This window comes from Carassius auratus, chromosome 50, assembly GCF_003368295.1.
Source record: "Carassius auratus strain Wakin chromosome 50, ASM336829v1, whole genome shotgun sequence".
Taxonomy (NCBI): Eukaryota; Metazoa; Chordata; class Actinopteri; order Cypriniformes; family Cyprinidae; genus Carassius; species Carassius auratus.
The window spans coordinates 1,192,982-1,337,160 of record NC_039292.1 but is presented as its reverse complement, the minus strand read 5'-3'; the positions used below and the strand labels follow the sequence as shown (position 1 = coordinate 1,337,160).

Genomic DNA, 144,179 nt, shown 5'->3' with positions numbered 1-144,179 from the left:
AGGGTTCTTTCTTGTCATTATAGAACCTTTTTAAAATAAAAGGTTCTTTGGGAGTTGAGTAAAGAACCCTATGGTTCTATATAGAACCCCAATGAACACTTTTTTCTAACAGTGTTGTTCAGTGTTGGGCAGTAACGCATTATTAGTAACTTTTGACAGTAACTAATACTGTAACGCATTACTTTTTAAATAAATTAACTCCGTTACCACATGGTGCATTGTCCGTTACTTTTTAAATAATTAATTAACTGTTAATTAAATGAATGAAGTGCAGCCTAACCTGTTTGCAGCAGCGACGCATTGTAGGATTGGTGGATGCTAATCACTGTAAACACGAAGACGCACTGTGGGCGTGTCTCCGTTTATTCAAGTGTGTGCGGCAGTCATGGCGAGTCAAGGCGAGAGCAACACGAGTTTCTCAAAGTGGAAATATGCTCATTATTTCACTTTAGTTGAGCATAAAGACAAAAACCTTTGAGTCAAATGTAAGCTGTGTCTTTCTGGTTCTAATGTCCTATCCTAGCCCATGAATTTCCAATCTTTGCGCTCAGATTTTGTAAACCGTACCCTCGGTTTTTGAATCTGTGCCCACGAATTCATAATCTGCGCGCACACTTTCGCAATCCGTTCCCATGGATTTGTAAACTGTAGCCTACTCACAGATTCATGCAGCAAGCTCCTACGTGTTAACATACAGTTTTAATTAATATTATTATGTGGAATGGGTCTACAGCAAAGTGTCTTAAGTGATTCTCTGTATGTTTTTCTCATCCAGGTGAAATATTGTTGAAAACATGCACCTGTCTCTACTGTGGAGTCACCGGCTTTCAGTCAGCTCCTTACCATGATAGCATAGATTTCATTTTTAAACAGCATTTATGTATATATAGATTCTGAATAATTCAGATTGCTTTCATTTATTTATTTCAAAATGTTCTGGGTTATGTTGTCCATTGTTGATAGTTTTCATACTTAAGCTGTGAAAGGAACATTTTTAAGGGCTCAACACAACAGCTTTTATGATGCAGAAGCCACTTTACTTTAGTTTTTGATTCTGAATATATTATTCAGGTGTTTTGTTATTTATTTCAGAAATCCTTGTGATATACAATATTCAGTTTGTGCTGGTCTGACTTAATCAAAATAGTGTTTAAAATTACTTTCTGTTTTACTGTCTGTTTGTATAGACCATAACGCATAAAAGCGCATTAATATGAACATTAAAGAAAGTTCTTTAAAAAAGAAACTAAAAAGTTACTTTTAACAGTAATGCATTACTTTTTGGTTTAAGTGATCAACAAAGTAATTGAGTTACTTTTTGAATTAAGTAACTAGTAACTAGCACAACACTGCAAATAGCATAGTTTTACAGGTTTTTATCATCTGTGAGATATGTGCTCAGAAACTTTAAAGTCTGCAATCAAAAGTCAGATATTTTCAATAAAAAAAGATTGTATGCTGTTTTTTTGTAGAGTATCATATTTAGACATCATTCTGTACATAATATAATACATCATATATAGTATAATATAGTTAGAATTTGGAGGGGGGAAAAAAAAACACCCCAATTTTATTCAGAGGGTCAAAATTATGCAATGTGGTGCAGATTCTGATATTAATATTAGTAAGTAAAATGCTTGTAATTTAAATCAATGCAATCTTTCTGAGAGTATATCAGATACTTACACAAAATTCTATAAATATCTATTGTAACTCTATATCTCCAAGGTTTAGTTTTATGATCAAAGCTCTGTAGGGTTAAAATAGATTGCAATGCAATACAATGATGAACAAAGAAAGATTTCCCTAAAGCTGACATTCGAATTGTATTGTATTTTATTTATTTTTTTCTAAAAAACCAATTATGGATAGTCTTTGAAGCATCTTGAAATATTACTAAAACTATAAAAGTTGTTATGTTTACTTTATATATTTCACAGCAAAGAGACATGTGACAATGTTTTACTTGCTAAAAAAATAATAAACTATTAATCAGAAAACGTAAGGCATGTAGCTTCGATTGTAAATTTTTTATTTTGATGCAGTTTCGAATTTCGCGTATCAAATTTGATGCAATTTCTGAACCTCGACAGCTTGGTTTTCTTACCTGCCACTGTGAGGCGTGCGGTTCGGCTGCTGATGGTGCCCAGATTGTCGATGGTGGCCACGCACTGGTACACCCCCTCGTCAGGCTTATTGTGTTTGGAGTGGACCACCGTACTGATGAGCAAAGAGCCGTCGGCTAGCTGCCGCTTCCGGTCGTCCGCTACCAGGTTCAGGAACGTCCCATCCTTCTTCCATTCCACCCTCACCGGAGCGTCGCTAGCGGCCGAGCAGTTCAGGACCGCCGGGAGGCCGCGTACAGCCAGCGTGTCGACGGGTTCAACCATGAACTGGAACGGGGTAAAGCCTCGAATATCTGAACCTGAAGACAGAAAAAAGAACGTTTTAGAGGATTCGCAGAGATTCCGATGCACTTTGGATAGTTGGGTGGATAGTTCATCCAAAATGAAAGTTTTGCCATCATTTACTCATCCTCATATAGAAGCAGGTTTCCACCACTGAATAAAAAAATTAGGTAATTGCGACTTTTGATCTCTCAATTCTGACTTATTTTCTCATAACTGCATGATATGATCTTGCAAATTCGAGACAAAGTCGCAATTCTGAGAAATAAAGTCTGAACTGGAAGATATAAACTCGCAATTCTGACTTATTTTCTCCAAATTTTTATATTAACCTACAATTGCGAGTTAAAACTTCACAATTGCGTGACAAACTCACAATTTCGAGACAAAGTCGCAATTCTGAGAAATAAAGTCTGAACTGGAAGATATAAACTCACAATTTTGACTTTTATCTCAGAATTGTGATATAAACTTGCAATTGCGAGTTAAAAAGTCATAATTGCGTGATATAAACTCGCAATTCTGATTTTTATATAAACGTACAATTGCGAGTTAAAAAAGTCACAATTGCGTGATATAAACTCGCAATTCTGATTTTTATATAAACGTACAATTGTGAGTTAAAAAAGTCACAATTGCGTGATATAAACTCGCAATTCTGATTTTTATATAAACGTACAATTGCGAGTTAAAAAAAGTCATAATTGTCAGATATAAACTCGCAATTCCGACGTTTATCTCAGAATTGTGAATTACAAAGTCAGATTTGTGAGATATAAACTCATAATGCTTTGAACACAATAACCCCCCCACCCCAAAAATTTTATTTTAACTTTTAATTAAATGTCTCACAATTCTGTGAAAAAATTCGAAATTGTGGACATAAAAAGTCGCAATAACCTTTTATTGATTTTATTTTTTATTATTCAGAGGCTTCTATACCCTCAAGACCTTAAAAATGCAAAAAAGTATTTTTTATGAAACCCAAGAGGATTCGGTCTCTCCATTTAAAATTCAGGTTACCAAAAGAACCATAAAGGTATCGTAAAACGAAACCATATTAATTGAGCAGTTTAATTCAAGTCTATGTTCACTTTAAATGGAGGAACAGAAACCTCTCAGGTTTTATTAAAAATATGTTAATTTGTGTTTCAAAGTATAATGCGGTTGGAGAGACACGAGGGTGAGTAAATGATACCAAAATGTTTATTTTTGGCTGTGCTATCCCTTTACTTAAATCTGGGTCTTGGGAGCAACACCAGTTGCATGCAATAAAATAAAAACCATAAAACTTTAATTATGTAAGAAATGACACGCTTCTCATGTACAACACAAAGCACAGAATACATAGCAATCTGAGACAGAAGCTAATGTGGTCGCCGCTTGCTTGTAATGCAAGTTAATTTGGCGCTAAAAATGTTTTTACCTGAAAAACAGATGCAAAAAGAACAATTATTTATGCTTTTAAAAAAAAAAAAAAAATCACAGATTAGCAGCTTTAATTCCTTCAATGTACTGACGATAAAAAAAAACTAACAATGAATCTTTCATTTCAAGCTTTAACAAAAGTTTAGGAAAACAAGGAGTTAGAGTTACTGTAGAAAGTTGAAAACCATTCAAACTGACATATAAAATTGTGTACATGCATTTTCTCAGTCTTAAAAGGGAACATGCATCGCTAAGCAAAGCCACAGTTGCACGCTAATTGAGGAGAATCCAGCTGGGAAACATTTGGACTGATGTTGCCAAACGCACCCCTGTTTGTGGCTTTGGATGTTTGTTGCCCTCCAATTACTGTTGGAGGGCAACAAGTGATGCATCCTTGACCCAGAAGCGTAAAGAGAGACAGAAAAGGAGGCTGTTGGCTTTAGTCTTCCACACAGTTTGAGGAAAACCCACTTCAAAACCGACTGAGTCAGCGAGACCTCTCAGAAAGGGCTAAGGGCTCTCTCCAGGGAAATGGCACAGTGGTGAATGAGAGGGCAAGAGAGAGATAGTGACACATACAAAGATTGAAAGAAAACGAGAATTTGCTGGGGAAGAAAAACAGCCGAGATACAAAAGGAAATCGGTTAAAGTGTCACATATGATTCCCTTCCTCTTTCTAATGGACCATGACAAGCTTCAGTTTGACAAACTGTTGCATTGTGGGGAATACAAGAGCGGCGCAGAGACGATGAGCGTGAAAGGAAACACAATGACGCTTGAGGAGACGACACAAGCAGGGATTTGCCATGCCTTCATAGCCGTCAGCAGAACATTAAATGCACAAAAATCACAATTATAAACCCAAGAACACAAACCATCATCCTTCGGCAGAACTGAAATGTGAAATGTGTAATTTACACACCTCTAGTGGCACAAGAAAACACTGTTCTACACATGTAGAGTTTTATCAATAAATCAATCGATTTATTCTGAAACCACAGAAACAGTCATTTAAAATAAAATTAAATGCATATGCCTAAATAAAATAAAAAAATGACCAATAAGTATAAATGCAAGGCCAATGAAGTCTGCACCATGCAAAACATATAAAGTCACCCGAATGGGGATCAGTGTTTTGAAAGCACACACTGTTTCTGAATGAATTCATAAATGGCACATTTAGTTGTCTCTGCACATTAAACTTTAATGGAGAATGTTCAATCACCTACGCCACATTAAAGCTTTGCAGAGTAATAAAACATCATCACAATTCTCAGTGAAATCTCAGAGCAGCGTTCACACTGACAGATAAACTACTGGTGCATACTATATGTATGTACTGTCAGATGCTTAAAGTCATTCCTTCTCGACGGCTAAAGAACACAAGACATTGTATTCATATTCAAGTAGCTTCGTGCTCACAACTGTCCATCAGCAGCTTCTTTTGCATCTTCTCTCTTCATCTCACATTCACTTAAGGGGACTCGAATGAGAATTAGAGAGTTTGTGCTTTGCTTTCATCCGTGTTTTTCCTTTTGTCTTTTCATCTTACAAAAGGCAATGGCTTTTTTCTTTTCTACCTGACGCTTTCAAGATAAATCAGAATTTGCTCCGTGAACAAACACCTCCAAACATCAGACGCAATGAGGGGAAAAGGGAGGTTTTAATGCTGAAAGCAAAATGTGTGGCTAAAGCTAAGTGCAGAGCCTGTCATTAGCACTCAACAGGTTATAAATAGCTGCTCTGCCAGTCAATGTTAGGATACTTCACCTCATGCTGGACCCAAGATTATAGATTCAGAGAGAAAAAAATGGTGCATGCAATCCATCTCTATAAGAGCTTCACAGAAATAAAAGCAGTGCTCATCGGGGTGGAGAGGGGTTCCTCCCTCAGGACTCCATTTTTACCTCATAAAGCAAGGGAATTGAGGATCTCAGAGGACACATATACTACAATCTATTTCCACACATATTGATAACACAAGGAACCCAATATAACCAGAATCTGGGACAATCCCATCGATTGAACCCAAGTGTTTTGCCAACTCTATCAGCTAATTCGATTACCTCATGCTAAGTAATGGGCTTCAGTTCGATTTCAATGTCCTAAATTTACTTAATTTTTGAAACGACCCAAAAAATTATCAGGCACTGACACACTTAGCTAATAACATTATGGGTAATTCTTGGGGTTCAGTGATAATTTCATTTTCAGAAAGCACCACAACCACAGGTGTATATAAAAACCCTAAAAAAAAAATATATATATTATTTATTTATTTATTAAATTATTTCCTAATTTTCTGATATTAACAGCATTTATCTTGAACTTAGTTACAGAAAACACTGAGTAAAAAATCGTTTTAGTTTTAGTAAATAAATATTACATTTTTATATAAAATTTTTTGAATTAAAATAAATCAAATAAATGAAAAATATAAAAAAACAAACTGATAAAAGTTTAAATGTATTAAAAAGGTAAAAAAATATATAATTTATACTCTTATTAATTAAATTTTAAAAACGAATTTAGCATAATATAAAACATTTATATTTATATACAATCATGCTATTATTTCTTTTTAAAAATAAGTATAATATATTAAAATTCTGCAATTTTTTAAATAATTCTTAAATTAATTTAGATACAAATAACATTATAATATAATATAATATAATATAATATAATATAATATAATATAATGAAGCACAAATTTTGAAAACTTGTAAACTAGCTTCCATATTTATATCACAATGATTATAGTAACCAAACTGAAGGTCACAATCTGGATTTTACAACTGGATTTATTGCTGTGCACTGAAATTATTACTATTTTTTTAAATTTAACTTGTCAGGGAACAGTACTCTATTAAAGGTGGTATCTACCAATAAAAGATTGATTTCAGTAAGGGGAAGTCAGTTCTGGTCCACTGACACAATGGCACTATTGAAGGAGGCTCTGACATCAATCAAATTAAAATAATAAAGGCCCACTGTTACATGCAAACATGGCCAGAGCTCAGTGTGAAATCTGATGCGAAGCATTTACCCCAGGCTTGCTGAAGTTCAACCAACTTTTCCCGCTCCTTTATTTCCAAAAAGCACAGAATTAACCTCGGGATGCTTCCAGCGAGGGATCGAGGCCAAACAGAAATAGTTTCTACGTGCCATTAGCTCCCTACAGAACAGTGAACACAAAACACACAACAAAGCAGTCCTCTCAAAGACAAATAATTCAACTCTCACCTGGAGACAGAGGCACAATCACAACCGGAAACGGAGGGTATGATGACAGATAATAGTTCTGGAATCAACTCATCTCTCGGGACGTAAAAGTCTTGACTCGAAAGTCTGTTCGATTTCTCTGCATCTCAAACACTTTTAAGATGGAGCAAACATCTCAATATTGATTCATTGGATACCAATAACCTTCTGAACAGAAAGAGTAATGAAGAACTATATTATCCTTCATTACTAGAGTCAGAAAAACCATTCGAAGAGAATCTCGGGGTTAAATTTGACATTTATTATTTCTAGTAGGGATGCACCAATCCCGGTTTGATATCAAAAGGCTGATATTAAAATAAATAATCAATAATATAATATGTATAATATATATTATTATACAAGATACAAAAAAAGCAAATGAGCATGCACAATTAAATATTAACCATTACATTTTTTTACAAAATATTAAAGAAATATTTAATATATAAATAAGAATATAACAATCCTGGCATGGTTTTTAAACAGTGTAAGCTTTTTGTAATTTTTCCCCAAATTATTTTTTTTTACATTTTTAAAGTCGTTTTATTTTATAGTACAATATTTCTCTAATTTTGTTCAATACTCATTTAATACTACTCAAAATAAAACCAGGACAACAGTTATCATTTTTAAAAGCCATTCATTTTTAATACAGATCAATATTAAAATGTTCATGCTTGCAACGCTCCAAACATTTGCATCTAGATTATTATATTTATGTAGAGAATTGACGTTTGCAAGACAGAGTAACTGCATAAAAAGTATAAATAACTTAAAATATATACAAACACCATGACAAATATGAAATTTGTATAACAAAAGCAACAAAACTATTTAAACCACTATTTCAATTATATTAGCTAACAAACAATTAACAATAAATAAAATTTAATTTAATTAAAAAAAAAAACTTACATAAAAATTGAACTAACAAAAAATACACTTTGAAAAAAAAAATAAAAAAAATCAATAACATTTAAAAATGAACTTTGGACGACCTGAAAATGAACACACAAGCATCACACGCTGCCTGAACCAGAAATAAAAGCAGAAATTGGACAAACCCGTGTTGGTCCGTTCCCTGCAGCGAGAGAAGATATTCCTGAGCAAATCAATGACCTCTGATTCTAGTTCGTCCTGCGCCGAGCGCCCGCTGAGATCAGCAGATCCCAAACGGACACGGAGGAGGTTTAATGACCTCCATGATCTCATCTAGAGACCAAGACCACATCAGTGCAAGCGGAGAGAAAACAACACACACTCAAAAAAAGAGTTTAACATGATTTCACTTGATACACATTGTGCAATGACTAAATCATTCAAACCAGACGAGAGAGGAGAGAAAGACGGGTATCAATCTCCTCTGTCACTTTGAAAGGCAAGTCACATCTCTGCGTAATAACAGGCCTATCAAACCCATTTCTGAGAGACCAAGGTAGACAGAGATTTTCACCCTCTGGTTTTGGTGGTTTTATGAGTTTTTCCACACATCCTCCTTCAAAATGCATCATTTAGTCTTTATCTGACTCGTACAGATGCATGCAGTCAAAGACCGAGAGCAAACACAGGAACTATAAAGGTCAATTAAGAAAATAAGCATGCAATGCACTGTATTGATTATTTTTTTAAATATAGCATGCAAAATGAGTATTCAGCATGCTACGCTAAACATTTCTAACTGTTTAATGCTGCAGTGTTTAAACTCAAAATTTTAGTGTTTAATTTAGCCTCTGTGTAAATGGTTTGGAGCATCATGAAGCTAGTGAACCTGCAGTACGGCTCGACCCGAGCAGCTGAGATAAAGCAGAGGTGTAGAGACGATAAATCAAGCCGAGAGAAAGAGTGTAAAGGACTGACTCCAGATCAAAGATGTGGCCTGAAGCACAATGTGAATGTACTTTCTGAGAGTCATGGCACTGATCTAGAAACAGGTTTGATAATAATCGTGCCAGGAAGAGTACATTGCTAAAAGAAACTCCTAGAGAAAAAAAATAATTGGCATGTTTTTCAATGCTTGATTCCTTAAATCAGCTCAAAAATAAGAGTTCACATAAATGTGCCAAAAGAGTTTCAATCAGTTAAAATCCTTTACCAAAGCAAAATAAAGACTTAAACTCCATACTATATATTCTACATATTATTGTCTTGTTAATAAACACACAGGATTTCCCCCCCCACTATTTGAAATGATTTATTTTGAGCTGAACCAGTCATAATTCATCCTAAGATTATTTTATCCTCAAATGCAATGCTGTCTTATATTTTTTACGTTTGCAGAAGCAATTCCACATAGTGATCAGTCACCAAGGATTTTCAAGTTTTGGCCATTTAAACCCAAAATCTTCAATATTTGGATACATCTAAAGGTCAGAAACTCATTATGATGCCAAAAAAAGTCTAGTGCAGTTTGGAACAAACCCATTGCTTGTGTTCAACTGAGGAGTAACCTTGGTTAAAAGATCAAATAAATAAAGACAAAGTGTGTGTGCATTCAACTAAATCCAGCCAATGATTCAATGCAACGTCTTTTGCAAGAAATTCAGAAACTCCAGCACAGACTGTAACTGTAATAAGTGTTCTGTTAAACCCACACGTATGGAGTTAAATGCATCCCTTGCTTTCAGAGATCACATTTGCATTCACAACATGCTTCCTCTCACCCCACCAAAGCAAAATGAGGAACCAATCTGATGCCTTTGTGAGTTCAGATGATGGTTTCTCTTCTCAAGGACTTTCCTCTTTCTCACAGCGTCTTTAACCGAGATAAAGATGCAAGCGAGCCGTGTAATCACTCACTGATACGAGCTCTTAAAATCAGGTGAATCTCAGAGTTTCAGTAAGCCGTCGTTCTTACCCAGCTCTAAAGAGGATTTCATTTACAGTACGAACAAGTCTGATTTACCGTCACACGGTTTAATTCATTCCCCGAGGCTATGACCCCCACCTGATTTAATCAAATAGGGTCAATGCTAGAAACGATCCACGACATCCTCTCCAAAGAGAAACGGGGTTATTTCCTCCATTCATGTGTCTGTAACAGATGCTTCCCGATTAAAAAGAAATCCGTGCCCAATCAAAAATCTGATGCATTGTCATGAGATTACTTTTTTACTTTGAGCTCCTCCAGCACAGTTTGAGAGAACGAGAGCGAGAGAGATGAGGGAAAAAGGAGCAAGTGATAATGAAAATGAGTAAATGATGATTATAAATGAACTTGATTTAACACCTGTGCCTCTGGGACTAAATATAGTCCAGCTCCCGCCATCATGACCATCTGTGAAGTGCCTCTAGATAGACTGAACAATATTTAATTAAACCGTTAAGATTGTGTCAAAGCAGCTTCACAGTGATAAACAGGAAAATAACACTCAATTCTGTCAGGACTACGGTCGTCAAAATGTCTCACACTTAGCATGCAGTTTGGATTTGGAGGGAAAAAAACGGTCATGAATGAGCAGGAAGACAATCAATAAATCCCCTACTCCCAGATATCATTAATGTTAGTAAACGAGATTTCAGTATAATCATTATTCAAGATATAAAGGTGTCTGATTCAACAAGAAACATAAAAAAGTCCAGACTGTGGCGAGAGGAGGAGCTGGGGATGGAGGAGGGTCATTGCTCTGGAGCAAGCAATAAAGCAGCTGAATATTTCTGAATAGACCTTATATAAGACATCAGTGAGTCAAGCGCCACCCTTTAGATACCGACTAATGTGCAAGGAACCTCAATGGAAGGGTCCCAAAAAAGTGGTACAGTTCGCAGCTTCTGACAATTGGTGGAAACACGGCTTTGAACAAACAAACATCAAACAAACATGATTAGTTTGAACAGAATGATTGACAGAGAGATGTTCGTGAGCAGATCTCCTTCATTATTGAAGAGCTCTGTTCAGGAGAGACCGAACATAAAGCGGAGGGGTTCACCCGAAGGTGAATCCGTGAATCACGTGACGTCTCCCGAAGCCGCAGAAGGTGCTCATGGAGGCAGAAAGTTGTGTTTTCTGCAGCTCTGAACTGACCTGGGACGAGGCCAACCCATGACGCCTGGACTGTGAGCTAAATAATTCAGTTTAGATTAGATTCAACTTCATTGTCATTATGCAGAGTACAAGTACAGAGCTAATTGTTCATTTACAACTTCCCCCCCCCCTTTCATGTGAGACAGATCTGTAGCATACAGACAAAATCTCACTAAATCAGAGATCAGAGATGCCAACTATGATTTAGACCAAAGTCACATCTAAAAATTATTTTATGCAAGTTATACGTCACAATAATCCACACTACTTCCGCCCATCAGTGTCTTAAGAACCGCATGTTTGTAAGAAATAAATCCATCAGGACATTTTTACGTTTTTAAGTTATAACGTCTAGATGGAAAAGATGAAAACATGCAGTTTTTCACTTCACAAGATGTTAACTGATGGACTGGAGTGCTGTGGATTATTATGGCGTTTTTACCATCTGTTTTCTCATTCTGACGGCACCCATTCACATCCACTGGTGAGCAAGTGATGCAATGCTACATTTCTCCAGCTAATATTATCCTGGATGGCCTTAGGGTGAGCACAGTTTCAGACAATTTTCAATTAACTCCTAAGCACTTTTCACAATCAAACCAATTCCTAATGGATAAAAATCAAGAGCCACAAAGCACTTTTGTTCTAAGAAAAAAAAATCACATCTTATTTTCCCAGATGCGTTTAGACCGGAGCGCTCCAGACTTCAGGTCAGCGCAAGAATGCAAAGCATTTACGTGGATTTAACTGTTGAATGTTTCGAGGCCGGGTTAGTTGACATCTCCGTGCGCAGGTATCTGAAGAGAAGGAGATGAACAGGACAGAGAAGATGGATTACCATGCCATTACAATGCAAGGTGGGACAGCGAGACACTGCCATCATTCAACTCAGAGGGATTCGATTAATATCTAAATTAACTTAATGCATTCATTTAATTCAGTCAAGTATAATAAATTAGATGTGGCTCTATTAGCAGGGCAGGTGGGCCAGGAATTGAAAGACAAACGTGTTTTTTTTTGGACACAGCAGAAGCATTTCTCCTGCTCTGTCTGGGGCAGGGTTATTAATTAGCACTGAATGGACAGTTAATGGGTGCTCCGAGTCAACTCTTTTGGCGTCACCATGCAGACTCGAGGCTTAAAGACCAGTATCCGTGAAGAAAGCTGTTCGAAGGAGGACTCTGGATGCCAATAAACATCTCCCCGGCGACTTCAAGAGCACAAACACCACTGGAATCAATCGTAAATAAAGCATCACAGCTGGTCTCAGATCAGAGAGCAACAAAGAGCAAAGTCTAATGATTTTGGAAATTAAGTCACTTTAGTTATTGCGACTAATTTGAATGTTTTAAATAAAATGTAAATTACTTACTGATGCAATTTTGTGTCAATAAACAGACCGATGCACACACACAATCAAAAGGCAAGACTGTTTCCCAACACAAATTCAGAGAATCAAGTTGAGGGCTTTTCCACCAAGGACAGCATGTATAATTCATCCTCAAATAAATAAAGCAGGGGCAACAGCGCTGCAAAAGACCCCAGAGAGGCAACCGCATATCGAAGTAAACATTAGACCCAGAAATACAGTCTGTGAGATGGAAAAACATCAAAACTCATGTCCAAGCAAACCGGAAAACACCTACTGCATTTCTACAGTCGCTTGAAAACTTTAGAGCTTATGGCTAATGGGTGTTCATGCTTTTATTTTGCATCTTTTACAGGATCCTTCTAGTTAAACAATGGGGTGTAAATGTATGATTTGGAAAATGTCATGTTATTTTGTGCTAAACATCCCTTAACCATGGGAAAAATCTCTGTAATGTTGCCTCAAGAGGATTCATAGACAGCAACACAATTATGATAAATGTTTCTAAATGTAATTTAAAATAATTTAAAATGTAAATAAAAGTAATAATTTGAGTAAAAAAGGTCTCTAAAAAAAAATTATACAATTATTATTATTATTATTATTATTAAAATACTTTGAGGAGGAACCTTTTTTCTAAAGAAATAGGAATGCAAATAATATAATTAAAACAATACTATAATACAATGTATATCATTGCTCTTTTATTGATTTTGATTGCTTCCATTTGATTGCTTTTGGATAAAAGCATCTGCTAAATGACTAAATGTAAAACTATTTTGAGGAACAAACGTGGTTCTAAAAAAAAATAATAATAATAATAATAATAATATTAATAATGGAGATACATCTTCTGCCAAGTAGTTCTTTAGCTTAGCTGTAGGATGTTTACAAATGCAAAAATATCTTCAAAGAGGCCATTGGTTTCAGAACAGATGAATATTTGATCCGTTTACTGTGGAAGGAATCTGACAGAACGTTCCCCAGCACTGACATCAGGAAGCTCATCAGAATTCCTCTCGAGACGGCCGGAGCGCTCGGAAATAAGGGTCAGTCCATCTGAAGTGAAACAGAGCCAGCCTGAGATGATCTGGTTCTCTCAGAGCTGCTTCTTCATGGCGCTCCGAAGCCAGCTCCATATTCCCAGCGACTGCATCCGGCAGGAAAAAGGCTGGAGGATAAAGAGAATCAGGATCAAGTCAAGTGAGAGCTGCGGTGGTGGGTTTCTCAAGTCGATGTGTGATGCAGAAGATTTAAATCTCTTTCTGTATATATATATATATATATATATATATATATATATATATATATATATATATATATATATCATGGAATTTAATTAAGCCAGTGTTCCAGAGGGTTTAAAGCAGAAATGAAGCTTGTGAATTGCACTAATAATTCAATAAAAGTGCGTTTGAGCAATAAAGTGTCCATTTAGCAGTGAGACTACTCTTCAGGAGTAGTAGTTGTTTATGAGAACACCGCTTTGACTCCCACAGAACACCACAGTAGTAGTCATTCTAAATTGCAATTTATATTAGGGATGCACGATAATATCGGTATCGGCCGATAAAAGCTTAAAATGACCATCATCGGTATCGGCCGATATGAATATTTCTGCCGATGAGCCAAACCGATATTCTCCAAGTGAAATAATTGACCTGTTTTTCAGATGTGAATGTCTGTCTACATTTGTAAAATAATACATTTATGGTAGAATCAGTACAGAAGAGATACATGGATTTCTCTTCAGTAAAATTAAAGTTTAAATATATCAGGCGGAAATTTTCATATATATCGGTATCGGTCAAAATTATTTTGAAAATATCGGCATATCGAATATCGGCCAAAATCCAATATCTTGCATCCCTAATTTATATGCAATAAATGAATAAAAATGCACAAAAACAAGTAAATAAAAAAAATTTAAACACTGAAATCTAAATCAAAAATTATTTTATTCATCTCGCATTCATTACAGAAAATAACAAACAAATAAAAAGTCAATTAAAAAAAATACAAATCTAGTAATATAATAATAATAAATCTAATATTGAGCATCCCAATTATAAATGAATAAAATCAATACATAGATATTTGCACGTTTATCATTTACTCCGCATTATTTCATTACAAAACAATTCGACTTTCTTTCTTTGGCAGAAGCATAAATATTAAAGAATGAACTGGTTGCTTTTTTCCGCATAATTCAAGCAAATGGGGACTTTGTACATTGTAAAAATATGGTTTCTGACAAAAAAAAAGATAAAAATAAGGCAATTACAAAAAGGATGTCCCGAGGCAAAAGCTTCATATTTGATTGTAAAGGGACAGTGAGGAGCAACATCTTTGAAGCATGCCCTAAATATCAATCTGTTCCTCCATCTTATAACTTCAGATATATAGCACATGATGTGTGTATGTTCCAGAGATGAAGTCTCCAGTCTCTTTCTCTCTTTTAAGAGAGATGCATGAGAATAGCGCCGCAGCGAGTGATGGAGTGTGTGTGTGTGTGTGTGTGACGTACACATGAAGCATATGTTGTGTCCTGGCTCTCTCCACCCTTCCTTCTCTCATTCCTTGGGTCTTTTAAAGTAAGGTCCATCACAGTCGAGCTGCACTTTTCTCATTGCTTTAGGAGCTTGTGTCAGAGGCTTCAGAAGGAGAAGAGGGTGTAATACGAGTTTACACCGAACATCTCTGCAGCAGAAAGAAACTGACAGACCAAAGCCCTTCGGAGAGAGCAGGTCTCCCGAAACACAATACAAACACAGAACTCAGCCTCAGCTGGATGGTCTCATTGGATGGGTATGAATGTGTTGCCCAATAAAGACATGAAGGGAAGTGCATTACAGTGAGTGTAATTCAATCAGAACTTAAGGCTACCATTATACATTTAAATAAATATTTCACCCAATAATTAACATTTACTGAACATGTGTTCACCCTCAGGCCATCCAAGATGTAGAGGAGTCCGTTTCTTCATCAGATTTGGAGAAATGTAGCATTGCTCACCAATGGATGTGAATGGGTGCCGTCAGAATGAGAGTCCAAACAGCTGATACAAACATCACAATAATTCACAAGTAATCCAGTCCACTCCAAGTCCATTAGTAAACATCTTAAGAAGGGAAAAGCTATAATGTTTTACTTGCAAACCATTTTTTCTAGCTAAAATACAAGTCCTCTATCCAAAATATTGCTTTCGGCAGTATCCCGTCTGAATCAGGAGAGAAATATGCACAGATCACTCACATTTTGCAAGCAAAAACAGTCCAAAACAGTTCTAAGTAATAATGTGGGTGGATTTTGATGTGAAAGACAACAGATGGACTTTTTCCACTGGAGCGAGTGTTATTATGAAATATGTTATAGTCTTAAATTACAGTTAAAACAACTTAATGATGGATTTGTTTCTTACAAACACACAGCTTTTCCCTTCTCTAGACATTAACTGATGGACTGGATTACTTGTGGATTATTGTGATGTTTTTATCAGCTGTTTGGACTCTCATTCTGACGGCACCCATTCACATCCATTGGTGAGCGAGTGATGCAATGCTACATTTCTCCAAATCTGATGAAGAAACAAACTCATCCTAATCTTGGATGGCCAAAAATGTTAAACTCTGGGAGAATTATTTATTTAAGTCGAGTTTTGCGATGGCCGATGGTCAATGGTGACGAGTATCAGTTCGATACAGGGTTTTTAAAACTGTGCTGCGGTTTTCATCTGAACTATCTCTGATTACTTCTTATTTTCAAACAAATGTAAATCAATTTCCAACAGCGCAGCGAGCACACATCCTTAATTAAAACACAGCTGAGGCATTAGGAAATAAATAACTGATTCCAAGCAGAACAAGCAAACACACACACTTCGACAACATGCTTTCCTCTGCACTTCTACAAGTGTGAAATCACCTCGACTCTATGAATTAAAACCGTGGCTTTTATGGTTAAACAACAGTGACAACAAACGCTCAAACGCTCTGGATGGGAGGGAAATAAACATCCTGGTCATCAAAGCGAGCGGAATAAACTACTTAGGAACCGTTAATAAACTGACATCTCTGTTATCCGTCACTGTCATCACGTCAAAATTGCTCCGGGAAAGTCATTAGTTTTTTTCAGTGGATAAATCAATCAAAACATAAAAAGGAACAACAGTGTGAGAGAGAGAGAGAGAGAGAGAGAGGGAGAGAGAAGCTTGAGGGTTTAAAAGGAGGGCTACATGAGTCTTCGCATTCATTTCATTAAAATATCTACGATTCAATGATGGAAATAAATTGTAAAGGACAGTTTAGGGACCCCGAGATGCTTTAAAAGAATAAAATCATCCAAAAATAATAATTCTGTCATCAGTTATGACTGTACGAATTTCTTCTGCTTAGCACAAAAGGAGACGATCTGAAGATGTTTAACTGACTTTTCATTGTGTGAAAAAAACAAACAAAAAAAAAAAAACACTGATAATCTTTTGCATGCTTCCGAAAGTTAGTCACATGGGTTTAATAAAGATGAAGGTGAAAAAAACCAACGACAGTTTCCATTTTTAGGTGATCTAGCCTTTAATTTCACGTGACTTGTATCAAAGATTCAATGCATACACCGAAATAAAACTCATTTTAATCTAACATGTTAGAGGAGGGCAGTTTTACCATTTTCATCATGTACTGTATATCATCAAAACAGTACATTATGTCATACCTTTATTGTGCAGCACGACTCAATGAATCGGCCGATAATTTAAAAGTTTAGCAGATAACAGATGCAAAAGTTATGCTCACTCCATAGCGATAAATGCAACTTGAGACAATCAATAAAATCTATCTGAAATGTAGAAAATTATCAGCTCTCTTCTGAGGATTCTGGGTAAGATATGCTCGAAACCACTATAACTGGGGTTCAGAAACATCTGCATTTAAAAGCACTGCTTCTATTTAGGGTTAGGGTTAGATGTGTGTATAAATGGCACTTCGGTTTTCATTAATAAAGCACATCCTGAAACGACACCGGAGTTTCATGGGACTAAAGCAAGCCTTCAGAAGACTAAAGTTTACGGAGGAAAGCGGTTTGTGGAAAAATGTTGTTTGCTATTACGTGTAAATATGCACCTTGTATATCAGATGTATATCAGTATTCGTAGAGTTTTCTGGAAACTACACTAATGAAATACAAACAAAACTACTTTGAGCAAATTCTTCGTAAAAGCATCCCATAACAAATTTCTAGATTGATTTGACAATAACTGTGACATTTGACATTGAAAATTTTATCAGATGCGAGAATAGTTCAATGAACACAATGGCATTTGCAAAAGTGGATTAACTGAGACAATTTGTGATGAACTATTTGCATAGAAATAATCCAACTAAAAATCATATGTGTGTCAATTGATCAGAAAAACATTTTTGTGTTAAGCACTGCATCAAAATGAAAACAACTTGCTCAAGAAATCTACATGAACTCCTGAATTTACCCACTTGATATTGTATTTGTGTGAACCGTTTTTAAAAATATTCTTATGTTGAAGCACAGAATGGAATTTAAATACAACAATTTAAGAAAAACCCCTGTATTAACTCTTTGCACAGAAATTTTCCCAAATGCATTCTAATGCAAAATAAAATGGAAATGCATTTAATGCAGCATTACAAGCAAACAATCCTTTAATGAATGAGTTACACAAACTGAGGTTTAGTGGATGCATGCACTGTATTTCTAGCTCTATTTTATAGAGTCTAGTGTATGTTACAGTATTCTCATCCAGGTCTTTTAAGCCACAATACTGACTGCTTCAACCCTTTCTGCACACACACACACACACACACACTCGCGGCTGTATTTACACAGACAGATGAACAGCTCTTCCTATAGGCTTCCTGCACAACGCACAATAGCTTCCCCAGAGGAAAACTCATCAATATAACCCACTGTGGCCCAGAGCAAACCTCTGAAGACACGAAGAGAACATCACTAAATAAATACGTGAAACATAGTTCACCCGTCAAAAGGGCGTTCAAGTCCAAATCAATCTACACAATGAATGAAGATATTTACGTCAATGTCAAAATGAAGTCACTGTTTAGGCTCTTTAAATGACGCCAACAGATAGAGCAGTAATTCAATACAGGTTGAAATGAATAGAAAACATTTAAATAGGCTAAATCACATCCTGGCCTTCATATAGCCAACAGACAGACATTACACACTACCACCAGGGGGAAAAACACACAATTTATTAGTTTCATCCAGGGGAAGGGTTAATGAGCGTCCCCTGGGAGTCGGGGCATGTTTAATGGATGTTTCCTGCCATTATAACTCCATGTATACGACCCGTGTACTCCTGACATGCCTTCAATCATGTCTAATTAGCAAAAACAGCTATTTCTTTCAGATGCGAGGCTACGCACAGGCGAGGCCGTCTGCTTCCGAGATAAACCCTGCTAAATATTTGCAATCCGCCGCTACTTGAGGATGAAATGAATTGGCTTCCTGACAATGCAATGAGGGAAACAACACGATCATTAAATGAATTGCCATCAGCAGGCACCCTGGGATCTGTGCTGCAGAAGTCAGCCTGTCCTTCAGGAAATATACTTGCATGATTATTGATTCAACTCAATCATTCTTTCAGCATTTGGATCGATATTAGGGATGCACGATATTGGATTTTGGCCGATATTCGATATGCCGATATTTTCAAAATAATTTTGGCCGATGCCGATACCGATATATATACAAATATATACTGATATATTTAAACTTTAATTTTACTGAAGAGAAATCCATGTATCTCTTCTGCACTGATTCTACCATAAATGTATTATTTTACAAATGTAGACAGACATTCACATCTGAAAAACAGGTCAATTATTTCACTTGGAGAATATCGGTTTGGCTCATCGGCAGAAATATTCATATCGGCCGATACCGATAATGGTCATTTTAAGCTTTTATCGGCCGATACCGATGTTGTGACGTGCATCCCTAATCGATATTAAGTAATTATGGATCTTTCAAACTTTACTTTTATCACTGTTTTTATCACTTCCTTTTGGGTTCACAGCAGGAATTGCCAGTTTGGAAGAATTCTACTTCATCAAAAGTATTTTACATATCAGAGGGACATTATTTCGCAAAATACATGCAAATTCTAACCAATGAAGGAAAAAGCTGGAACTAAAACTAAGAACAAGAAAGTTCTCCCAAAAATGGGCCATAATGATATAAAAAGAAAGAGATCAACAAATGCACCATAGCCTCAGGCAAACAGCCCACACAGAGTTACCAACTTTTTAGCAATTACACAACAATTTGTAACTTACTTGGGTTTTAAATGCATCTCTGCTCTACATCACCAACATCAACCACTTTCAGGGTCCAGCAAACCCCGTCTCATCCCTCACGACAAACTGCGCTACTCTTCCATAAAGCTAATCTGGTTTATCATTCACCAGTCATCTTTGAATCTGGATGCCCTTTACAGCCTTTCAGTAAAGTGGAGTACAAAAGGACATTAAAGTAAGCTTGGCTGCCCTTTTAAATACATAATTTGTAAGAGGTTAGGCAATGTGAAGATTGGTTTACATTGTGGCTTCATTTGAAGTATGAAAGAAATAATGGAAGCCCGGTGGATACAAACTACAAAGAATGACCTAAGCTTGCTCTCGATCACTTGGATCCAATGGATGCATCACAATATGGTGTATTTTCAGGAATACTTGGAATGAACATTTCAAATGCAATAAAAATGCAATCTAATGGTTTGTTTTTGAGGCCATCCATTAAATATAAAGCCAAAGTGTTCAGACCTAAAAATGGCTAACTGCATTTCAGCAGGTTTCTGTACAAGAAAGGCTGTGATTTGTCTCCCCTACAGAGACTAAGTGAGATGATATCAACGGGGGGGCAGTTAAAATGTGGTCTGGAGAACTGGACAATTCTCTCCATTTATCCCCAAACCCACCAATCAGAGATCAATTACCATGTCAGCCCATTGCTTTAACTTTTGAAAGACACAGCTCGATCTGGAAGCCAGTACTAAACAGAGATTGCTTGTGAGAGCTCAATCTTCTGAAGCAGTTGAAGTGTTGGGTTAATGGGATCGTTCACCCAAAAAATGAACGTTTCTGGGACCATTTACGTTCATTTTCCAAACCTCTGGGGGTTTTTTCCATACAATGAATCAATTGAGTATGAACAATGTTGTATTGGACCAAACTGAATGGGCAGAACTCTTCAGTTTTGCAGAAGAAAGTCAAACAGGTTTGGAATGACACGAGTAAATGCATTTTCAAGTTTACATTTCCACTTTAAATGGACTTTCATAGACCGTAGGGTTAAATTAGGTTGTTTCTAGCGATTCATTAGCACTTAGAGGACAAATCAGGTGGTGTACAGAGCCCAGAAGGTACAACACGATCAAATTAAACCAATTAATCACCGTTTTAGAGACCGCATCGGTTCTCTTCCATTACTCATAGCCTCCTGCTTCCAATGGATCAGTGAAGCATGTGTGTATTGGATTTGTTGATGATTTGAACTACACAAATAGAAATTGTTTTGTTATGGCACAGGCATCGGTCAAGACCTTCAATCCGTACCAAAGCCATGTATCTAGACCGTCACAGCTAGGGTCAAACACTGGGCTCCTCTCAGCAAGCTCTCTCCTGACCTCATTAAAACGATGCCTTCACCGCATCCCTCCTCAATCTAAACACTCTTCACAAACAAGCTTTAAAACAGCCAAGAGAGGTGTTGGAGAAGCAATAACAACCAGCAAGAGTTCTCTATTCACTGAGACCGAAGGAGGAGAAATCAAGAGTGACCCCTGTCTTTCAGGGCTCTGACCTTTCCCTGAGACCGAGGGTCCGTCTAGTCAAACGCTGGATTGAGAAGGACAAATACGTCTTCTACTGCAAACATCAACTCTCCTGATGTAATTTTCCATCTTTTCCACACTCATGGATTTCAGTGGCTCCACAAAACCAAACCACAGGGTTTCAACACGTGTTCCACACTAAAAGTATTAGCAAAATGAGCTTTTAGACCTCTGGGACAACTCGATTTTTGTAAGAGATTCGATTTTTGTGCTTGCAAAGAAGCAATTGAGTGTCCATTTGGCTTTATTATAGTTTTATGACCAGCCGAATCACATTTTGTATGTGAAAAATGTTCTGAATGGTTATGATGAATATATATTAAATCACCAAAGTACTTAAAAAGTTATCACACCAAAGGTATTTAAACATTTAGAAAGACAGTTTGTACCAAAATCGGGCCAAACTCATTGGTCATGAAGAACTGGCTCGCTTTCAAATGATGAACTGGAATTATAATCAACTTGCCTACAACTCACAGGAAGTTCAATCGGAAGAAGTCCATCACATGCAATGCATTCTGGGAAATGTAGTGCTCTTCCACCACAGTCCACAAAAGTTAGTTTAAAAGACTATACATATGATGAAATATATAAATTACATATTGACCGGTCCATAAAGCCTACGAACATCAAAGGGTTAAACATTTTTCAAACTAGAAGGTTATTTAAAACTAAAATGTGTCTAAAAAGTCAGAAATAAAAGAGGAAATCATTAATCGCCTTTGAAAAACTATTCTAAGCTGACAGTTTAACTCTCAGATGACTCCAATTACAAGGCTTCACATTTAATGGTTCATGCCGAGCATCTTTCCTTCCGATCACGAATGTACACACTTCTCAGCTACATCTGTAAATGCACATAGCATCAATCAGCCAGAAGGTGAAGACTCAAGCTGATAAACAGCTAATGGGAGAAACCAAAGCTTGCTTTCAAGACCACAGACAGCGTGACAATTGTGATCAGCCCATGCCATTCTCAAAGAGGCATGAGAGATGGCAAACTGGTTTTCATCTGATAAACCTTTAAAGATGCATCAGTGTCAACACAAGAACACAAGACCGTCTGCTGTACTTGAGCAGACTGATAAAATAAAATCTTAAGTATCATTGAAATGTGTCCTAAATGGAAATCAATATGTGCATCACGTGGATTTCAAACAAATTTTCAATGCACGTGAATAGCAGCATTTAGTGCCTTTGTAATAATAGTGTTCAATTAAAAAAGCATGCACACCTGATGTGTGAACAAATCAAGTCCATAAGTGATGCTCCTGCTAAACTGTGTCAAATCTAAATCATTCAAAACTAAACCAAACAGGTGAAAGAGTTTTGTTGAATTTACAAAACACATGTCATTCAAAGAAACCGGGAATTACAACCTAATTATCACTAATTAAATAAACAAAATCATTGCATAATTTAAACCTTCCAGCTTTTACAAACCCAAATATAAGCCCAAAAAAACTAAACACACTGAATTATACATCAAATGATAGAGAATGATATCTCTGTCGAATGCTGAAGGCTGTCACTGGATTTGGTGATTCGCTCGGAACCGAATAAAGAAAGCGAGAGACGGAACTTGCCTTGATCCGCCGCGCAGAACCGGAGAGAGACGAGACTCGCGAGACACACGAGCAGCCGTGGGGGGTCTGCCATCACTTTCCGAGTTCACAGATACAGCAAATAATCTCGAGGGGTTATCCACTGGGTTCCTTAGGTGAAGTTGTTTTCGCAAGGTGTTTTATAAAAAGACGCTGGGCATCGTCCGCAACCTGCAAGATCTCGCGCTCCGCCGGTGCCGAAAATTAACATTTAATTATCCTGTAAGAGTCCAAGGCGATACGGCAAAGGGTCCCGGTGCTTTCTTGAACTTAAAAACCCGAAGGGAGCTTTTAAAGGATGCATCAAGTCAATCCACAGCCGACGCACAAAGCCAGCGGCTGCAAATGCGCTCGAGACCCACCGGCGCGGAGAAAACGCGTTCAGCAGATTTAACGGAGCCGCAGTGGAATCTCCAGCGGAAACACACGGCGTGGAGCCTTGTAGTGGGCACTGGTGCGTGAAAAAGCAGGCGTGGACTCCCACGGGATCCCGGATTTTTTTGGCCCGGGAAAGTCAAAAATCACGGCGTTTGGTGCGTAATGCGCGTGCGCACATCTGGATCCCGGTGTGTTGAGATGACTGCTAATTAAGAATATATATATATATATATATATATATATATATATATATATATATATATATATATATATATATATATATATATATATATTCAGTAAATTAGAGACATTTTTAAATCATTACTGTGAAGCTTAAAAGCATAAGCCTCTGAATGAATTACTTCCACAAACTTGATTAACCAGTTGCAATGCTTATTTTAATTCTTAAAGAAGTAGCTCACTTCAAAAATGAAAATTCTGTCTTGATTTTCTCACCCTGCACTTGTTCCAAATCTGTCTTGAGTTTCTTTCTTCTGTTGAACACAATATAATATATTTAGAAAAATGTTGATAACCGAACAAAAAAATAATAACGTGAAAGTCAATGGCGCACATCAACTTTTCGTATACCAACATTTTGGCGCACATCAACTTTTCGTATACCAACATTTTTCGTAACAGCTTCTTTTGTGTTCAACAGAAACTCATACAGGTTTGGAACAAGTGGAGGGTGAGTAAATGAATTTTCCTTCTGGAACTGGAAGTGAACTTTTCCAACTTTGAAATGTAGGCCTGATGTTGAACAAAACGTGAAAGTATTGTCCCAGATCAGATTTTACCCATAAATCAAAAACACTACTCAAAACAAACAAAAAAAACATGGCAAATTCCTGTGGGAACCCATGCTGAAGTAGGTTGCAAACTTACTGAATCACTCTATTTTTCAATTAAAAGAAGAAAAATAATGTGTATATATATATATATATATAACAAAAGTTCTTGGTAAGAGGCTGGTGGAAGTGAATGCTGTGTACATGATTAGCTTCTTTTAACGCCATCTACTGGTTTACATGCAGAATTGCACCTGAGGTCAAACTAATGTAATCCACCTTGACCAGTTTTCCCCGGATGTTAGACAGGCAGCAATAAAACAAAGTGTGCAGTAATGTCTTTAGATGACTTCTCATAAAATGTGACATTCACCATGTAGTGAATCCTCAATGAGTGTCAGATCACCATTTTTGTCAAACAGACTTCATCAATTTACTATATTTATGTATAATTAAATGTTGAAATGTGTCAATGTGCAATACTACATCCTTGGTACACTGTGACGAGGTCTACATACTCCCATGTGATTACTGTGGAGCTGTGCTTGTCTTCACTGTGGGTGAATGGCTCATATGATGTGTTTGCTCACTAGGAACAGAGGGATACCTGTGTATGAGTCACACACACTGAATACGCTTGAAGTGCAAAAAAGATTATAACTACAAACTACAAAATTAAAGTAATAGTTCACCTGAAAATGAAAGATTGATGGAAATGTATTCACTAGCAGACCATCCAAAATTGTCGATGGAGTTTGCTTCTGCATAAGATTTGGAGAAATTTAGCATTTTACATCACTTGCTCACCAATGGCTCCTCTGCAGTGAATGGGTGCCGTCGCTTCTGGAAGAATTACAAATCCATAAACCATAATAACACATCCTCTCACATCAAAATCCAGTGATATTTGTTGAGGACTGTTTTTGCTTGTAACTATTGTTTGATCTGAGCATATTTCTCTCCTTATTCAGATGAGGTGACTTACACTGGAGAATACCATATTATGGATAGTGGAATCGTTTGAAGTAAAAAATGTCTTAGTGATGGATTTGTTTTTTACAAAAACAGTTTTTGCTTCACAAGTTATAAACTGATGGACTGGAGTGGATTACTGTGATGTTTTTAGCAGCTGTTTGGACGCTCATTCTGACGGCACCCATTCACATCCATTGGTGAGCAAGTGATGAAATGTTGCATTTCTCCAAATCTGATGAAGAAACAAGCTCATCTACATCTTGGATGGCTTGAGGGTGAGTACAGTTTCAGCAAATTTTCATTTTCGGGTGAGTTATAAGATCATTGAAGAAACTTGAGCCAGCCTTCCTGAGACTGACAGAGAAAGCTAAGTATGTCACCTTTGATTCGGAGTAATGCCTGAGGTCCTTTAAAGCCCTTAAAATGACACTGAACCTCCTTCAATTTGCAGACTAGGAAGAAGAAACAGCTTGCTAATGCAGTGTTTAAATGTCTCCAGAAATCTGACAGATGGAGAACGAGTTTATTTGCTGTCAGAGCTGAAAGAGATGTCACTGAAGACAGACTCTGCACAGGATGATGTTTACATTAAGAGAACCAAAGCAGCAATGGAAGAAGAAGGCAATATTTGGGGTAGAATACTAATGTATTGCTGCACTTCGCATAATATAGTATAGTAAAAAAAAATATTATTTTAGTTTTTTTAATCATCCAATGAAAGTGTCTTAACTTTTAGTCGTCTGACGTCTAGTGCATTGCATTGTGGGTATACAGCATTCAATGCACATATTGCATGCATTCACCCTGAATACAAACAGTAAAACTATGAGAATGCCATTGCAAACCTCGTTTTTCGATTTCCTGCCCTCTCTCTCTCCTCTGACGGGAATAAATCCCACTCTGACCAAACTGCTAGGATTATCTGGGATTACTGCACGGTAAGAAAACATCATTAGATTTAATGTGATCAGGGTAAGACCAGCAAAACCTATTACTTGGTGACAGATCAAGCTGTTTGATTCAAGATCTCCCACACACACATGTGATCTATAAGTTCATAGTTTGTGTGTATTGTGTGTATGACACTCAGCTTCAATCAGTCATTAAATGTGGAATGAGAGGTGCAGGGAGACAGCGTCTGTCTTTTCTCTATTAAATTAGGGACTAAATTAAATAACGTGAAGGAGATTATTAAATTTGCAATGTCTGCTGTCTCCTTTCATTAATTATACAGAGTGTGAATTTGGCACGGTACAGTCAGCAGTTCTCCCGTCACAGAAACAGAGTGTCTCCACCCTACGGTCATGTTCCTGGAAAATTTAGCCATGGGGGCAGAGAAACAGAGGCGGGACACTGGGGCTGTCAATCAAAATGACCCAGAGGACACACAGAGGCAACACCTCGCTGCATGTAGGACAGTTGTCACCCAAAGTGATTGGATTGTTTCCCAAATGTTCTCATCCTAAAAAGGTTTAACAAATCCATGTTGTTCAGTGCAGACACATTTATTCAAAGCAACTTGCAATGCACTGCAGCAAATTGGTCTTTATTTCATCTTTGTGTCACTGCTGAGTAATTTATGCTCACTAAGGCTGCATGCATTTGATAAAAAATACAGTAAAAACAGTTATATTGTGAAATATTATTATCATTTAAAACAATTGCTTTCTGTTTGAATATTTCTGGCTCACATATGGTTGCAGGTAATCCACGAAAATGTTCATCTTTTTCAAGCTGGTTTGAGGGCTGTAACACACAAATGATTTCAAAGACAGGAAGCTGTTGTATTGAGGTCAAACCAGCTTAAAAATATGTTTGAAGTCAGCATGGATTCAGTATGGCTCTGTTTACTCTCTTAATACACACTCCTGACCACATTGTGCATGATTTATCCAAAATGCTATTAAAAACTAATAAATGACTTTCTTACAAGCAAGCAGCTTTTCACTTCTCTAGATGTTAACTGATGGACTGTGGATTATTGTCATGTTTTTTATCAGCTGTTTGGACTCTCATTCTGACGGCACCCATTCACATCCATTGGTGAGCAAGTGATGCAATGCTACATTTCTCCAAATCTGTCATATATATATATATATGAACATCATGATGAAACATATAAGCTTCTAAAACTTTTTTTGGGCACAGAGCTTTTTTTCTGCAATAATCCAAAAGCCAAAGGGTTTTTTCAAGGGAACCAAAGTGAAAAATACTCATTCACATACAATCTAGCTGTTAGTAACTCAGCCTTTCTAATTATGTTTTCCAAACTGCTTGAAAGCATTATCAAGAATTATTAATTTTACTATAAATCTATAATCTTAAATCTTTAATCTAAAAAAAGAGCTTTAGCTTGGTCAAATCTATACACTTGAAATCAGATTTGGATCTTTTCAGTGAGCGTGTTCCAAATAAATATGCTAATTTGGAAAAATAAACACATTTTACTGTGCTCAACTGGCTAGGCTTATCAATTTGTGGGACACAGAGATCACAACGCACACTTATTAGATTGTAAACATCATAATTGGCTCTTTAGATGTCAATAGCTGCAAATTAGTGAGTTCAAATTCACATGTGCTAGACTGTTGCACAGCATGACTTCATTAGCACTAACAGGAAACTTTAAGAAGAAAAAGCACTGAATGGACCAATTTCTGCAATTTTCAAACAGTGATGAGTTTGTTTTTTGTGGGCGGAGCCTATCCAAATCAAAATTGCTAGATAAAATAGGTAAATGTTTAAATAGTTGGCTAGTTCATGCTGTAACTGTAAAGCTAGCACTATGTCCGCTATGAACTACATTAGACTGTTATGTAATGTATGTTTTAAAAGAAGCCTAATCATTGCTTGATTGCAGGTTGTCTGTCATTTAGACGTCTGCATTTAGCTTCAAGTGACATATTAGATGACAGTAGCTACTCTATAAAAAACTCTGGCAAGTAGCATGTAGCATGTTACTGAAAAGCAGTTAGACACATCATAAAAAAACAATTCCACTGACTAATTCTACAATTCTTCTGCTCTACAGGCAGTACAACCTTTAATAGCCATAACTAACCATTAACCTTCATTAAATATAAATCTAACAGAGCCCATTCAGAAAGGCATAAAAGGGTTAAAGCCATTAAATGCACTCATCATTTGGTGAGCTCGCTCCTTATTCACTGAGATTCTCTGAAAAGCTCCTAATGGCGGGTCAGTAGACACTTTCAGTTCTTTTCATGACCTGTGCCAGTCAGTCTGAGGTCCATTATGTCTGCAGAACGACTCGACGAGGGTAAATTTAGCTAAGTGCAGGCCGAAACGTTTCTGAGGTGTCAAATGGACAATAAAAAGGGAGATAATATAAAATTTGGGCTCTTGAAAGGACTGAGAAATGTTGAAAAGTGCTGAAGGTGAGATGTGTGACTTGCTGCTGAATTAGAAAATTGACTTTTAAATTTTGATTGCGCGCACATACAAGCTTATCTCCTTATATAAATTCAAATACGATTAAAAAAAAACTGTTTTCAGTCCACTATTTTCATTTAGAAATAATTATAATGCCCATTTTGCACATAAGGTATATGCATAAACAATCAAGCAGTATGCTTCATATAACCAGCCCAGTCACATTATTATTCATAGGTATTTGTACACAAAGTGTGATTCTAGCACACATACATTTATCTGAATAAACTGATGATATCAGACAGTTTCTGTAAATCCTTTGACTTGCAACTTTTAGAATACTTCTTCTTTATGCAGTCCTTGTGAGTAGCATTCAGTTATCACAAATATACATGCTGTATTTTAATTATTATATATTTTTATATTTTATTTAATATTAATTCCATTTTTATAACTTTGCAGTCTTTTATACTTTTATTGAGGTTTCGTGATGTTCTCTATCCTAGGGCTTGTCAGACATACAGTAGTTAGAAAGAAGCTGAGCTGAAGATTCTTTAAAAAGATCTCTTTTGAGTTACACAAAAGAAGTCAATGCAAGTTGGGAATGACAGAAGATTAAGAGATAATGCTCATTTTGGGTGGAATATTACTTTAAACGTATTTCCATTTGAAATCTGTCTAGGAATCGCGAATCATTTGTGTCAGTTTGGGGATCGCGAATCATTTGTGTCAGTTTGGGGATCGCGAATCATTTGTGTCAGTTCGGGAGTTCATAGCGGGTTCGCGAATCATTTGTGTCAGTTTGGGGATCGCAAATCATTTGAATCAGTTCGCGAATCATTTGTGTCAGTTCGGGAGTTCAGAGCGGGATTGCGAATCATTTGTGTCAGTTTAGGGATCGCAAATCATTTGAATCAGTTCGCGAATCATTTGTGTCAGTTCGGGAGTTCATAGCGGGTTCGCGAATCATCTGTGTCGGTTTGGGGATCGCAAATCATTTGAATCAGTTCGGGAGTTCAGAGCGGGATCGCGAATCATTTGTGTCAGTTCGGGAGTTCATAGCGGGTTCGCGAATCATTTGTGTCAGTTTAGGGATCGCAAATCATTTGAATCAGTTTGCGAATCATTTGTGTCAGTTCGGGAGTTCAGAGCGGGATCGCGAATCATTTGTGTCAGTTTGGGGATAGCAAATCATTTGAATCAGTTCGCGAATCATTTGTGTCAGTTCGGGACTTCGGAGCGGGATCGCGAATCATTGTGTCAGTTTGGGGATCGCAAATCATTTGAATCAGTTCGGGAGTTCAAAGAGGGTTCGCGACTCATTTGTGTCAGTTTGGGGATCGCAAATCATTTGAGTCAGCTCAGGAGTTCAGAGCGGGATCGCGAATCATTTGTGTCAGTTAAGGGATCGCAAATCATTTGAATCAGTTTGCGAATCATTTGAATCAGTTCGGGAGTTCGGAGCGGTATCGCGAATCATTGTGTCAGTTTGGGGATCGCAAATCATTTGAATCAGTTCGGGAGTTCAAAGAGGGTTCAGGAATCATTTGTGGTAGTTTGGGGATCGCAAATCATTTGCATCAGTTCGGGAGTTCGGAGCAGGATCGCGAATCATTTGTGTCAGTTTGGGATTCGCAAATCATTTGAGTCAGTTCGGAAGTTCATAGCGGGTTCGCGAATCATTTGTGTCAGTTGGAGAGTTCAAAGCGGGTTCGCGAATCATTTGTGTCCGTTTGGGGAGTGTGAATCATTTCCAAGACAGCACATGTACGTCTGGCCGATATCGAAAGGTCGGCAACATCGGCCAGGCGGAGGCCGATATAATTCGGTCAGTGCTCTGTTCTCCAGCTCATCAATCGTCGGCCCTGAGTTGGTTCACAACCAAGGTCCGATGCCGCGCTTCTGTGTGCGCGTGCCCAGTTATTCATCTCTTTTATTTTAGCCACCCAGAGAGAGATAAGAGACTCATCTCAGCGACATCTGTGGCTTTCAGGTAACGTTACGATTTCACTTCAGCTCAATTAGACAAAAAAAAATACTACTTTGTTAATTCTGTGACACTGAACAGGTAGCATGCGGTGTGTTTTAATACAGTCTATGGGCAGCTGAAGAGACTGGCTCATTTTCAAATAATGTTACCGTTAACTTGTTTAGACATGTTTTTTTAATTAATGTTAACGCCTTAATGCGTTTCCAGCAGTTTCTCGGAGGGAAAATGTAAAAGCGGATTATTAAAGAGAAGTCCTGACTGCTTTTTTCACCGACCGTGTTTTTCACTCTTTTACAGGCTACCAGAAAGAATCCGTCTCTATACAGTGAGCTATTGTTGCTGTTGCTTTCTGAGCTACAAAATGAGTTTTAAATTCATCATTGAGGGATTATTAAATGAGACTGTACATTATAAATGTAATGTTTTAACTCTAACTCTAGATGTTTGTTTGTGTAAATGCTGTGTGTGCGTTGAGTCCTGCGCGAGCGGGGAGCAGAGTTGCCATGGAAACAGGGCGTCAACACAAAAACCGTTACTGGCAAGCAGTAATCTCCATCTTTCGTTGCGGTTTACACTGTTTTAGGTATGTTTAGTCGCTAAAATCACACAACTATTATATACAAACGTTCCTGACAGGTATCTTGTTATTGACATGTTTCAATTAAATTTATTTTATCAAAATGTTTTAGTGTCTTTGAAAAAGTCCGTTAGCATCTTAGCAGTTTTCAGGTAGGATAACTATAGATCGAGCTCTTGTTGATTAAATTCTGGGCATTTCAATCAAATCTTCGTTTCTGTATGTGATATTTTGATGGCTCTGTGAATGTTTTGCTGGTGATTTGTCACTGTTGTATTGGAAAAGGCTAATTTACTGAATCGATGACGTCACACCGAGAGTGTAATCGGCTGAAATCAAGTTCACATGAGTTTTGATATTTCATGATAAACCGATATTAATACAAATTGTTCTGTGATTTCAGGAGGACAGAAAGAAACTACAGAACAGAAGTGAAGCTCCAAGATTTCAACATTTCTGAAGGGAGATACTGACTTAGAAATACAGGTGACCTGAAGAAGCTCATGAAATACATTAATATGCCTTTTTCAGAATATATTTCACCAATTTTAAGAAGTCCGTGACATCAAAACGTAAGTCACACTCAACCTAAAATTAAAAATATAAATTCTGTTATTTTAAGATTATATTATTAGTAGTAGAATTTGTATATTACATATGTTATTATTGTTGTTATATATTATTCTGTCTTTTACCTCTACTCTAGCTTGTTTCCTTCTAATGAACCTGGAACTGCAGAGTAAATATTGTTGTCTCTGTGTCAGATGGCTTGTTTTGTTCCTGGACTCTTCAGTGATGACGATCAGAGTCTGAGTGAACCTGCTGTCAGACAGTGAGTACCGTGGGGTTTCAGTCAGGGCCTTCAGTAAACAACTGTTAGATACCTGTACAGGTAGGTCTTCCTTTCTCAGTTATTCTCTTTTGTCAATTTGTGGACATTACACAAATGAAAATGATAACTAAATAATCAGTAAAAAAAATTTCACACAATTTTGTTTTTTATAGCCCTGCTGCCCCTGTCGGCCCACCGCTGCTGTCAGACAACATCTCCAAGATGCTATACACCGCAGGACTAGTAAGTACAATCTTGAACACACACAACTGTTTCATAAGTTTGGGTTGGTATGGGTTTTTTTTATGTTTGTGAAAGTCTTTTATGGCAATCACAGTTTAATGTATGAAATGAATACAATTTACTAGACTTTAAAAGACTGTTTTCTATTTGAATATATTTAGAGAAGTAATTTATTCCTGTGATGGTAAAGCTGTATTTTCAGCATCATTACTCCAGTCTTCAGTGTCGAGTTATCCTTCAGAAATCAATCTGATTTGCTTCTGAAGAAACATTTCTGATTATTATCAGTGTTGAAAACAACTGTGTTGCTTCATTTTTTCAGGATTCTTTGATGAATAAAGTTTTAAAACAGTAAAGTGTTTATTTAAAACAGAAATGTTTGTTTTAACTTTTGATAATTGATAAGACATTGATAATAATTAAAAATGTTTATTGAGCAGCAAATCAGAATGTCTGTCTGTCTGTGGTTCCCTCGTGCTTTAAAAAATCTACCATTGTGCCCATTCCAAAGAGAAACAAAAATCACATTCTTAAATGACTGGAGGCCCATTGCTCTCACACCCATCTTCAGTAAGTGTTTTGAGAAACTCGTCAGAGATTACATCTGCTCTGTGCTGCCTGCCTCATTGGACCCGCCACAATTTGAATATCGAAGCAACTGTTCTACAGACGATGCTGTTGCTTTCACCCTACACTGCTCTCTCCCACCTGGAAAAATTAACAACACCTATGTGAGAATGCTGTTTGTGGACTACAGCTCAGCATTTAACACCACACTGCCTGCCACACTTGTTGCGAAGCTCCAGACTCTGGAACTTAACAGATCTCTTCCGGACAAGCAGAAGTCAGGTGGTCAGAGTGGCCATCAATACTTCATCCCCGCTAACCCTGAACACTGGTGCTCCTCAGGGCTGTGTCCTCAGCCCGCTCCTGTACTCCCTGTACACACATGACTGTACAGCCACACACAGCTCCAACGTCATCGTCAAATTCACTGATGACACAACGGTGATAGGCCTGATCACCAACAACGATGAGACAGCCTACAGAGAAGAGGTGAGCACCCTGACCAAATGGTGTCAGGAGAACCACCTCTCACTCGACATCGACAAGACCAAGAGCTGGTGGTGGATTTCAGGAGACAGAGCAGAGAACAAACACCCATCACCATCGACAAGACACCTGTGGAGTGGGTAAGCAGCTTTAAGTTCCTCTGCATTAACATCAGTGAGGATCTCACCTGGTCTACACACACTCACGCAGTGCTGAAGAAGGCACATCAACGCTTCATCTTCCCGAGATGGCTGAGGAAGTTTGGAATGAACATCCTACACATACACTATAGAGAGCATCCTGACGGGCTGCCAGGGCTGTGGCGGTTGTCTACTGCCACCGGTGGTAGTGCACGTGACGTCACACACTCTATAGCAAGCATAATACAAAGATTTTCAATATATGTGTAGTAACTGTAATAGTTGCAAATTCTGAGTCTATGGTAATTAACAAATTACCTCAAACACAGCGTTTCCTTTAGATTGGCAGATTTGAGCGCAGGAAAATACAGTTTATGCATTCAGCAAATTAATTTAATGTTGGGCGATGGATCTTGTTGGCAAAGCAAATACCATCTCATCGATCTGGAGTCATCTGCATTCATGTCATCCGTCAGCGTTTGCACAAGTTCTCGTGATCGCAAACGCTGGCTGGTCAGGTTTGGTGAGGCTTTCTCCAAACTGGCCAAATACAAACGAGACAGCGATAAATAAAAGATGGTAACAAGAAATATGGCAACGATTCCTATTTCAAAGAGAGCGCGTGCAGATGAGGAGTTACTGAGCTCGCTTGGTGGCGGAAAAGAAAACCGGACGCAACACAACAGCGTCGCGACAGACGAGTTAAATAGGGGGCGTTAGATGAGTGAGACAGTGCTGGGCTGATTTCTAGACGTGCATACATATAAATATATCCTGTATATAATATATATAAAATATATTACATGCATGCACAGTTTAAGTCAGCTTTTAATCACCTTTTTTGGTAATTCCATGAATTAACTGACCACGACACTGCTTGCACATAGTTCATTTCGCAGTTTGATATGAAAGTATATGCACTTAAATGAAGTGCGCACCGGCGATTATATATAATTTTTTTTATAAACACCGCTCCACCGGCAGTTGTTGGTCCATGACTACCGCGGTGGTCAAAATCAGCCACATTTTCACCAGTTGAAGTCTGTGTGGTTATATGTTAATTGTTTCTGCAATTTCTGGAGCAAGCTCAAAAGAATTTCACTCACCAAGGCACATGTGCTGTGGTGAGGTGACAATGAAAGTGACTTGACTTTGATCATGTGACGCTGAAGACTGGAGTTATTAAAATTATCTTAGATCACAGAAATACATTTCATTTCACAATATACTCACATAGAAAACTGTTGTGTTAAATTGTAATATTTCACAATATTACTGTTTTTTACTTCCTTTTGATCAAATAAAGGCAGCCTTGTTTAGCAGAAGAGACTTCTCTCAAAGATGTATTAAATCTAACTGACCCCAAACTTTTAACGGTCGTATTAATTACAAATATGATGTTCCAGCTACTGAAATGGTACTGTGGCATGTGTGTTCCATTCTAAAGAGAAGCCTGTTCCACAAATAATACATTTACACGGATCACACGAAACACTTCATCAATAAACTGATTTTTGAGAGCATTAGTGGCAGTGTGTTGATTTGTGTTTATTGATTGGTGAAGTGTATCATGTGATTGAGCACCTGCGTAAAGTTTTGTGATGTGCGTTTATTAAACCTACTTGTGATCAAATCAGATATATATAGCAAAATATTCACAAATGTGGGCAGCAGCAGCTGTGGTGCTTGGCCTGTAGTGAGGTTTATCAAAGTCCACTAAAGGAAGTAGAACTTTGTGGTATTTTACTTTGAAATAGCATTCCTAATAGTATTTGGGGCTCCGGCACACTTTTTTAGTTTAAATTAGATTAAAATACATAGTTAAGTATTCACACAACACATCTAATAACCATGCACTCCAGTTATATGAGATTAAATAAATAATCTTTTGTCTGAAATAATATGAACAGCAGCAGCTATGCTAAACTTTCTTTTCTTTTTATTTCCTGTTTCCATCTCAGGATGCCCATCCCAAGGTTTCTAGAGTTACACCAGCTCCAGACTGAATCCAAACTCACTTGTGAAGACTTCAGATGACACCAACGCTCACAAAGACTACAGACGACGGCGACTGTACATGAACACACAAAACAAATATTATCCTTATTTTGCCTATAAGAGTAAATCTGATGATTTTCAACCTGCTTTATTGCTACGTCTCTTATATCTGTAAATGAACAGTATTTACTCTCTGAGTTACGTGGACCTACATGTCCCCTTTTATTTGTAAGCAGCACTCTGCAGGATGATGCAAAATGAAATGACGAGTTTTGACGAAATGACACAATGCAGTATCTAAATGAAAACATGCTGTTTTGCATCAGTTTTGTGGCAAATAAACGGTATCTTGGAGAAAGAATAAACATTGTTCTTTTACAAATGTTCTTTTACGAATGAATTTTTTTTTACTTACCCTTTAAAAATGTTGAAAGACAATGTTTATGTTAACTAAACACAAAACTAGAGACTTGTTTAGTAAGATTTTATCAGACAATATTTTAGAATTTTTATCATGCAATTTAAAACATTTTAATTACTTAATTATTGTTTGCCTGGTTTTATTTTTTGTTTATGCAACTCTTTTTAAAAAGTTTTTGGTATAAAGTTAGCCTGTGATGCTGACAGCACTGAACACATGACTTTTTATTATGAACTAGATGGTCTTCCCCGGTGAGTCTCAGTCACCTCTGGCTTTTTAAACTGTAACCTTGAAACATGCATTTCCTGTAAACCTACTTTGAAATAAGTATTGTGACAAAAGTGCTATACTCATACAACATTTAACCATGCAAGTACTGTAGGAATGGTTATTTTTGTTTTTACTATGGTTTTACTGCAAAAGCTATAGTAAAATCACGGTTAATTTTCAAACGACTAGAAATAATCCCGAATTATCCACTTTTGATCAAAGCATCTGGTAAATGTTAATGTATTTGTAGATGTAATATGAAATAAATGAAAATATTAATAAAGTTGCATCTGTTCTTGAGAGTGGTGTGTGGTTTTATTATAAACCAGAGGCGGGAGCCGCGGGTGATCAGTAATGATGTACAAAACGCCGGTGAACCTCCCAACATCAGCCGGAGAGCATTTCCGATCAGAGGCCGACGTCGCAGCAACAACATCTTCCCTATTAGCAAACGCTCCCTGATCGATATCGTGTCGATGGAATTTTGTAGATCGGCTCGACATCGGCACAACGTATGTGTCAGTTTGGGGATCGCAAATCATTTGACTCAGTTCGGGAGTTCGGAGCGGGATCGCCAATCATTTGTGTCAGTTTGGGGATCGCAAACCATTCGAGTCAGTTCGGGAGTTCAAAGAGGGTGCGCGAATCATTTGTGTCAGTTTGGGGATCGCAAACCATTTGAATCAGTTCGGGAGTTCAAAGAGGGTGCGCGAATCATTTGTGTCAGTTTGGGGATCGCAAATCATTTGAGTCAGTTCGGGAATTCGGAGCGGGATCGCGAATCATTTGTCAGTTTGGGGATCGCAAACCATTCGAGTCAGTTCGGGAGTTCAAAGAGGGTGCGCGAATCATTTGTGTCAGTTTGGGGATCGCAAACCATTTGAATCAGTTCGGGAGTTCAAAGAGGGTGCGCGAATCATTTGTGTCAGTTTGGGGATCGCAAATCATTTGAGTCAGTTCGGGAATTCGGAGCGGGATCGCGAATCATTTGTCAGTTTGGGGATCGCAAACCATTTGAATCAGTTCGGGAGTTCGGAGCCGGTTCGCGAATCATTTGTGTCAGTTTGGGGATCGCAAATCATTTGAGTCAGTTCGGGAGTTCGGAGCAGGATCGCAAATCATTTGAGTCAGTTCGGGAGTTCGGAGCGGGATCGCGAATCATTTGTGTCAGTTTGGGAGTTCAAAGAGGGTTCGCGAATCATTTGTGTCAGTTTGGGGATCGCAAATCATTTGAATCATTTCGCGAGTTCAGAGCGGGATCGCGAATCATTTGTGTCAGTTTGGGGATCGCAAATCATTTGAGTCAGTTCGGGAGTTCGGAGCGGGATCGCGAATCATTTGTGTCAGTTTGGGAGTTCAAAGAGGGTTCGCGAATCATTTGTGTCAGTTTGGGGATCGCAAACCATTTGAATCAGTTCGGGAGTTCGGAGCGTGAATCATTTGAGTCAGTTTGAGAGTTCAAGGCGTTTTTAACTAATTTAGTAGCTAGTTCTAATTACGTTTTCCACGCGTGTTTAGGTGTGATATGTGAACTGGTATTTTTTGTTTTAATGATGTGCCTTTTAACAGTATCAGGTATATTCAAAAACTAAACAAATCGTGCCTAAAAAGTGCAGCATCTAGGCTAATGTAAAGTTACATGATGAAGTCATACTAGTGCGTGTGGCGTGTGTGCATTTTGAGTGCATTCCTTCACTGCATTATTCGGTGTATTCAAATGCATTTATGAATGTGTGTGAATGATCACAAAAATCAAGATATGGGGGTTAGAAAATGAATATATTTATATCATTTTATGTAGTTAATCAATATCACACGAAGAGTGCCATTTTTAGTTTTTCTCCAAAAATCAGCATGTCATCAGCAGATCTTTTTTAGCATAAAAGGTTCTTTGGAGTTGAGTAAAGAACCCTATGGTTCTATATAGAACCCCTATGAACACTTTTTTCTAAGAGTGTACAAAGTAACACACACCTTTGTTTACTTCTGTGTGTTGCTCGGTAACCACTTTGTGACAACCACAGCTGTTTCTGAGGAACTACATTGTTTGGTGGAAGAATACTGTTTTTATTAAAATCATTACACTTTATTTGCTCTGTTTTATTTTGTGAAACCTTACTACGTTTATGGAATAACCATTTTATGAAAGCAATAAGCTCCGTGAAGCTGTGGTTTACAGTGAATTTATAACAAAGCCCCTTAACTGTTATAAATTCACTGTGAACCTTGGCTTTCGGGGGCTTACTGCTTAATTTTACACTACTTGTGTCTGTTCACAGACTCAGTACACTCCTGCGACCCTACAGTAGTCATTCTACAGTGTTTTCACCTGTGTTTGTTACTGTAGCTTGAAAGTGTTTCCATCTGTATTTGTTCTTTTTATTATTCTAGAAATGTTTCCAACTGTATTTGTTTTGATTATTCTAGTTTTTTTTTTTTTTTTTGCTCTATTTATCACACATATTTAAAAACATTTCCAGCTGTACTTTTTAATGGTTGTTCTCAAATGTTTCCATCTGTATTTGTTTAATGACAGAATTGTAATTTTTGGGTGAACTGTTCCTTTAAGAAGATATGTGAGACTCAGTAGATGTATTTATGACATCTCCTGTAATACTCTCGAAGATAATAACCTTTCAAAGCACACCACACGAGGCATAACCTTATCAAGACCTTCTGTTTACAGCTGGCTGAATGTGATTTTAATCTGTCTCTCTCCAGGTCAGGACTCGAAGGGTTTAACTTAACAACCTGCAATCAGAGAAGCCTTATGTACATTCTGTCTGAATGAGATCCAAGCAGAAAGCAATCTGTGCCTCACGACTGCATTAAACAAACCAATCTGCTATAGTAGCATAGTACAGGCCATGTTTCAAACATAATCCAAGACTAACCTTAAAGACCATTTTCCTTTTAAAACAGTCGATTAAAGTCACAACCTGAACCATGAGTCATATTGTATTAATACATATACTAATAGTTAGCAGAAAGCCAGGATATTTATACATACTGAAAGAATAGTGTGTTGACAGCAAACAGTGAAGTTGTGATTTCTCAAATGTGACATTTTAAGGTATCACCCGTGCCACATCATCTCATCACTGTCTCTCTCTCTCACACACACACACACACACACACCTTCCGTATAAAGGTGCTGATATCCTCTGTCCCATCACGCTGAGATATATAATGAACACAGCGATCAGAGGACAGCAGAGACGCAGTCACTAATGATCCCAGAGAGACAAGAGAACTGGGGAGGATGAATAATTGAAAGCTATGTTAACACACACACACACACACACACACACACACACACACAGAGAGAGATTACAGCAATAGTGCCTTCAAAATTAAAATTCTGTCATCATTTACTCATCTTTATGACAGTTTTTTACTGTGGGACGCAAAGGAGAAGAAAAATGTTCACACTGCTTTTCCATTTGACAAAATTCTATTTTTTACATTAATTTAATTATTCAAAATCATGATTTTTTTTAAACAAATGAAAAATGGTAAGTAAAATATAAAGTATATACATCAAGTGTATGTATAAATATATATTGGTGGTCAAAATTTGGAATAATTAGATTTTTAATGCTTTTGAAAATGCTCAGCAAAGCTGCATTTATTTGAGCGAAGATAGTTAAAACTGTAATCAGTGTTTCCTAGATTCATATATTTATTTTAAAATGTTATTTATTCATGTGCTGCTTATTATTTTTGTGGAACTGTGATGCACTATCAATCAAAAGTTTTGAGTAGCCTATGATTGTTTTATACTTTATTAAGCAAAGATGCATTGATCAAAAGTGGCACTAAAGTCATTTATAATCTTACAAAACATTTTATTTCAAACAGACGGTTTTATTTTGAACTTAGATCAAAGAATCCTGAAAAAAGGATCACGTTTTCTACAAAGATATGAAGCAGCACAACTGTATTAAACACTGATGATAATCAGAAATGTTTCTCGAGCAGCATATTTTCATGATTCCTGAAGATCATGTGAATTATTAATACATTGATGCTGAGATGGCATCGTTTGTGTGTGTGTGTGTGTGTGTGTGTGTGTGTGATTTACCTTTAATCTGCCGTTCGTTAAATTGTGAGGAAATCTTTGCTCATTCCCCTGCATTTTTCGGTCTGTTATCAAAGGCATCCCACGACAGCTCCAACCCTGAGAGAAAATGTAGTGAAACGAAACTATTAGTGAGGAACATTTCAGGAAAGCAGGCATATCACAAAGATCAGAGAGGAGAAAAAAACACTTCTTCGGCAGAATACAAGATGTTTAAAGCTGAAGTTCAGCCTGTTTTAAGTGTTTAAGTGTTCTTTGGCTGTCTAAGATTTAATGGGACTCTAAAAGTTGTTAAACATCTAAGTGTAAACCTTGCTGAGATGTTTCGACTGAAGTGAAGATAGACTCAGTAGGTGACAGTGAGAATAAAGAATTAGATGATGATAAAGGTTGAAGTTCATATCAAGATCTGTATGTTATTGAAGCTTGTTTCTGATATGGGATTAAAAAATAAAAGCTCATTGTAACTTTTTATCTCACAATATGGATATTTTCCTTGCAATTCTGGTCAGTGAAGTTAGAACAAGAGGGAAAATACCGCCACCTGCTGACCAACACGAGAACTAATACATTCGGATGCAGAGAGTTTAATTACTAACTAGTCTCATTTAAGATAATGCTGTAGATCAGGACTTACTGTGATATTGTGAAGGTTTGTGAAGGAACATCAGGGGGTTCATGAATTTAAAGAAAAGCTAATAATTAATTAAATCATAAAATGTCAAATAGATCTTTTTAAAATAACATAAATCAAAATAAAATATTTAGGGGCCTACTAAAAAAATGTAATATGAAATATTTGATTTGTTTACATGCATGTCATGTGACCGTTAACCAATGACAGAGAGAACCGTGAACATGCAAATGTGATACTTAATCATTTTTTTGTTACTATTTTTAATTATTTGTTAAATAAATATCTAGGTAAAAGAAGTTCAATGACAAAAAAAAAATGTTAACAAAAAAAGACAGTAAATATTAAGGGATTTAAAAAAAAAAAGTGTTCAACATTAGTTGATGCATTATTAAAATGTTGAAATCCAGTGGTCAATGAATAAAAAAAAAAAGCAATCAATAAAAAAGTAACTATAGTCTGATTTACGAGTATTTTAAAACGTAATCTAAAAACCCATTTTTTGCATCTTTATTTCACCCATTAACTTTAGCACTCACTATTCTAATTCTATTCTTAAAAAATTAAATCTAACTATCTTTCTAATCTTTTTGTATTCTATCTAATTTTCTCTTCATTTATTATACAATTATACAAATAAAAACCTCTAACACTAGCTTGCTCTATTCTTTTTCTATTCTATCGGTTTTCTTTAAATGCTGTTTTCTGTGTTTAACCTAACTGAGACGTGTTATAGCACTTATATATCATTGCTCTTTTGTTGTTTTTGATTGCTTCCACTGTCCTCATTTGTAAGTCGCATTGGTTAAAAGCGTCTGCTAAATGAATAAATGTAATGTAAATGTAATCTAATGACAGATTCTTAATTTTGATAATCCATATTACATGCAATCAGTTACTAACCAGTTCTGTATGTATATGCTATATATGTGTGTGTGTGTGTGTGTGTGCTCTTGTTTTTGTGTCATATCAGGACACAACTCTGTATAATGACATGGGTATGACACAGGTATTACAAGGAGAGGGTGACTTATGAGGACATAACCCATGTCCCCATTTTTCAAAACGCTTATAAATCATACAGAATGAGTTTTTTTTTTGAGAAAGTAAAAATGCACAAAGTTTCCTGTGAGGGTTAGGGTTAGGTGTAGGGTTGAGCCATAGAATATACAGTTTGTACAGAATAAAAACCATTACACCTATGGGATGAACACACTTTACACAAAAACAAACGTGTGTGTGTTGTATCATTATATTATATTATATATATATATATATATAAACTGGCTGAGCTCTGAAAATTTAGACGTGGCGCCGGGCAAAGATATTTTCACCTTGCGTCAGTACATCCACTCTACGTCATGTAACGGTTACGTCAGTGACGCTCGGCGGAGCCTCTGATTGGTTCCTTTGGTTCGCTTTAGCTGCAGTAAGACAGTTTTCCTAAAGCCAACAACACCGTTTAGAACAAATTAAAGCTTTAAACACAGACAACAACATGCATTTTGGAGCTCAAATGTTTTTTTTTTGTTTTTTTTTGTAATATACATTAACAGTTGGTTTGATTTTAATTGCAATTTTATCTCCGAGGGCACTGAGATTTGATTTGTCCTCAGGAGAGAGTGGAGCGGCTAGACACTAACACACAGACTTTCTTCAACCAAGAAGGGTGACACAACTCAACTTCTCCACTTACACACTCTTTCGTGTCGTCCAAGATCATCATCTGTCAGGTCAGTGATATGTCCAGAGTGTTTCGATTATATTATCTTAAAGATACAGTGATAGGTCTGTTTATTGCTGTGTAAACTGATGGTTTATTGGCAATGTTGCTAGCTCATGTTAGCTCATTGATTTCACTTTAACATGTAATTTACTAATCAGAGATGTCATTTTAGCTAAACACCATACAAACATCTCAGATGCTCCAGGTGATCACGGTCAGATGTGTGATTTTATTTGTCGTGTCGATTTAAATCCCCAAACATCAGCAGAAATGGACTATTAGCATTAGCCAGTTACTGTTGTTATTGCATTATAGGTTTATGTTGCAATACTTTAAGCTCAGTCTAATGAAGCTGTCAAACAGAGATGATACGGAGAGAGATCTGTGCACAGCTTACTGCAGTGTTATACATAGATAACCACTGATTAGTCTACTTCCTGTGAGATAGTCACAGGGTCTAAAATAACATGGTATTACTCTGGTACAGAGCCACTGTCATAAAAACACGATAGTACCACAGGATGTCCAAAAAATACAATTACTCTGATAAAATGTCAAAAAACTTGGTTATGCCATGCTACATCCCCAAAGTACCATGGTATTACTATGATAAATGTCCAGAAATGTAGTCCTACAATGATACATGTCGAGACTGTATATCATGGAAATACCATGTTTGTTGGATACATTGAAAAACATAGTCATACCATGATAGGTGTCAAAAAACATGGTTTCACCATAATACACATCCACAAATCATGGTTTCACCATATTACACGTCCACAAAACATGGTTTTACCATATTACACGTCCACAAAACTTGGTTTTACCATATTACACGTCCACAAAACATGGTTTTACCACGATACGCGTCCACAAAACATGGTTTTACCACATTACACGTCCACAAAACATGGTTTTACCACGATACGTGTCCACAAAACATGGTTTTACCACGATACGTGTCCACAAAATATAGTTTTACCACGATACGCGTTCACAAAACATGGTTTTACCACATTACGCGTCCACAAAACATGGTTTTACCACGATACGCGTTCACAAAACATGGTTTTACCACGATACGCGTTCACAAAACATGGTTTTACCACATTACGCGTCCACAAAACATGGTTTTACCACATTACGCGTCCACAAAACATGGTTTTACCACATTACGCGTCCACAAAACATGGTTTTACCACGCTATGCGTCCACAAAACATGGTTTTACCACGCTACGCGTCCACAGAACATGGTTTTACCACATTACGCGTCCACAAAACATGGTTTTACCACATTACGCGTCCACAAAACATGGTTTTACCACGATACGCGTTCACAAAACATGGTTTTACCACGATACGCGTTCACAAAACATGGTTTTACCACATTACGCGTCCACAAAACATGGTTTTACCACGCTATGCGTCCACAAAACATGGTTTTACCACGCTACGCGTCCACAGAACATGGTTTTACCACATTACGCGTCCACAAAACATGGTTTTACCACATTACGCGTCCACAAAACATGGTTTTACCACATTACGCGTCCACAAAACATGGTTTTACCACGATACGCGTTCACAAAACATGGTTTTACCACGATACGCGTTCACAAAACATGGTTTTACCACATTACGCGTCCACAAAACATGGTTTTACCACGCTACGCGTCCACAAAACATGGTTTTACCACGCTACGCGTCCACAGAACATGGTTTTACCACGCTACGCGTCCACAGAACATGGTTTTACCACATTACGCGTCCACAAAACATGGTTTTACCACGCTATGCGTCCACAAAACATGGTTTTACCACGCTACGCGTCCACAGAACATGGTTTTACCACGCTACACGTCCACAGAACATGGTTTTACCACGATACACGTCCACAGAACATGGTTTTACCACGATACGTGTCCACAAAATATAGTTTTACCACGATACGCGTTCACAAAACATGGTTTTACCACATTACGCGTCCACAAAACATGGTTTTACCACGCTACGCGTCCACAGAACATGGTTTTACCACGCTACGCGTCCACAGAACATGGTTTTACCACGCTACGCGTCCACAGAACATGGTTTTACCACGCTACGCGTCCACAGAACATGGTTTTACCACGCTACGCGTCCACAGAACATGGTTTTACCACGATACGTGTCCACAAAACATGGTTTTACCACGATACGTGTCCACAAAATATAGTTTTACCACGATACGCGTTTACAAAACATGGTTTTACCACATTACGCGTCCACAAAACATGGTTTTACCACGCTATGCGTCCACAAAACATGGTTTTACCACGCTACGCGTCCACAGAACATGGTTTTACCACGCTACGCGTCCACAGAACATGGTTTTACCACGATACGCGTCCACGATACACGTCCACAGAACATGGTTTTACCACGATACGCGTCCACGATACACGTCCACAGAACATGGTTTTACCACGATACGTGTCCACAAAACATGGTTTTACCACGATACGCGTCCACAGAACATGGTTTTACCACGCTACGCGTCCACAGAACATGGTTTTACCACGCTACGCGTCCACAGAACATGGTTTTACCACGCTACGCGTCCACAGAACATGGTTTTACCACGCTACGCGTCCACAGAACATGGTTTTACCACGCTACGCGCCCACAGAACATGGTTTTACCACGCTACGCGTCCACAAAACATGGTTTTACCAAGATACACGTCCACAAAACATTGTTTTACCATATTACACGTCCACAGAACATGGTTTTACCAAGATACACGTCCACAAAACATGGTTTTACCATATTACGTGTCCACAAAATATGGTTTTACCATGATACACGTCCACAGAACATGGTTTTACCACGATACGTGTCCACAAAACATGGTTTTACCATATTTAGTGTCCACAAAACATGGTTTTACCTTATTACACATCCACAAAACATGGTTTTACCACGATACGTGTCCACAAAACATGGTTTTACCATATTACACGTCCACAGAACATGGTTTTACCAAGATACACGTCCACAAAACATGGTTTTACCATATTTAGTGTCCACAAAACATGGTTTTACCATGATACATGTCCACAAAACATGGTTTTACCATGATACACGTCCACAAAACATGGTTTTACCATGATACACGTCCACAGAACATGGTTTTACCACGATATGTGTCCACAAAACATGGTTTTACCACATTACACGTCCACAAAACATGGTTTTACCATATTACACGTCCACAAAACATGGTTTTACCATATAACACGTCCACAAAACATGGTTTTACCATGGTACATGTCCAAAGAAATGGCATTGCAATGTTACATGTCCAAAAACGTGGTTTTACCATGATGCATGTTCAGAAAATTTATTTACCCTGATGCATGTTCAAAAACATGGTTTAATCATGATACATGTCCAAAGCCCTTGGTATTATCAAAGATAAGTGTTTGAAAAAACCGTAGTATTACCATATTTCATTACCAAAAGAGGCCCCAGTCGAAGCCTATGACTGAAGAGGAACTCTGATTGTGTTTCCCAGGCTGTGTGCGTGTGGAGATCATGTGGAGGAAGGCGGTGCTGGTGGCGGTGTTGGCGTTGGGGATGGGGTATCTGTACCACACTGACCCACAGATGCCCACCCGCATGCTGGACTACATCAGCGAATCCCTGCCGCAGATGGAGCCCCGCCCCCCGGCGCTGGAGGAGGCCATCGCTCACAGCTGGCAGACCCTGATCACGGCTCCGGCCCGACGCTGGGCGAGAGTGGCAGTGGGGTGAGTCACCCTGACTGTGTTCCTCTGTTGTGCAGATTTGAAGATTTTATTGGTCACATGCACAGTGCCATATAACAGTATTACAGTAAAACCTACACCTGGTCATCTACTTACATTGTGCATTAAATATAAATAAAAACTAACAAACAAACCATGTTTCTAGTAGTTTATACATTCAATAATCAATTAGTTTGTTCAGATCATAATTTTTTTAACGCACTCATTAATTCATTAATCTAATCGAGGTTTTGTTCACATTTCGAGCCACATTCCTACATGCAGCAGGTCTGAACACGAGCCCTTCCCATCATGCCTTGTTTCCTCTGTCAGGGTGAATGCCTGTGTGGATGTGGTGGTGTCCGGGGTGGGGCTGTTGCAGGCGCTCGCTCTCGAACCCGGATCCGGAAGAGACCACGAGGTCCTACACACCAAAGAGGACCTGAAAGAGGCCTTTGTCCACTACATGGGGAAGGGTGCCGCCGCAGAGCGCTTCTTCTCAGATAAAGAGGTTTTTCAAAGGATTGCACGGGCGGCTGCAGAATACCACGGCGCTCAGGTGCGAGACGAAGCGTTTAATTACAGCAGGAGTGGGTTTTGTGGTCTCTGCCAAACTGTTTCCCTCTGGGCATGAATGGACGGAGATTAGCTGGTGTCTGAGCAGACGAAATCCTGTCTAACAGGTTTGACTGCCCTGATTCAGACCGTAGTGTGGTGAAATCCACAGCAGATGCTGAAGTGTGCGACTTTTAATCTGTCTTTCAATTTAGACTCTGGTTCTGCCTATGTCCTATAATATCTGGTTTAATTTTGGCATCTGCTGTAAATGGATCTTGAGATCCCTTGAGATCCAACGGTTTCATTTCAATGCATGAGAGGGGAATTGAGTTTCTGTGTCAAATTTAATTTAGCATAATCAACAGTAATTAAAAGGCACAGTGGCTGGACCATGAGTCTTATAACAGGCTATTTACACAACAACAACAATTTATATGAAAATGTTAAAGGGGGGGGTGAAATGCTATTTCATGCATACTGAGTTTTTTACACTGTTAAAGAGTTGGATTCCCATGCTAAACATGGACAAAGTTTCAAAAATTAAGTTGTACGTTTCTGTTCCAAAAATACTCCTTCCGGTTTGTCACAAGTTTCGGAAAGTTTTTTTCGAGTATGGCTCTGTGTGACGTTAGATGGAGCAGAATTTCCTTATATGGGTCCTGAGGCACTTCTGCCGGAAGAGCGCGCTCCCGTATAGCAGAGCACTGAGAGCACAACAGACTTCACTGATCAGAGCGAGAGCGTCGCCAAATGTCACAAAAGGAGTGTGTTTTTGGTTGCCAGGGCAAGACAACCCTGCACAGATTACCTAAAGAGAAACAGCATTAAGGGACCAGTGGATGGAGTTTATTTTTACAGAGCATCAACGGAGTTGTGCAAGTGTTTGTGTTTGTTCCCTGCATTTCGAAGATGCTTGCTTTACAAACAAGGCCCAGTTTGACGCTGGATTTGCACATCGTTTATTTCTTAAGGATGATGCAATCCCAAGGAAAAAGGGTCACGATCGTGTGTTGGAACCGCAGGCGGTGAGTAAAACTGCTTCAAATATCTCTGTGTTGTTAACTTAGCTATCGGCGTGTCAGCACATCAAGTAAATAACATGCGATGTTGTCATCAAACTGCACTTTCCACATGTACAGCTTAAAAAAAAAAAAAAAAAAAAAAAAGACGACAAAGTGGAACTTAGTCATTTTCCAAAACCGCTAAGCAAATATATACAGTTTCAATACATACCACATAGAGACGCTGTTGTTGCTGCTGCTCTCGTTCAGTTTCAGCCTCTGGATCTGATTCTGGATCATAAATAAACGGCTGAATCTGACTGTTAGCCATGGTTTGTTTTGGATGATGTTTTTTTCCTCACTGTAATGTCACAGCTTCCAAACGCTCTCAACACAAAATCCTACTGGCGCTCGTGATTCTTTAGCTCCACCCACACGTCACGCCTCCAGCCGGTCGTGTTTTTCCGGGAAAAATCGGTACAGACTATCTTTCTCTTATGAATATAATAAAACTAAAGACTTTTTGGAGTTATGAAGGATGCAGTACTACTCTATAGGTACTCAAGATTAACAGGATATTGAGTGAAAACGAGCATTTCACCCCCCCTTTAATCAAAACTATATGCAATCATTTAAAAGTATTAACAATGTAGAAAATCTGGTGATTTTGGTGATTTGCTGGCGAACTCTTTCAATCTAACTTCCCACCAGGAGAGTTAAAAATAAAAAAAAGTTATTATTAATATCCTGAGCCACATTACAGAATAATTTCCTCCAAAACACACTTGTAATTTTAATTTGAATTAAACTACTTTTTTCTTGTTTCTTGCAGCTCTATGTGGGTGGAAATGCTGCTCTTATTGGTCAGAAACTGGCGTCTAACCCAGAACTCGTGGTAAGTATCTGCTGTACTACTAAACAAGCTTAAACCTGGGATCACTAGATGGTTAAAGGAATAGTTCACCCTCAGACCATCCAAGATGTAGCTGAGTTTGTTTCTTCATCAGATTTGGAGAAATGTAGCGTTGCATCACTCGCTCACCAATGGAAGTGAATGGGTGCCGTCAGAATGAGAGTCCAAACAGCTGATAAAAACATCATCCAAGATGTAGCTGAGTTTGTTTCTTCATCAGATTTGGAGAAATGTAGCATTGCATCACTCGCTCACCAATGGATGTGAATGGGTGCCGTCAGAATGAGAGTCTAAAACTAAACTAAAAACATCCACAAGTAATCTATATGACTCCAGACCATCAATTAATGGACTAGTGTATTAATGCAGCTTTTGTCTTCACTAGACATTAACTGATGTGGATTATTGTGATGTTTTTATCAGCTGTTTGGACTCTCATTCTGACGGCACCCATTCACATCCATTGGAGAGCAAGTGATGCAATGCTACATTTCTCCAAATCTGATGCAGAAACAAACTCATCTTAATCTTGGATGGCCCGAGGGTGAGCACAGTTTCGGCAAATTGTCTTTTTTTGGTGTATCGCTTTAATGATGAAAGTCAAGCAATGCAAAAGCAGCACATTCATACCTGATTATAGTTTCCTAAAGTGTGCTGTTTTCCCTCAGGTCCTCTTGTGTGGTCCGGTAGGGCCGAAGCTTCATGATATGCTGGATGAACAGATCGTAGTCCCGCCCGAATCTCTGCAGGAGACCGATGAGTTCCACCTCATCCTGGAGTACAAGTCAGGTGAGACCTGCTCAAATCTGCAGCATCGTTCACCATAAGACCAGAAACATGTATGATTTTTTGTGTGTTTTTGTGTCTCCTCTTGGACGCCCCTTACAGGCGAACAGTGGGGTTCTGCACGAGCGCCTCAAGCGAACCGCTTTATCCTGTCTCATGACGTGTCCAATGGTGAAATGAGCACGCTGGAGACATTCGTGGCCAGTCTGGAGGACTTCCAGCCGGACCTGGTGGTTCTGTCCGGTCTGCACATGATGGAAGGGATGGGCCGGGATCTTTGGGAGGAACGACTGAAAGAGGTGCGAGATCAGAATCGCTCATCCGATTTGAAATAACAGTAATGCTCTGACAGAGTAACAGGGATATTTTGAGGTTTGTTGGACACTGCTGGCTCTTCACATATTGGTTCTCACGCTCTGTGTTCTGACGTCCTGCAGGCGGTGGTTGCCATCTCGGATGTGAGGAACGAGGTGCCCATCCACCTGGAGCTGGCTAGTATGACGGACAGGGACTACATGAACCGGATCCTGCAGGAGGTAGATGTGGAGGTTTAATGAAGGCTGGTGTTTAGTGTATATGGTGCACATAAGAAGGATTGTTGACCGATGCTACATCGCTACTTTTTTTTTTAATGCACCTTTTCCATACAGATGTGCTACTTCTGTCCAAACTAGGACTTTTATCAGAGTAGTATTTAAAAATATATATATATATTTACATACAATTACAGTTTTAAGTGATTTGCAGACCTTGAAATATTATAGGAACATGATCATAGATTGCATTCTTTAAAAAAAGCATAAAAAAGCAGTCTCGAGTCTCTGAGGTGTCTTTGTAGCACACCTAAACATGCGTGGAAAATGTTATTAGAACTAGCTACTAAATTAGTTATAAATGCCTATCGATATACAGCTATGATTCGCGAACCCCAAACTGACTCAAATGATTCGTGAACACGCGCCGAACTCCCGAACTGATTCAAATGATTTGCGATTCCTAAACTGACTCAAATGATTCACGCTCCGAACTCCCAAACTGACTCAAATGATTTGCGATTCCTAAACTGACTCAAATGATTCACGCTCCGAACTCCCAAACTGACTCAAATGATTCACTAACACGCTCCGAACTCCCGAACTGATTCAAATGATTTGCGATTCCTAAACTGACTCAAATGATTCACGCTCCGAACTCCCAAACTGACTCAAATGATTCGCTAACACGCTCCGAACTCCCGAACTGATTCAAATGATTTGCGATTCCTAAACTGACTCAAATGATTCACGCTCCGAACTCCCAAACTGACTCAAATGATTCACTAACACGCTCCGAACTCCCGAACTGATTCAAATGATTTGCGATTCCTAAACTGACTCAAATGATTCACGCTCCGAACTCCCAAACTGACTCAAATGATTCACTAACACGCTCCGAACTCCCAAACTGACACAAATGATTCGCTAACCCGCTATGAACTCCCGAACTGACTGATATTAAGTAAAGATCATGTTCCATTAAGATATTTAGTCAATTTCCTACTGTAAGTATATAAAAATTTAATTTTTAATTATTAATATGCATTGCTAAGAATTCATTTAAACAACTTTAAAAATGGGTTTCTCAGTATTTAGATTTTTTTTGCACGCTCAGAATCCAAATTTTCTAATAGTTTTATCTCAGTCAAATATTGTCCGATCATAACAGTAATATAATTTATTCCGCTTTCATATGATGTATAAATCTAATCGGATCCTGTGACACTGAAGCATTACAATAGAACAGCCTTCTGAGTGCAAGCTCTATAATGAAACCGATTATTTATAAATTCTTATCTCAAGCTCCTGGAAGATTCATTAGTCAGATGTTTTCTCTGCGTTTAAATCTAAGCTGGCATCTTCAGAGTTTCAGGTTTCTCCGTGCTCTTCTGTCAGCAGGTCATGCCCATCGTGAACTCTGTCGGTCTGAACGAACAGGAGCTGCTGTTTTTGGCTCAGTCTGGAGGCGGGCCTCACGCTGACCTCACTTCCTGGGACGGGATACCTGACGTGGGCCGGGTCAGCGACATCCTGCTCTGGATCCTGGAGCAGCACGGCCGGGCGGATCCACAATCTGAGGCCGATCTGACCCGGATCCACTTCCACACGCTAGCGTACCACATCCTGGCTACGGTGGATGGCCACTGGGGGAACCAGGAGGCGGCGGTGTCCGCGGGCGCACGTGTGGCCAGCAGTCAAGCCTGCGGTCTGCAAGACGTGGATATCACAAAGGTGATCCTCAAGGCACCTTTGACCTTCCACAGCTCGTTCTCCGAGCCGAGGGAGAGCCTAGCGGTGGACCCGAGCCGACCGGTCACCGTGTGGAGCAGAGGGAACGTCTCGTTCCATCTCACACCGGTCCTGGTGTGCAAACACCCGCTCAGGACTGTGGGATTGGGCGACGCCATATCAGCCGAAGGCCTTGTGTTCTCAGAGCTCACGCCCCGGCCCGAGCTCTAAGAGACGTCTCTCTCCGTCCATCCTTCTGAAGACACGTCCTCGCCGTTAGATCCTAACGCTGGAGAAACAGACTCGGAGGGCGTCAAACTACAGGATGCTTTCAAAGCGAGCTTCGGATGCACTGTTGTACTTTTGTCTGAAATCGCATTTCGTGAAAAAACGCACTGAATGCAATGACATCAAACCAGCGTTTGAACCAAAAATGAACGTTCGGCTCATCATCCGCTCAACACTGAATCGAAACGACCGTCTTATAAACACAGTACAGTGCAGAAGTCACATGGTTTTAGCGAAGTATATGATGACTACTAATGAGTTTTTACTATGATTAGAGATCAGACAGACCTGAAAGTGAATTTTAGAGTCTTAAACATCTCAAATCTCCATTAAGACGCTTTTATTTGGTGTATGAACATTAATACGTAAGCGGAACCGGATGCACTTCAGGTTTAGATCCAGTCTAGTTAACGTGAAGCTCTCTTATCCTAATGAAGCAGAAGTGATTAAAGCAATGTTCATGGGGTTAAACTAAAGTCTAAATAATTCCTGAATAGTAGTTTAGATCACGCGCTTCCCTGAGGCTATTATTCCATGCACATATTACTAAGTACTATTCGTTACTCTTGTCTTAAACGTATCTAAATGTTGTTAAAGCTGTAGGTTTTTGTCATCATTTGTATATAAATAGAAGAGAAATCGTAATATTCTTCCATTCATTCTGCAGGTGTGAATCATGATGCTTCCTGGTTACACTTCATGAATCTGTACATACAAAAGATGTTACTTTTTCTTATTAGTCATGCATTTCCTTCCAAACATCTTTGACGTATGATTTTGAATGTTTTATTTGGGACGTACTAATTAATCTCGATATGTGAATTGCTATCAGTCTTAAACCAGCATTAAAGCCCATCTGAGGCTTTTTAACGAATGCATAGTTTTAGAAGTGTTGAGCAGTGTTTGTAAAGCAGTTTAAACATGAATGGTTTACACACAATGTGTTTGTGTTTCTTGAATAAGGAAAGATTCGGATCATGAACCTCCTGTATTTCTGTTACACTCCATATTGATGCGGTTAGTTTCTCAAACCAACGAAAGACTTCTAGCATTATTGGATTTTACATCCTTCATCACTGTATTTAGATTTGGAATAACACAGTAGATGTTGAGTCATGGTGTGAGAAACTAACAGAAACTTTTAGACTGTATGAAATGTTTTATGGTTCTAGTTTGCACTCGTTATTATGCAGCAAATTCTTTAAGGGTTACTGGGAAAAACATCCTTCAATCTTAAACATAACTACTAGAAATATTAGATCTGTTAACTTGAGTATGGAATATTTTTGTATTAATAAAACACTTCTGTACCAGGTATAAAATGACTTTGTTTCTTTGCATTACACAGCACTGCATCCTAAAAATTAGTCTGCAGATTGTGAAAAAAAATATATTTTTTTACCTAATTTGATGATTCTAAATTTTTTTATATAGTTTTTGTTTTTTACAAAATACAAATAAAAATCTAATTAAATAGAATTTATTTAATTGTGCATATTTTATATATATATATATATATATATATATATATATATATATGAGGAGCTCTTTTCCAAAATGCTATATGACATTTTGTTAATATTTAATTCATCCAGTTAAAATGGTCTGTTGGCTAAGACTGAACATGTTAAAGAATGATTGCTAAATGAAAAAAATATTTTTGATTATAAATTAAAAATTTTTTTTTTCAAAAATAATTTTTGTTTTTAATGTCTTTTTTTTATAAAAAACAAACACAAAAAAACAACCACAAAAGGAATGCAACATATGACATCAGGGACTCGTACTATAAATGAAATAAATTAAAATGCATGACATAAATAACAGCCAAATTAAATAGTTACAAAATAACTGGTAAAAAAAAATATAAAAAAACATGCATAAAAATACCACTAATTAAATAAAAATAAGACTGGAATTAAGACTGGAAGTGCTCAACAATGAGTTGTGAAAGTAAATAGTTTAGACTGAAATAAAAAGAATTACACACAACTAACTTGCAATTATTCTTCAATTTGAATTGAGATTGCAAACAGGAAGTTGAATTTGAATTCCATAAAATTCAAATAAATTCATGATAGACCTTAATTATGTATTTAACAATGAAGCTTTAAAGTATATATTACATATGATTACAACATGAATTTCATAGAAATTATTATTGCATGAACTTTACACACACACAATACTTTATTATAGTAAATAGGCCTTTTAACCACAAATTAACATTAAAAACATACTCTGTAAAATAGATTATTAAAATTGCAATAACAAAAATATTGTTTCACGTGATAACTTTGAAATTAAGATATTGCTATTTTTTCTACATTAAGTGAATGTATAATGTTAGGTTCTGTACTTCCATTAGGAAGAAAGATTGATGTTAAAAGTCTCACATTCTCACTGATATGTGATAATGAATGCTATGAATTCAGTTCCACTTAGTGTAATTCAAATTCAGTTCAACATCCTGTAAGGTGAAGTCCATTCAAATTCATTAATTGAACTGAATTAAATTCTGAAATTTGCACAGCCTTGGCAGGGGTCAGTAACCTCTTCTGCATCAGTAACTGTTAGTAGGCTAGTATTATTCTGAGTAACAGTTACTCTCCATGTCACTTTAGCATGCTTGTTTACAGCAAAAAATATTTGTCGCAAGGGAGAAACTTACAAAACCGTAGGCAGTTCTGAAATGAAAATTGTACTCACCGAACACTTTAACGATGGTCACCTCCTCATCGGCTGGGTCGAAGGAAATAAACGTTTGTAATTAATAAATGTTATTTGTTAATACATCTGGGAGCATACACGCTTTAGTTACGTTTATAAGAACTCAACTTCAAGATAATAAATATTTGGGGGTGTGGCTAATATGATATATTGATATTCATATTCAAAATGTTAAAAAACTAATTTCTGCACAAATAAAACCCTCTTTTTTGAACAGTTTTATTAATTATTAACTTCACAGTACTATCAGTAACTATTGTATTTTTGGTGGAAAATTTGTTTGTTAGATAATGAATGTTCACAATTAGAAATAAATGTTATTTTTTACATCTAGGAGCATACAAGCTTAATTAAATTTATAAATACTTAAAGTTGACATTCTGTGCTGTTTCACAAAACCACCTGTATATGTCTGGGGGCGTGGCTAATGTGATATATTAATAATACATGATGTTATTATTATTCAAAATAGTAACATTGTTTTGTGTAAAAATCTCTTTAAATTATAATGATTTAACGTGGTAACATGTTTGTACTGTGTGAAACCTGAAAACATTTTTGTTATAGCAAATACAGTCTTATAGAAATAAAAACAGAGATCTATGTGATGTACTAGGTGCAAGAAAAAAATACAGATGAGATTCAAAGAACTGCACAAAATAAATGATTTCCTCCACTTTATGAGGTCTCAGTTTGTGTTAGCTGATAAACAAAGTTTCTTACACAAATCCATGCCAAATTACAAACACTAGCATCATGAACATAGCATCTGTAGACATGTTTTCTATAATAAATTACAAATATTATAGGTGACTACAACTTTAAATGTCTATGCATTATCTTTCAGTCTTTTTTACTTATTATTTCAACCGAACAAAGACACATGTAAGTGGGCCCACATATTTAATGATTTACTAAAAACGGCTGTGTTTAAAAATTGGAAAGAAATAAATACCGCTAACTTGTAATCAAAACATATGAAAAATAGTAGCAGTAGTTTTAATGTGTGTAGAAGTAGATCTATGTGACTTTCTTGAAGTAAATATAATTCCAGGAATAAAATGAGTGTCTATTTCTTCAAAAACAGATCTAGATACTGAAAACAGGTTGTGGATTGTGAAAGCTTACAGATAAACATTCAAACTTACACTCACACCTGGCTCAAAAACAGCTCATTAAATTGGCCCAAATGTACATCAAGCACTCATCCATTCACAGTGAATAACTTAAAATGAATAGTGATGGGACACACACTAACAAAACACACTCACACGAAGCTAAAGAGGTATTACAGCTTAAAAAGATTATTTTATAATTTTGTTTCCACCATGGAATTAGAGAATCAAAAAGGTAATTGTGAGTTTTTATCTCATAAGTACGACTTTTCTGACTCACTTGCAATTCTGAGTTTCTATCTTGAAATTCTGATGATTTGTTTTTTTAATTCTGAGTTTGAATCTTGAAATTCTTTTTTTTCTTCAGAATTCTGAGTTTGGATCTTGAAATTCGGACGTTTTATTTGTCAGAATTCTGAGTTTGAATCTTGAAATGATGCAGTTTTATTTCTCAGAATTCTGAGTTTGAATCTTGAAATTCGGACGTTTTATTTGTCAGAATTCTGAGTTTGAATCTTGAAATTCTGACGTTTTATTTGTCAGAATTCTGAGTTTGAATCTTGAAATGATGCCGTTTTATTTCTCAGAATTCTGAGTTTGAATCTTGAAATGATGCCGTTTTTTTTCTCAGAATTCTGAGTTTGAATCTTGAAATTATGCCGTTTTATTTCTCAGAATTCTGAGTTTGAATCTTGAACTGATGCCGTTTTATTTCTCAGAATTCTGAGTTTGAATCTTGAAATGATGCCGTTTTATTTCTCAGAATTCTGAGTTTGAATCTTGAAATGATGCCGTTTTATTTCTCAGAATTCTGAGTTTGAATCTTGAAATGATGCCGTTTTTTTCTCAGAATTCTGAGTTTGAATCTTGAAATTATGCCGTTTTATTTCTCAGAATTCTGAGTTTGAATCTTGAACTGATGCCGTTTTATTTCTCAGAATTCTGAGTTTGAATCTTGAAATGATGCCGTTTTATTTCTCAGAATTCTGAGTTTGAATCTTGAAATGATGCCGTTTTATTTCTCAGAATTCTGAGTTTGAATCTTGAAATGATGCCGTTTTTTTCTCAGAATTCTGAGTTTGAATCTTGAAATGATGCCGTTTTATTTCTCAGAATTCTGAGTTTGAATCTTGAAATGATGCCGTTTTATTTCTCAGAATTCTGAGTTTGAATCTTGAAATGATGCCGTTTTATTTCTCAGAATTCTGAGTTTGAATCTTGAAATGATGCAGTTTTATTTCTCAGAATTCTGAGTTTGAATCTTGAAATTCGGACGTTTTATTTGTCAGAATTCTGAGTTTGAATCTTGAAATTCTGACGTTTTATTTGTCAGAATTCTGAGTTTGAATCTTGAAATGATGCCGTTTTATTTCTCAGAATTCTGAGTTTGAATCTTGAAATGATGCCGTTTTTTTCTCAGAATTCTGAGTTTGAATCTTGAAATTATGCCGTTTTATTTCTCAGAATTCTGAGTTTGAATCTTGAACTGATGCCGTTTTATTTCTCAGAATTCTGAGTTTGAATCTTGAAATGATGCCGTTTTATTTCTCAGAATTCTGAGTTTGAATCTTGAAATGATGCCGTTTTTTTCTCAGAATTCTGAGTTTGAATCTTGAAATGATGCCGTTTTATTTCTCAGAATTCTGAGTTTGAATCTTGAAATGATGCCATTTTATTTCTCAGAATTCTGAGTTTGAATCTTGAACTGATGCCGTTTTATTTCTCAGAATTCTGAGTTTGAATCTTGAAATTATGCCGTTTTATTTCTCAGAATTCTGAGTTTGAATCTTGAACTGATGCCGTTTTATTTCTCAGAATTCTGAGTTTGAATCTTGAAATGATGCCGTTTTTTTCTCAGAATTCTGAGTTTGAATCTTGAAATGATGCCATTTTATTTCTCAGAATTCTGAGTTTGAATCTTGAACTGATGCCGTTTTATTTCTCAGAATTCTGAGTTTGAATCTTGAACTGATGCCGTTTTATTTCTCAGAATTCTGAGTTTGAATCTTGAACTGATGCCGTTTTATTTCTCAGAATTCTGAGTTTGAATCTTGAAATGATGCCGTTTTTTTCTCAGAATTCTGAGTTTGAATCTTGAAATTATGCCGTTTTATTTCTCAGAATTCTGAGTTTGAATCTTGAACTGATGCCGTTTTATTTCTCAGAATTCTGAGTTTGAATCTTGAACTGATACCGTTTTATTTGTCAGAATTCTGAGTTTGAATCTTGAAATGATGCCGTTTTATTTGTCAGAATTCTGAGTTTGAATCTTGAAATGATGCCGTTTTATTTGTCAGAATTTTGAGTTTGAATCTTGAAATGATGCCGTTTTATTTCTCAGAATTCTGAGTTTGAATCTTGAAATGATGCCGTTTTGTTTCTCAGAATTCTGAGTTTGAATCTTGAAATCATGCCGTTTTATTTTGTCAGAATTCTGAGTTTGAATCTTGAAATGATGCCGTTTTGTTTCTCAGAATTCTGAGTTTGAATCTTGAAATGATGCCGTTTTGTTTCTCAGAATTCTGAGTTTGAATCTTGAAATGATGCCGTTTTATTTGTCAGAATTCTGAGTTTGAATCTTGAAATGATGCCGTTTTATTTGTCAGAATTCTGAGTTTGAATCTTGAAATGATGCCGTTTTATTTCTCAGAATTCTGAGTTTGAATCTTGAAATGATGCCGTTTTGTTTCTCAGAATTCTGAGTTTGAATCTTGAAATCATGCCGTTTTATTTGTCAGAATTCTGAGTTTGAATCTTGAAATGATGCCGTTTTGTTTCTCAGAATTCTGAGTTTGAATCTTGAAATGATGCCGTTTTATTTGTCAGAATTCTGAGTTTGAATCTTGAAATGATGCCGTTTTAGTTCTCAGAATTCTGAGTGTGAATCTTGAAATTCTGACGTTTTTTTTTTTCAGAATTCTGAGTTTGAATCTTGAAATCATGCCGTTTTATTTGTCAGAATTCTGAGTTTGAATCTTGAAATGATGCCGTTTTATTTCTCAGAATTCTGAGTTTGAATCTTGAAATGATGCCGTTTTGTTTCTCAGAATTCTGAGTTTGAATCTTGAAATGATGCCGTTTTATTTGTCAGAATTTTGAGTTTGAATCTTGAAATTATGCCGTTTTAGTTCTCAGAATTCTGAGTGTGAATCTTGAAATTCTGACGTTTTTTTTTTTCAGAATTCTGAGTTTGAATCTTGAAATTCTGACGTTTTTTCAGAATTCTGATTTTTAATCTTGAAATTCTGATGTTTTTTTTCTCAGAATTCTGAGTTTGAATCTTGAAATCTTAAATTTTTTCAGAATTCTGAGTTTAGTCTTTTGTCACAATTGCAAGACATAAACTCAGAGTTGGGGAAAAAAAGTCAGAACTTTGAGATAAAAGTCACAATTACCTTTTTTTATTTTATTACATGATTTAATAATGAAATGTTCTTCCATAATTTACTCTGCCTTCTTGTCAACTTTCTCTCCTTTCATTGCTGCACGAACACTTGACCACACTTCCGTGTAGAGCAGCGTTCCCAGGAACACCACGGCCGTGCCGAACCAGTGCCAGGCTGTGAAGGGATTGTTGAAGTACAGGATGGAAATAATGAGACTCAGGAATTTGCGAAGCGTCACTACTAGTGTAACTGTGAGCGACGCACACTCTGTGGTCAGAAAGAACACGCCGCGGATGCAAACATATCTGAAATATCAGGCTAAGGATAAAGTATCCAATGAAACATAATGACTGTAGACAGATTTCTCACCATGGCTTTCTACAGTTCTATCCAATAAAATCCTATAAAGAAAATGACAAATATGAAAGGATACTGGGTGATGATGTTCATCAGTAGGTAAAACCACAAGACAGGCACAGACAGACCAATCAGAGGCACTTCCACTGGAGCTTTGAGAGAAAGTCACTGGTTTGTCATTTCAATCAAAGTAAGACTTTTTAAGGCACACATACACCATTCAAACATTTGGGGTTTTGAAAGAAATCAGCACTTCAATTCAATAAGGTTGCATTATATTGATCAGAAGTGATCAAAAGATTTCTATTTCAAATAAATTCTGCTTTTTTGAACTTTCTATTCATCAAAATATGATCTGTATCATTGCAATTAATAATTAATTGCGATTTAAATTGTAATAATATTTCATAATACTCCTGTTTTAATATCGCATTTTTGACCCAATAAATGCTTCTTTGGTGAGCATTCTTTAAAAAAACATTTTAAACTCTTACCGACCCCAAACATTTGAGCGGTGCTGGCTAATTTACTGTATTAGTCCCAACAGAATGGGACTCACAGCTCTGGCTGAAGAGCACGGCGTGTCTGTAGATGTCTGTTGACAGCAGAAGGAATCCTGGTAATGGCAGAAAGTGCTGAAACAGGGCAGAAAAATCCCTCTCAATACCAATGTTGCACACTTGAATACAGCATCATACAGTGGCAAGAGAAAATTTGGGAACCCCTTGCAGAATCTGTGAAAATGTGAATGAAACAAAATAAGTGAGATCATACAAAATGCATGTTACTTGTTTTTTATATTCACATTCAAAAGTTTGCCTGCAGGAGCTGGAGGATTTTCCTGAAGAACAGTTCTCAGTTTAACTGTTCAGAACAAACAAGGGACTCATGCACAACCATCACAAAACAGAAAGACAGACGTGGATCATCAGGTAACCACATAACCAAGGGTTCACAAACTTTTGAATGGCGACATTTAAAAAAAAAATGTAAACCTCTTAAATATCTTACTCAGGGCAGTACTGAAATAAAAAAATAACATGCATTTTTTATGATCTTTCTTACTTTGTAAAACAAATATTCTCAGATTGTGCAAGGGGTTCCCAAACTTTGGCATTCCTCTGTATGTTCAGTTAGGGACTCACATTGTAAAACAGAGCCTCCTTGGAGTGTTTGCCATACTCCTTGTACAGAGTTTCCTGGAAAATGCCCATTCTCGCAGACATCAGCAAGGCAAACGTCAGCATGGCGATACCTGAAACACCACAGCATTAATGCAGTCAAATATGATGCAGAATAACTAACCACATATACGTACATGTCTTCAGAACTACTGATACTAATTCAGCAGTTTGCAATAAGTACACTATTGTTCAAAAGTTTGTGGTTGGTATGATTTTTTATATTTCTGAGCCTCTTGTGCTAATCAAAGCTGTATTTATTTAATAATAAAAGTAAAATACAGTAAAATCTGTAATAATATTTCATACTTTTGCTATGCGTTTTACTACATTTTAAAATTGTGATGCTCCACTGTATTTTCAGCATCATTCCTCCAGTCTTCAGTGTCACATGATCTTCAGAAATCATGATGATATGCTGCTCAAGAAACATTTCTGATTATCATCAGTGTTGAAAACAGTTGTGCTGCTTCATATCCGAGCGTAAACCGTGATATGTTTAGTTTTTTTAGGATTCTTCGATAAACAGAAAGTTCAAAAGAACAGCATTTATTTAAAATTCAAATTCAAATCTTAAATCTTAATTCAAATTATAAATGTCTTACCTGCTAAATAAAAGTATTAATTTCCTTTAAAAAAAAAACCTGACCTCAAACTTTTGTACATTAGTAATTTATACTACATTATGCAGCATGCAACCATTAATAATAATGCAATGATGCATATTGTTATTAACGCCAATTCACAAACTAATTTAATTTTTAAATGGTAGTATATTTTATACAGTTTGCAAATGCAACTCTTAAATGCAAGCATTGTCTGAGTGTGAATGTGGAGAATATTACCCAGAAGCCAATGCATGAAGGCATAAAAACCATCTTCCTCTGTGGCCCCTTTCTCAGCATTCTGCATAAAGATCAAACCTGATGTATTAGGTTCAGATAAATGTGCAATAAAGTACAAACTATCACTGGAGTGACTCACCACTTGTTTGGCAGACATAATAGTGCAGATGAAAATGCCCACAGACACCAGCACAATGGAAAGATATTTACTCGCCGAATATCTGCAAGTAATAACGTGCCTGAATAATATGCACAAAAAAAAGCAATGAATTGTGCATGATCTTCAGCCTACCTTTTCTTCAAGATGACAATACCGAGGATCATGTTTGCGATTAAAGATCCCTGTGATCAAAATAAGAAGTTACAGAGATCTATAAGACACAGATTTAAAGCAATTAAATAAATGCAACTCACCGATCTGAAGATCATGTGCAGAGGCATAGCGATGTTAAAGTTCAGGGCGTAGTTATTGATCACGCTGACGGTGAAGAACATGGTCACCATGATCACATAGTTACTGCAAAGACAGAAATGCATTAAAAGTCATGAAATTCTCATAGGTAGGAGGGAAAAAATTAAATTGAAATAATGCAATGCATATATATGAGAAATACTTAATGGATTACTTACAAATTGTACTGATTTCAAATTATATGACAACAATTATAATTAGTAATGCACTCTACTACATTATGCTTATTATGTAATATAATCTGAATACTTTTTGATTACTTTTGACATACCTGGTGCATCCCACTGAATATTTTATATAATAATCTTGTTTATATATCATATCAAGTTGTTAAAGCAAATTATTTATTAAATCGAATTAATATTGTTGACTGACACACCATGTCACTGTGACAAAGCAAAACGTTCAACTCTCACCTGTAATAATATAATAATCAATCACTGCCTTTTACCTCGTTCAACAAGTAAAAACAGGTTGTTTGAGTAATTATTATGCATTATATAATATAATTATGCATTTATTTATTGAAAAAAGAATGAATGAACGAATGCATAACATGATGGGACTGTTATAATCAATGACATTTACATTGTTCTGACAAGCCTGTTATCATTAAAATACATGCATGCGAGTACAATATTAACATATTATTAACCTGAGGGGTATGTGTGGCTTTTTGCGTCCAAAGTTTGTCTCAAAGATGAACCCTTCAAGTGCAATAAAGGCAAACTGAGCAAATGTGACAATATTCCCACATCCTGGGAAATCCCTGTAACACATTGAATTTAAAGAAGCAAGAAATAGCAGCATATAAGAAGTTCAAATGCAGTGAATACAGACTCAAATATGAAAAAAAAAGATCATACATGATGAGAGAAATGAAACTCACCTAACCAAAAGTTCCAAAAACACAACATTGCTGCAGCAACCAACGAAAACTAAAGCAATCGCGAATAACGTATTCATTGTCAAAGTCTAAAATTATAATTATTTCAGTTTTAAACTAATCCGGATGTTGGCATTGTGAATTATAAATGTCTAAACGTTCCAGCACTAGTGAACTAGTGATACTTCAATGAAAGTCTCCCAGCAATACACAGGTCTTCCTGCTTCCTACTGCGCCTGTTGGGATTTGTAGTTTTTTGGCTCTAAATCAGAATGTATGCGGACAGTACTGAAAACTACAGTTCCCAGAAACGCAACCAAAAGCGACTAGGTTCATTCAAACTAACTCAGCATTTGCGTGAGAGTATTATAATTGCGAGAGGAAGCAGTGATAATAAAATAGCTTTTAAATAAAAAAGTAAAAAGAATAATAATAAACGTTATCTGAATTTATGTCACCGCGTCCCAGCGTCATTTCAGACGTTTAAAATATTTCTACGTGTTTCCGGTGTCGTGGCGATCTCTCACACACACACAACAGTTTCACACATCATTCAGTAAACCATCTGATAAACAGCACAAACATGATTTCGTTAACGGACTCACAGAGTAAGTAAATTTTACATCATATCTGCTTGTGTTAATGTTATTTTCTCAGATATAAATGTTAAAAATACTGCTTCAAAGCTGAAATGGTGAGGAAGGGATGAATGGAAATGAATGAGGATACACGGCATGGCCTCTTACAGAACAATCAAATCACTGCTATAGTGAAACTATGTCATCTATTATTAGAATAATTGTGATCCCATTAAAATACCACTTCCATTATGTTAATGTACCCTCGATCAGTATTATAATTTAAAAATATGTTATCTATCTATCTATGATTATAAAATGATATTTACTGAAGTGCTGTGGAGTCCAATGCAAAGACCATGGAATATGATAATCAAACACTGCAATATTGTGACTGTGTGGACCACAAATCTTTTTTCTGAGAAAAATTTTGTGAAATTGAGATTTATGCATCATCTAAAAGCTGAATAAATCATCTTTCCATTGATGTATGGTTTGTTATTATAAGACACTATTTGAAAATCTGGAATTTTGAGGGTGCAAAAAAATCTAAATACTGAGAAATCACCTTAAATGAATTCTTAGCAATGCATGTTAGTAATCAAAAATGAAGTTTTGATATATTTATGGTAGGAAATTTACTAAATCGGTTCATGGAACATGAGATTACTTACATTTGTAATGCAGAACTGATAAAAGCTGTTTTTTACAGAGATCGGGATGGGGCTGACGGGCTTCGGCGTCTTTTTCCTCTTCTTCGGAATGATTCTTTTCTTTGATAAAGCGCTCTTGGCCATTGGAAATGTGAGTGTTTGCTTCAACACAGAAACAGTTGTTTGAATGAACAAAAATGTGACGTAAACGCTCAGATTTGTGTTAGGTGATTAACTGAACCTGGATGTGTTTTTGTGTTTGCAGATCTTGTTCGTCGCGGGTCTCTCGTTCGTTATCGGACTGGAACGGACGTTCAGGTTCTTCTTCCAGCGGCATAAAATAAAAGCCACCGGTTTCTTTCTGGGAGGTGTTTTAGTGGTGCTCATCGGATGGCCGATTGTAGGCGTCGTTCTCGAAGTCTACGGATTTTTTCTCCTTTTCCGGTGAGTCGTTTTGTTTTTTCACGAAATATAACCCCTGCTGAGATCTTTAGGTTGGTTTTGCATTACCATAAAGAGTTTTATTTCACCTAAACCAACAATATGCACAAGTAGCTTGAAATCACAACAATTGAACCCGGAACCGAATGGTTTGCAAGCAAAAGCAGAAAGTGAAGCACTTGTAATAAAACAAGAATCAACATAGTCTGCATATCACATTTTCTGTGACTTAAGTTCACAAAACAGCGTCTGTGTTGGTAATCTCTAAACCCTATAAATAACCATGTTATAGTTTCTGCTGTTATTTGATACGAGTAGCAATCATTTAACACTATTTTAAAACTATTGATTTCAAAACAACAGATATAAACTCCATGCATGCTCATATAAGACATGTTTTTTATTGCTGGTAGAGTTTAGTAGGGATCCACCTTATTCGTTTCGTATTAGCTTTAATATGACTTGATTATAATTTGGTGTCCATCTGTTTTCAGGGGCTTTTTCCCAGTAGCGGTTGGCTTCATTAGGAGGGTGCCTGTTCTTGGATATTTACTGAATCTTCCTGGTATCAGCGGAGTAAGTTAACCACAGTCTGCTGATTATTTTATCACTAGCTTGGTATTTGTTTGCTTGTGTAGGTGACACATGACTATAGTAATGTTGTTCTGTTTCTCTTTTAGTTGGTGGATAAAGTCGGCGAGAGCAACACCATGGTATAACGGTCAACACTTTAGTACTTTCTTGTAGTTTTCTATGAATGGCTCATATTTATATTTGTAATAATAGTGCTTCTGGTTCGGCGTCTTGCTGGAAAACATTTCTGAACGACTTTTGATACTTTACCTGTGAAGACGTTCAGGTGTTTTTTTTTTTCTGGGACTGCTTACCAAACCAAGTCAGGCACTGTTTTTGTTACTGCATCACACGTCTCCCCCTGCAGGGGGCGACAGGGACCACTAAACCCCTAAATGACCACAAGATGGGCAGATCAAGTGAACCAACCACAACTGAAAGGAATCACTGGGTTCTGAATGAAATAGTTTCTGTTTTGTTTTTTATCATGCTTTTACACGCCAACTGTTCTGTTTTGCTCTTTTATTTGTCAAAATCTAATTAGGACATTTTTCCTCAAGAGCTCCACCTAGAGGAGCGGAGACTGTTTCATCATCTCTTCACCAAACCTGTGACATGTTATAAAACATGACTGACTTGTTTAAGAATTTGTAAATACTTCAAATGTGAGACTAATGTACATTTTTACGGACCTGTTTAATAAATGGATTATATCCTTTACGGTCATTTAAAGTCTTTTATAAGCACTCATTGCAAATATTACACAACAGTTGTATATTGCTAGCATTTGGTTTACACTTTGCTCTTTTATTCGACATTTAGTGAGTACGTTGACTAGTTCCTGTAACCAACAGTCAGTTGGAAGTGTAACAGTGTCAATCAAACATTTGGACGCAGCTTCTTTATAAACTTCTTCATGAATCTCTTTCACATTTACTGATTAAAACTTAACACAAAAGACATATTTTTTCTTTGTCTAGACTCTGACAATTCTGGACTTTAATGAGGTGCACCATGAGATGCTTTAAAACACTCAAACATGTAATATGATTTCAAAGCTTGATTTCTTTTTTTCTTACTAATTTGCTCCAATGCATTTATTTTTTTAATCGTTTTGTTAGATAATTTATATGTTGGCACAATTTCGATATAATTTTTTTTTTTATTAAAAGGGGTTTTTAAGATCACAAATCATCTTTTCGTTAAAGTGTGCCCAAACGTTTGATTTTCTAATGTATAATATTAGCTATATTTCACCATCAGACACCAAGATCTGTTTTCACACAAAGTGCTAATTTGACAATCATGTGTTTATATAATTATTCTAAAGCAAACGTTCATCCTAAAATGAAACTTTTTTGAACATGTGCTCACTCTCAGACCATCTAAGATTAGGATGAGTCTGTGTCTTCATCAGATTTGGAGAAATGTAGCATTGCATCACTTGCTCACCAATGGATGTGAATGGGTGCCGTCAGAATGAGAGTCCAAACAGCTGATAAAGACATCACAATATTCCAGTTAATGTCTTGAGAAGTGAAAAGCTGCGTATTTGTATTGGATGTTTTTATCAGTTGTTTGGACTCTCATTCTGACGGCACCCATTCACATCCATTGGTGAGCAAGTGATGCAATGCTGCATTTCTCCAAATCTGATTTAAGAAACAAACTCATCCTAATCTCAGATGACCTGAGGATGAGCACATGTTCATCAAATCACATTTCATGACACTGGAAGCGGTGAATACTAGCATTGGCTGTGAGTTAGCGTTACAGGTCTTTCAGGTCTTTCTGGATGTGCCACAGCATGTCCGCGCTCTTCTTCAGCTGTGAAATCTCGTCGCCGGTCAGGGTCATGTTGACCACGCTGCCCACTCCAGCGCTGTTCAACACACACGGCAGGCTCAGGTACACCTCGTCACCGATGCCATACATCCCCTGAAACACATTCATCTTCTCCTTCAGTCAGCGTTATACTTAATTATGAATCGTGTTGGGTTTCAAGATTGCTACTCTATACCTGAAAGCCTACTGTTTAAAGCTGTTCCAGGATTCTTTGATGAATAGAATGTTGCAAGGAACAGTATTCATTTAAACCCACATCTTTTGTAACATTCTAAATGTCTCAACTGTCACTTTTGAGCAACTCAATGCAACAAATGTATCAGCTACAGAGAGAACTAAATGTAGCGGAGCGCAAACATGTGAGCAGTAGAGTGTAATGATGGTCCTGACCTTCACCATGGTGGACACGGGATGGACTCGGTTGAGGTTCTTCATGAGACTCTCTGTCAGGTCGGCCACACTCAGACCGATCGCCCAGTTTGTGTAGCCCTTGAGTCGGATCACCTCATAAGCGCTGCAGGGAACACACACATGCTAGCACTTCTGGCAGAATAGCTGATAAAACATAACTAAACACCACGCTGAATTAATCAAGCTTTATAGTCAAGTCATGTGTCAATGTAGCCTACTGCTTCAAATGTGTAATGTGTTTCAAACACACAATATTTAATAAACTCCATGATATAACTGTCCTGTACCTGTCCACGACCTTTTTGTGTGTTTCTTTCCAGTTCTCTTTGTCCGTGTCTTTGCCGATATCTGGATTGAGTTTCTGCAGACTGACTCCGGCTACATTTGCACCACTCCAAACAGGAACTGAGATACACACACACACACACACACACAGAGAGACCATGAATGGTTGAATGAAAAAAAAACTAACTCAAAGTTGTGTTTGTATATATATTTTTAGTGCAAAATGAAAGTACTGTGTATATTTATTATGTATATATAAATACAAACATGCATGCATCTATTTAAGAGAAATCTGTTGAGTTTATATATTACATGAATATATTTATATATAATATAAATGTATATGCTGTACATGTAAATATTTGCTAAATATATACTGTATGTGTGTGTATTTATATATACATAATAAATATACTCAGTACACAATGTAAACAAACACTTATTTTGGATGCGATTAATCACGATTTAATCATTTGACTGCACTAATTTTTTTATATTTATGTTTATATTTAATAAATGTAATTGAATTTATATTTATAGAAATCTTAAATAAAAATAACATTCTGAAGTTTTAATAAATTCACTATTAATAATTATAATTTTATGAATGTAATTATTTTAATAATATGAGGAATAATTTCATGTTTTATTAATTATTTGCCTATAATTGATATTGTTATATTTACCTAATTTATTTTAATATTTACACAATAAACCTAATTCTTTTTATTGTAATAATAAATATGAAAAATCATTATTTTGATAACCATTTTATACATGTAATATATTAATGTATGTTTATTGTATATTTATATGTATTTTAATAATACATAATTATTTAAAAATTTTGTAATTTATTAAATATATGTTATTAAATGTATATAATTTAATTATGCTTACATTTAAAAATTGCTAAATAAAAAAATTATTTTTAATTCTGTAATGTGTATAATTATATTTACATCATTAATTATTCATTATTGAAACTGTAATAATAAATACATTATATATATATATATATATATATCAAATAATTATTGTATTACTTCTTAAAATTTTATTTTATTATGTCATATATTAATTACAATTATTTATATTTGAATAAAATAAATATTTAAATTATTTATATTTTTATGTATTGTTTTTAATACATTTTATTATTAATTATTAATTTTTTAAGTTATATTGCATGATATATTTTTGTCTCACCGCTGGAGTCGCCGTGTTCTCCCAGAATCCATCCGTTGAAGCTGCTGGGATGGATGCCCATCCTCTCAGCCATCAAATACCGGAAGCGAGCCGAGTCCAGGTTGGTCCCGCTGCCGATGACGCGGTGTTTGGGCAGACCGCTCAGCTTCCAGGTCACATAGGTCAAAACGTCCACTATGTGTGCAGAAGAACCGTGTGTTATAAGCAAATAAAGAGTGAGATGTACGATGGTGTGTGCTCATGGGCACCTGGGTTGGACACGACGATGAGGATGCAGTTGGGACTGTATCTGACGATCTGCGGGATGATGTGTTTGAAGATGTTGACGTTTCTCTGCACCAGATTCAGTCTGCTCTCGCCCTCCTGCTGACGCACGCCTGCCGTCACCACCACGACCCGAGAGTTCGCCGTCACAGAGTAATCTACAGGACAGGACCAGACGTTCAGGAGGTTTGGGCCACTGAGAAAGAGTCTCTGAGGAGGAGAGCGCTACCTTTGCCTGAGACGATCTTGGGTGTCTTTAGGAAAAGGCTTCCGTGCTGTAAGTCCATCATCTCGCCCTTGAGTTTGTCTTCTACGACGTCCACCAGCGCAAGCTCATCGGCCAGATCCTGCAGCAGACAGAAACATTCATCACGTCTACACACTACTATCTACTTACCTTATTTTCCGGACTATAAGTCGCACTTTTTTTCATAGTTTGGCGGGTCCTGCGATTTATAGTCAGGTGCGACTTATTTATCAAAATTAATTTGACATGAACCAAGAGAAATTAACCAAGAGTTCACATTACCATCTCCAGCCACGAGAGGGCGCTCTATGCTGCTCAGTGCTGCTGTAGTCTACACTGAAGACATAGAGCGCCCTCTCGTGGCTGTAGATGGTAATGCGTTTTTCTTGGATCTTGTATATATTATATATATTGTATATGCTATAAATTAATGCGACTTATAGTTCAGTGCGACTTATATAAGTTTTTTTCCTCGTCATGACGTATTTTTGGACTGATGCGACTTATACTCAGGTGCGACTTATAGTCCGAAAAATACAGTAGGTTTATTTCATGTTTCAAAACAAGACTGCTTCATTACGTTTTTTTTTTTTTTTTTTTTTTTGACAAATAATAATAAAGATGAAAAAATGAATACAAATTATACAAATAAAAATATGAAAAATTGAAATAATGTTGCTAATAAATAATAATAATAATAATAATATGAAAACTATATATTACTACTACTAAAAAAGTATGAAAAAAATAAGAAACATTAATAATAAATGAAACTGTAGAAAAACTACTACTACTAAAACAATATGAAAAATATAAATATTAATAATAATAATAATTTGAAAAATATAAATACTACAAATAAAAGTAATATGAAACAAAAGGTATAATACTAATGCCTCTAATAGTAATAATATTAATAATAAAATTATGAAAACGTTAATAATAATAATATAAAATATATATTTTTAATTAATAATAAATAACACAGTAAAAACAATGACATGAATGATAACAAAAATTAAAATTATTTAAAATGTAATAATACAAATAATAAGTGAGGAAATATAAACAATACTACTTCGAATAATAATTAAAATATTTTTTAAAAATTTAAAGAAATCAAATTAATACTCTTAATAATAACAATATGAAATAACAGCAACAACAAATAAAAAATATAAATAACAAATAATACTACTAACGATATGAAAATATCAATAATAATAATACATTAAAATACAAATAAAATATTATCAATATATACTATACTACTACTATAACTATTACTAATTAAATCAAATGATAACTGAAAACATGTTTTTCATAGAAGAGTTGTATCAAACTAAATCTGCTGTTTCTCTTATTTACATTATATCTTTAATTCTGGAGACAAACACTTTCCCCCGGACTCGTCTGATATTTCTCAGCCTGTGGTGGTTCACCTTTAGTCTGATTAAAGTCAAGCGCAGACAAACACTGGAGCATGACCCGCTGACATCATCAGTAAACAGTGTTCGTAACCCCGTGTTCAATCAATAGAGACTGAGCAATATGTTTGTGCGTCTCAAAGTCCAGAGTGTGTTGGTGAAGGATAAGCACAGTCTGAGCCTGTCAGCATCAATAACTGGAGGAGGAGAGAGTCGTACCCGCAGCAGGACGCTGACGGCGCAGGCCATCCCCACCTGTCCCACACCAACCACCGTCACTTTGTTCCTCGGCGGCTCCAGCGTCCCGCTGAACAGAGGAGTGATGAGCTTCTGCACGACCGACGCCATACTCAACACTACAGAGGAAGAGGAACATCAGACACCCCGAACATAGAAACTCAACCTAACATATGGTTTATTTCTCCCAGGCAGCAATGCAATGACTCTGAATCTTTTTGCTGTATCTCACCTGGGTCTCGTTTAAAGATCTCTACAATAACTCAAACTGTCCTCAGATTTACCGAGATACCAAAGTCTGAATCAAGAGTCAGAGATGTCACCACGAGCTCATGTGTTCCTCAGCAAATTCTCACAAGAGTTCACCTTTTAAGGGTTCTCAAAGTTAACTAAAACTACTAACATTTTATATTGAACACCTCCGTTAATTAAAATAATTAATTTGAATATATATATATATATATATATATATATATATATATATATATATATATATATATATATATATATATATATGTATGTATTTGTGTAATTTATTAATTACTTATATATAACACATTTATATTTATATATATATTTTTATATATATATATATATATATATATATATATATATATTTATATATATATATATATATATATATATATATATATATATATATATATATATATATATATATATATATAAATAAATGCATTTGTATACTACAATGTACTATACATTCTTCTGGAAAGAAAAAAAATGCTGTGTTTTTTGTCAGATTAATTATTATTATAATTTTTCCTTCTTTTTTTTTCAATTTGCAAGGCTAATAAAAGACTACTTTGTGATGCAGCAAGCAAATCCCAACAGAAGATTAAAATGAAGCTTTGCCCAAAAAACCCGTCCAGTCCTGTTTATAACCAAAACATCACCGAGCAAACCATTCCCAAAGCTGTCCTTAGTTTAGAGCATACCTCAACCTAAAGAACCTATTATTAGAAACATAGCTGCAGGAGGATCTCACCTCAGTCAGATGCTCCTCAGTCAATCACAGAGAATCAGATGAAAGCTGCTGTAATGCATGAACCTGCGTCAGTTTATATGCTACTGCTAGTGATCCTGTGGTGTGTTTAGATCAAGGTCACTTACAGGACACTCCTCCAGAGAGGTGCACAAACACATGCACTCTGACACTGTTCCTCTCGTGTCCAATCAATGCACATTTTCAGCAAACACTCTCAGTCTTACCGTGTCTGTAGAGGCGTTGGGCTCCCAGATAGAGACACCAGCACGAGACGAGCATGGCAGGCTGTTGTTGTCGGCTATATGGGGCACTGCAGTGAATTAGACTGCCATCTCTGGTGCCAGCTTCCGGCAGACTGAGAGATGATGAGGTCACTGTAATCCACTGCACGTCTGGTCGCTTCATCTGCTGTGTGCAAACATCTGATAGACGTCTTTAAGATGTCAACATTATAAATCATAAACATCTTTTAAACGTCCGTTTGAGATCTGATAGGAAACGTCGGAAATTGCATGTTTTATTTAGTACGGTCCTGAATAAGCGATTGTTGTAGGCCTATGCTACTACTCAACAAGACAAATAACTTAAATGAAAAAAAAAAAAATCTTAATACTGTGTGTCATTACCTCAAGGGTGTGGAATTAAGTTGGGACGCTACTAAACTGTCCCTAGCAATAATTCTGAAACTTACTGTAGAAAACCGAGCAATCGACAAACTGAATCAATTGAGTGAGTCATTTACGCTTGAATCGCTGCGATTGATTCAAACTCGTGACTTCGATCATTACGTTTAATCGATTCACTAGGAAAAATAAATAAACAGATCAAAGCAGCCATTCATTTGAGTATTTCAACATCACTTTGATTTTCAAAAAGTACGGTAATGATGGGAGAAAACTCCGAATGTTTACCATTGCGTCGCAAAATGATTCACTTTTCACCGAAGCGCTCCAATCGGATCGCGAATCATTTGATTCAAATCGAGACTTCAGAGCAGGTTCTGATAGCGCATCTTTTATTAAATTAATAGCAAGTCTATTTTTCTACGCCAGATTTCCAAAAACGAAGGCATGTTACAACAAAACGGTGTTTACTAAATACATTAAATATTAATGACTTATGACTAGCACTATTTCTATTGTGTTACTTAAAAATCTTAGATAACTCATTTTATTAATTTGTGACTCGATGCTGTAAAATGTTATTTGACAAATTCAAATGTAAAGAACACTACTGCCAGATATGTTAAAGTAGACGATATGTCCTGTTAATTAACTAATAAGAAAATAAATACCAGTTTGCAACATCAAGCTTAATTATAAATGATTTTATACAGTTAAAACAACTGGTGCCTTCAAAATTAGGAGGGGAGCAGAGCCTCTACTGGCCACAGACACTTACTGCAACATCTGCCTAAAAATGTTAACATCAAAAGCTGTAAATATGTGTCCAAAATAAATGAATCCAAGCTTTGAGAACACGCCGAAATAAGAGACGAACCACTTTTCTTGTGTATAATATCCAGGTAGCTTTTTATTATACTGGTTAAAACCGGACGGCATTCATTCAAGCCATAAACATTTGTACACAGACTATTTAGACATGGATCTCCTCAGAGAAGGGGGCGTGTTTACCCTTCACCGTCATGATGTCAGAGGTGGGCGGGGCTCAGGACAGACTTAAATACAGGAAACAGGAAGTGCTCGGCTGAGTCGAGGGGAAATGAGGCTGTTTACTCGATGAGGCCGAGCTTCTTTTTGAGGGACTCGGGCATCTCGGGGGGAGGAGGGCGGGGCAGGCGGAAGTAGACCTTCACCGAGTCGTAGATGAACCACTGCAGGGCCGTCAGGGTACCGATCATGATGATACGGGCGACGAGTCCCTTCCACACACCTGAGAATACACAACAAAGGTTGATTTGTAGATCCATTTTGAATTGACGAAAACATTTTATATAGTTTGTCTGCTCTCCAGCTGTTCTGCCCTGGTGTTTTCCTGTGAAGGATCAGGGCAGAGAGGATTCTGGGTAAGCAGGTGGACTGATCTCACACGCCAATGACTCAAGCACCTCCAACTGTACAGCCGTGAAGCTGCTGGGAGTCTCCGGGTGGATCCTGCTGCTCCCAGAGAGAGAACACAACAGAACCGGACCGGAGAACCTCCCCAGAGGTGGATCTAAGGAGCGTGTTGTAAAGCACAGTGAACTGAGATTCAAGTCTCACCCTTTGGTCCAAGCTTCTTGAGCACTTGCACAGCTGTGCTTCCCTTCTCTTTGTTCAACACGGACACGACGGAGTCAGCAGGATGAGACACGATGGCACAGAACACACCAGCTGCAGGACACAAGACAACATGCATCACAACCTTGATTTAAACAACCCAGATCTGTAAAAGTGTAGTGCTGATAAATGTAAAACATGCATAAATTGCACCTAACCCTAACACACCTTTTAAGGGTTCTCAAAGTTACCTAAAACTACAAACATTTTATATTGAACACTCTCCGTATATATATATATATATTTGTGTAATTTATTAATTACTTATATATAAAACACACACACACACACACACACATATATATATATATATATATATATATATATATATATATCTATTTCTATACACATACACACACAGACACACTTTAAACATGATAATGAAATTAATATGATAAATTAATAATAAATGTTTTTCTTTCATAAATTTCTTAAAATTATATAAATGAAATGAGCATTTTTTAATATGGTGACAAATGATTAATAAAAATAAAAAAGAAATGGTTTTAAATTTGATTATAATATTAATGATAATTTTTATATTAATACAGAATAAGTAAATAGGAAAATAAAAATAAATGTAAAACGTTCAAAAATAATAAAATAAGCATTTTTTTTAAACTGGTGATATGATTAATAAATAAAAAAATAATAGTGTATACTTTTATAAATTATAACATTAATGATTATATTAATAATATAGAGTAATACCATTTCAAATGTATATGGTAAAATAATAATATCAATAATCAAAACATTTAGTCATTTAGCAGATGCTTTTAACCAAAGTGACAACAGAAGCAATCAATAGTAGTAAAAAAAACTAAAAACTGATCCAAAACCTAACACTTTATAAATACTACCTATAGACATTTTAAAAATAAAGAAATTAGATATAATAGAGAAATGCATACAACAGTTTCAAAACTTAACATTTAAATGAAGAACAAAAAATTAATCTAAAAACTATTTTAAATATTAATGATAATAACCAAAAAAAAAAAAATAACCAAACGCTGAAAAACACACACGTTTATAAATTCAAAATATATTATTTCATTTACATTTAGTTTGTTGACATTTTAAAATAACTCCAATAACAAACTAAAAATTAATAAAAGACCTATACAGACATAATAAATTCAGACATGATTTAACTAATTCAAATAAACAAATACAAAATCAAACGACAGTAGTTTATCAATAATCCTAAAAAAAAAAAAACACTGCCAAACGCACATGCTAAAAAAAATCAATATTGGTAAAATTATACTTTATATTTATAAAATGTGTTGGCTTATAAAACAAAATAATAATATAAATCAATATTTATAAAATTATATTAGTTGAAAAATATATATTAAACCAGTTTTACATTAAATAAAATTAATATTACAATTATTATTAATAATATAACAGTTCGTATTGTTATATTCATTATTGTTATTCAATGTAAAACAATACATTTTATTAATTATTAAGAATATTGATTTGATTTAAAATGCATATAATTGATTTGATTAAAAAAAAATTATATATATATATATATATATATATATATATATATATATATATATATATATATAAATAATTTTACAAATATTATTGATATATTTCACTAAATTATATTCTGTTTTACATTAACTTTTATTATTGATTATATATATTATTTTATTATTATAAATAAGAGGCAATTTAAATAAGCAATAATAATGGGGCTCACCGATGTAACCAGCGACGAAGGTGACGACCAGCTGTTCGGGTTTGGAGCATTCGCTGCGGGGTTTGGGCACCACGTGCTTGTAGAGCAGCTCTACGGTGCGCTCGAAGCAGGCGAACTTCATCATGGTGTAGGGGATCTGTCTCATCCACAGAGGAACCACACCTTTGTAGAACCTGCCAGAAGAGCCACACACACACACACACACACACACACACACAGGTCAGGGTTAAGGGCCTACTTGTATATAGTTTGTCTGCTCTCCAGCTGTTCTGCTCTGGTGTTTTCCTGTGAAGGATCAGGGCAGAGAGGATTCTGGGTAAGCAGGTGGACTGATCTCACACGCCAATGACTCAAGCACCTCCAACTGTACAGCCGTGAAGCTGCTGGGAGTCTCCGGGTGGATCCTGCTGCTCCCAGAGAGAGAACACAACAGAACCGGAGCGGAGAACCTCCCCAGAGGTGGATCTAAGGAGCGTGTTGAGCTGCTGTGAGTCTGAAGTACAGGACACTCACGCCCAGAGTCCTTCCTCGGCGTACATCTTGGGGGCACATTCTCTCAGGGTGTTGGCATAGCCCGGCTGAGTCTGGATTCGCACTTTACACGCCTCCATAGGGGCCAGAGCGATGTCTGCGAAGAACTCAGCGCTGGCAGAAGCAGCCAGATACAGCGAGGTTCTCCACAAGTATGCGTTTTCCTGAGAGGAGAGGAAGAACATGAGCATCAGCCGGTGGAGCAACTCTACGGTGCACATATATATATGTGTGTGTGTGTGTGTGTTAGTTATTTGTCCTAATTTTCTATTGATATTTAATTTATACTGTTTAAAAATTAATTGCATTACATGTTTTACTAGAAATTTAAATTAGGATTTAAATGTGTAAATAAATTAACATATAAAATGATACATACACTTAAAAAAAAACTTTAGTAATATAAAATTGTAATAATTATCATTTTTTATGTTAAATAGATTTTACAATTATGTACATTTACAAATAATATAAAACAATAAATGTAAAATTATAATGTATTATTTGTATTTAAATACTAATATTAAATAACAAATAATAAAAAGTTAAATTACAACTGTTAAAATAGTTATGGTATATGATTGTTTATATTATAATGCGTTAACCTCTTAAGTGCCACCGGTGGGCCTTTTGGCGATCTTTTTTTCTCTGTCACATATCTTAGTAATACTCATAAATTACTTATCATTTGAGGACATTTTGTTACTGTGGAAATGGTACTTTGTTATCTTCTGGCAGTCTCCTTCCTCTTATTGGGTGGAGTCAGGTGTCATATTACAAAATGTACTATGGTCTTTTAGAATATATATTTTTTATAATCTTGACAAAATACATATAGTCGGAAAGGTCTGAGTGATTTCTATTTTGTGATAGAAGTAACATCAACATTTCATATTTAGAAATCTGTGACAGAAAAATGCATTTAAAAAAAATCCAGTCACCCGGTGGCTGTTTGTGGTACAACACCCTAGATAAAACTTCACAGGAACCTTTTTTTTAAATCAACTTCAAATTTGGAACATAACTTTAGACATAAGGTTTTCATTTTATAGCAATTTATTGGATTCAAAAATATTTTGAAAAATATTTAATATCAAATAAAAATGGTACAGTGCATTTTCTTAACAGTTAAACAACTTTGATACTTTAATATTTTGAAATGATTCCACTTCTGCAATAATCTGCAGATAGTCTTCTTTATAAAAGAATCCAACCTAAGGTCTGTATTACAAAGCATCCAATAATTTTAACAATTTAAGTTTGAATAGTTCACTTAAAATATATAAAATATTCTAATTACAGCATTTGACTATTTATATTTAATATATATTTTCAAATGATGAATTTACTTAAGATACAAAATTAACTTATAATATATATAATTTATTATTTGTATATAAATACTATATACACAGTCTTTCAACAATTAAACTTAAAAAAGGTAACAATCTGACTATTTTTAACCATTTAATTGTCAATTACTATTAATTGATTTCAACTACCCAAAAAAGTACAACTGCCTGGAGCCAAAAATTACATTTCTGTAAATGAATCGTCACAGTGTTACATTACGAAGTCACACATTGTTAAATACTTCAATTTAGAATCCGTTCACCTCTCCGAGCAGGTCACCGTACAGGATCTTGAACACCTCGTAGAAGCCGAACTTGCAGAGCCCCTGCATGGAGTATCCGATGAAGGTGGGCGCCCAACCTTTGGCCAAGCCGCGCACGCCGTCCTCTCTGATCGTGACCGAGAACCCATTGAAGATGCTCTTGTATTTAGCTGGATCCACCTAAACACAGCACTGGGTTATTGCAAAGACAGTCAGCAAACGACCACAGAGGAACTTCACCAGTAACCGGCAGCTCATGAAGGAACACAAAAATGGCATTTACATGCAGGATTTCCAAAACAAGATTAATAAATCATAAAGTAGACCAAATGTTACTGGGAGGACATCACTGGCAGAGCATCACAGATCATTCATTATTAACTGCATGAGTTCTCAATTACAAAAACATTTTAGCTGGTTAGTCGAATCACTTCAAAAGTGTCTGTGACCTTCGGCCATGGATGTCATCTCATTTAATGCTGATGAAGGGGAGGGAAGCGAGTACAGACCTGGAGCCGGCACTTGACCAGGTCGAGGGGCACGACGGCCGTGTGTGTAATACCACAGCTCAAGATGCCCCCGAACCCGCAGAGGGCGTAGTACTTCCCCGAGCCGAACTCGCAGCTATCAGCTGACTCTGTGACGTGAGGGAACACACACACACACACATGCTCATGCATCACAACACTTAACATGCTGATGAGGGGTTGCACTGGGGTCAGCTCACACGGACACACTCGGGTGACTCCGGCTAACACACACACACACACACACACACGGACCTGCATCCGGCACTTGACCAGGTCGAGGGGCACCACAGCCGTGTGTGTGGTCCCACAGCTGAGGATGCCTCCGAAGCCACACAGGAGCAAGTATTTCTGTGAGCCGAACTCACAGCTGTCTCCCTCTGAGGAGAAACACGCAATCACGTTCATAAACAAAATCTGAGACATCTGCCATGATGGATCCTCAAGCATGACCTTTCAACTTCTATCAGACAATGTGACGTGTTTGTCAAGGGTTATAATCTCAATCCCATTACATTTAGAAGACCGATACAGTTTATTTTAATCTGAAAAGAAAATAAGAAATGTAAAAAGTATTGTGTAGTAATATATCAATACTACAAATATGTGTTTTAACATAATAGAAATTATATTAATTTCAGTAACACAAAACATTAATATAAACAATCTGACAATGAAAATTCAGTTCAGTCTATTTAAATCAGCAATTATTATAATGTATTTGTATGCAACTCTCTGCAGCTATAAGTAAATTTTAAGCATTTTGTATACATTACATACATTTTCAACTAACGTTACTTCATGAATTTGATACTCATACATTCGAACACTTTTATTATAAATGTGTGCCAGTCCAAGTTTCTACTAAATCTTACTCTACACACATTTTTACTAACCACTAAAGGAAGAACCACTGGAAAAACTTGCATTTATTAAATGCAAATGTATTAAAAAATAAAAACTACGATTAGATGTTGGGCAAGGTACACCGGAATCCTCAGCCTGAGAGCCAATCAGAACGCGCCTTCTTGAGCGCTGGACGCGCTATTGCGCCAGAGAGCCAATCAGATCGCGTCTCATTGCGAACAGCAGGTCATGTGCAGAACAGGACGCTTAAAATAAAGAACATCGCGTCCCTTGACCAGCTCAATAACATTGACATATTTCAAGTATTTACTCGAATATGGTGCATTAGAATCTAAAAACATACACCATTATTTAACGCAAACCTATAAAAGTAATCAATTTAGGAACTAAAAGGACTAAAGCATTTAAAGGGAACGTCCTAATGATCTAAACTACAGCTCAAGGGGAACTACCGCTAGTAGCATGGTGCTAATGCCAACTAGTATACTAACTTTCATTCACCGTTCCCTTCCAATCCTGATCATCCATTTCAAGCGTTAATACAATAATAAAAAACCCGCGGTGGTTAAGGGTGCCTGTCTTAATTTTAACTGTAGGTAAAGCATGAAAATGAGTTGTTTTGTGCTCTGAGGGGATCTTACCGGCGGTCGCGGCGGCGGCGAGCCTACGCTTCTGGACGGGAGTCTCCGGTTCAACGGCTTTCTGAAGCGTGAACAACGGGGCGCTGAAGGGGTTCCCCCGGGCCAGCTGGGTCAGTGTGCTCGGATACATGTCTGAGGGACGACATAAACCACGGTTAGGCACTGACATGCAAATAAAATAGTATTTTGTCCTTTCTCTCTCTGTGGAGAGGTCAGCGGTCCCGCGCTCCCGAGACAGACCATGCAATAGATACAGCGCTAAACTTAGGATTTAATACGTTATTTAAGGTTCTCATGTGAAGAAAACGTGGCATGATGATCCAATCTGTTCGTGAAGACCGAGGAAATAGTTGTGTGAGGTTGGAAAAACTCTTACTTTAGTGAAGTTGTGGCAAGATGTCGCCTCCGTCCTCTCCTCTACCGGCTGCGCGCGCACAGAGACCGAGCGGAGCGCGGGAGCTACTGCGTCATTGCAGACCCCTCCCACCTCATTATAAATCCTGCAATCGCAAAGTTTTGGTTCATGAATATTAATATAGACGGCGATTTTATTGTATAAAAAAAAAAAGAGGTGCAGAGGGGGTACATGGTGATATTAATTAACAATGAGCTGTGATTTAATAAAATATATTAATTTACTTATTTGTATGGAGATTTAGCACATCTAGGGGTATTTTTATTTAAATTAATTATTTTTTTGCTTTATTTTACTTATTTGAAATCTATAGGTTTTATCCTAAGGGTATAAATATATGTTTAATGTGGGCATGACCCGTGTAATAATCTTTTATTTGCTAGTTTTGTTGTTGTGTATTTATATATTTATTTATTTACTTTATAGAGAATATTTAGCTCTTCTAAAAGGGACACATGTCCTTTGTATTTTATCATGTAATATGTTATTATATATGTTACATATGAAGGTGATAATATTTTTGTTTATTAGGATGTAGGATTTATTTTTACATTATTTGATTTTGTTTTATTTATTTATCCAGAGGGTATAAAAATAATATGTCCAAAAAGGGAAATATGACCTCTGTAATAATATTTTTTTGTTGTTAGTTTTTTTTAGATGTTTGTATTTCTTTAATTTTCAATTTTTATGACATTATGACAGTTACATTTGTTTTCAAATAATTTTTCTTATATTTACTAATGACATGAATTTATTTATAAAATGTGGGAAATTTAGTTTACATATTTATTTGAATTTTTTCTAAGAATATGTTTATCTTGTATATTATAATTATAATCATTATATATTTCAATTTTTTTTAATGACACATCAAATAGTCCTGCCAAACCATATACATTTTCATGCTTTTTAATCTTCTAACTTAATTTTACAGCTATGTGCAATTGATATAATGATAAGTTTAGCTAAGAAAATGTCTTTAAAAAGAAAAAGTGTCTTATATACTTATTGTTTTTAATAGAGAAGTAACATGCATAAAATGAAACGGTCTGCCTCTAAACCAAATAAAAAAAATTTTTTTATAATACCTGTAATATGATACTAATATATATATATATATATATAATAAATAAATACATTTATGCATTTAGCAGACGCTTTTATCCAAAACGACTTACAGTATATATATATTACTCCTTGTTTTATATTATACTCTATCACTATTCATATAAAAGACCAAAAAGTTAACATTCTCAGCCAATCAGCAAGGCCAACTGGGTAAGTTGTATTACGTAATTAATATTAATGAGCCACGCCTTCTCGATTGTAGAACTAGCTCGACCTGTCCAGAGGGGCGGGGCTTCTCGGAAGTGCATTATGCAAGAGATTCCATTCAACTCAAAAGTCACTTCTTTGTGATTGAGACATATTTATGTGCGCTGATATTGTACAACAGCTAATTTTTGCTAAATATATTTTGTATAAGCTATATGCATTTCTGAACAGTACTGATTAAATTGTTTGCTAGTTCTGTGCAATGATGTGTCTGAAAATCAAACCTCACTCATAAAATTACAGGAAACATTCCTGGTACAATAACATAGCTGGAATGTGTGTGTGAGTCACTCAACTGACCTTGCTGTAAATAAAAAAGGGTCACCTCTTGGATTTCAATGTTCTTCTTTTATTTCACACAAGAATTGTATTGAATCAAGGATAAATAATTCATTCTGTACAACCGGTTTCCCACAATTAGCTGCCTAAATACAAAGTGCAAATTGGACTTTTGTACCATTTACTGCCTTTGACACAACAGGACAAAGCTAAGATGTTAGTTAGTGGTTAGGGTATATCTACATTTGAAGTAACCCATCGAGTTAAAAAAAAAAAAGTTTTTTTATCATATAGAAGACATTAGAAAAATAGAGCAGTTAAAAATTAACTAATCAGAGTAGCAAAATATAAAAAAGAAACCCCTGTATTTCTCTGAAGATATAGTGACTAAATATATCCTGACCGTTTTTTTTTTTTTAACCGCACAGAAATGAATTCAGTTTAGTCTCATGAACACCAGTGTTTGAGCAATAACAGACACTCGGATTAGTCAATAACAAGTGGACTCCATTTTCATTACAGGTTTTAAAATCAGCTCTAATGCCACATCACATTATGAAAACATCACAAACACATTTAACAAGCCGCCATTATCTATAAAAATAAAAACAGACTGCCTCCCACCATCATTTATTACACGAGACATTCAAAGACCACATTTTATTTCAAGGTCTGGATGAAAAAAATAAATATCAATCAATCTGTCTAGTACTAAAACCAAACATCATCTGAGCTGCTAGTTTAGCAGCTTGAACATTTCACTGCTACAAACCGATAAAAACAAACGCAACTGGGTGAATCTCACAAAAACCGTCAGGAATATGCCAAAGCCATATTTCACCACAGAATCATTTGCTAATTATTTTGAATATTTTCAGTTAAACACATTCCACCGAATTCTCATTACTGCAATTCAAAAATGTTACATTATATAATGTAAATTGTGTACACTGTGACTGAATCTAATTATTTTTATGCCAATTGTAAGAAAAAAAAAAATTGTATGCATTTTTTTTTTGCATAACAGAATTTTCCCTAATTACAGTAATGCAAGTGTACATTTTTTTACACTAAAGTAATGACAATAGTCCCCCCACCACATTGCAGTAATACAACTTTTTTTGAATTATGTTAATTGCAATGCATTTATATGAAATAATATTTTTTTTTTTTTGCATTATACCAACACAATGCAAAAAGTCTTAAAACATGCAAAATACTTTCTATATTCTATATAGAGAGAGAGAGAGAAAGAGAGATTACCCCCCCCCCCACCCCCTGGATTTTATAGTGAAACATGACCCACATAATTTTTTTTTGAGAGTCACCCTATTATACTAAAACTCATTAGCAACGCTTAATTAAGTCTGATTCAGAAGTGCTAACTAAAAACAAAAACAAAAAAATCTCACCATGATTACTCAGGAAAACATTTCTGTTATCAAATAAACCATTTCCCCAAACATTCAGCTCCAGGCGTTTCCTTCCAGCCCCCTCTCTCTCGTGTTGGCCATATCTTGGCACTTGACTTCTCGTTGTGAACAGGGACGCCACTGAGCGAGCGGCGAATGATTCATTATGAGCGAACACTACACTTCTCTACATCGTCTCGAATGCTACAAAACCGTAAAATCACAAAGCATGATCAAAACACACAATGCACAGAGTTTAAAGACTACTTGAAACACGAGTCTATTCAGATGTGACCGCTCGGGTCAAACTGCAATAACCAGAATCCCTCCCTCCCCGAACCCTGCCGACGCGTCGCTCTGTAAAGCACTAGAAAATCAGTCTGGCAGTAGATGCATGCTGAAGCTGGTCGATGGAGCGGGCTGCTCATTTACCGTCGTCGCCCTCGGATGGGCTTCCCCAGCTAATGTAATGGACGATGGGTGTGATGACATTGTCCTGGACATAGAGCTGACAGGCATTGATCTGATCAGTGGAGACGCTCTGGAAGGCGTAATACAGAGATGCAGCCAGTGTGATGAACACCAGAAGCTTCAACCAGAAAGCGAACCAGCGGCGGGGTTTGGGACGGGCGGTCGACGCTCCGCTGCGAACATCTGTGACGGAGGATTTGGTGACTGTGTACGTGTTCTGCTTCAGGAGGGGCTCCTCGGACCAGAGGTTCAGCGGCTTCACCGGACGACCAGCAGCACCGTGGATCGACCTCCGACATGTGGCACTGTTCAGGGACAGAAAATATTTGATGTCTGAAATGCTTAATTTTATTTTTGGATTTTGCACCCCAGATGAAACAAATACAGGATTTCATTCAACAAATATGATGCAGGTCAAGCTTGCACTAAAGAGGACCGTGCACACATCTTCATACTCACGTTATTCCAGTTGGAGTGGGAGGTTCATTAGGGAAGATTTCCTTCAAAATATCTCCTCCATCCACAAATGATTCTTCACTGACTGCTGCGGTCTCCTCCACCTGCTGCTGGAAAGAAGACGACTCAACTATTACAGCAGCACTGCAGATGAGATCGTGCAGCATAAATCAGGGCCTGAAGAGGCTATCTATTGTGATGCGAAGTGTGTTCATTCTTTCTTTACTTTAGCTCGCTGTCTGCTGCTGGTTCTGATGGTGACTGGAGTCTTTCCTCGGCTCCGGACCAGTTTAGTCACAACGGGAACCGGCTCTGAAACAGGGTCAACTCCTGCCAAACAAAGACAGAGCAGAAAGATGCTTAACATGACTATAAATATACAACTTCAAATCTTTTTTTTTTTTTTATTCTAATTCAATTTTTGGAAGACTAAACTCTAAGTTTGAAGAAACTGTGCTTGTCTGGAAAACTCGGATCACAGTCAGAGTCCTCTCCAAAAAGACACACCACTTGTGGAACTCTACTAAGAAAAAATACTAAAGTAATAAAGGATGAAGCAGGTTTACTTGAAAGTGCATGAGCTGATACACTTATAAAGTGTGAATGCAAAAAGCTTGACTTGATATCGGCGCAAAAATCGATCATTGCATCAAAAAGTAGAAATAAAACATGTGAAAGACATTTTTGTGAATTATTCCAAAAAAAATGACTGTCCTATAATCCAAAGCCATGCATCATGCATTTAAAAATTTGCATGCAAAACATGGGCTAATTGCAAAAATAAATACATGCACACATCAGTTCTTGCATTGCTAAATTGAAACTGCACCACAAAACTAAAACATAGGAAGCCAGAGATAGTAGGGTTGTGCAATTAATCAAAAAAAAGAAAAAAAAGAGACTTAGATTTTGGCCTCCAACGATCATGAAAATACAATAATCGAGATAAAATGATTATTGCGTCCCATTCTGCAGCGCTGCGCTTTGGTTCCATCATAAAAGCACAATTTCCCGTGCAAATCAGTAAAATCGTGTAACATGACATTTGCATAATGGGGCATACATTATTTATAAAGTATATTTATTCATGTTTTTAAAAGTGTGAAAGAGAACTTGCACTGCTCCTCAGGAAGATATAAGCACTCAGAGACAGAACACGGATATTTAAAGTCATCTTTTATCTCAAGGTACGTGCCTAAAACGCTAAAAAATACACTGAAAAATGTGTCAAAATTATATGCTTAAAGGTTATTCATGTATACCTTCGTCAGTCAAGTAATAAATGACCGTAAAGTGTTGAGAATGAAAATACATGTTACAGTCATTTGGATCCGTGCGGCTCTTTAAGTAACAGCAGGCCATTCTCCTGCTATTACTGTGTGTTTATTAATCAAACAACAAAAGACACATTTATAATCACACACTGCTCTTGAGTGAAGGACTTCGGTAGCTTTAAGAAAAAAAAAAAAAAAAAAAAAAAAAAAGTTTAATTCTTACAGTGAAGTCTGCTGTTTATTTTACATTTGATTAATAATTTATGTAGTTGGCTGTAAACTGCTTGGGACTTGCATAAAATAAACATTAAAGCACAGTTTGTTTCATTTGTATCTTTTTAGTCTATTGCATTTGTCCTTTGCTTTTTTATTTACTGACAGTTATTACTGCAATATTTTTGTGGACTTATTGTTTGTTTGAAATGTCACTGGTCTCTACAATATAGATGTCATAGCATCCTTATTTACAGAAAATGCATATTTGATATGTATCACTTTCTTTAAATCACTCAAAAAGTTTAAGTCATATGGCCCCCTCATAATCGTGTTAAATAATCATGATTACAATATTGACCAAAATAATCGTGATTATGATTTTTGTCATAATCGAGCAGACGTAAGAGATAGAATTCGTTACACAGCACAGTTTGAAGCAGTTGGGATATTGAAAGACACAAGTGAGAAACGTCGCCTTGTTTACACAATAAAAATTAGTTTAGTAAGCAAATGCAAGGCTACGCCAAAAATATGTAAACACTTGGATTTGTGTGTAATGATAAGTGAACTCAATGCAAGTTTCGCTTTCACTTTAAACTAATTTGGTTTGGCATTTAAAACAGCTTAAATGTTATATGGCACTATAATGTCTATATCATGTTTAAAATGTTTCATTTATGAATTTTTACATTATGAATGCAATAATACAAAAACTTGACTAAATGTTGATTGGTTGTGCTTCAGCACCTTCTTTGTCGCTGTACTGTTCTTCTTCGGCTGAGTGTGTGTTGCCGTTGTGGTTTCCATCTGCTTTGATGGTGACTGCTTCAGGGAGGGTGGTCTCAGGTTCAGGGAGGGTGGTCTCCAGCGGCGGATGCTCCAGGAGCTCCTGAAGCTTCTTCTCATACACCTTACGTGTAGAGGCTGTGATGCATACAGAACCAATGAAATGCAAGCCTTCACAGATGCAGGGAATTCAAAGTGGGCGATCAATACTCAAAAACTGTTGTACTCACCAACAATTGGTCCTGAATGGACTCCATACTTCAGAAGCTGGACCTTCAACTCTTCGTCTGTCAAACCAGAGACGTCGTTCTCTTCTGCCCGAACTCTGTCAGTCTTTCTTGTGGCTTTCTGAAGATTCAGCGAGTATCGAAAGGAAAACGCGTATAATATTTATACTTTTCTCCATTTCGACCTTCTAGATGTAAGTTTTAGAATGTAACAGTGTTTACATGTAAAATACAAAGAAAATTATTTAAAAAAATACTATTATCAATTATATATTTATATATATATCGCTGTAAATGCTACTTGTTGACATTAAAGGAGTAATAAAAACGAGCGTCTTTCTCTCTCACCTTCCCCGAGCGGCTCCTGTTAGACACCGGCGGCGCTGTCATCTCCTCATCGCTGGAGAAAGTTTCTGGAGCTGGAGCAGAGATGTTCTTCTTGTTGAGCACCGTCAGGTTCTTCAGATAAAGCTGCACATACACGTCTTTCTTGCTGTCGGCGCTGGGCAGAGGCACGCTATTAGCCGCTAGCTCGCTCTTTAGCTTCTCTTTCGTGAGCAGCGCCGGATCCTCGAGGAATTGCGCCATGCTTGATCTGTATTTATGGAATACAGTATGAAACAAGGATTATTAGTTACAAAACTCACATTCATTTATTTAATTTTCACTTATTAAAGCCAAACGGTGTGTCCTTGTTAGTACCTGAGCGGGAAAAAATGAAAATAAAAGCGCGCGACTGTGTTGACAGACTCCCGTCAGAGCGGCTCCCGCCTTCCGTTTGAATGTCCTCGACACACTCGACTATCTGTTATAACCCAAAGAATATTTTTTTGGGATGATTGTACATCGAAGCTTGTGGTTCAATAAAAACAGCGCTGCTGAAATTCGTAATTAAACGGTTTAACGAAGCCGGATAGATGTAGAAATAGATCAACGGCTCGGTGCGCGCCTCGGAACTAGCACGGTGGATTAAAGCCCAGCGCTCATTGGTTGAACGGGTTTAGTAAGGCGTTCTCCTATTGGTCTATTTAGAAGAGCGACCCAAAACAAAGAGGCCGACAGCTGCAACACACGCTTTAATTTACAGCAGTATTCTTTACAACAACCTCTGCGTTGTTGTGAAGCTCGTGAAAAAAAATAAATAAATAAGGAAAACATCATTATGAAATAAGTTAAACTGAAAAGGGTAAAGGTAGGGATTGTATTTCATAATAAAAGACTACAATGCAGAGTGGGGGAGGGGTGTATAAGTAACATGGAAACACATGAATATGGTAATTATGTTGCATTATGGTTTAAAAAAAATCATTATATTACTCTACACAGTGCCGACTTTTGTAATCATGAACCTCAAAGCCTATATGGGCATATAAATCACATTTGATAAAATTTTTAATATTTTAAGATGAACACTTACTGGACTGGAGAGTTACTTGATTATCCATGCATCTTTTTTGTAAGCAAGTACAGCATAGCATCCTAAAGATGGCAGCATAAGCCTTATTAGACCACGGGCTGTACTGTAGGACAGATGCATGAGGTCAAATTAACTGTATTTAGCAGCAAATCCGGTACAAATCTGTTCTTGTGGTATTGAACACATGGGGAAATACAAAGTTTACAGCAGTGTAAAGCAAACACAGATGACATGCACATGTGAGACTACTAATAATATCAGTGGTAATGTACATTTTGATTTTCAGATTAGATGTGGTTAAGAAAATCCTTAAAGGTATCATGAAATCAAAATGGATTGTAATTTTTTAAATATATATAATGCAAACTCCTGGTCTTATTTTCAAAAATGCACATTTACCAGGCGCTTTTCTCCAAAGCGATTAACATTGCATTCAGGCTACACATTATTTTACCAGTATTTGTGTCAAAAATGACTTTTCTTTACCCCTGACATCGTTGAGGCCTCATTTTTGGTCCCCTTCCAACCATGCAATCAGTACTAATATATAAAATATATATATATATATGAACACCCAAAATGAACATTTACTCACCCACAAGCCCTCCAAGATTAGAATGAGTTTGTTTCTTCATCAGATTTGGAGAAATGTAGCATTGCATCACTTGCTCACCAATGGATGTGAATGGGTGCCGTCAGAATGAGAGTCCAAACAGCTGATAAAAACATCACAATAATCCACAATTAATCCACACTACTCCAGTCCATCAGTTAATATCTTATAAAACAAATCCATCATAAAGATGTTTTTAACTTTAAAACATTGCAGGGAAAATGTGCATCTCGTGTTGTCTCTCACATCAAAATCCCCAAAATATTTGTTTACAGCTGTTTTTGCTTGTAAACTGGGTTGGATCTGTGCAGATTTCTCTCCTTATTCAGACAAGACGACTTTTGCACGGGAGAAAGCAATATTATGGATAGAGGACACACATTTTAGCTGAGTGATGTTTGAAGTTAAAAATGTCTTAATGTTGGATTTGTTTCTTACAAACATGCAGCATTTAGCCTGTGAATACATTAACTGATGGACTGGAGTGACGTGGATTACTTGTGGATTATTGTGATGTTTTTTTTATCAGCTTTTGAACTGTTACTCTGACGGCACCCATTCACTTCCATTGGTGAGCGAGTGATGTAATGCTACATGATGTAGAAGCAAGTTCATGGATGGTCGCAAGCGGAGTTAATATTCAGCACATTTTCAAACATTTCTTTATAATGCATCCCCTTCAGGAGTTTCCAATCTATCTTTTTTTTTTATTCTTTGTCCAAATATCTCTTGGACTGATCTGGGCTCCGTTCCACTCATCTCAGATTCACAGCCTCCACACGCGTAGTGAACCTGAGCTTGCGTGCGGGTGTGGATGTAGGTGTTGGGTTTGACCACTGTCTGGTCTTCCAGGATTCCAGCTCGGTGTGGTTTAGGGCACCCTGGATCTCCGTCGCGAGAGCTGGTGCTTCGCCCCGCACTTATGTTTCTGGGATATAGCTGAATTATGGCAACGGTGCCCAAAACCACACAGATTTTAACGCTTAATCTTCAGTTAAAGCTTTCCAAGAGAGGTCTGCCAGTGAAAAGCAGAGAGGGGAAACTCTGAAAATGTTGAGCTCTTAAGAAACACCCTTTCTGTCTTTATTGTATTTCATTTATACAGAAAACAGTCCTCCGGCCAAGCACCACATAAAAGTGTATTTTAAAGCATAACAGTGGTGCCCTCAGGAAAGGGATCTGAGAGAAACTAGGCAATTATCAACATCGGGGTGTATAAAAGTGGTTTTGAAAAAGGAATGCAGTGTAAACTGTAGCGGGGTGATGACATGCTCAAACGTATAAACTGTCCAAGTATGTACATTTTCCAAATCCAACAATCTTCGAATTATATTTACTGTACATTTTTGTTTAATGATGGAATATGAGAATGCTTATGCATTGTGAATGTTTAAGTTACAGCCTCTGCAAGATGGCAGTCATATTTTATGATTCGTGCATGTCTGTTTAATGTCAACATGTTATAAGGTTACAGTGATCAAAATATGATTATAGTGGAATGCAATTCTGTCTTTTGCATTGGCATGGTTTCAAGTGCATGAATGCTGTGAATGCTGTAAAATGCAAAAAAAAAAGTGGTAGCAGCTACACTTAAAATGAATCCAAACACCCCCAGTCCAAGTACTCACTGAGACACCGTACGCTGGAGTACTTTTCAACATGCAGTCCATCATAGAACCACTGTCAGATATGTAAAGCATACAAATTTCATATGGTTTGTGGTTTATAACCATATTCTGACATAAAACGCCTTCTCTATAAATTATTTGAAAGGTGCTTTCAAAATGTTTGAGATCTAGAAAACGTTCTAATCTTTAACTTAAGGTGAAGTGGGTGGTTTTCTATGTTAATATGCAGAGACAACCATAAGTAAGCCATTTGAAAGTTGATTTTGCCCAAAACAGTGTAAACACTGTGGCTCTGTGGTGCTTTCAAAACATTGCTCTGTTTACTTGAGCATCTCGACCAGCCCGACAGCAATACTGACTCAACAAATGCTGACTATCAGTTTGTTTATTTGCAAAACATGAGCCGTGCATGATAAGACAGTTGCAGTACAATCAGCTAAGCTATCTTAAATACACGTGCTTGCATAGCATTGTACATGAAATTACTATCTATCTATAGATCTATACAGGTGGAGCTGGGGAGGTGGAGGGTTTCTGAAGCATGCTGGAACTGCTACAGCAGCAAGAACTAGCAAAGTATATAGCATAGAAAGTACATAGAACATATACCAATCAGCTGCACCAATGATATCATTGTTTCAGGTTGAGGATCTGTTGGTCTGCACCATCTAGAGTTTCATGACAGAATTTTGTATTTAAGGACACGTGGATGTTACTCTTGACCAATGTACAACAAACAAGCAGTGTTTTAAAGCGTTTTGTATTCATGTCTAATTAGAATCAGGCCCTTGGTGTGGTGCTAGATTGAGAGGCAGATTTCACAAGCGTTGAATGGATTTGTCCTGGCTTGGAAAAACCTGGTACTGTATAGTTCCCCTGTTGACAGTCCAAACTAAGACACACACCTCCATGTCAACTCTCACTACAGAGAACGTGAGACTCCTTTTCAAACAAGTTCTCCATTTATTTGTTCAATTATTATGTGAATTTTTGCTGGTGTTGATGGAGGTCAGCTCGTGTCAATCCTGGGTTTTACTCAAAAGGCAATATGAACTATGAGGCCTTGAGTGGGCACAAGGGGCGAAGTTGCCTCCAATGTCCACCTACTGTGTGCAGGCTGGACGTTTTCCACCGAACCAATCCATGGGGGTCGTCTGATCAGATGACCATGCATATTGTGACTTCCCCATGTTAGCAAAGGAATTCCACCTTGAGGATCCTATTTTCACGGTCCGACATGAAGAACCGTTGGTTTGTGCCAAGCACAATTACCCAAGCACCTGAAGAGAAATCCACCGAGTGTCCCAATGCACAGGTCTGGGCCACACAGGGAAGTTAACATGAATTGAGTTTGGCTGGGTGTTTCAATGCTCCATTATTACAGGAATAATCCTCAACATTAGAAACGCTCAGTTTAACTGTATTTTACAAAAGCACATTTCCAGGCCCTTTACACTCTAAAAAAATAAGCTACATACATGGAATCTTTCAGGGTTGTATACAGTGATAAAAGATTCTTTAGATTATTAAATTGTTCTTTTAAGAACTGTTCACTGAAAGGTTCTTTGGGGTCCTTTTGTTTTGTGTCAATATATTAATTCATGTATTATATTCAGAATCATTCATTTCAGCAGAGGGTAACAGTTACTTCACGACCAATTAGAAACTTCTAGGGGAGAAATGCGACAATCGTATTCAGATGTTGGAGACAGTGAAAAGGCAACTCAGATGTGCAAGATGTTCCAGATGTTGTTTTCAAGTAGAAAGAGTGGAAAGAGTCAGAGTTGTCTGAAATGCAGCATTACTTCAGCGCTTCCAATGGGAATCTTATGACTTTATTCACACAAAGCATCAACATGTTTATTATTATAATTTGTCGGTAGGCCTATGTTTCAGCAGAATGTATTTACACATAAGGACTTAACTTGGGTTGCTGAAAGAGAACTATGGTTGATTATCGACGCAAATTACTTAATTTAATAGAAATGCATTATATAATTCACACGCTGTTTAAAACCAAGAGGCCTGAACTAAAAATAAAGGCAAAACAGGTGAGGTTTTATGTTATTTTTTCAGTTTCACCAGTGAGCCAGACGAGTTTTAAACGTGCTGCATGTTTAACCTCACACTGACATGTTTTATGTTGTATTACATCACAGGAAGCACAATCACAAGGAATGACAGATCGTGTGCGACGAGACACAACGCATCTCTCAGACCGTTCCTGTCCCTCACTGAACCCTCCGGCTCTGGAAACTTAAACAGCTTTTTAAGAATGAGAAGGGGTTTGTTGCTAAATTTAGGTTGGCCCTGTTCAGGCAGCAGGTTCCTGAGCCATTTTCAACAAAGATGAGCCGTAGCTCTTGCCCAGTGCCGGCGGGTGGCGGCTGCCGGTGGTCTGCTGTTCTCTTATGCACTAGCTTTTAAGTAAACATGGCAATTCTGCGGTCACCATAGCCATGGCAGCCAGCAAAAGGCCTTACTGTGTGGCAGCACACACAGCCTTGGTGTGCCTTCTCCTAAACCCCCCCCACCACACATCTTCAGCTCAGTGGATTGAGGTCAACAGGCATCGAGACCCATGATGTACGATCCCCCAAAGTCCGATGAAGCCCTCTGCAGTTCATCCTCCGGTCCCCATTGTTCCAGTGCGAACACAGCACTTTTTCATGCACATCCCGGGGGTTCTGGGATACGCGTGGGTCTTCAGCAGGACACCTCCCAATCACCTCCATTATGCAGTAAATATTTGTATATTTCATGTATGGCTGGATGGTGGAGGGCTAAACAAACCAAGCGTTTACTGGAAGGGCTTTCCCTCCAGACGATTAGATAAAATCGAAACATGTTTGTGTAGGCGCTCTGCTGACCGCTGAAATGTTGACAGACCACATGGGATGGCACCTGCTCCACAACATGAAAGCCTTTACCTTCATCTCTGAAATTGGCTTTATTGTCTATTATGTATTAATATATACACAGCACAGGCCTAAGAGAAGAAAATAAATCACATATGGCCAAATATATATATATATATATTTTATTACTAACAGCCCAAATTTGTTGAGCTATATTTTTTCATCTACATGTTTATCCACACACACACATTTGTGTATATATAATTTGTGATCTAAAATTTTAAATGACTGAAATACTGTTTAAATGCTATTTTAAGACTTGTTTTGTATGAAAAACTGATTTTTAATCGTATATATTTAAATATATATATATATATATATATATATATATATATATATATATATATATATATATATATATATATATATATATATATATATATATATATATACAATTTCTGTAAAAAAAATAAACACATATACACACACACACACACACACACACACACACACACATATATATATATATATATATATTAGGGGTGTAACGGTTCACAAAATTCACGGTTCGGTTCGATACGATACACTGATGTCACGGTTCGGTTCGGTTCGGTTCGATACGTTTTAGATACAGCAAAATGTAAAAACATCTCAACTTTTCAGAATGCCGCAAGCGCACCGCGGGTCATGTGACAAGAACCAACCAATCAGCTTCATCCTTTCCCGTAACAACGTTGAGAGCTCAGCCAAGATGAAGGAACAGCTGATCATAGTTGTATATGGATTGCAATTTTGAAATAAATTCAGTAGCAGAGCTACTGCAAGCGATTTTTAGAGCTGCAAATCCATTTATCCTTCGCTGAAATTTCCGCGTCTCATGGAGAGAGCACGTCATTGTTGCTTAGCAAAGACAGACGCCTCAGGAGAAAGACGCGCTTAGCGTTTTCCATGCGTTTTTAGGCACGATATGTGAACGGCCCCTAAGGCGCTCGCTCACTCAGCACGCGCTGAAGGCTCGTTGCAAAATGTCTAATGCATTTAACAGACCAGAAATATAAGATCCTAAAATAACCAACAGGTCTGGTGTTTGGGTTGGATTCCCTGTAAGCTATAGTGTCTAAATGCTGCAGGGATAGTTTGCTGCGTGCATGTTTCTCCTTTTTTTCGTCTTTTCCCAGATAGTACTGACGCATATATCCCAGATATTCCCGCTGGGTTTTTTTTTTTTTTTTTTTTGTAATCCCGCTGGTGTACCCTGTCATGTTGCAGATGCGACATACCGTTGTTTTTTTATCCACCACTCTCTTGCCATCACCATTATAGCTTAAAGGGAATCCAAAGTGCACCCAAACACCAGACCTGTTGGTTATTGGAGGATCTTCTCATTTCTAGTCTGTTGAACGCATTGGCTATTTTGCAACGAGCCTTCAGCGCGTACTGAGTGAGCGAGCGCCTGCTGAGTAGCCTAACATAAACATATAAGATGGTGTTTTTTTCTTCTTCGGGAGTGTCAGGGGCGTTGCCTGTTACGTTGTTTGGGTTATTGGGCTACCTTGTTGAACGCATATCATTATATTTCTTTCTCTCTCTTTTTTTTTTTTTTTCAAATATAATTAATTACTCCAACGAACCGTTCGGTATACATAATGCGTACCGCGTACCGAACCGAAAGCGTCGTACCGAACGGTTCAATACGAATACGCGTATCGTTACACCCCTAATATATATATATATGTGTGTGTGTGTGTCAAAATATTAAAATATGTAATTATAATTACAAACATTTTATTTCATCCAAATATAAGTGTTGGTTCATCTCATAGTTTTGTATAGTTCTTTGGAAATTGTATAACTTTACAGCAAAGAAATTATCTAATTAATGAACTTGATTATATTTTTGGCATATTTATCTATTTATGGCCTTATGGGATAATAAAAATAATAATAAGTTAACAATTATTTACTATTTTAAACACATCAAAAGCTTTTTAACAAATTTGATAGAAAACCTATACACTAAATGTTGAGAATGAAGAATGGTGTCAGTGTAGACTTCTACACGTGCTATAAAATGACTTAAAATGTATAATGCGATAAACATGTGTGCTGTGAGCTGATACAAAGCGTTTCGCAAGTGAAAGCTCTCTTGTACGCCTTCTAAACGCAGGAACACATCAAGTTTTTACTTTGACAGGTTTCACCTGGTTTTTTATTGAGAACATACGTGTGTCCTCTCCGTGGCCTCTGAGTTTCTATGAATACTCTTTTCATGAAGAAGTCCTCTAGGTGCCTTCGGATCGAACACGCGAGTCTGTTCCTCAAACAATAGCGACCTAAATGAAGCGCTGCTTGTGGAGTTCAGCGTTGGGAGGTGTGTTGGGGGTTTGGGAGCAGCTTCGTCGGTTTCCAAACTTCTTACCTGCTAGCAGAAGGATTTACTGGAACCCTCAGACAGGCTTTCACTGCTCGGCTCTAAACGGCCGGTTGGCAAGGTGGCCATGTTTTCTCTGGCACCGAATCAAACCCGCCGGACTAGATCCAAAAGCACCTACACAACACAAACCTGTGGGATGTTTGGATGATAAATTGCCGACGTTCTGCAGTAGAACAAAAAATATTGGCCTCGCTGGGGACATCAGTCTTAATAATCTCACAGTTTGATGGCATACTGGGTGGCTGGGTCGGACCCGAGCTCGCATGTGTCTCAAATGTCCCACGATTGACTCATTTGACTACAGGTGTCATATCAAAGTTTGTCCAAGTGCTGAGAAGGTCAAGTGCCAGCGGTCGATGGGGGGAACCGTCCAGGTGTTAAATGACACGTTTTATTCATTTAACAATTTCACGGAGAAGACCGCAAGAATCTGAGACGTTCCTCGGTAGCAGGATTCATGGTTAAATCTGGAGTGCTGCTGTGAATGTTCTGCTGAAAACCTTCGGTCAAGTGGAAGAAATCGTGTCATGTGTTATAAGACAAAACACACACGAGAACAAAAGAGGAGTACACGGGAAGTGGAAAGGAAATTTGTTTAAACAATGTTTCTCACAAAGCGCAGGGTTTTTGACTTTAGTGTGGATGAGCCAAGCCCTTTTGAACATTGCTAGACGATGCTGTCACTGACTAGAAATATAAAAAATCTAACGTTTCTCAGTAGTGCAAGGCTACTGAGGAGAAAGAGTGAACATTTTATCTGCACTTTTTCAGATAAAAGAATCGAGAACCATTTTTGGCTACATACAGTCAATGTGGTTTTTAGGAGATTAAAAAGGGTTATTTTTTACAGATGAGAATGAGGTTATGTTCAGACTCAAATACTCAAAATCGAATAAAATTCAAGCAGACCAAAAAACTCCAGATTGAGAAAATTAGACGTGACAGAAATGCTAATTTTGTTATTTTTTTCAGGGGAACACGAAGGAGAATCTTTACACAGTTCTTGTTGCCGTTCATGACTGTGTATAACATATCTGTCAAGCTCCAAAAAGGACAAAAACCATAAAAGCACCAAAAAAAAATAGTAAATTTGCACATATTATTATTAAGCCTTTAAAAGCAATACAATAGTTATAAGTGTGGAACAGACCCAAATTTGCACCGTTGCTCAAAGGTTTAAAAAACAGTAAAAAAAACCCAAAATGACTGACCCCAAACGTTTAAACGCTGGTGCTAGTCAGTTTGTTTTCCAATGTATGCACTGCCCCATAAATATGGAAATATATGGAATATTTTAGTGTCACACAGAACTAATTTGTAGTTGATGAGCATTAGTTATGTTGTGAACCTCTTGCTCCGTAGCCTATAAATGAAGCGGTGCTGTTTTGTGGGCTCCCTGAAAACCACCTTGACCATTAGGTTTGCTCAGGAGGTGAGCAGACCCACCCACAGGCTTGATTTCACTGAGGTTATGGTCATCATCTCTTGGGACAGTGGTCAGCCAACGCTGTTTACTTTATTCACCCATGCAGGTTCACCCATGTTTTGGGAGGGGAGGGTCTCATGGGCTATAATGCTCCTCCGAGCTCTCGCATAGAATTTCCACAGAAAGCAAAAGACCAATGTTAGTTGTTCAACATAATGTAGCAGATTTTTTAGTAGAAGAATCATTTGAACAAATGATAAGTTGTTAGGAGAATAATTTTAAAGAAGATTAATTGGGAAAAAATTATTGTTTTGGCAGAAGAATCATTTAAATGAAGATTTGGTAGGTAAAAGAATCGTTTGAATTAAGAATTGGTTATAGAAGAATCGTTTGAATGAAGAATTGGTTGTAGAAGAATCGTTTGAATGAAGAATTGGTTGTAGAAGAATCGTTTGAATGAAGAATTGGTTGTAGAAGAATCGTTTAAATGAAAAAATGGTTGGAAGAAGAATCATTTGAATGAGGAATTGGTTGGTAGAAGAATCGTTTTTAATGAAGATTTGGTTGGAAGAAGAATCATTTGAATGAGGAATTGGTTGGAAAAAGAATCATTTAAATTAAGAATTGGTTGGCAGAAGAATCATTTGAATGAGGAATTGGTTGGAAAAAGAATCGTTTGAATTAAGAATTGGTTGGAAGAAGAATCATTTAAATTAAGAATTGGTTGGAAGAAGAATCGTTTGAATGTAGAATTGGTTGGAAGAAGAATCATTTAAATTAAGAATTGGTTGGAAGAAGAATCATTTGAATTAGGAATTGGTTGGTAGAAGAATTGTTTTATTGAAGAACTGGTTGGTAGAAAAAAAACATTTTAAAGAAAAATAAATGTGGGGAGAGAATTTTTTTAATAGAAGAATCGTTTGAACGATGAGTTGGTTGGTAGAAGAATCATTTTAAAGAAGATTTATTGAAAATAAATTTTGAATTGTTTGGAAAAATAATCACTTTTTAAGAAAAAAATGGTTGTAAGAAGAATCATTTGAATGAGGAATTGGTTGGAAGAAGAATCATTTGTCATTTGAATGGCTTTCAGGAAATAATTAAGCCAAAAAGAAGTATTTTCCAGCATTTACTTCATCCATTAAAAGAGCCCAGTGTGTGGACCAGCTCCTAATAGTTGTAGTAAACACAGTAAAGACAGAAAAATGAATCAAAGGTTCAAGTCAGAGATCAGTGGGCGATTATTCCTCATACACTCCCCCTCCCGGCCAAACCTGAGCTCTTCATGAGTGTTTAGAGAGAGAGAGAGACCTACATACCACCCTCTTTCCAATGAAGGTGTCTGCCTGTGCATTTCTTGGAGTGTGTGTGTGGTTTGTCAGTCTAGTATACACTTTGGCACTCATGGGCAGCAGACACACACACACACACACACACTCAGAGACAAGCATGCAGTGCACACTAATTTTCTCTTCTGTAACGCCTGCTGTCTATACCAGTTTGCAGTGAACAGCAAAGGGGACTTACACGACCCACTGGTGCAATAAATCTAACGCCCATCGCTCTCTCTCTCTGTCTTCATTCCTTCACACCCTCCAGAAGGAGACATAGGAAGAGTTTGTCTTCTGGACCAGTGGAGTTTGGACATATTAACATGCTTCAGCTGATGTTCTTGGTTTAATGGCTCTTCTTCATGGCAGTAACATGCACTGATCTGATCGACTCAGCAGTGGCTTTACATGTGAGTAAACTATCAATGTCAAAGCTTTCCAACAGCAGTTAAATGCATTACACATTTTGTGGTTATTGATATCTAATTATGTCATTCAACTACTGTTTCCATTTAATGGAAATATATTTTATTAAATGTATTTTATTAAAATGCATGCAGAAGGTGAAAAGGGTATTCAAAAAGGTATTATTAAAATAATACTTTACATATATAAAATTATTTAAATATGTAATATATTAATTATTAAAATATATTATCATATATTATTAAAATATATGATCATATATTAATTATTTAAATATATTATCATATATTATTTAACTATTTAATATTTCAAATATTTACAATTAATATTTAAGAATTATGTTATTTAAATTCATACATTATGTAAGATAAATATCATAATATTTTTTTCTAAACTTCTTAAATATATTTAGCTATTTATAAATATTATAATGTATATTTTTTTTACCTATATACCTAGTTAAATGTCAAAATATTTTCTATCCATACATAATATTTTCTACATATATCTATATATATTTAGCCAACGTGTATGCAGAATATCACATTTATATTAAAATTTTAAAGATCCTTCAGATTTACAAAAGATGTGGATCAAATATTCTCATTTTAATAATTTGTTTCAAAACTTTTTTTCTTTATTATTATTATTATTATTATTATTTTTAATCTCTTTCATTTTTATCTGTAGTATATGTAATATATTATATTTAAATTTAAGGCAAATATTGTATAAATAAATTATATATGTATATACTTATGTAGTTTAAATTAAAGACAAATATTTTTAAATATTGTATTTTACATTATATATATATATATATATTTGTTCCCTGTTTATTTGACTAATATGTGTAGTAAAACATTAACACACACACACACGCATACAGTATGTACAGTAGACACTATTTGATAACCCTGGTGAATTTCTCCTGTGTTCAGTTGTCCAGCAGTATGTTGAGGCACTGGGGGTTTGCTGTGTTCCTGTTGACCATCCCAATCCCAGTCCAACCCAGACCCACTAATGTTCTCAGCAACAGACAGTAAGTCCTGATTTCTGACAGGTCTCAAGAGATCAGAGCTGTGTTGAGAGACTGCCATCTGCTGGTAATAGAAGAAGCAGGATGCTATATCCTTTAGGAAGCCCATGCAAAGTAAATGCATGAAGTCATCATATTAAAGCATCCTGCTTTATCAAATGCCAACACCTCTTCAGGTTAAAATCAGTATCTGTATTCTCTCTCTTCGTCCCAGACGACGTTCGGTCGGTCACGCACAGATGATGCATGACAGGAGTCGATCCCTGCATGACCGGAAGAGACGTATGTGGATCCAGGAGCTGCTTGAGCAGGTGCACACAGCTCATGCATGGGAGGGAAGCGTCCAGACCCCGCTGTGGTCCACCGCACACCGCCCAAAACCCATCAGCAGCACCAAACACTTCCCCTTGAGCTTTCACATGGAGACTGTAGGGACGAGAGACAACCTCCCACAAGAGACCAGCAAGACCCTGAGATATGAGGAGCAGAAGAGGAAGAGGAAGATGAGTTTGGGAAGATGGAGAGACCTGGATAGGAGGAGAGACAGGGGCGTGTGGCTCCCGTATCCTAATACTGATTAGAGGCCTGTAGAAGAGCCTGGATGAGAATGAAGGGCGTTCACACTGACTGTGATTCGGAGCAACAGAACTGACTCAATCTGAAAAAACACAGCAGGCTTTATGCAAATGAACAGTGACAGAATGTGGTCACATGATTCGCTCTCTGATTAAGTAATAGTTGACCTCCAGTGATTAAACTGTTGTCGGTGAACACACCTTTAAAAAGTAGACTATTTCAGCTCGGCGTGGGATATGAGGAGGACTCTGCAAAAAAAAAAAAAGTGACTAAATCATGAAATGTATTTTTTTAATCAATTCTATATCTAACCGCTTCATCTGATAAGTAGAAAGTAGGGATGCACGATAATATCGGCACAACATCGGTATCGGCCGATAAAAGCTTAAAATGACCATTATCGGTATCGGCCGATATGAATATTTCTGCCGATGAGCCAAACCGATATTCTCCAAGTGAAATAATTGACCTGTTTTTCAGATGTGAATGTCTGTCTACATTTGTAAAATAATAAATTTATGGTAGAATCAGTACAGAAGAGATACATGGATTTCTCTTCAGTAAAATTAAAGTTTAAATATATCAGTATATATTTGTATATATATCGATATCGGTATCGACATCGGCCAAAATTATTTTGAAAATATCGGCATATCGAATATCGGCCAAAATCCAATATCGTGCATCCCTAGTAGAAAGCGCTTCATATTCAAACCAGTTTGCATTTGTTATAATCAGAGTTCCCTGTTTTAAATGCATTCATTCAGTCAGACATTTCACCTAATATTTAATTTATTTGATTGGAATATTTATTCCCTGAATGTATTTCAGTGCTGCTGATTTTGATGAGATTTTCAAATGCACTTTAGATAGTTCTGCTGATCTGCATTCAGATTTTGGGTATTTTTTTAAATGTAATATCCTGCTTTTCTTTTATTTTCGCTAATGTTCTGCTATGTTAAAAAATTATAATTGATGAATTATACATAATAAAGCTATTAAAAATATATTTAAAATGTATTCTCATGCATGATTTGTTTTTAGTATTATCGTTTGTCAACAAAGCATCACTTTTACCTCACTATATAATATAATTAAATAAGATTTGCAAATTATGTAAGGAAAACATTTGCATATTTTTTTCCTAAGCTTTTTAAACTTACATATGTGTATGTTCATGTATAAATGTTTTATAATTTTTTTTTAGCTTCTATTATAAATTTGTCAATTTTGCCTAATATACCTAGTAAAATAATCAGATATATATTTTTTTAAACTATTTTACTTTATCTATTGTTCTGCTATTTTCAGTAACTTAAAAAAATAAATAAAAGCAAGCTTATTTTACAGGAATGATAATTATTTAACTTGTTTATTTAATTTAATAAAGTGTAATCCATCTTTCGTAGTTTAGTCTTTTCACATCTCTATTTTAGAAAGTTGCTTGTGCATGAACGATTGATAATGACCTGTTATGTCACAATCACATTTTGTCGTAGGTTAAATATTTTACATCATCGACAAAATATAAAATTGTGGTCATTAACAGTTAAATGCTACAACTTTAATTAATGAAGTAAACAAATAAGACTTTTAAAATGATGAAACTTTGAGACAAAGAACAAAAAACAACTTGCAGATCGCATCGTTTCTTAGAAATTTTATTTGCACTTCAAAATAAAACCACACACGTGTTTTATTCTGAGAAGGGTGATTGATTTCAAATAGGCTTTACTTGAAATCGAGCAGAGCCAAAATACAGATGGCTTACATAGATCAACATCACCACTTTAGTTACGAGCGCCCCGTTCTTGGAGGAAAGCATGTGTTTGAAGGAGTATGTTATCAATACTTGTATTCTTCAACTGAATCAAAAGTTACAAACCGAAACTGAAGCATTTACTAATTTCTCTCAGGGTTTAATAAAGCTTTGTGTGCATGCAGCAGATGTGAAAATGTGCTTTTTAATTCACATTTCTCTGGGTTGCTCATATCAATAAAGAAAAGTGCACTGGATTGAGAAAGATGGTTCTAGAGCACATTACAGGTGGGTGGTCGAGTACACATCTGTGGTTATACACAGAGTTATACAACTTTACCTCCATTCATCCTTTATACAAACAAATACTAGCATGTTACAAATGAGAAGGCACAGCTCATCAAAATACTCGTGTGTTACGAGAGCACAGGAGAGATTTGTAAAAACTGGGTTTGGTGGAGGCCTAGTAATCGTCTCCTCGGCTGACCACCTCCTTGCAGGTGGGTCTCAGCAGGATGGTGTGCTCAAACTGGGCCGTGTAGCAGCCTTTGGTGTCGCACAGAGGCGGGTAGGGGTCGATGATGCCCAGGTCGCAGAGGTTCTTCAGTGCCATTAAATACTTGCTCTCTCCGAGCCGATCCAACCAGCGGCGGCAGAAGGCGAGAGTCCCGAAGTTCTCGTTGACCACGTTCAACAAATGCTTGGCTCTGGGGAGTCTGGGAAAGAGGATTAATCATCAACATCTCGTGAGCTGCCTATCTAGCGATCCGTTTTAGGTGTCACAGAGTCAAACATCTTCTGATTGGCTGATTGACGCACGCGCGCGAGAGAGAGAGCTTGCGAGAGAGAGCGCAAGAGAGAGATAGAGCGAGCGCGAGAGAGAGAGATAGAGCGAGCGCGAGAGAGAGAGATAGAGCGAGCGCGAGAGAGAGAGATAGAGCGAGAGCGCGCGAGAGAGATAGAGCGAGCGCGAGAGAGAGAGAGAGCAAGAGAGAGATAAAGCAAGAGTGCAAGAGAGAGATAGAGCGAGAGCGCGAGAGAGAGATAAAGTGAGAGCGCGAGAGAGAGATAGAGCAAGCGCGCGAGAGAGAGAGAGAGCGAGAGAGAGATAAAGCGAGAGCGCGAGAGAGAGATAGAGCAAGCGCGCAAGAGAGAGAGAGAGCGAGAGAGAGATAAAGCAAGAGTGCAAGAGAGAGAGCGAGAGAGACCGCGCGAGGGAGAGATGGAGCGAGAGCGCAAGAGAGAGAGATAGAGCGAGAGCGCGAGAGAGATAGAGCGAGAGAGAGATAAAGCGAGAGAGACCTCGCGAGAGAGAGATAGAGCGAGAGGGCGCGAGAGAGAGATAAAGCGAGAGAGAGATAGAGCGAGAGAGATAAAGCAAGAGCGCGAGAGAGAGATAAAGCGAGAGCGCAAGAGAGAGCGAGAGAGACCGTGCGAGGGAGAGATAGAGCGAGAGCGCAAGATAGAGAGATAGAGTGAGAGAGAGAGATAGAGCGAGAGAGAGATAGAGCGAGAGCGCAAGAGAGAAAGCGAGAGAGACCTCGCGAGAGAGAGCGCGCGAGGGAGATAGAGCGAGAGCGCAAGAGAGAGAGCGAGAGAGAGAGAGCGAGAGAGATAGAGCGAGAGAGATAGAGCGAGAGAGAGAGAGAGCTCGCGAGGGAGAGATAGAGCGAGAGAGATAGAGAGCACGAGTGCGCACGCAAGAGAGTTTTTGTAAGAAAAAATTAGATTAGATTTCATACCGCAATATATATATATATATATATATTGCAGAAAAATATTGCAATGTCATTTTCTCCCAATATCGTGCGGCCCTAGTTAGGAGTAAGACTGGTGTGCATCTCACCGTATTGGCACATGACCGACTTCAAAGTTTTTCATGTAATGGGAACACTCCATGTCATCGTGCACCATGCCTTTCCCAGTGCTGCCGAACGTCTCGATAGCATAAACCTCTCCTTCCTGTAAAAAGAGGAAACTAGGCATGACAAAAACCGTAAAACAACACAACACAACATTTTACTGTAAAATGCTGACTTGACAAAGTGACGAAAGACTTTATTTTGGATGATTTGAACACTTATTTAGCAAGGATGCATTACAGTGTCAGTAAGGACATTAATAATGTTACAAATAAATGCTGTTCTTTTGAACTTTCTGTATATTAAAAAATCCTGAAACAAAAAATGCATGGTTTCACAACTGTTTTCAACATTGATGATAATCAGAAATCAGAAAAGTGGCAAATCAGCAGGATTTCTGAAGATCACGTGACACTGAACACTGGAGGAGTGATGCTGAAAATTCAGCAGTGCATCACACAAATAAATTACATTTTAAAATATATTCACATAGAAACGAGTGGTTTTGAATTGTAAAAATATTAGTTTTTTTCCAGCATTTTTTCATGCAGCTTCAGACACTAGTGTACTTCTCTTTAAGCCAAACTCAGCCCTAAACCCTCAGACCGACACTTTCTCAAGTTTCTCTGTCCCTTTTCCTAAGATTTAAGTCTCCCGAGACATAAATGCATCCCTAAATTTTCCTGGTCATGAATATTTATTGTGTGAGTCACCAAATTAAAACCGAGCATCTGGGAAACAAACCCGACGTACCTCCATCCTAGTGGCTTCACCTCCTTTCACTATGGGTACCGTCTTGCCTGCGTGTATTCTGTACTGTCCGATAGAGTGACCATTGAGGTTTCGTATCGGTTTCACTGGAAAGACAAGTTATATCACTGGCAAAATCATATCTTGTGTTATTATTGTAAGGCGTTTGATGTTAAAACAGTTATTATTTACCTTGATATGTTTTTCCATCCAGTTCCACTTCGTAGGACTCCATCACCTCTTGAATCGATTCTCCAATGTCACACAAACGAACATCAATACCTGCGCACTGAAATACAAGAACGATGAGCTTTACCATGCACGGAGAAAAACAACAAGTTGCTAATTATCTATGCATTTAACTTACACTGTTTAAAGTGCTTATAATGCTATCAAGACTTTTACATGACAATATGCGCATTAAATATCGCATGCGATTTATTAAAGCAAAGGGGCGTTATCTGACTAGAGCTTGTGGTGTTCGGCCAATCACAATGCACTAGACCAGTTGGCCAATCAGAGCAGACTGTGCTTGTCAGAAGGAGGGGCTTTGTAGAAAACGAGGTTTGAGAGAGACATACAATAATGTACAGTATTTGAAAATTAAAGCATGTCAACATTTTTTTTTAAACATGATCTTTTAAAAAGAAAATCATAATATTAACCCTTTGAATTGATCAAATGTGACAGTATAGACAATTGTGATGCTACAAAATATTTATATTTCAAATAAATTTTGTGGTTTTCAAATCAATGAATCCTGAAAAAATGAATTAGTTATTTTTACAGCAACATACTTGCAGTATTACTACTGAGAACGTGGAAAATGATTAGTCAGTTTTATTGTGGAGGGTGGATGTCATTTTTAGGGATGAAATGTCACCTGCATGTGTTGAAAACAAACATCAATGCCATAAACTTGAACTAAGACTCTACCTTAATTCCAGTGTTTGTAGCATCTTTAACAGCTTCCAGCAGCTTGTCGTACTTCGGGTTAAAGGTCACAGTGAAGGCACAGTCGATGATTCGACCTAGAACGCCAAAATAATCATACGTGGCAAGATCAGCATAAAATCACTTAAGTGCATCGATATCAGAAATGCTCAGAGACGCACCGTTGATGTGCGTGCCGAAGTCGATCTTGCAGACGTCATCGTACTGGAGAACGGTGGCGTCTCCGGCATTAGGGGTGTAGTGAGCCGCGCAGTGGTTCAGCGAGCAGCCGGTCGGAAAAGCCAAACCAGCGTTCAGACCATTTTCTTTGATCAACTTCCTGGAGCAATCCTCTAGTCTCTCACTGGCAGGGATTAAAAAGTGGATTAAACTCGTTGCACACGGATCCCAATTTGTGTCAATCTATAAAAACTGCAATTTAGATATTTTGCAACTCATCTGAAGGCTGTCTTTTGTGCTAAAACTGTAATAAACACTATAGGCCAGATCTACAAAACCGGACAAATTATAGAGAGAACACAATCCCATTGAAGCATCAATGGGAGAGGAAAGCTCAGCGGTCGATCTGCTGACGAGGAGCAAATTAAAGACACATGCAGACGGTTTATTTCAAATAACGACTAATGCAATCAAAACAGATCAGTGCAAATGAGCAAGTAAATTGTGTTAAAATAATAATGAAAGTACAAGTAAACAGACTTCGGCAAATCACCTTTCATGATTCATTTAAATACTCCCCTCCTAAAAATACTGCACTTCTACAAATGCATATGCAATAAGGTCAATAAGGGCTGAAAGATGTGTCGTTTAAGCATCGATATCGCGATGTACGAGAGCGAGAGCGCGCGTGCGAGAGAGAGAGAGCGCGCGAGAGAGAGGGAGAGAGAGAGAGGGAGAGCGCGCGTGCGAGAGAGAGAGAGAGAGCGCGCGAGAGAGAGGGAGAGCGCGCGAGAGAGAGGGAGAGAGAGAGAGAGAGAGAGAGGGAGAGCGCGCGAGAGAGAGGGAGAGAGAGAGAGAGAGAGAGAGGGAGAGCGCGTGAGAGAGAGAGAGAGAGAGAGGGAGAGAGTGGGGGGGGGAGCGCGAGAGGGGGAGAAGAGAGGGATAGAGCGCATGCGGGAGAAAGATAGAGAGGGAGGGAGCACAAGCGCTGTCTTGCTCTCTCTCCCTCGCGCATATTAATCAATTGACACGGTGGTGTCGATGTTTAAATAATTTATAATGAGAATGTAAGTGTGCTCACCCCATTTTTGTTTGTAAGAAAAAATGTGATTAGATTTCATATCGCAAAATATATCGTAGAAAAATAAAATATTGCAATGTCATTTTTTCCCAATTTCGTGCAGCCCTAGTCCATGCCTAATGAAAAACCACTGTAGCCCCACCCAAGGTTTCCCAATGAAAGCCAAGATCTCAGATGTGTGAGTGAAGTGCATGAATGGTTTGGCTCACCAGATCTCGGTCATGGTCAGGCCCGGTTTGATCCAGCTCATCACGTATTTCCTGACCTGCCGGTGGGCCTCGGCTGCCTGTCTGAAGTCATTCCACATATCCTCATTAGCCTGATCCAAAAACTTCTTCTCCTCGTTGGTCATCTGCCATGCAGCAGTACGTCTGTGTGAGATAAAACAGTGTTTTAGGTGTTGTAGATGGTTTGAGAGTGTGTAATAAGCAGCTGTTGTCTGTACCCGTCTTGAGTCGGTGGATATTCACATTCCTGACCCTTGGCATAAACTCCATTGGCGTAAAGCTCACAGATGGGGATAGACGGAGGATCTGTTTGAACTTTGGCTGAAAGAGAACGAAGGAATACGAACAGCCTAAGTTATATTCAAGCCATCTGATGGAATCAACAGAAAAATAACCACATCCTTTACAAAAAATTATATAGGACGATTTAGAAAATGAGATTGTTTTTGTAATGAGTCAAGACCTAGTGCTAGAAGTGCATTTGTGGTTAAAAGAATAAACATTTTCTTTTTTTTAATGACCGATCGTTTCCCTAGATAAGACCCTTATTCCTCGGCCGGGATCGTGTAGAGCTCTTTGAAGCTGAATTCAGAAACTTCAGCCCATTGATCCCAATTGAAGTCCATTATTTGGAGAAAAATCCTGGAATGTTTTCTTCAAAAACCTTTATTTCTTCGCGACTGAAGACAGAAAGACACAAGAATCTTGGCTGACATGTGCGGGGCGGTGAGTAAATTATCAGGAACTAATCTTTTAGATAATTTTAAATGTACTGTTAAGAAAAAATGCACTACATTTTTATTTTCTTTTATATAAAATACATTTTAAACAAATATTTTTAAAATCCAAATTGCTATAAAATGAAAGCTTTATGTCTACATATGTTATGTTCCATATTTGACGTTGATAAAAAAAAAATATTGAGGTTCCTGAGAGATTTTATTTAGTGGAGTTATACCACAAACAGCCACCGGGTGCCATCAAAACTCCATTCAATTTTTTTTAAACAATCTTCTATCATAAGTTTCGAAATATCTCTGTCAATATTACTTCTATAACAAAATAAATGGAATATTCCACCAAATATGGAATCTTGAGACTCAGACCTTACCAACGAAATGCATTTTGTCAAGATTATAAAAACGTTTGATTCAAAAAGACCGTAATACTTTTTGTAACATGACTTCTGACTAAACCCACTAATATTAATGTACAGATCCATGGTAATGCAATTTCCAATTTTAAAATGATATGCTCAGGATACATTTTGAGGTTTTAAGTTTTCAAATGATATGTAAGTTATGAGTATTACTAAGATATGTGACAGAGAGAAAAAAAGACAGCAACAAAAAAAGACCCGCCGGTGGGCCTGTTGGCACTGAAGAGGTTAAATGGCTGCAAATCGCTTACATCCTTTCTTTTTCTTCTTCTTTTTCTTCTTCTTTCCAGCTGAATCTCCTTCTTCACCATCTGCCAAAAATAATTTCACAATATAACAATCAACTTAAATACAAATGGACTTGCAGTGGGACCTTTAGCAATTAATTACCTTCTTCTGGCTCATCATCTTTCTCTTGCTCTTCTAAAGTGTTTTGCTCCAGTTTAACTGTCACTTTGCTGATGTCCGAGTCTCCTTCGCCTTCATGGTTTCCTATAGATGGTAATGTGATGTAAAGTATTAGAAAATAAACAGACATAAAACCCACGTGGAGCCTCTTATAACAACATTACACAACTGCAATGAGTTCACCAACTGGGCCACACCACACTTTCGTCCGTTTTTATTACCTACCGGCTCCCGCTTTTCCCTTCTTCTTCTTCTTTTTCTTCTTCTTCCCGGTCTCGTCAACGGGATCCGTGTCAATTTTGGGAAGGTGAGAGTCTCCGTTTGACAAAATCTGCTTTTGTGCAGCTGCGGACTGCGCCTCTTGCGTCTGCTCGTCTTCCATGATGTGACCGCGCGAGGGATTGTGGGTGAAGCGAGAGTCATGTGCGGCGGGATTCTCATGCGCTCAGCTGGATGGACCTTTTTACTCGAAAAAAGGTCCAATCTACTGAACCCATTCTGATCCCGCAGAAAAAACAAACAAACAATCATAGTTTCTTTGGATTCTTTGACTACTCGAAAGAGAATATAGGAACATATAACTTAATTAATGTATGTTCCTTATTGCTATCTGTCTCTAAACTACTCTTTTCTTTATTCAAATTTGATCTAGGCAAACATGGAAACTAATCTTAGTAAAGCACGAAAACTGCATCTCTATACTCATCCTTTTTTTTCATGGTAACCTTAAAATGTTACACTAACCATAGTTTAACTGTGGTATTTGTAGTATATATATCCGATATATATAATAATAAATACATTATGATATATTTATTTATTGTGACATATTTATGGTCTGATCTTTTAAAAATAATGATAAACATATTTGTTTTTTTTGCATTTATCTGTGCATTTATTTAATAGTTTTAATAAAGTTTGAAAAACTTTTTTTTTTATTATTAGATAAATGCACACATAAATTCAAAAAAAGCAAATATGTTTATCATAATTTTTTTTAAAAGACCAGACCATAAATATGTCACAATAAATAAATATATCATAATATATTTATTATGATATATATCGGAGCGTTTCCTTTATTTAATATATCGGAACTATTCCTTTATTTAATAGTTTTCAATACTAAGACCAAAAGATAAGTCCTTTATTGAACTCTAGATTTTTACATTTATAGTACAAGGGGTTAATACATAATTTATACTAATATAAGCAACAGCAATAAAAATAAATGCAATTAATAAACTGAATAATAATACATTAAAATGAGTATAAAAAAGAATGACAAAGCAAACCACTAAAATATGGCACAACTACAAACAAAACTGCAATTTTTTCAGAAATAGTCAAAAATTTACTCATTCTGTTTTCATTATTTCTTTAATTAGTTTTTTTATTTTAATGTTCATTATTTTAATCACATTGATATTGCATACGGAGTACAAACACCTCAGTGACCTCAAGTGGTTTAGCTCCAAACTGCTTTTAAAATCCCTGAAAAATGACAAATATTGAAACCAGACTGAATGGAAATAATTGCTTCATGTATTTTGAACACCTTTGTCTGAATTAAACTGATGCTCTGTACACTCTTAGAAGAAAAGGTTCTATCAGGCGCTATGTATTTGGAATCCCTAAAAGGTTCTATATAGAACCCTTTTTAAGGGTTCAATCAAAAGAAAAAAGTTTTATATGGAACCTTTTAGGTGTTCATTCATGATTAGTTCTTTTGTCTTTTCCGGATTAAATATTTCATATAATTGACAAACATCAAGACCCTAAAATGTAAAAATGTAATTCACATAAAAAAGTCACATACTGAAAAAAGCTCACCCAAAGTGCATAGAACTAGTCATTTATTTATATTAACAAAATTAATTACTATTACTGAAAGAATGCTACTGTAATTTCAAATATTCAAGACTTTAAATGCACAAATCAACCTTAAAACACCAACCATGTATAAAATATCATAAATAATGAAAATAGAGTTTCACCTACATCTACATATTACAAAATAAGTCCATTATAAAATTACATTAATCTATCACTAATAAATAATGCAAATATACAGATTCATCTTAATTCCCATCAAGGTTAGAACAACATCAAGTTCCTCAAAATCACAAATCCATATTAATATAACTCACAATGGAAATATACAGATATAGATGTACTTCAAATCTACAAATTCATATTAATATCACTCATAAAGAATGTGAATACATAGATTAAAATTCAGATCAACATTTCAGAACATCAAGTACTTAAAATCTACAAATTTACATTAATATCACTCATAAAGAATTGTAATTACAGATTCAAATTCAGATCAGCATTTCAGAATAACATCAATCGTCTCATATTTACAGATTTACATTAGCACTATTTACGAAATATCAAAGTATTATGATAATTGATTATACATTTTGAGCATTGGGACAGACAGTTTTTTTTTCTGGCTTCTGGAGAGTTTAAACAGGTATTGCTCAACAAAACTCATCATGTAAGTGATGTGCTTGGGGTATTCCACACTGAATAAGAAATGTTGACTCCCTCCATATTGATGCTGGCTCTTTTTGCGTGGAGGGGGTTTGAAGCTTCATGAAAAACTATAGTAGGAGTTGGCTTTACTGACTCCTGCAAGTTGGAAAAACATATACATTTTTTGTGAAATAACAGAATCTTGCATACTTTCTTCCAAACGATTTGGGATGTGACTGACCATTTTTTACCAGAGTGGAAAGGGCCAATTCACTGGCTAGGTTGCACACGCAACTCACAAACAATCATGACCACAGACACTTCATGATCAATGCAATATTCATTAATAAAATAGCTTGGATAGCATACTGGAAAACTAAAAAGCAACAATGTATCTGTTTTTGATTTAACTAAACTTGCAGCTTGATTATTGAAGAGACACTACACAAATATTATTCACACATGCAGTTTCTCACTTTCTCTTTGTTGTTAATTTAAAGAAAAATGCTATTCCTGATTTAAAGCATGCAGAATGCTAGATCTAAAGGCTGTTTGCTAAAAAAAAGAATTGCATCAGTGATGTTTTGCCTCCACGTCTTTCATTTAAATTGTGCAAATGTTTTTGTGAGAAACTGAGCAGCCCTCTCTCAATTTTAACATCTTTGTATTTCTCCTGATATTACACAAGAACTGTCAATAAGAGTAAAACATTCTTCATTAGAACATTATTCTGCAACAGCAAGACATTTTTATTTAATTTTGTTATCACATTCACAGAGCTACATGCAATCAAGTGATCGTGGTTGTCGATTCTTTAAAACTATCTCAAATATCTGCTCATCACAATGAACGTCACACCGTTTGGAACTCAAGTTCAGATCATTTTCTGATTGAAAAAGTAGATTTTTTCATTAAATTAACTCTTTTAAAAAGAGTACATCTCATTAGATTGTTGATATGTTGGTGTAGTCAGGTTGTCTTTTACGTAGTTCAGCATTTATCACAGTAATGTGCTCCTGAAAACTTAATTGATCTTCTCCAATATTTTCCAGGTTTAATATAATCTGAAAAATGTAGTAAATAACAAAATTCCTATTGTATATCTACAATCTCCTAGCATTACTGGTCTATAACCAAGCAATTTTAAGACATTTTAGTGAAGAAGGATAAAACAGACAAACCTCCTGGGACTGGGTGGAAACCTGATTATCAGTTCACTGGAGTACTGGAAAGTTTGCAGTCTTGCATCTTTTTGTTTGCTGAAATGAGAAAAAGAAAGTTCATATAAGGAAAAATATTTAAAAGTGACATAGCACAAATAACTGAAAATCAATTATCAGTAGAATTAAAGCATTCATTCACCACCAAAAAAAAAAAAATCTGTCACCATTTACTTGTTTACCTTTGTTGTTCCAAACCCACATGACTTTTATTCATGATGTCAAGAATAATAATAAAAACTTGATTTGGCCGTATGTCTCATACTGCAGATTGTATGGCTGTTCTGTTCTGTTTAAAATGTAACAGTTTGCAACAAGCACAACAAAATTTACCGATGTAAGGCAACTTGTGACACTGTCATGGTTCAGGCTCTTTCGTGGTTTAGTGTAAATCCGCTGTAGAAACATTGACAACTTAATTACTAATGGGTTTAAAGCTTATAAACAGTACATTACTTTTAAAAAATATATATTTCTCTGACTTACCACAACAATATTCCCGAGTAATAGTTCGGAGTGGGATCGCAAATCATTTGAATCAGTTCGGGAGTTTGTAGCGGGTTCGCGAATCATTTGAGTCAGATTGGGGATCGCGAATCATTTGAATCAGTTTGGGGATCGCGAATCATTTGAATCAGTTCGCGAGTTCGTAGTGGGTTCGCGAATCGTTTGAGTCAGTTCGGCAGTTCAAAGCAGGTTCGCGAATCATTTGAGTCAGATTGGGGATCGCGAATCATTTGAGTCAGTTTGGGAGTTCGGAGCGGGATCGCGAATCATTTGAATCAGTTCGGGAGTTCAAAGCGGGTTCGCGAATCATTTGCGTCAGTTTGGGGATCGCGAATCATTTGAATCAGTTCGGTAGTTGGTAGCGGGTTCGCGAATCAATTGAGTCAGTTCGGAAGTTCAAAGCGGGTTCGCGAATCTTTTGAGTCAGATTGGGGATCGCGAATCATTTGAGTCAGTTCGGGAGTTCGGAGCGGGATCGCGAATCATCTGAGTCAGTTTGGGGTTCGCGAATCATTTTTGTCAGATTGGGGATCGGGAAATATTTGAGTCAGTTCGGGAGTTCAAAGTGGGTTCGCGAATCATTTGAGTCAGTTTGGGGATCGCGAATCATTTGAATAATTTCGGGAGTTGATAGCAGGATCCCGAATCATTTGAATCAGTTCGGGAGTTCAAAGCACTAAAAAGTGCAGCATCTAGGCTAATGTAAAGTTACATGATGAAGTCATACTAGTGCGTGTGGCGCGTGTGCATTTTGAGTGAGTTCTTTCACTGCATTATTCGGTGTATTCAAATGCATTTATAAATGCATGTGAATGATCACAAAATTCAAGATATGGGGGTTAGAAAATGTATATATTTATATAATTTTATGTAGTTAATCAATGTCACACGAAGAGTGCCATTTCAGTTTTTCTCCAAAAATCAGCATGAATAAAATGTGATATTAAGTTACTACAAACAATAATTTAGTTACAAATACAAAATGTTGCAGAATAATGTAATATATGAATGAATAATAGCCTAAAGAACATTTGTGTCAAAAGGGTTCCTTTTTGTCAAATATAGAACCTTTTTAGCATAAAAGGTTCTTTGGAGTTGAGTAAAGAACCCTATGGTTCTATATAGAACCCCAATGAACACTTTTTTCTAAGAGTGTAGTTTGACTTTGAGAGAGACTTTACCTATCAGTTTGTCTTATAAAGTTGTGCATGTGGATATGAAAGATGATGGATAAGTCTAGTAAAGTAATCGAACAGAATTCTCATTGTCTCATAAGTACATACCGTACAGTACTTAATGGACTTTATTATGGCTTTATGTAGTTAGTTAAAAAATGTAAGCCTTGTAATTATTTATGCTGTAGACTCTATGGTTCATCATTGTTTTGGTCTGAGATGTTACAATTTATGTGTTCTATGTATATGTTATACGATGACATTCAGATATATTTTAAATGTCTAGACCCTTTTGTGCAGTGCATAATGTTAATTGATCTGCGTTTCTTCTGATTTCTGGCTATTATTAAAATGCAGCTGAATAAACTCAAGGCATGTGAGATTATGCTGTATGTACATTACAAGATCAGTGTAAACTACACAATAAACCGACTCTAACAGTGTAGATGTATTAAATTAGTTTAATGTGGTCAGACTCATGTGCAAAATTTGATAATAGCATGCTACATCTTTATAGTTTATGAATATCAATATGCATTAATTATCCGAAATTACATAGTACAATTACTAAAATGCACAAGATCCGAAAAATATTGTGAATTGTGTGAGAGTTTTGTTCCCAGAGAGAAACTTCAGATGCCTGGAGAAAAAAATAATATAAAAACACATTTAAAAACAAACAAACACTAGTAAAATTACTAAAACTTGAAAAAAAAAATAATAATAATTTTATTGGAAAATATAATAACAACGAACAAAACTATAATAACGAACAAAAACAATTGTAACAAAAGAGAAATGTGGAGAAATGTTTGGAGAAATGTGGCATTGCAGCACTTGCTCAGCAATGGATGTGAATGGGTGCCGTCAGAATGAGAGTCCGAGCAGCTGATAAAAACATCACAATAATCCACAGCACTCCAGTCCACCAGTTAATGTCTTGTGAAGTTAAAAGCTGCTTATTTGTAAGAAACAAATCCATCATTGAGACGTTTTTAACTCCAAATGGTCCTCTATCAATAATATTGCTTTCTCCAGTGAAAAAAAGGAGAGAAATATGCTCAGATCAAACATCATTTACAAACAAAAACAGTTGAAAAAAAGGCTCTATTGATAAGCAAGTGCTGGATGGGTGAAATGATCAATATGTTTAAGTAGTTTCTTTTTGTGCAACTTTAAATGAGATGTTTCCACGAGGTGGCGCTGTCGCCTACAGTCTGTGGCCAGATACTGAACGATAGTCTCTCATTCTTGATGTCTAGAAGGTTAAAAGGACAACAAACCCTCTCAGTTCTTCCCAAACGTTGGATCAGCAGAATGTCAGTAAGTTCAGTATGACACAAACACACAGTGACCTTGTATTATCTAGCTGATGCATTTGCTTCTATAGCCTGTATCTGGTTTATTATTTGATTGATCCTCTAGGAGCTGTAGGTCTGTCAGTGCAGTATTGTATTGCATTACAATCCCAGCATGAACACACAGCACAGATACAGCACAGCAGTTCCCTCGCACTCTCTGCCTTAACCCAATATTGCATGCAATATGAAAGCATGTCTTATTAAATATTCTCAGATAAAACAGCCATAATTATTGAAATCAACATCAACTGGCTCCTATCTTATTGTTGTATTAAAATGTTTATTAATGGTAGTGGTACAGCTCAACCTCGTGATGTTTTCGAACCTTAAGTATGAACACAAATGTACACAATATTATGTACATGTCACTCTTTCACACGCATTTACAGTAGATTTCAGTTTTGAAGTGAGTTGAACTCGAGAGAAGAATCAGTCCAATCCAATTCACAAACAAATCGTTCAACAACTGAATTGAATAACCATAAAAAGCTTAAATAAATTAGGCTGAAGTTCTAAAATGAAAATTAAAAAATTAAAGCTAAATAGAAATAAATAATTAATCTGCTAAATGCATAAATGTAAATATATGTATGTATATATGTGTGTTTGTGTGTGGTGTAACAAAGGGGGAAATATATATATATATATATATATTAAAACTTAAACTCAAAGTTTTCCTAAATACAGTAGTATATAAATAGCATAAAAATAATTTTTTCTCCTCTTTAATTTTCATTATATAAGAAAAAAGCAACCAGGATATTTGTAAAAAAAACAAAAAAACAATGGTGTTCCAGAAGAAATAAAGTCTTACAAATTACCATAAACTGAAATAAAATAAGGTAAATTTGAATAAATAAAATGCAAAATACTATAAAAATAAATTAAACCAAAATAGAAATAAAAAAAATTGATGAAAAAATAACAGACTCCCATAACAAAATTTTCCAAAACCTAAATTAAAATTCAAACGAAAAAGCTAATTCTAAATATTTATAGAAATTATTACAGTATATAAATAACATATGGCATAAAATACATGAAACAACATGACAATGATTTTAGGGTCAACTATTCCTTTTAAATACATGATTAGATATATAAGAATGTAAAATATCTATATTATAATATTTGACAGCTCATATTCTCTAGCCATATTAATTTTATTTATCCCATGATTGCACAATGTTGCTTCTGGGCAGGAAGCATTTAAGCAATCATAATAAGAATAACATACAAATAATTTATACAATTGGACTTTTTTTTACAAAACTGAGCTTGTTCTCAAGTTTTTAAAGACTGCTAAGATGCAGTGTGACCAAGAAAAAGCTTTTGATTGGTTTAAATTTGAATTGTTTACAAAAATAAAGTGCTTGTTATCCAGAGTGCATTAGACACTTGGTAACAAATTAAACTCCCCTGAATCAGTAAATCTAGCTTGACACGATCAGAAGAAAGATTTAAAACAGGTGACATTTACAAAACCCTTGAGGTACACTGACTGTTTATAAAGGGCTTGATGACTCTCAATTACAGTTTTATGGGATGATCTGAGAGGTGAAGTGTGAAGAAAGGTCAGTTGTTTTAAGTGCCGTCGATTCTAAATGGCATAATTAATGGCATGACACCATCTCTCTGGCTGTGTTGTTTACTCACAAATAGCTCATTTAAGCCAAGTGCACTATACCTGTAATCCTGGCTGATGTATGAGCATCTCAGAGCCCTAGTGCTTCTTCTCCTGTGGTTCATGCACCTCTTTTCTCTCTTGCACCGTGTTTTTTCTGCTTTGGTGACTGCATGTGTTGTGGCTCAGTGGTAGAGCATTGCATTAGCAGCGCAAAAGGTCATGTGTTCAATTCCCAGGGAACACACATACTGTTAAAAAAAGAAAATAATATATATATATAGCCTGAATGCACTGTAAGTTGCTTTGGATAAAAACGTCTGCTAAATGCTAATTGTTGTTGTGTGAGTAACCAGTCAGTAAGTTAGTAGTAAGTCTCACACAGCTTAAGTACACCGTTTATTTTAAGTCGGACATAATGAAAGCTGAATTAATAAAAACATAGCTCCAAACTATGGAGTGAATGATTCATTAGAACAATTCTAATGGAGTCTCTTTGACTGAATCATTTAAAAGAATCAGTTCGTAAGAGTCATTTGTTCATGAATCAGGTTTTGTTTTTACACATTTACCTTTCTATAGCTTCATCCTAGTGTTATTATTGTTTAATAAAACAAAAATGATTGAAGTAATGTTCATTAACTGAAATAAAATATAAATATTAGATGAAAAATCACACACACACACACACACACACACACACAAACACACACACAAATGAAACCTAAAAAACTAGAAAACTAAAAATTTGAAATTCTATCTACTATAAAGTACTACAATTAATTGAAATAAAAATACATTTAAACAAAACAAATGATTAAACTAAAATTGAAAACATGAAAAATTAACTTAAAAATATTCATAAATGCTACAATAGTAAATAGCACTAAACATGTAACACACAAAGTGCAAGTGGTGAGGATTAATAGAAATGTGTATCGTAAGTGTATTATTTCATGGTCTTTCTCTCTCATCTTATTCAATTCAGACCACAAGCTTGTGAATAAACTAAAACATTTAATTTGCTGAATGGAAACTTGAACTGGTTTGTGAATCATTCTAATTTCGAACTAATTCATTTAATTCTTGACAATACAAAATAATTCCCACTGAACATGCAAGGGCAAATGTTCTCATAATGGTGCACAATAGACCTCTAAGAGCTACAGCGCTGACCTGGGAAATGATTCATTAATATGTATGCAGATTTAGTGAGTGGGAGCTTCACTTCAGTGTTTCACTGAATGCAAAATGAGGGACATTATGTCCTTGACAGCAGTGTCAAAATGTGCCAGACGTTTCCTCAGATTCGACGGCTCTAAAACAATGATATTTGCAGCATCTTCTCTTCTTTTCTTCACGAATCACAGGGCTTTACAGGGTTGCCAGATGTTACATTTTGGTGTGTTACTGATCCAAAGTGTCATATGACTTTAAAAGACATGGAGTGTAGCAACACAAAGTGATTATTTTAAGTGCTTTTGAGTGTTTCGTTCATTGTTTTTGCAGCTGCTTCGTCAGTATTTCTCCTTTTTGTTGTACAATCTCTTCACATTCACACACAAGTCGACTTAAGACGGATAATATGCAGTTAGTCAAAGCAAAAGAGTAATCATGAAGACATTTGTAAGTGAATCATATGAATCTATTAGTCAATAAACCTCCTTTTTTTTCATATGTTCATATTCCTACACAGGATGATATTCACAGCATCTGAGATCAAACGCAGATGGATTTTGTCTTTTTCCCTTCGTAGTTTATTATAAATACATGTATACACGTCATAAATGAGATACGTAACTAATAAAGAGTATGCATGAGTTTTCATGTATTTACAGTACATAGAGTGGTTTATAAAGGACATGCACCATCTATGAAACCATATCATATACCAAGTTAGTCATAAATAGGAACCGATTCTTTCAATATAAGCTCATGTATGGCTAATATTCACATTTATGTATAACAGTGTTTTTATGAGAACTGTTCCCAATCCCGGAGGTCGTTTTAGTCTGCATCTTCGGATGATAGACATTTCTGCCTGGCTTCGTGGTCGTCAAACGTCACTTTCTTATTCCGCTTGGGATCGATCCAGGAGTTTCGGATCACCGTGTTGTTCGGCAGCGGATCCACCTCGATGATGGAAACCACCCGCTTCTTCATTTTACTTTTCAAGACTTTCTGGAACTTCTGCCTGGTGAAGGCGTACAAGAGAGGATGGAAGACCGTGGTGCCGTAGGCCATGACCAGAAAACCCATCCGGAGCTTGACGCTGAGGTCGCTGGGGCCTGCGCTGAGGATCACAGCGTTTAAAATAGTGATGGGAGTCCAGCAGAGGAGGAACGTGGAGATGATGAGCAACGACATGCGGAAAACACGCTTTTGGCGCTCACGGCGTTCCCGGTGGCGCTTGACGGCCCTTCGCAGGGCGATGATCACCGAGACGGACATCCGCATGCCGAGCGGAGCATTTCCACGGTTGCTGCTCTTCGAGCCGTCTGTGATCTCGGGAAGCTGCTGCTCAGACGTAGACATGAGAGAAAAGTTATTTTTTCTTCTAATCTTTTTCTTCTTTTTTTGCGTGGCGTGGAAGCGCGTACCTATACGGATGTTGAGCGCCTGAAGGATCTTCGCGTACGTCACCAACATGATGACGGCAGTCAAACAGAAAATTGGGATTTGGGCCACTAGGTGGTAATAAAGTCCGAGTTCGGTGTAATATTCGTTGACGTGCACAACCACAGTCTGATTGGCTTTGGTGGGCTCCGGTCCCAAGAATCCCACTTCGATAAACGGCACCAAGAAGCTGATAAAGGACAGCACCCAAATGCATCCCAACAGAGCCACCGCTCGTCCCATAGTCAGCACACGATTCGCCGGTTTAACGGAGATGTCATATCGGTCCAAAGTGATAGCTAGCACGTTTGATGCGGTAGCCACACTTGCGAAAGACACGCAGGCTTCGTGGAAGCAGCAGACGAGCACCGTGTCGCCTTGCAGAGACAGCATCAACACCACAGTCGTCAGAGGGATGCAGCAGGTGCACACCAACACGTCGAGCACGTGGAGGTTCATGGTGACGATGTTGCTGACCGAATTGACCAGGTTGGACTTCATGCAATAGAGGGCCAGAACGGTCAGGTTGCTGCTCAGTCCCAAGACGATCTCCAGCATGAGGAATCCCGTCAGGGACACCTGGAAGCTGAGCGGGAACGGGTACGGGACGGCCGGCGTCATGGCGGGACTCACGGACTCGGTGATGTCGAGAACTGTAACGTTACTCATGGTGCTCTCTTCCTCCGTCGCGGGAGGGACGTGCATTATCCTAAAAGGTAAAAACAACAGGACGCACAATCAGAGAAACGTTCGGGAAGACTGCATTGTGTCATTCCGAATTGAATAAAGAATCCGTTAGAATTCCGGTTCGGTTGCTAAATCGGAATTTATGTAGCAAACGGGATGTAGAATTGCCGTTCAGATTTGAATGTGAGAACGAGAAAGACCTTAAAGTCAAATAAATTCATGCAACTGTAATCATTACCTAGAAATTAAAAGTTTGTCATGGAAAATTTCAAATATCTTGAATGTAACGTTTGAATGTCTTGCAGATAGATAGATAGAACACTGCATTTCCCAGAATGCATTGCTTGTGTGGAATTTCCTTGGAAATAAAATTAACTAAATTCCTTTTATTGTCATTGCAATTCAACTTCCTGTGGGTTGTAGCCAAATTAAATAAAATTCAGACTCATTTACACCAAGTCTGAAGTTTGCATATGCTGTATTCAAACCACTACCATTTATAAACTTCTGTACATCTTACATGTTCATTATTTTCATTTCTTAATGGTTTGCTCCATTTGCACAGAATTTGACAGCTTTTCAACAAGGATCAGTTCAGAAAATGCACAAAAACGTCTGTAGATTCCCTTGGGCCTGCTAATGGCTTTACATTTGATGTTTGCATGCACGTTGACTAATAATGCATTGGCCATTCTGTGTTGGGCGCTGCTATGAATAAACACACTTTAGCTTTTATTTTTGTCCACAATGCATTTTCATTTGTTGTGCAGCGATGGATTGCTCCATTAGCAAATGTGACTGTCTTTATTGCTGTTTCATTCATCACGTAAAGGGAGAATTTAAAAAGAGAGAGGGTCGTTAAGATAATAAGTATGAACCTGGCTTTTGTAATTCACATCAAATGTAGATGGATGCATCAAGATGGAAACAGAGCTAATAAATCATTGTGTTTTGATTAAGACTGTAGTGGAACCAAATGGAAACTGTAATGACTTCATGAGCTAAAACACAACATCTCACAGATCATCAAGTCTTTGGACGTCCTTGATGACTAATGACAACTGTCCAGTAATTATTAAACACATTTGTTGACTTACTCTTCCCTTTCTCAGTCTCGGGAGTCAGCGATTGAGTCTGGAAGGGGTACAAGTTGTACATCAGCCCCATGCATGGCCTTTCAAGGAAGTATTCTGCACGTCTTAATCCTCGTAATCCAGGCGATTTTCTCGCTTAATGGTCAGGGAAGAGGCGAGGGATTCAGAGAACAACTGTCCATTTCTCTTAACCAATCTGACGACTGAAAACAATAGTTTTGATTTAATATTATATCCACGCTAGGGTTAAGAAGTTGATCTCCCTTAGTACCATCGAAGAAATCCAGTAACCTGGTCCCATAATGTTGCTTCAATGCTGATGCATTCCCGTTATTGCATTTTTATGGGCCGTACAAGGTGATAAATCCATTTTGAATTGCGTTTGCTGATTTGCATGAGCCAAAGAAGGTCACAGAAATGTTTAGGTCGGCATGAGGGAGTGGTGCATTCTGGGTGTCTGAAGTATTTCCTGTCCTCTCATAGAAGGAAACCTTTAGGCCACATCGTCAACATTGTCCGAAGCACGTGTTTAAAACGTGGTGTGCATGGCAATGTCTTCACCTGGGAAATCGACTTTAGCGAACATCCTCACAGACGCAATGCTAACGCATGTCTTCCTGAAAGTTGGGGTAAGATGGGCCTCAATTGCACTTTGGAAGCAGTTTTCTTCAGCTCTTTAATCCTACAATCCTGCCAAGAAAAAAAGCAATACGTATTGATAAGTGAACAATCAATTATTCATTAAGCCTGCATCCAATCCATCATCAAGTAAGGACTTCCATGTGTTATCCATTCATCTTTCCCGAGTGGTCCGCGGAAATGCACAAGCTCTGGTCTTGCTTAACGTCCATGTAAAGGACATCTGTGAATCTGTAGGGATTGATGGATGGGCCCGTGCATCTTGGAAACAATCTACAAACACTCATTTCCAAAACAATGCCTTTTAGGGAGGGTAGCGCAAGCAACATGTGTTGTTTTGTGTCTGTACTTTCTCACATCGTTTTTCAGTCAACGGCCATGCGAGAATACGGCTCGATCACGTGTAACGAGGCGGTCGTGTTCCAGCCGTGAATCAGATTTTACACTGTAAATTTTTCCCAGATGTTACTTACAGTCAAGCAGACGCTGACAAATTGGGAGAAGGCGTAAACAGAATCGATTGGGCTTTGGGGGCAAAATTTGTCAGCGGAGACGTGGATCAATACACTGAAGTCAGATTGTTGTTTGCAGGCGGCAAGTTAATCACGAAATGTAGATTTATTTATTTATTTAAATCAAACTGGGTTTTCAGTGACAAATTCTTCTACTTTCCGTTCCTTCTATCTTGATTCTTTGGTTGCATTCTTGCAAAAAGCATCTTTTCCCCCTCTTTATTTATCTGAGTTTGATTTACTGACACTGGTGTTCCCCAGGGAGCCATATATCTGCTGTCTTCTAAGTTTTTACATCTGCTCCTCTGGATTATAACTGTTTGGGTTTATATCCATGCATACTTGTTCAATCACATTTTATTGCCAAAGTTATTGGATATCGCCCGCTTACCTTCGCGCTCATCTGTCATGCAACGTGGAGTAGCTACAGCTTCACCAAAGCATCATCTGAGATCCACAAGTGCATCTTCTGCACACTTTTGCAGCCGTTGCATGTCAGCGTGTGAGAATGAATCAAATGCTGTCCGTGCAAGCTGTCAACAGAGTGAAGCAGACGTCCTCTGAGTTTGATCTACTGTCCTGCTGAGTGTTTCCTTCTGTGATCACACACGCTCTCTTCAAACTGTGTTGCATTGACGTGTTGCTGTTGCACCTCCTCATCCTTGCTTGTCCCTCTCTCTCTCTCTCTCTCTCGTTCACTTGTTCTCTATCTTAGTCTCCCTCTCTCACTCACTGCGGTGGTTTTGCAGTGTGGCTCCCTGCTTTGATTGGTTTGTCGTAATGGGGTTAACCCTTTCCTCCCCAGAGAGCGGGGATGCACTCTTCCTTGTCTTTTCTTCTTCCCTCCATCCTGAGGTGGCTTGGCTGCATCTGTCAACCCCTGCGGAGATGCTTCGGGCTCTATTTAAACACTGAGTCAGAGTTGCATGCTTTCATTCATTTTTAATGCTGTGATGAAAATGGATATGAGTCTACTGGGAAAAGGACACAAAAAGAGTGTGGCTGTGTTCCAAACCAATTGAGATGCCTATGTAGGCAACATTTTATGATGCACGGGTAGTTTTTAGAGACTCTTGATTCTATGGTACCTCATAACGGAGAAGGCAGTCCCAGAATGCATTGCTATGAGCTGGGGGGAAAAAATTATCGATGCAAATTATAAAAGTGATTTGTTCAATGGAAAGTACTTATACTATTTAGACATGAACTGATATAAAAAATACTAGCTGATACCTATAGATAGATAAGGTTGTTTGAAAAAAATTATATCTACATGCAATATTTTACATAAATATGTACTAACATGATTATATTGATCATTTCCAATATAAAAATACTGCAAAAAAAATGTAGATATATACAAAAAAGTCTAATTATATTGTTTTCATATTCAATCTTTCATAAAATGTTCTGCAAAAGTAATCTAAATGTATAATTTGAGGAAATACACAAATACATATCTAATAAGATCGTCAGCCATTAACCAATCATGTGTCCGTAATAAAAATAAAATAGTTCAGGCTAATTAAACGCACACGATTGTACTCAATATTTGTGTGCTATATAGTGTATTTTTAGATCTCATTAGCAGCATGTTAAATGTTAATTACTGAAATCATTTGATTCTCATGTTGACTTGTATGCTATTTGTATGATGTAAGAGTTGCTGCTTATGTAGAGCAAGTTGTTCACTTTGGAGATTTTGTTTGTAGCCATCTGTGTAGGCAGCTCATAGCTTTAGGAACGGAGCATGTGTGTTTGATTGATATGATGGGAACGTTAGTGTGTGTGTAATATATAGAGCGATTGTGATTGATAGTTTCAATTAAAGCGGGCTGTCAGCTGGCAGAAGGAGAAGTCTTTCTCAATACATTTGGTTTGGCTCATTTGGCAGGTGTCTAAAGTGACAGTCTCTACAAGAACGTGTGTGTGTGTGTGTGTGTGTGTGTGTGTGAAGCACCTGTTGGTGTGTAGCTCTCCACACGGTCTGATTCTGAACTGCACATGTATTATTAAGTGGTAAACAGCCTTCTATAGACACAGCGGCAGTGCTGCTGAAAACTTTTCACTAAAGACAGGCTCGATATTTCAGCTGCCATTAATATTTCAGCACGCGTTCCCAGCAGCCTTCCAACACTGCAGAGTAATATTCTGTTATTCCTTACCATTTTTCTCTGATGGCTTTAGAGGGGAAAGACGCTAGCACACTGTGAATAAAAATGCATGATGGATATTATAAATAACTCTTTTGATTGCCATATATATATATATATATATATTGTTCCTCCTTCTGCAGTCATGTGTCTCATTACAAGTGTGTTCAAATAAAAAAACAGACAGATGAAGCCTGTGCAAAGAAATAAGACATGCAATTTTACAAATATGTTCACTTGCTTTTATTAAAAATGTTTTTTTTAAGTAGGCGGTACCATGGTACAGTGATGTATCACATAGGAATACAATGGCACATTTAGTTATTATGGTATTTTAAGGTATTTAAAAAGTAACATGTTTTTACCATGGGGTAAATCCAAAAAGGTCAAAGAAATTTAATTTACCTTGTTGATATTATAGTATTTTCATTGGCTCACGTCCAAATCATTATACAACTATGGCACCACATCTAAAATGCCATTATTATATTCGTACTAAGGTATTTTTTTACGGTATCCTAAGGTTAACCACCATTCAATATTATTGCAATTTAAAATACTGTTTGAATATATTTTAAATGTAATTTATTCCTGTGAAGCTCCGCTGTATTTTCAGCATCATTCCTCCAGTCTCCAGTGTCACATGATCTTCAGAAATCATTGTGATATGATGACTTCATGCTCAAGAAACGCATTATTATCAGTGTTAAAAACTGAAAATATTGTATGTGTATTGTAATACTATGTTTCAGATGGTTTTTGATGAATAGAATGTTCAAAAGAACAGGAAATGCTTTTATGTTTCAAATTCTACCAGTTATTTTTGTAGAAAATTCCAAGGTACTTTTACGTAAACCTGGTTTCTCTTATGCAACATATCTGTAAGTCATATTATTATTAATATAAATGAACATTTTGGCTTCGGTGTAGCTTCATTTAATCAAAGGTAAAAGTCATTCTGCATTATTTGAATGTTTATTGTTGCATTTAGCCTCATTTTCTTTCAACCTTTCTACCTGTTAATAGTTTCCATTGCCATTAATAAATGTGTTAATTCTGTGACATTACAGTACATTCATTGTCCAATATACTTTATTGCATGTAAATTATCAATCTTATTATTCATAAATGATTTCTGAAGACTGGAGTAACGATGCTGAAAATTCAGCGTTGCATCACTGGAATAAATGTAAAATGTATTCAAATAGAAAACAGTTATATGAAATTGTAGTAATGTATCATTTTTATTGTATTTTTATCAAATAAATGCAGCATTTTTGATCATAAGAGACTTCTTATGCACATATAAAACAATGCAAAACTACATTAAACTGTAAAATCAGTTCGCCGCTTTGCAAAAAAAAGCCAGTCTTGTTGCTTCAGTGCTAAATGTTCATCTCTGTGCAATCAAGAAATAATAATTGGTGGTGGGGCTCCGCTAATGTGCATTTATAAGCCCTTTCGTGTTTAACCAAACAAATCACTCATATTTGTTAGCATTTATGACGCTCTAAATCTGATTTGTGTGCAGTACTCTGTAGCCTGAAGTGATTCATCTTTGTTGTAGATGCTTGTAAATTTGATAATATTGCCAGTGAGGCAAGACCGTTTCGTCTGTGTGTAACAGTGACACTCTCTTGCTCTTTTCCCCCTCGATGTCTCTTATTAGCATGTTATGAGATTAGCATACTTTAGTGTTCAGTGTCATCTCTAGTCCTCTGTGATGTCTGACTAATTGGTTACATTAATTAGTGCTGGTGGTGAGGTCATAATGATCATATTTATGAGATTTACATGTCATAAAACTGTGTCAGTCGAACAATCATGATGGAAGTTAGTTATTATCGGTTGTAATAGTGAATGTTGACCTCACATTCAGTTTGCATTTTATGTGCTGTTGAAGAAGAATGAATATAATAGTGATTCAGCTAAGGTGGTGGATTTGAAATGACTTTTCTCTTAATTTCCACACTTAATTTGCATCCTTTTCTCTTCCTTTTTTTGGATTGATGCTTAAAAAGCTTGATGCACTTGTCAGTAATTGTCAAAAACAGAGAAGGAAATATTAAATTGCCCAACAAAAATGCCTTGCATTAGGACTTCTGAGTTTAAAAATGTGAACTTCCCAAAGAGGACTTGAATGCAGCACTATTCTGGTGAAAATGGAGAACCGATCATACCAGAAATCATACTGTCATTATGTTGCAATTTAATTAAATCGATGCAATTTCAGTTCAGTAGACAAAGTAAATGTGCTTCATCTGATGTCAACAGAGATGCAGATTTTCTTAGTTATGCCGATAGCTAGGTACTAGGTTTTGGTTAATGCACTGATATTTAAATGCATTTATAAATTAAATGGCACGTCCTTTATATTCCAGTATACAGTGGACAAAAGGAGCCCGTGCAGCGTTACTCCTGGACTTCCTGTTGGAGTTGCATGTTTACATTAGCTGGTCAGCGTGAGAAAGGACAGAATCTCCAGAGGACACAATGTTCATCTTCCTCGGTCAAAGATGCACAAGAAAAACTGCTGTCATGCATAAAAAAACAAACAAACCTGGGGCTCTCCACAATCACTGGAACAGTTTTACAAGAGCTCGGTTGTGAAACTTCTACTTCTACCTACACTGACAGACAGCATGCTAATGAAATGATTCGAAACACTCATGGAGATGAGATTGCTCTTGATTACTTTACTCTCAGTTAATGCAATTGTCTAAAATGTGCAGTCTACTAGATTACCTGAAGAAGTGAAGAAACAGCTCAAATGAATCATCGATGGCCTGAGGGTGAGTACATTTTCAGCAGTTTTGGGTGAAACATTCAATTAAAATGTTACCAACAGCTCACAAACGTTCGGAAAACACAGCCAAGAAGTTCATAAATGCATGGATATTAAGATTATTTTTTGATTGAACAGACTCATAATCACCAGAGCGTTGCACGCAGAGAACATGTTTGTATGTGAATCACAGCTGTTTGTCCTGGCTTTATAAAATATGTTGCATATTTGTTTTTTCTCCCATGGACCCTTAACAACACACTACGCACTGCGGGATCGTCAGATGATTATCACGTGTCGCCAAGCTTGAACGTTTGGGTCGTGGACTCATCATTTACGGGTTCACATGCAGTCCCAAACCCGCCGCCTCCTGCTGTGAGGTTCTGTGTGTTTTTCCACATCCAGAGAGCTCTTCAGTCGGAGGGAGCTTCCCTGAAAACATTCGACTTGTGACCATCGAATGCAGAGAAGAAGGTCTTCTGCTTTCTCACACTGAAACACATCAGTATTCAGAAAGCGTGCTCTTGTTGTGACAGGCGTTAGCATTCAGTACTGACTGATCTCTCTCCTGTTTCAGTAGTGAGGACTGATGTAAGCGACGCTGAATCAATGAGCTCAGATGTTGTGTCCGGCCTGCAGTAGTGTGCTTTATTTTTATGAGGAATAATAATAATATTTTGTTAATCTTTTATTTGGCCCTCGAGATTTAGATAAGCAATCCAGTCCAGCACACAAACCAAAATGTTTGTCAAATTGCAACGTTAAGGAGTTCACAACAGCGTTATTATAGTAAAATAAAACTACTGTAGTTTTATAAAAATAAAAAAGTTCACTTTTTTGGTTTGATACTTGTTTTAATTTACTGTTTGAAACATGCATATTGTTTCACTTATTAAATAAAATATATAAAACATGTAACGATTTAAAATAAATCTATAGTAATCAAAACTATAGATGTAAAAATGTATTAAACGACAGACACAAAACAAAATGACTTTCATTAAAATTTATTCATGTAAAATAATTAATAAAAAAAAAAAAAAGAAATTCAGTAAACCTGTACTAGTATCTAAATGATACTAAACTAACACTGGTTCACACAGGACGAGTTCTTGCATTCGGAAACAAAAGGGTTTTGGGGTGTGTTTTAAACTTTACATTTTACTTGGTGTTTTAAAAATCATGTCACGCATAGCATAGGATGCTGAAAAAAATCAGATGCAATGCAACAGCCAAAAGCATTTATTTTGCATGCAACAAGAGTATTTCTCCATTGATGGGCATTGAAAGGTTTAGTCTTGTATTCTGATGAAATAAGATTTATTACAGTGAGGTCGAACCATCTTCCCAGCGGGGAACATGTCAGCTCTCCAGATGCACAGAAGAGCAAAGGTGGGATTCGATTTCAGAAGTACCTGCAGACTAATGCCTTCAGTCTATTTCCCAGAGATCAATCTATCAGCCACTTGATCTGTCAGTCATCACGGAGGCCAAAATCCTTCTCCCAAACCAGGAAATTACAGTTTGTGATCAGGAAGTGAAAAAGAAGAATGGAAACGTGAGGAAGAGCAACTGAATGATGGATGGGAAAAGATATCTGTCTGTCTGTCTGTCTATCTATCTATCTATCCATCTGTCTATCTGTCTATCTCTCCATCTGGCCATCTATCCATCTATCTGTCTATCTGTCCATCCATCCATCTGTCCGTCCGTCTATTTGTCCATCCGTCCATCTCTCCATCTGTCCATCCGTCCGTCCATCTATCCATCTGTCTATCTATCCATCTGTCCGTCCATCCCTCCATCTGTCCATCCGTCCGTCCATCTGTCCATCCATCTTTCCATCCATCCGTCTGTCCATCTATCTATCCATCTGTCTATCTGTCCATCTATCTATCTGTCTATCTATCTGTTTATCTGTCCATCTATCCATCTGTCCTTCCATCCGTCCATCTGTCTATCTATCTATCTATCTATCTGTCCTTCCATCCGTCCATCTGTCTATCTATCTATCTATCTATCTATCTATCTGTCTATCTGTCCATCTATCCATCTGTCCTTCCATCCGTCCATCTGTCATCTATCCATCTGTCCATCTATCCATCTGTCTATCTGTCCATCTATCCATCTGTCCATCCGTTCATCTGTCCATCTGTCCATCTGTCCATCTGTCTTTCTGTCTATCTATCTATAGCACTAATATTACTGTATTTTTTATATTTATAGAATTTTAAAATATAATGTTACTGTATACAGTAACCAGTTTTAGTGGTTTGAACAAAATTGATAAACAAATGTAAAATATCTAAAATCTGTAATTTTAACGTAAATTGATTGCATCATGTAAAATGTAAAAAACACAATATATTAAAAAATTCTAAATATTTAAGTATGGGATAACTGCTCATCACTGACTTGTAACAGTGAGCAGTGTAGCACACTATTTTTTTAAATGTTAGCTGTCAAATAATGGCTACTTCTCATACAATATTTTTTAATAGTAGTAGTCAGAATTCAGTGTATTGTTCATTCTGGACATCAGGTAGAAATACTTCTGTTCACCTTTGTCCAAAAGGGGGTGGGGATAAAAAAGAGATTCCTCCTGGACATCAAAGGTGCATACTTACACGGCCTGAATATCTGATGACAGACACACGGCTTCAGGCTTTTAGTATTCAGTTCAGATGGACCCTATCTGTCCAAAACCAGGGCTGAAAGCTTGCCCTGTAAACAGATGAAGGAGAAGAGATGCGGGACTGAAGATGAAACAAGTGAAGAGAATGTGCTGTTCTCCAGCTGGACTGTGAATGCTGGGGAAAAGTGCTATGTCCAGACCTTTTTATTTGATTATTTTTTGTTATTTTATCAATGCAATGTAATCCACTAATAATTATTTTCTTGAGCAATGCAATGCTATGCAATGAAGTAATGAGAATTTAATTTTCAGCAATGCAATACAATACAGTAATTAAAATTTGTATTTTACTTTACATTTATATTTAATGTAATGCAGTCCAACCAACCAAATAATTTTTTATGTGACATTTAGGGATAGGTTGATCTGAAATCTGATTTAAAAAACCTCCAAAATATATATGGCCAAACTGTTTAGTTTTTTTTTTTTTTTTCGTTTTGTTAATCGATGCAATTAAGTGTTATTTTATTTTATTAATGCAATGTAATGCATTTGAACATATTTACATTAATATCTTACATTAAAAAAAGTTACATTAATTTTTTAATTTATTTAATATTTATTTACATTTTACATTTATATGTAATATAATGCAATTCAAACAACCAAATTATTATTATTATATATATTTTTTTTTTTTTTCAAAGTGCTGCATTTCAATGCAACCAAATAAATGCATTTTTTATGTGACATTTAGGGACATGAAATCTAAAATGAGTAGTTTCAAATTAAATGCAATGCAATATAATTTGGGGTGAAAATGTGCATAATCAAAATATGACCAGGAGATATAAAGCAGCCATAAAGTCTTTTCCGCCTGTTCTGGTTTCATCTATAAAATATGTTACATATAAGCCAGAACAAGTGAACGAGACTTGTAAAAAAAATCTATAAAATATTTGATGCAACTTTGGCAAATCCAGCAACCAGTTCCTCTTCAGAAACACTCACAGTAACACCTGGGGACCTGTAAACATGCCTTAAATTTCCTGACAGACTGATAAAAACCTGTGCTTCATCATTCCCAGAAATTGCCTTATTTTGTCCTTCTCTTGTCCTTTTCCTTTCTCTCACTTTTGTACCTCTCTTTGTATCTGTACTTTTGGAGCGACTGTAATTGAATAACCTTTACGTCAATAGAGTAACACTCTCTGCTCCTTCTCAAAGGGTCACGGAGACGAAACACAGCGTATTGTGAACTCATTGAAGGCTTTATGAACTGTGACTGTTTCAAGGGAGTAGGTAACGAAACTTATTTTTCAGTAGCGTGACAAATAGCTGCTTCAATCTGCTTTTTAGGTCCGACTAAACTCAGAAGAGGGATACCCAAAGGAACAGATTTGGATGTTCTGCAGTGAATGGGTGCCGTCAGAATGAGAGTCTTTAAGATTTATTTTCTGATATTTCCCATCTGTTTACATAGACAAAACCCTCAAAATTAATCTGCCCAAACTATTTTATTGTATTGTATTGTTTTACTGCAATGCAACCAACTAAATTAATTTTATGTGACATTCTGGGACAGGGTAGTCTAAAAGATAATTAACCCCAAAATCTATTTTAGTTTTTATCTTAGTATTTAATTTATAATCAGTGCTGTGCAATTCAATGCAACCAACCAAATTAATTCATTAAGAGACAAACAGGTTAATCTGAAAACGGATATAACAACCCCCTAAAAATCTGCTCAAACTTATTTTATTTGATTTTAATACTACATTTTTTTTAATTAATGAGAGTTGCAATGCAACTGAAAATAGTTGCAGTGCATGCACTGAATATAACAAAATTAATTTTTAAGTTACATATAGAGACAGGTTAATTTGAAATTGTCCATTTTTATTTAATTTTATTTTTCAATACTCTGCAGTGCAACCAAATGCATTCTTATGTGACATTTTGAATATGACAGAAATTATCTGCATTACTAATTTTTGCACATGCATATGCTATTTTGCTGTCGTTTGTCCTTTTTAGGGTTTCCCGTACGGACCATAATTACATAAAACATACCATATGGGTTACCGTAATCTGCCATGCATTGCAACCTGTGGTGTGACGATGGCCCAGATCAGATTAAATCAGACATGATGTGTGTTTCTATTTCTTTACAGATCCAATCCACAATATGCAAACATCGACAGTATAAAAGCAGTCTTTTATGTGTGGTTTTCTGGCAGATCTCGGGCCCTGGGCTTCACAGATGAAGCGTGGGCTTAGATCAGATGTCCTCACAGTGCCAGCGTTTGGCTGCCAAACTCTGCGGCACCCATCTGCCCTTTACAACATGACCTCATCGGCACGGCACGCCACTCACGTGTTTGAGAGGGACACGGTGAGTTCACTAGTCTATAATCATCGTCTTACAGCACGCTCCAAACATGCATTGTAAAGCCGGATATTACTGGGATGACTCAGTAAATCTATTGCTTTGATTAGTTTAGTGCTCGAGAGAGACTGCCAGCATGTTCTAGATTCTCTGCTTCAATCCCGGGACACTCAAAAGGGGTGCAACATCTAATTCAACATCATTTTATCTATTGAAAGGGATTTCTGCACCACAAGCAGATCAAATGGCATATTGCTAATATAATGACTGTTTCCAAACAGGTTTTCAAACATGAATCAGCGTAGTGAGTTGAAATGAGCACTTATTAGAGACAATCAGTGTTATTTTAGTGTAATTTCATATATATTATAGTATTTATTAATATTTGGAGTTTTTATTTTATTTTGTAATATCAGGTTTCATTTTAGTTTACATTTTAGTACTATGTACTTTCGTTTTTTTTTATTTAAAAAAATATTTTTAGTATTTTTTTAGTATTTGTAGTAATTAATCTACTTCGGTTGAATTCAGTTTTTTATGTATTATTTATTTAAATTATTATTATTGGTTAGATTTTTTATTTTATTCATTATAATTTTATTATTTTATTAAATTATAATTATAATTATTAATGCAATAGTAAATAAATAAATACATATTTTGTTTCCACCTTATTACAGTTACTGAAAATGATTTTTAATCATTTTAGTTTTGAATAAAAATAAACAAAAAAAATATTTTAATTTTGTAATTTAGCTTTTTCAGTACATCAAATTAAACTAAATCAAAATGATAAATGTTGCATTGGCAACTATCTGAAATTAAATAAAAAAAATATATATATATATTCTATTACTATTATTATTATATTAGTTATTTTTATTTAATTTCAAGTATGAAAATGTTTTTTAATGGTTTTAATTTTAGTTATAAAATATTCTTATAATAACCCTGGGGAGAATTTATCATTGGATTCCAAAATTACGTTTTATTTTGATTTTTGAAAAAGTTTTGGAACAAAGAGACTTTGATTACAATTTTGATGCCAAGTTTTGTTCAATCATTCATGCACATTATTTTGTTTATGTGTTTTTATTTTTTTATGCTGGTCTATAACTGTGGTAAAGTTAAGAGTTTAAATGTATGGTGCCAACACAAAAGGTACAAAGCAAAAAAAAAAAAAAGTTACAAACTTTTCTCCTCAAAAAGCACACTTTGAGTTTTTCTAACTTTTACTGGCATGTGAGGGACTACAGTAGTAAAGTCTTAATTCTGTTTGGTTGTGGCTTAATGTTATTATGTTTTTATCTTTTGTTTGCCTTGTAAATGTCATTATGTGTGACACCTATATGGGCAATTGTATGATTATTAAAAAAAAGCAGAATGTGCTGCAAATTGTCAAAAGTCTGTTTCCAGTTTAGTTTCTGGTTCTTCTGAATCCAAGCGTCGTCTCTGTGTCAGACACACAAGTAAATACATTCAGCAGCTCAGACGGGTCATGAATGCAGGAACTAAACATTACTAAACTGGTAATGTATGTTTGATGCTCGGATGTCATCACCGTGGCACATCCTAAAAGGTTTTTCCACTCATTAGCACTTATCAGTCACTTCTGCCAGTTTTTTTCAAACCATGGTATGAATTATATGCAAGCACTCTCCCTGTGCAAAAACATTCAATCACCTTTTTACATAAACAAGAGGATGAGAAGAGAACAGAGTGAAGAGAACAGCTTTAAATAGACAGGAACACACTCACAAATCAATACAGCGGGGAGCTGGGTAAATCTTAGGAAAACTGCAGAGAATGTCCTTGTAAAAATAGTGTTTTTTTTTTTAATTTATTTATTTTTTTTGACCTGGACATTTCCTTGTGTGGGATTCATCTAGTTTCAGCCTCAGTTCTGAACTGAAGTTAAATTCTGTATTTATGTGTCAACATCCTACATTTAGGCTAATAAACTATATTAATTATTATTAGTGATTATCCTTGATTTATTATTATTATTATTATTAACATTATTAGTGAATAATAATTAACTGAATAACGATTCAATATTATTATTGTTGTTTAAATTGTTCAATTAAACATTATTTATAATACATGCATTAATAAACACATACATAATTTTTGTTGTTAAGAATATTAATAAAATAAAACTAACTATTAGTAGTAATATCAAACTAATAATTGTTTAATTATATTGCACATTCTGCCACTTTGTGTGTGTGTGTGTCTAGAAAATGTACAGTGAGTGTTATTATAGTTTATGAATGTTAATAAAGTCATGTTAAAAAAGAAATTAAAGTTTGTAAAGATGCAAAACGTATGAACTTAACATGATTTTTATACAGTAACCCAGTCACAAGCAAGCTGGAAAAACTGTGCAATTAGCCTTTTAGGAAAGAATCGGGCATTAGTTACATATAATTCATCTTTAGTTATAGTTTTATAGTTTACTATAAGATAAGGAGATGCTTGCAATTTCATTGGTGCTTTCAAAATGTTTATTTCTTCAGATTATGCTACGTCTGAATGGCCATCAGTATGGAAAGATGCTCTTTGCAGCAACTGGACCATGCTTTATCATTGACCCTCTTCACAGTTATAAATCTTAGTGGTTGATCTGTGCAGGAACAGTTAAGAGGAGTTTAGATGCTCCATTCGCTTTGCATAAAACTCTGAGCCTAACTGCTGATCACTGTTATTTATTCACAGTGTTGTTATTATGTGCTTCAGTCGAAGCGCTATCAGTTTCCTCTGTGTCTGGATGCTGCTGGAACACACTTAACATCTCTTTGAAGTGCAGGGGATATTTTAAGGCATGGCACACATAGGGGAGCTGGGGAAGAGGCCGAAACCAGTGGAGAGAGATGGGAAACGTAATTTTAATGGACGTAGATTTCAAAGATTTAAATATGACCTAGATTTTTAAAGCGTCAGCGCTGACGTCAGAGCAGAGCCACAACCGACTTCACGCTCGACGACATTTGATCTGCTGATGCTTTCTTCTGTTAAAATCTCACTGTTACTGCACTTCTAGAACAGACTAAAATGACTGTATGTTCAATCCCAAAACGGACAGTCAAACAGTTCAAAGAAACTTTATGAAACACCGTCACGCACTCATTCAGCTACAGAATTTGACAATGTGTGTATTGAAATTGTCTTAAAAAAATATTTAAATGACTTTAAGGAAATAAAGATTTTTTTAAATGCAAATAAAAATGCTTCAGCATTCCCTGAACGTTCTTTGAATGTTAGTTAATGATTCCCAGAACGTTTACTGTTGGTTAGCCAGGAACGTTTTTTCTTTACATAAACTTCCTGTTTCCTGTACATTTGGAGAATGTTCTCAAAAAAGTGACCAGAAATGTAAAATAAGGGGGAAAGTTCTGTGCATGCATTAAAAAACGCAAAACGGTGAAATGTTTCTTGTCCCGTCACTTTGAACTCGATGAAACACATGAATCACGTAAATGATTCATCCTATTTAAAATCCCCAAATGGCTAAATTTTGATAAAATAGCTGAGTAGTTTGCATCACAGTGTATCATTTTGTATGGATGTTTAACATTTGGATGCTCACATCTTACCTCACGCTCTTTCACCGTTAAAAACTGAATCGTCCAATAACCCAAAAATAGCCCGATGGTGTTTCGAGGGGGGTCACCATTAAAAATCGTGTTCCTGGGGGGACAATACAAGTTTTTGGGCAGGGTCCTCCAGGTAAAATTTGCATGCCAGAAGCGAAATATCACAATATATAGCTATAAAAAACAACACACGGCAACAGAGTTAAAGTAGCCCAATTCCATGGGAAAACCGTGGACATTGATCACAATCACATAATCATTATCTGTGACCTGTGAAGCCCCGCCTCCTTTGATTTGATTGGCCATCTCAATCGTTTCTACATTGACGAGCTGTTAAAGCTAAACTTTTTAATTATTGCCCATTTCTCAGTGTCCATAGTGGTTCCCTGAGTCCATGTGTAAGAATTAGACATCATAAGTGTGTTTTGTGTTTTGGCAGCTTAATTAAGACACGTCCTCTCGCATGACAGAGTTTCCGGGTAGTAATTTGCCAGCAGCAAATTGATTTCTGTTTAAAGTTTCCAATAATGTGCATGAGTGAACTGTCCAAATGAATCAAACTGAATCATGAACTTCTGAATCCCTGAATTTGAACTGTTCAGTCAAAAGAGTGATTCATTTGCAAATGTGGCATCACTAGTTCTGATTTTTTACAGCTGGTAGCAAATAAATGACAAGGACAATATTATAACGTATTAAGTGTAATATTTAATTTATATTTAATTATAAATCCTTTATAAAATCACAGTTTCTGCCACTGCATTTTGAAACAAAATAAATAAAAAAATGCATCATGAAAACTAAGTATATTTGTCTTGTTTGCCAATAAAACATCTGTACTTCATTAAAAACATGCTTAATTTACCTGAACAACCAAACTACATCAAGATATTTTGTTGCGTTTCATTTGCAGATTCATGTTTCATGCATGACAATTCACTAAATTCACAAATTGTATTTTATTGCATGTTTTCTATTCCATTAATGCAGTGTTGTCAGTGCCTTTAGTTAGCTCTAGCAATGCAACTATAACCTCATATTGGATATCTGTCTGGTTTTTCTTCATTCTGGCAGGGCAGGTGTGAGGGGTCTGGGCTCTCAGCAGGTGAAGGCAGGTGTTAAAGCGGATGGTGGAGAGAAGCCGTGATCAATGCCGTGGTGCCCTTCACTGTTTCAGAGCGGCAGGACGGCATTAGCATTCTTAACATGAAGAGCAGGGTCTGGTGTGGCAGGAAAACACACGTTTGCTCAATCTGTTCACACACACACACACGTGCGCATTGCAGTTCTGCAGTCCTGGTTTGCGTGCATGCTCTGTTTGCATCCATTTTTTCCCTCTCTGAGAGCATAGTCTATCAATTGTTTTACAGAAACAGGAGATGCTAGCTGTCCTCAGGAACTTTACACTGATAAACGGATTGTGGTTTAATATAATTAGCTGTTTCTATAAAGGGGAATAACTAACATGTTCGTCTCCTGGGAGTCAATACTGAAAGCAATCCTTTATGTACTTAATCAATACAATATATATATGTTCCAAGTAAGAATATGCAGCATCACTGCATTTATATATTTTTATTTATTTATTTACTTTATGAGTGTGTGAGTGTCCCACTGCAGTGGTAGATTTATTTCACTGACATTTTTAAGATAAAATACACCCATAATAAAGATGCATTGTCTAAAAAACAAGTCATGACATCTAATGTAGTGCTGCATAAATACATTTATCTTGTTCTAAGGATTTCTAGATATTTCAACTGGACAAAAAGTGTGTGTGTGTGTGTCTGTGTGTGTTTGTGTGTGTTTGTGTGAAGATCAGAATTAGAGCAACCTATAATTTCCTAAAGTTCAAGGTCACTGCATTGTCCCTTTCCCACAGCAAAACTGATTAAAAAAAATTAAAATAAATAATAAAAATGAAGTATTTATAGATTGTTCTCTAATGTTGATCTGGCTGTCTGTCTTGTTGAAGGAAGACTTCATGGGGTGTGATTCCCAAAAGCTTCGCTGAGTGTGGTGTGTCTGCACGAGAAAAAAATACTTTGTGGGTTTAGTGTAAGAAATAAAAAACATTTTAAAAATAAAGGTCTCTTGATGTGTTAGTTAGTAAATGCAATTACATTAACATTAACTAAAACAATTATGTTAATGGTTCTTGATGCAATTACGTTGGTAATGCAATAGCCAAGATGAAAAATAGCAAATGCTATTACATTTTTAATATTTCAAGTTGTATAAATTAATTATAAAACAATTTTTTTTGTTTGATTGTTTATATATTTAAATGATTTTATATATTTAAAAAAAATCCTGCTTTTTGAACCAAAATATAATTGTATATGCAGATCTGTATTTAGGCCACTGATATATTTATATACACAACTGTGTAAGTATTTCTATTTATGCTGTTTGAAACAAAATAAATTATTAATCATTAGATGCTTATACCTATAAAGATGTTATTGACTTGTATATAGAATAACATCATTTCATGCATAATGAACAAACACCGATTAACAACATGATAATATTTTTTGCATAGTTGAGTTTTACATAGTTGATTAACATTAGTCCATTTATAATAAACAAACGTGTTATAATTATAAATGAGCATTAATTTCTGTAATTGTGATTGATGGTTAGTTCATGATACCTAATGCATTAACTAATATTAATGAACTGAACCAGATTGTAAAGTGTTTCTTCATTTCAAGCCCATTTCCATTTCTGATTCATTCCATCCAGATCAATTTCATTCCATTGCAGCTGCATCATTATATGTTTCTGTCCTATTCGCTTCCAGCATATTCTATAAAGCACATTCTTTTATATCTTGCCTTTTCTTCATCTCTTTTCCCCCTTCGGCGGTGGTTTTAGTGGCGTTGTGAAGTTTTCATTAACTCACAGATGTCTGTCACAGCTGCCAATGTGTTCACATTAATAACCTTCACACACAAAACCATTTGATCATCGCTGGCCCACTTCTAATGACCCTCGCCTGGCTTCACACCATTTCATGAGACTCTGTGGCTGGAAAATACAAGAGCCCTTTACTGAAGGCCTGACTGAAGCATGTTAATAGCTCTGCAGAAACTTATCACATCAGAAGCGAAAGGAATGGCTGTCAACCAGAAATATGCACAGATCAAGTGTTTTTATGTGCGAGGAAAACTGGAGGAAGTGTTATTATGGATTATGGACTCTCATATTGTGGCCAGAAGCAATGGTTTAAACTGAAAACATCTTGGTGATGGATTTGTTTCTTACAAACACATAGCTTTTAGCGTCACTAGATATTAACTGATGGACTGGAGTGCTGTGCTCTGGGTTATCATGATGTTTTTAGCAGCTGTTTGGACTCTCATTCTGACGGCACCCATTCACATCCATTGGTGAGCAAGTGATGCAATGTGTAATTTCTCTAAAAATCAGTTCTGATGAAGAATTAAAACTCATCTACGGAATGCATGCATTTTAAAAAACTTTTCATTTTCGGCTGAACTGTTCTTTTAATTTGACCTATTAAGAATTGAATGCATATTTTTGTTTGGATTGTGCACTGCTGTATTTTTTAACTTCATGTTGACTAATAGTGCACAGTCATAAGTCTTTTTTTTTTAGTACTTCATAGTGCCTATAGCCCTTTAGGAGCTTAAAAGTATAAACATTGTGTTGCATGGAAAAGTGCAGCAGGAGCTTTCTGGGAAACATCTCATTTCAGTGTTTCACAAAAGAAAGTAGTTTTGTAAATGGTGACCATTTTTATTTTTGGATGAACTGCAGGCTCCAGTCTGTGTGTGTGTGTGTGTGTGTGTGTGTGTGTGAAAAACCTTTTTTTGGAATGGAAAGGTTCCACGGATGTTAAAAGTTCTTCAAGGATCCATCAACACCAATAAAGAACCTTTATTTGTAAGAGTGTATTCCTTTAAAGTGTGTTCTTGCTGCCTGTTTGCACACACTCAGAAACACTCGCTCCGACTACGTGACTGTTAGCAGAAACAGTTTGACTCCAGATGATTTAAGTGAATGAAAACACGTCTGTGCTTCATCATCCGGGTATTAAACACACGCTTGACGCATCCTGTCCAGCATCAGCGTTTACATATAACTGGAATATATGACTGCAAAATAACTATGTTTTATTACCTTTGGCTCATTCTCTCTCTCTCTCTGTCTCTCTGAGAGCATGTGTAGACTAACATCGTGTTGAATCCCTGTGTAACCGATTATTTTCCCATCCATCAGCTGTCCGGCGGTCCTTGTTTACGATCATATCTCAGTCTGTTGTTCGTGTGGAATCGATGCGAGTGATCACACAAGAGAAGATTAGCAATACGTGACCGAAAGACCCCCGATATCTCAACATCCTTGTGCATCTGTTTATAATCCTCTCAATAAATGTGCTACGGTGCTAAATATGGCATGCAAGCAGGTCACAGGTCACGGATATCCTCTCTCTCCTGGCATTAGTGTCAGTGATAATGCAATCAGTGTCTGTGAGCATCATCTTATTGGTCATTTCCAGCAGGAAACGAGTGTTTGTGGCTCATCTTGTTTGCTAATGTAGGTCACGGTCTTAATTAGCGAGCTAGTTTATGAGTTTTCAGCAGGTGAAAAACACCGCAATCATGTATGTGGCCTAAATGACATTTAAATGAGTGATGATTTAATCTGTATTTAAATGAATGTGGGTTTAGACTAGTAGACATTCATTTACACCAGATTGCACCGGATGTAGATTTATTTGTGGATTCAGACACTTGGCAACGTTTCTCTAAAACATCCCGAGCAGCAGATGATTCACACAGTAAACACAAACACTGACTCCAGTAGTTTAGTCATTGTTAAGCAGAGCACATATGCTTCGTCTGATCTTTTTCTCACTCGCTTCCCATTATAACAGTGTAATCACGACTAATGAAGAAGTCTATGGAGATGCTCTCACACACACATACACACACACTTCATCTGTAAACGTTCATATTGTTAGTCATTTGTTCTGCAGATTGCTCCTCTCAGAAGAGCAGATGTATAACGAGGGCTGCCAGTGAAGGCTTCAGACGTGCTAATTATCACTAGTTTAATGAATGCTTTAGCTTAGTGATCTGAACTAACTCCTAAGACTAGAGTTCAGCATGTGGGTCATCTTTTGGAAGCACGTTTCTGCCACATAAAAAAAGTTTTGCTAAATCACATTTAGGACATAAAAGCCGTAATTATGTGTAATGACATAAATTCATAATTATGACAAACAGTCAGAGGTTACAAGTCTGGCATAGGCCAAAACAAAACATAAAAAATGAGAACATTATAACAAAATTTGTCATAATTACTAGATAAAAAGTCAAAATTGAGTCATCATTTTAATAAATGGCCAAAAGTCTAAACTATAACATAAAAGTCAAAATTATGATATAAAGTCATACAATGTTTTTTTTTTGCCATAAAGCTCATAATTGCACATTTTTGTCAATTATGATTTTTTTTTGTCATAATATGACTTATATCTCATAATTGAATGACTCATAATTTGATGAATCATTTGTGAACCTGTCTGTGAAATCCAGGCTAAAGTATCAAAATTTAATTATGAGATAACAAGCTAAGTTTGATTTCAACCATTAATTTCACTATGATTTCAGTCTTTGATATGGCCTTACTCAGTTAATATTAAATATATGAAGGTCTCATTTAAAAAAATAAATAAAAAAAAATGTACTTTTTTTCTTTTTTTTTTGCTTATGTGGAGGAAATAGACTAAAATATTGATTGTGCTACAGACATAAATGAATCAGTTTTTTAAAAAAGAAGATTTTGATATGAAAGACGATAAAACAGGTGAACCAAAGCTGAACTTTTTCTAAAAGAGAACATTATTTCCCTCTCAGAAATTAAATAACCCTAAAAATATGTGCTAGTCATGATGCATGCGATCAGTGTTCTGTGCTATTGATATTATGATCAGTAGTGTCTGTTTCGGTTTCAATGCTAACCACATCAGCTCTCAGACGAGTGTGTTACTGGCCGTACGGTGACGTTGCTCTGACAGCTGCTGATTTGAACTGTCTTCTTTAATGTGGCTCCTCATTCTGGGCTTTATTCCCGTGATGAGAGGACACACTCGGTCGCAGCATGTCTCCAGGCTTGCATGACTTCATCAGCGCTCCGCTTCAGCGCTGGGGAGCTCCACATCATGCATAAACATGAGCTGTCACTATCACAGAGAGCCCCAGAGCTGCCAGCCAAAAGTGTGTGTGTGTGTGTGTGTGTGTGTGATTTGGAGGAGTTTCAGGAATGTGGAGCACAAGGCCGTGGATGTTCACTGATGTGTGTTTGAGCTCACAGTGGCAGTGGGTCAACACACCGAGCTCAGAAAGCACCCTGCGAACAGATGGAGATACTCCCATGCATCTCCCACACCTAAACATGTGATCTTACTTACAATGCTAGAGGATTATTATGATTATGATGAGATACTAAATCACAATTATGAGATAAAAGACGGAATTAAAAATAAAACGATTAAAACATGATACAAAGACACCATAATTACAAGTCAAAACTTAGATACTGTCATAAGTGAAAAAAAAGACAATATGAGATAGGAAATATGAGATTAAACGTTGAATTTATGATTTACTGGTGGTGATTATGATATATATTTTTAAAAACTGAAATATTGGAATATTAAGTCATAATTATGAGATAAAAGATGAAATTATGGCATAAAAAGATTAAATCATGATACAAAAGTCATAATTACAAGTCAAAACTTATATACTGTTATAACTGAAAAAAATATTAGTAATATGGAAAATATGAGATTAAATATGAGATTAAATGTTAAATTTATGACTGGTGGTGATATATATATATATATATATATATATATATATATATATATATATATATATATATATATATATATATATATATATATATATATATATATATATATATATATATATATATATTTATTTATTTATTTATTTATTTATTTAATTATGGGATACTAAATCATTATTATGAGATAAAAGCCCAAATCATGAGATACTAATTCATAATTGAGAGATAAAGAAAATAAATTGACACAAAAATGTAATTTATGACATGCTAGGTGATGATTATGATATAAAAAGACAAGATTATAGAATACTAAGTCCATTATGAGATAAGTCAAAATTGCGATACCGAATCATTATTATGAGATAAAACGATGAAATCATGAAATACAAAGCCATAATTATAAATCAAAACTAATATAACTGAAAGAAGTCATAAATACGACATAAAAAGTTT

General features: G+C 36.5%; 10 protein-coding genes, 2 long non-coding RNA genes and 2 other non-coding genes across 31 annotated transcripts in view; 5 read left to right on the top strand and 9 right to left on the bottom strand.

Annotated features, from left to right (window-relative positions):
* The window catches only part of LOC113066589 (neogenin-like), a 1,074,835-nt gene extending 1,051,315 nt beyond the window's left edge, over positions 1-23,520 (bottom strand). For 4 of the 8 annotated variants that reach the window (XR_003279195.1, XM_026238505.1, XM_026238499.1 and 1 more), the window contains exons 1-2: positions 22,967-23,520; positions 2,108-2,425 (exon numbers count right to left, since the gene is read on the bottom strand). Coding sequence is in view for 7 of the 8 variants with exons in the window: in XM_026238505.1 (XP_026094290.1) it covers positions 2,108-2,425; positions 22,967-23,039 (391 nt within the window). In the remaining variant the exon portion in view is untranslated. Of the gene's footprint in view, positions 1-2,107; positions 2,426-13,449; positions 13,664-22,966 lie in introns of those variants that run through there. The other 4 variants (XM_026238502.1, XM_026238504.1, XM_026238506.1 and 1 more) reach the window with 2 other exon arrangements.
* Positions 23,521-30,274: 6,754 nt separating this feature from the next.
* LOC113066424 (uncharacterized) lies at positions 30,275-31,533 on the top strand. Its single transcript, XR_003279156.1, has 3 exons — positions 30,275-30,514; positions 30,809-31,094; positions 31,492-31,533. It is a non-coding gene; the product is annotated as an uncharacterized LOC113066424 (long non-coding RNA).
* Positions 31,534-31,920: 387 nt separating this feature from the next.
* LOC113066422 (uncharacterized) lies at positions 31,921-35,804 on the top strand. The gene is made up of 3 exons (XR_003279155.1): positions 31,921-31,980; positions 32,094-32,163; positions 35,318-35,804. It is a non-coding gene; the product is annotated as an uncharacterized LOC113066422 (long non-coding RNA).
* A 6,372-nt stretch (positions 35,805-42,176) lies between these two features.
* LOC113066584 (ADP-dependent glucokinase) lies at positions 42,177-53,405 on the top strand. Of its 5 annotated transcripts, none has more exons than XM_026238491.1 (8): positions 42,177-42,493; positions 46,047-46,281; positions 46,612-46,837; positions 48,670-48,732; positions 49,419-49,539; positions 49,639-49,835; positions 49,974-50,072; positions 51,468-53,405. In XM_026238491.1, exons 2-8 carry the CDS (start codon positions 46,067-46,069, stop codon positions 52,029-52,031), a joined length of 1,485 nt encoding a protein of 494 aa, XP_026094276.1. In that variant the 5' UTR covers positions 42,177-42,493; positions 46,047-46,066; the 3' UTR covers positions 52,032-53,405. The 5 variants fall into 5 exon arrangements, with proteins under 5 accessions (XP_026094276.1, XP_026094277.1, XP_026094279.1 ...); XM_026238492.1 differs by having other exon boundaries at positions 42,178-42,493; positions 51,471-53,405; XM_026238494.1 differs by lacking the exons at positions 42,177-42,493; positions 46,047-46,281 and having other exon boundaries at positions 46,695-46,961.
* Positions 53,406-58,195: 4,790 nt separating this feature from the next.
* Positions 58,196-63,291, bottom strand: LOC113066582 (UDP-xylose and UDP-N-acetylglucosamine transporter). The gene is made up of 10 exons (XM_026238489.1): positions 63,064-63,291; positions 62,830-62,943; positions 62,117-62,219; positions 61,995-62,044; positions 61,842-61,923; positions 61,703-61,763; positions 60,822-60,931; positions 60,236-60,311; positions 59,753-59,828; positions 58,196-59,624 (listed from the first exon to the last, which is right to left on the bottom strand). Exons 1-10 carry the CDS (start codon positions 63,138-63,140, stop codon positions 59,378-59,380), a joined length of 996 nt encoding a protein of 331 aa, XP_026094274.1. The 5' UTR covers positions 63,141-63,291; the 3' UTR covers positions 58,196-59,377.
* A 200-nt stretch (positions 63,292-63,491) lies between these two features.
* On the top strand, positions 63,492-66,023 carry LOC113066583 (vesicle transport protein GOT1B-like). Its single transcript, XM_026238490.1, has 5 exons — positions 63,492-63,668; positions 64,351-64,442; positions 64,557-64,735; positions 65,227-65,308; positions 65,413-66,023. The coding sequence occupies exons 1-5, from the start codon at positions 63,644-63,646 to the stop codon at positions 65,449-65,451; spliced, it is 417 nt and encodes a 138-aa protein (XP_026094275.1). The 5' UTR covers positions 63,492-63,643; the 3' UTR covers positions 65,452-66,023.
* A 5-nt stretch (positions 66,024-66,028) lies between these two features.
* Positions 66,029-72,656, bottom strand: ldhbb (lactate dehydrogenase Bb). Of its 3 annotated transcripts, none has more exons than XM_026238483.1 (8): positions 72,461-72,656; positions 71,213-71,349; positions 69,549-69,666; positions 69,304-69,477; positions 69,056-69,229; positions 67,849-67,966; positions 67,541-67,664; positions 66,029-67,258 (listed from the first exon to the last, which is right to left on the bottom strand). In XM_026238483.1, the coding sequence occupies exons 1-8, from the start codon at positions 72,639-72,641 to the stop codon at positions 67,076-67,078; spliced, it is 1,209 nt and encodes a 402-aa protein (XP_026094268.1). In that variant the 5' UTR covers positions 72,642-72,656; the 3' UTR covers positions 66,029-67,075. The 3 variants fall into 3 exon arrangements, with proteins under 3 accessions (XP_026094268.1, XP_026094270.1, XP_026094271.1); XM_026238485.1 differs by having other exon boundaries at positions 66,029-67,243; XM_026238486.1 differs by lacking the exon at positions 72,461-72,656 and adding an exon at positions 72,237-72,365.
* Positions 72,657-73,739: 1,083 nt separating this feature from the next.
* Positions 73,740-80,903, bottom strand: LOC113066581 (phosphate carrier protein, mitochondrial-like). 2 transcript variants are annotated; one of them, XM_026238488.1, is made up of 8 exons: positions 80,796-80,903; positions 80,420-80,551; positions 79,167-79,291; positions 78,385-78,564; positions 76,752-76,933; positions 76,239-76,411; positions 74,459-74,569; positions 73,740-74,129 (listed from the first exon to the last, which is right to left on the bottom strand). In XM_026238488.1, exons 2-8 carry the CDS (start codon positions 80,547-80,549, stop codon positions 73,969-73,971), a joined length of 1,062 nt encoding a protein of 353 aa, XP_026094273.1. In that variant the 5' UTR covers positions 80,550-80,551; positions 80,796-80,903; the 3' UTR covers positions 73,740-73,968. The 2 variants fall into 2 exon arrangements, with proteins under 2 accessions (XP_026094273.1, XP_026094272.1); XM_026238487.1 differs by lacking the exon at positions 79,167-79,291 and adding an exon at positions 78,894-79,021.
* Positions 74,195-74,425, bottom strand: LOC113067332 (small nucleolar RNA SNORA53). Its single transcript, XR_003279319.1, has one exon. It is a non-coding gene; the product is annotated as a small nucleolar RNA SNORA53 (small nucleolar RNA).
* On the bottom strand, positions 76,487-76,717 carry LOC113067333 (small nucleolar RNA SNORA53). The gene has a single exon (XR_003279320.1). It is a non-coding gene; the product is annotated as a small nucleolar RNA SNORA53 (small nucleolar RNA).
* Positions 80,904-82,500: 1,597 nt separating the features above from the next.
* Positions 82,501-88,279, bottom strand: LOC113066579 (lamina-associated polypeptide 2, isoforms beta/gamma-like). 2 transcript variants are annotated; one of them, XM_026238481.1, is made up of 7 exons: positions 87,996-88,279; positions 87,642-87,888; positions 87,297-87,414; positions 87,028-87,204; positions 85,017-85,120; positions 84,794-84,900; positions 82,501-84,639 (listed from the first exon to the last, which is right to left on the bottom strand). In XM_026238481.1, the coding sequence occupies exons 2-7, from the start codon at positions 87,879-87,881 to the stop codon at positions 84,288-84,290; spliced, it is 1,098 nt and encodes a 365-aa protein (XP_026094266.1). In that variant the 5' UTR covers positions 87,882-87,888; positions 87,996-88,279; the 3' UTR covers positions 82,501-84,287. The 2 variants fall into 2 exon arrangements, with proteins under 2 accessions (XP_026094266.1, XP_026094267.1); XM_026238482.1 differs by having other exon boundaries at positions 84,794-84,897; positions 87,996-88,278.
* Positions 88,280-98,712: 10,433 nt separating this feature from the next.
* On the top strand, positions 98,713-101,306 carry LOC113066421 (parathyroid hormone-related protein-like). Of its 2 annotated transcripts, XM_026238319.1 has the most exons (3): positions 98,713-99,410; positions 100,368-100,468; positions 100,680-101,306. In XM_026238319.1, exons 1-3 carry the CDS (start codon positions 99,363-99,365, stop codon positions 101,044-101,046), a joined length of 516 nt encoding a protein of 171 aa, XP_026094104.1. In that variant the 5' UTR covers positions 98,713-99,362; the 3' UTR covers positions 101,047-101,306. The 2 variants fall into 2 exon arrangements, with proteins under 2 accessions (XP_026094104.1, XP_026094103.1); XM_026238318.1 differs by lacking the exon at positions 98,713-99,410 and having other exon boundaries at positions 100,301-100,468.
* Positions 101,307-102,684: 1,378 nt separating this feature from the next.
* On the bottom strand, positions 102,685-109,811 carry LOC113066578 (methionine aminopeptidase 2-like). 2 transcript variants are annotated; one of them, XM_026238479.1, is made up of 11 exons: positions 109,626-109,811; positions 109,383-109,487; positions 109,244-109,303; positions 108,052-108,154; positions 107,816-107,977; positions 106,528-106,709; positions 106,349-106,443; positions 105,605-105,701; positions 105,416-105,519; positions 104,647-104,762; positions 102,685-103,516 (listed from the first exon to the last, which is right to left on the bottom strand). In XM_026238479.1, exons 1-11 carry the CDS (start codon positions 109,780-109,782, stop codon positions 103,264-103,266), a joined length of 1,434 nt encoding a protein of 477 aa, XP_026094264.1. In that variant the 5' UTR covers positions 109,783-109,811; the 3' UTR covers positions 102,685-103,263. The 2 variants fall into 2 exon arrangements, with proteins under 2 accessions (XP_026094264.1, XP_026094265.1); XM_026238480.1 differs by having other exon boundaries at positions 109,383-109,484.
* Positions 109,812-118,702: 8,891 nt separating this feature from the next.
* Positions 118,703-124,167, bottom strand: LOC113066577 (probable G-protein coupled receptor 22). Its single transcript, XM_026238478.1, has 3 exons — positions 123,711-124,167; positions 122,172-122,858; positions 118,703-121,096 (listed from the first exon to the last, which is right to left on the bottom strand). Exon 3 carries the CDS (start codon positions 121,090-121,092, stop codon positions 119,779-119,781), a length of 1,314 nt encoding a protein of 437 aa, XP_026094263.1. The 5' UTR covers positions 121,093-121,096; positions 122,172-122,858; positions 123,711-124,167; the 3' UTR covers positions 118,703-119,778.
* Positions 124,168-144,179: the final 20,012 nt, after the last annotated feature.

Bases quoted from the DNA above. Each gene is read 5' to 3' on its own strand.
- LOC113066583 (XM_026238490.1), top strand. From the start codon at position 63,644: ATGATTTCGTTAACGGACTCACAGA. The intron at 64,443-64,556 runs GTGAGTGTTTGC...TTGTGTTTGCAG, and splicing joins CGCTCTTGGCCATTGGAAAT to ATCTTGTTCGTCGCGGGTCT. The intron at 64,736-65,226 runs GTGAGTCGTTTT...ATCTGTTTTCAG, and splicing joins GGATTTTTTCTCCTTTTCCG to GGGCTTTTTCCCAGTAGCGG.
- LOC113066421 (XM_026238318.1), top strand. From the start codon at position 100,317: ATGTACAGTAGACACTATTTGATAACCCTGGTGAATTTCTCCTGTGTT. The intron at 100,469-100,679 runs GTAAGTCCTGAT...TCTTCGTCCCAG, and splicing joins AATGTTCTCAGCAACAGACA to ACGACGTTCGGTCGGTCACG.
- LOC113066577 (XM_026238478.1), bottom strand. From the start codon at position 121,092: ATGCACGTCCCTCCCGCGACGGAGGAAGAGAGCACCATGAGTAACGTT.
- ldhbb (XM_026238483.1), bottom strand. From the start codon at position 72,641: ATGAAGCGACCAGACGTGCAGTGGATTACAGTGACCTCATCATCTCTC. The intron at 67,967-69,055 runs GTGAGACAAAAA...TGTGTATCTCAG, and splicing joins AGAACACGGCGACTCCAGCG to TTCCTGTTTGGAGTGGTGCA. The intron at 67,259-67,540 runs GTCAGGACCATC...CTGAAGGAGAAG, and splicing joins CCGTGTCCACCATGGTGAAG to ATGAATGTGTTTCAGGGGAT.
- LOC113066581 (XM_026238487.1), bottom strand. From the start codon at position 80,549: ATGTATCCGAGCACACTGACCCAGCTGGCCCGGGGGAACCCCTTCAGC. The intron at 76,412-76,751 runs GTGAGTGTCCTG...CTCTTCTGGCAG, and splicing joins GCCGAGGAAGGACTCTGGGC to GTTCTACAAAGGTGTGGTTC. The intron at 74,570-76,238 runs GTGAGCCCCATT...TGTGTCCTGCAG, and splicing joins CTTCGTCGCTGGTTACATCG to CTGGTGTGTTCTGTGCCATC.
- LOC113066579 (XM_026238481.1), bottom strand. From the start codon at position 87,881: ATGGCGCAATTCCTCGAGGATCCGGCGCTGCTCACGAAAGAGAAGCTA. The intron at 87,415-87,641 runs GTGAGAGAGAAA...CTGAATCTTCAG, and splicing joins ACAGGAGCCGCTCGGGGAAG to AAAGCCACAAGAAAGACTGA. The intron at 84,640-84,793 runs GTGAGTATGAAG...GTCCCTGAACAG, and splicing joins CCCACTCCAACTGGAATAAC to TGCCACATGTCGGAGGTCGA.
- LOC113066584 (XM_026238491.1), top strand. From the start codon at position 46,067: ATGTGGAGGAAGGCGGTGCTGGTGGCGGTGTTGGCGTTGGGGATGGGG. The intron at 46,282-46,611 runs GTGAGTCACCCT...TTCCTCTGTCAG, and splicing joins TGGGCGAGAGTGGCAGTGGG to GGTGAATGCCTGTGTGGATG. The intron at 49,836-49,973 runs GTGCGAGATCAG...GACGTCCTGCAG, and splicing joins GGGAGGAACGACTGAAAGAG to GCGGTGGTTGCCATCTCGGA.
- LOC113066578 (XM_026238479.1), bottom strand. From the start codon at position 109,782: ATGGAAGACGAGCAGACGCAAGAGGCGCAGTCCGCAGCTGCACAAAAG. The intron at 109,488-109,625 runs GTAGGTAATAAA...CATTACCATCTA, and splicing joins GAAGGGAAAAGCGGGAGCCG to TAGGAAACCATGAAGGCGAA. The intron at 105,520-105,604 runs GTAAATAATAAC...TTGTCTTTCCAG, and splicing joins GGATGGAAAAACATATCAAG to TGAAACCGATACGAAACCTC.
- LOC113066582 (XM_026238489.1), bottom strand. From the start codon at position 63,140: ATGAATACGTTATTCGCGATTGCTTTAGTTTTCGTTGGTTGCTGCAGC. The intron at 61,924-61,994 runs GTAGGCTGAAGA...TATTACTTGCAG, and splicing joins ATTGTCATCTTGAAGAAAAG to ATATTCGGCGAGTAAATATC. The intron at 59,829-60,235 runs GTGAGTCCCATT...TTTCTCTCAAAG, and splicing joins CGTGCTCTTCAGCCAGAGCT to CTCCAGTGGAAGTGCCTCTG.